The sequence below is a fragment of the Cygnus atratus genome, chromosome 13, assembly GCF_013377495.2.
Source record: "Cygnus atratus isolate AKBS03 ecotype Queensland, Australia chromosome 13, CAtr_DNAZoo_HiC_assembly, whole genome shotgun sequence".
NCBI classification, from domain to species: Eukaryota; Metazoa; Chordata; class Aves; order Anseriformes; family Anatidae; genus Cygnus; species Cygnus atratus.
In genome coordinates this window covers 19,272,797-19,416,269 of record NC_066374.1, presented here as the reverse complement: position 1 = coordinate 19,416,269, position 143,473 = coordinate 19,272,797, and the positions used below count along the sequence as shown (strand labels likewise).

Here is a 143,473-nt window from a genome sequence, read left to right as displayed (position 1 = left end):
CCAGCTAAGGACGAGTGGCAGGGTACCACCAAGAAGCCTGTGTGACTGCTCCCTGGCTCCAGGAATTAAAAGAGTTTTGCTACCAGGCCAGCCTGTGCCTTACTGAGCATTTAAAGGACGTACTCAGAATGAAAATCAGAACAAATCTTTACGTTCTGTACAGTATTTGTCAGAACGGTTTATTCTCTGAAGGAATCTCTTTTGCTCTGTATTCATCATTCATTTTGATTACACAACACAGTAATAATAATATCAAGCTCCGCTATAGCTCTTTTCATTCAAAGCTCATGAAATGCTTCTATGTAGCACATGAATAATACTAAGGAGCCTTGCTGCTTCCCTAAGCCATTTCTCTGTTAAAAATACCATGAAATCCAACGTAAGCCTTTTCCCCTTTGGAAACGTGGGGACCACGAGCGCTGTTCCTCGCACTGCTGCCGCAGTGGCAGATGAGCAGTGAGGTCTGAGGGTGCAGCGCGGTGCATGCCTGTCACCTCCGATCGGCCGCCGGCTCCATCACGGCGCAGCCACGCGGGTGCAGGTGCCACTGCGGGTGCCGTTGTCACCCACGGCCTCTGCGCCGGGGCTGGGGCCGGGGCCAGGGCACGGGCTTGTCCCCAGCATCTGTTGGGAAGGACTGCCTCCTCTCTTCTTCCCCTTTCCATGCAGAGTGGCAGCTAGCACATGCATTATTCAGATAGCAGCAGATGTTGCTCCAGGTCGTCCTCTAAACCAGCAGATCCTTCCTTGCTTATCGCTCGCTCCCCCTAACTTCTTTTCGTACCTTTCTGTACTCCCTGCCTGCTTCCACTGCTGCCTCTTTGCACAGGTTCTCCCTCTCTGTCCCTCCTGTGGAAGAGGAAGTTTAGGAGGGTGCTTGACTGCAGAGTCATGAGTTCCCACCAGGCTGCAGGAGAGCTTGGATTTGCAGTACGTGCACAGGAGCTTCCTTTGTGATGAACACAGCGAGCAGTTACCTAAGAAATCCCACCAGCCCTATTGTGAAAGCTGAGGCACAAAGTGAGTTGCTGTACGACTGACAGGGGATATAAAAAGAGAGAAAGAAAATAAATGTGCTATCAATTCACCAGAAGCAAGAGAAAAGTCCAGGCCGACTTCTCAATCAGGCAAGAGACAATAGCAGGTGGCAGAGGAAGGTTACATCTTTAAAAGATTGCGGACTAGGACTGACCTGCCAAAATTGTACCCGCCTTCATAGTTCTATGATTTCCAAGCAGGTTTGATTTACCTTTTTTTTTTTTAAAAAAAAAGAATAACCGTGCTATACACTTAGGTATTTTCACCCAAACGATGCACTCATTCACATTCATTCAGTGTGATCAATTCATGTGGGATTTCATCATGTAATTAGCAGGAGTTATCCCTGGAGATGCAGCCCTTGGAGTACATGCAGGTGCGCACATATTCAGGTGCAGATGCATATTTGCAGATGTGCACATGCCTACATCATTGCCTAATTAGAAAAGTTTCCAGGATGGCTGGAAAAGCTCTGCAACGGGACGTGGCAGGGGTGAGAGGGTGACAGGTGGAAATTTCTCTACATAGTCTGAGAACCAGCGCGGGACGGCATTTCAGAAGCTTCGCTGATAGTCTACAATAGGAAGGCAGAATTTCATTCTCTTCCCTCAGGTGCTCCTGAATGCCCCCCACAAAAAAATCAGATTATTTGAGCTTCACTAAGAGGGAAGATTGGATTAGCGGCTAAACAAGCCAGGTCAAGTTATACATTTCTGTGCAGTTTTATTTTCTTCCCTGCCACCACAGGAATATATATAAAAGGGCATATGTATAAAAGACCAGCATTTGCCATATGGGGAGATCTTGCTATAATGACCACAACGTTTTTGAGTGTAAATGTTTTTTTTGGGATCTGGCATGATAAAGGAGTCAGAGATGAAAGGCACAGGCAGAGCGTGTCTTTCCTTCTGGCAGGACAGTCAGGAAATAGCATTTTTCTGAGCTTCCCAGCTGTCCGTCAATGACGAATTACTGCTTGTTTCCATTTAGCCCAGCTTCAGCTGGTCTGAATATATTCTATTTACAAGGGCAGTGAGATTAGTTCAACTTGCTCCAGACTTCACTGCGCTGACGTTGAAGGAGATAAACAGAGTAATTTGCTGATTCACCATAACAATTTTAATAAAATATGAGTCAGGATTTTCTCCTTTCATGTAATCATGAAATTAGGTTAGCATGCTTTGGTGAGCACTTAGCTCTACTATGTGTGTTCCCAGTAGCATCTAATGTTCCTATGGTATATTTCTGGAAGCATAACTGGATTTACGAGGCCACATTTTCTCCCGTTTCCCCTGGCTTCCCAACAAACTAACACTCACCACTCTGTGTCTGGAATTAGAAGCCTCTTCTTCACTCTATTACATAGTCATGATGCAAAGTGGATTTTCTGCAGCTTCTCACCTGCTGGACCATTAAATCTCCATTTGAGATCACTGCGTATGTGGGCTTCTCCAAAATCTGACAGCTAGAGCAAAGTTTGCTGAATGTTCCAGGAGCCACATTCAAATGGCAGAGTATAGAGACACCTCTCTTCTTGGGTGGTTCATTCATCTTGGAGCAGCCTTCTTCCCGCTAGACCTGGTTCACATCTCTTTCACGTGGCACCTAGCTCATACATTATCCCTTTCATTTGTCTCGCAGTCTGTCTGCCACCCTATCGGCGAGCTTTGATCTCCGTACGATTCTGGCAGCGCCTTTCTAGTTTCCCACAGTTAAAGAAGCTATTTCAAATTGAAGTAGTTACTGCAGAAAATTGCATCAGTATTTCAACAGATTTCCTGAGGAAATTTTAAATGGTTATTTTTATAGCTTATTTTGAGCTTTTCAATTTTTTCCTCTCTGGCCAAAGGTCGGAAAATTATTTCATACAGAGCAGAGCTTGAGCATCAGTACAGGAAAAGAGCTAATTCTGACTAATCTCATGGTTTTGATTGTTTTGATTTGCTTTCATTCCAAGCATCAATGGCAGAAGAAAACAGGAATTGCATTCTGCCTTCAAAGAGACCTGCTCTGGGTGAATGAAAGCATTCTCCACTTCTAGGCTCATGCAATAAATAAGCGCAACAAGTCTCTTCATATTTTAGAGTAAAACTCCATAAACGGCAGAAGGAGCTATAAAAACTCCGACTTTTCTCCTTCCACTTCCCTTAAGAGAAATTTGCACATCAAGTAGTTCTCAAGAAGCCTCTTTTATTCAGTAAGTCCTGATTGGCATGCTACGGCTACTGGATTGAAAAAACAGACACGGGCAGTATAAATTCCTTCCTGAAATCTGGCCGAGCACTCAGTGCAAGGCGCCCTGTGACAAGAGGAAGAGCTTGCGCTGCTCTGACAGTCATGTGTGCAGGCTGCTGCTTTCACTCTGGCAGTCTAGAAGGGAAAATTTCTTGCAGTTGTTTCTTTTTTGTGTGCAAAAGCAAAGTGAATGCCTAGTTAACCTGGAAAGTGCACTTTTTCCCCCCCTTCCTCCCCCAAATTGTCTCAGAAACAAAGCCTTAAAATTAAGGCCACAGGGATTTTAATTTTTTTTCTCAGATGATTCCCTTTGAGACAGAATATGCATCATTCATGACATGAAATTCGGTAGTTTTGGAGTGAAAATGTAGTACTCTGATGGAATTTTCCAAAGGTAAAAACTATTTTCTTCCCCTCTATTGAGCTGCAGAGTGGAGAGCTAAATGCACAGGCTATCTCAGATCTAAATACACGTGAGAATTGGGGAAGTGTAGATCAGGATCTGACCTTTACAATTCCAAGCTGGGTAATCTTCATCATTTTGAAACTGCCTTTATTGTTATCACAGTTTGAACTTACTCTGCACACCAAAATCCCTATGAAATTTGATAAAATCTGAAGGTAGGGCTGGACCCCAAGGTTGCAGTTGAGGATTTCAGTGCTGTTATTCTAGCAAAACATGACCTTGCATTAGGCTTTCCACTGCATGCTACGGACTTGGAGCTGTGCATTCATAAAAACAGATAAAGGGCACAGTTCCAAGCCTCTGTGAAAAATTGGCTGTGCTTCTAAAATTTTATTCAGCAAGAAATCAGTGCTGTGCGTCATTGGTCAAAAGATGACTAAGCTCTGGTAATAAATGATATAAATGATAAGGATTTACAGCTAGATTATCCCACTTTTACTCCTATTGAGTAATACCTTACTTCTTAAGCAACGAATTAGAGATAAGAAAATCCTTAAACTAGGTGTTTGCTGAAAAGCTTTGCTGATGAGAAATGTATTTATGTATGTGTTAAGTGCTTTCTTGAATTAGGGCCAAAGTAGGAGGGGGCAGCAAGAGCCCAGGCTTTAGAGAGCCGTTCTTGTACATCACATCAGCAGAGGAGACCTGGCCTCGGATGTTACTTTTAAAATCCTCATTTCCAAAACAAAGTGCTCCGGGAGAAATCCCAGCATCACTGAACTCAGTAGCAAGAGTCCCATCAACCTCAGTGGACCCAGGAGTTCATCATGCAGATGCCCTTCTCCTTCATTCAACACCTTCTGTCACTTTCCTACTTGCTGAAAAATATATTGCTGTAAGCTCTGTGATCATTTCTCTGGCCTGACTGCCTATGGCCATTCATACAAGCATGGTGACATCACAATGGCACAGACTTACATCCACCTCCCCAAAAATGCGCAAAGAGGTAAAGGCAAAGTTCCAAGAAAATCCAGCTCTCCCTGCCTGACATTAAATTAGGTTCATCAGCCATTGAACATAACCTTTTCTCTGTATATTAAACACTATTCTCTTCCCCAGGTATGGTGTAAGATGAAAATTATCTGCGGATATCGACTGAAAAAAAAAAAAAGGAAATAGCTCTTACTGTTTTCATAGTGCAGTAGAGCCATGAACTAATTAATTTACCCAATCAATCACTCAATAGCTACATACAAGTGTTGGGCACAGCCGTGGGCTTCATCCTGGCACCGTCGGAGTGCATGCAGGCAAGTTCCTCTGTCCTGCAGCACGCTGCCTGGAGGGCTCCTGGTTACTGGCTGGGCTGGGAGCCGGTGTGCCAGGAAATGAAGTTGTTGGAGCTGAGAATTGGTTTCCATTTTGCGTTTACGAGGGCTTGCAAGTTATGAAAATCTCATCCCTGATTTGTTTCTACTTTGACAGCTAGGAATATAAACTAATGCGGAGTGCTTGGCGTTTATGGCATAAAATGAAGGCGGTTCATGAGCAGGTTTTTTTAATTACTAAGTGCTGTGTAATTGCTGCAGCAGCGCTTTATCGCTGCGTTCGTAAAACTGTTCTCAGGAGGAAAGAGACACTGAAGATGTTTTTAAGGGCCCTAAAGAATAACAGCTGGTCTGGGGATTTTTATATTTAACAAGGGTCAGATTGCATTGCGCTGGGTTCTTTTGAGATAAAAGGCTAAAATCTTGATTTTGTGTAATACCCAAGAGCCAGCCTAGAGGTATCTGGGTACTGTACGTTAAAGTAAAAATGTGCATCTTTAAGATTATTAAATATATTTGCCTATGAAATAAATTTAGCTTAAAATACTTACATAGCCTTTTTTTTTTTTTTGGTCAAGGTATGCTCACTGTTATGAGTCACCGTAGTACTAAATCGGCACTTTGTCAAAAATAATCATGGCTTACCCATTTGGCATAATTTCTCAGAACATTAAAGTAAATTATCTTTCATTGTACTTATGTGTAGTGGCAAAAGCAAACTTAGACGCTGCACAGCAAATAGAAGGTATTTAGTACTACAGTAGAATAGAATTGACAAAAAAAGACACAAATGCCATAAGCTAATTCCATGAGGTGATTTATTCCATCCAGTTTTAGAAGCCTACAGATGGAAAGACTGGCTTTCTAAATATACTAGAAATAAACTAGAACTGAGTTAGTGACAGTGCTTGCTGAGGAGCATATGGAGTCTGTAGAGAGGGACCTTCTCCCGGCAAAGCCACTGTGGGGTCAGATCCTCTCCCAAGAGCTGAAGGCTACACAGAAAATGAGCGCTGTTCTCATTGCAGCTAAGTCACAAGGTAGGGCTTTAGGTGGCCGATCTGCAGGTCCTTGTGCTTACCTTGGGGATTTCTTGCACGAGTTAGCTAGAAAACCACAACCCCTCTACTTTGCAGCCCTGAGGCTCCAGGTGTCCTTTCTCGGATTCCCTGGGCAGCTCTGTGACCTTCTGCTGGGCACACAGGTACCGGGTAACCACCAGACAAGGGGCTGGCCTCAACTGAGTCTTCTTCGCGCTCCTGCAACACGCAGACTGAAGACAAGACCGCAGCCTGCTCTCACAGGAAGTTATCTCGAAAACAAGGCAGTTTTGTTTTGACACCGCTCAGGGAGTACGAGACAAGAAGCGGGCACCAGGAGCTCCGCGCTATGGGAGTTTCTCTTCCCTGGAGCCACCGGGCAGGACAGCGGGGCCGGAGCTGGGCCCCGTGGCATGGGAGGTGAGTGCCAAGGCGCAGGGGGCAGCCCTTGTGGGGTCGGTGCATCCCTGGGCACGCCGAGACACCCCCGGGACCGCGCTGAGCACCAAGGCTCAGCCTCCCCGCGGTGCCTCGGGCCTTCCTCGCCTCAGGCCCCGCGTGGGGGGAGGCGGGCGGAGGGGACGCGGGGCGGAGGGGATGCCCGGCCGGGCCCTCCTGAGGCACGGGCAGGGAAGGAGGGAAGGAAGGAGGGCGAGATGCAAGGGGGGAGCCCCGGCGGCCCCACCTCGGGCTGCGTGACGCGGGTTGCCATGGCCACCCGTTTACGCTACAAGGCCCGGCGGGGGCGGGCGGCGGGCGGGGCCGCTTCAGCACCAGGGCGGCCGCGGACAGCAGCGGCGGCGGCGGCGGCGGCCCCGGCTCGGCGGCGCCTCTCCCGGTGCGGGCTGCGCGGCTGCGGCGCCGGGGCCCTGCGCCACCCGGCTCCGGGGGAACCCTCGCGGTGAGTCCGTCCCCGTCCCCCTCGCCGACCCCGGCCGGGAGCACGGCCCCGGAGCACGGCCCCGCCGCAGCGGCAGGGCGGTACCGGCGGCGGGCGGTACCGGGCGGTACCGGGCGGAGCGGCGGCGGCCCCGGCGGGGGCGGGGGGGGGGGGGGGGAAGCTCCTCCAGGCGGTACCGGGCGGGCGGGTGGCGTCCGGCGGCGCCTCCCCGGGAAACTTTGGGAAGCCCGGAGCGGTGGGGCCTCGGTGAGGAGCTGCCTGACGGAGCCGGCAGCACCGATCCGGCAAGTTTTGTCGGCTTTTGGAAAGAGCGGTGCGGTAAATGTGCTGTTATTTATTTATTTATTTATTTATTTGGGGGGGGCGGGGGGCTCGTCTTAACGTCGGTGCTCGTTTTGCATGAATCCTAAAAACTTGTTGAGTTTTGGGTGGGATGGCCGCACTCGCAGCAGGGTGCTGCTCACGTCCTCGTGCCCAGCTGGCAGCAGGGTGCTGAGGTCCAGGTGTCACCCAGCACCCGCCCAGCACCCCCAGCACCGGTGCTGTGCCGTGCCTCGGGCCTTTCGCCGTGTCCAGCGAGGGCCCTCCGGGGTCGTGGCCGGCAGGAGGTCAGAGCCGAGGTCCCGGCCAGATGGGATTCTCCGAGCTGAACTCCACGAAGTGCTCCGCAAATAGGTATTGCTGCTCTGTGCCAAACAGAGCCGGCTTACAGAGGCTCGGGTCAGCAAGAGCGGTTTGTAATTCTGCCTTCCCAACACAGAAATGCATCTTCAGTGCTGGCTGCCTGCTCGGAGCCACAGGCACGTCTCGTTGGTACATCTGTTAAGGCACTGCAAATCTTTAGGCATGTTTATTATTCCATCAGAAAGAGCATGGTTGGCTGCACAGGCATACACGTTGTCTTCCGTGTGCTGCATTAACAGTAATAGTTTTTTCATGGCTCCCATAAAAAGCAACAAGGTAGGTATGAATAATGATGCGGATCACTGTTAAAGGCCAAGAAATGAATAATAAATGAAAGTGAATCGGGAGCAGGGACTCTCTCCCCCACTTTCTGCTCGTGTTCTCCTTAGAGTCAGATGTGGCTCGTGTCTGTCCCTCTCAGACACGTAAAAACGCCCCCCTGCCCTGTTGTCCTCCTGTGTGCTCTGGCTGCAGCGGCCAGGAGCAGGGAGCGAGGGCTGGACGTGCACAGGGGAGAACTGCAGGGCCAGGATTGTATCTTCTCCTCCTCCTTTATGTCTCAGCTTTCTTGCATTCCCACAGCTGAGTTTAAAGTGAACAGTAACAATTCTTCTAATTTGCTGTTGCTGCAGATCTTTGGCCTCGTGGTAGTGTTGCTTGCACGCCATCCCTGCCCAGCTATGCATTAAAGGCATAACTTTACAGTAAATTCAGTTTTGTTGCCTCATTAGGCATCAGACATACAGCACTGTATTAAGAACTGTGTGACCTGTAATGATTCAGCTGCCAGAAACAGAGACGTCTAACGCTGACCCTTGTGAGCAAAGACCTGAACTTAACTTCCTGCCCTGCAGAGCGTGGAAACAGCTCCTGCTCAAGTTCAGAAGTAACTGCTGACACAGTAGGCTCCGATAATTCATGAATCCCCTATAAATCAGATAAGTGGATGAAACTCCTTGAAAGATCACATTGAAATCACATTCAGTTGAGTTATTTTGGAGAGTAAATTACACAGCGTTTAGGCTGGTAGTAGAAATTAATTCTTTAATTAACACTGCTCGAAGGAATGAAATTCTAGCCTTATTTTCAAAATGCTCTTAGTCCAGATCAGTGTCACAGCCTTCCTGGTCCTCAGCTCTGATGATCCGGAGCTGTGGCTGTGGGTATCCTGCATGTGGGACCCGGGGCAGGTTTGGTCTGTGCCATCAGCGCTTCGCCACGGGGAGGGGTGAAAATGTCAGTAGTTTGGGCTCTGCTTTGCCTCTTGCATTAATGCTGAGTTACCCCATGGCAGATCACCCTGAGATTATCAACAGTGTTTGTTGAATTCCCAGTAGCATGATAGCCGTCTTTATAGGGGGAAAGTATTTGTCTTAGGGATGTGAGACACATATATGACATGCAAACGTAGAGGAGAGTAGAAGAGAGCTCTGACTTTACCTTACCTCAAGCCAAATGCCCAGCCATGCACATACTGGGCCTGTTCTGCTCCCATTTACACCAAGGGAATTTCTGCTGTGAGAATTGAATTAGTACCATTGGGATTCAAATATTATCTATATATTTATCTATCTATGTACCTACCTGCCTACCTGTCCATCTACCTGTCTGTCTCTTTTGTAAGTCACAGTCTGGCTTTCTCCCTTTGCCATCATGATCTTTATGCAAAAAGTTATTCAAAGCACCAGTACAGACTCTGAGATACCGTAGGGAATTGGCAATCTACCTACCATCCACTGCCATGCAGAATTAGAGTGCAGTCTATAAAGGAATAACGTAGATAACTGTAAAATTTGAGCTTAATATTGAACACAGCTTCTTCATGTTGCAGGAGTGTTCATGGATAAATTAACATTTCCTTTTTTTCCTAAGCAAGATATTTTTGTGGCTCTAAAAAAACATTTCTTTCAGTACATGTTAACAAAAAAATTGTTTTCTTCCGTGAAACGCTATAAACTGGCACAGCAGATGTCAATTTATGTCAGCATCAGCTGATTTTCTTCTCCATTACCCTTTCTACTGGATCTTTGCTTATCTAGCAGGTCCTGCCTTTTTGACATCCAATGTCATGTCGAATGCTTTTTCACATTTGGTGATAGAAAGCTTGACTCAGTCTGTCTCAAAACTTGGTGTCGTCATCCACATGATGGTCATTATGCATTATTGATAGTGATGGAAAAGTCATGAATACTCGCATCTTTGCTGCAGGGCTCTAGCCTTTTTCTTTGGTTTATCGTTGCTTTATCTTCTCGCTGCATTTTAGTACTGGTGTCAACAGAGGCATTTCATTCTCCCTTCACCACGGAAGAGCAGCAGTACCCTGATGCTGGTGCTGCAGCCGTAATCCTTTGCTTGATGTAGTTTGAATTTTGAGTTTTGCAGTTTTTACTTTATCACAGAACTCTGGAAAACATTTCAGTTACCAAAAAGCTATTTTCTAGGAGAATCGTGGCTCTTACTGATGCAGCATTAAGAATAAACTCCTGTACAGCAAGTGCTTGAAGTTAATAAATAATTCATGTATTTTCCCCAATTTTACAATGTAACTCACGAACCTGGGAAAATAGCATTAAGAAGAAATCCCGCTACTGTACTGTGTAGTCAGAGAACAAGTTTCTAATATAAGTATGGAAATGAATTCAAAAATACATGAATTATATTTATATATTAACATTGCAAGCACAAATAGCAATAAAACCAAACAGCTGGGGACAGAGTGATCTTGGAACAGGACCCAGATTCCCCGTATTATCAGTTACGTGAGACAGATTCGGGGGAGGGTGCCAGCAAAACCCGGTCCAGGATACAGCAGTTTCTTCCAGCTCGATTTCAGCTCGCCACGTACCGTAGCAGTCACGAAGAGCCTTTATTCCAAGGGATCCTAAGCTGCTTAACAAATCAGCCTGGAGACTGCGCGGAGTTCAGGTCTTTGGCCATAAAATGAAAATACTTCTGGAGTGAGGCAGGATAATTGCTTAGCAGCAGACACTTTATAAAACATGCGGAGCAGAGCAGGAGTGATACCGAGAGGTCTTTATGGAACGCGATGCCATTCGTCTTCAGCTCGCTGGCTCACCCCAAGGAAGCCTCTCCAAGTGCACTGTACTACAGTACGTACTACCAAAATTCAGCCTCCATACGTCAGTGGCTCTGTACTGATTCAGAAAAAAAAAATGCATTTCATTGATTGAGTCGACTAAGTACACCTTCCAGCGAGGCGCAGCGCTTTTTGGGATGTTCAGTAAAAGAAGAAATCCGTTCAATCTTCTGTGCACGTTGCGTTGGAACCCCCTCCACGGGACACAACCACAAGCCTGGTGGTTTCCTCGGATGCTTTCCTGACCAGGGCCGTCCCACCAGGCTGCTCTTGGGCTGCTCTGCCACTGCTGTACCTCGCTGGGTCTCCCTTGGTGTAGAAGAGGAGAGGAAGCCTCCGGAGAGTTTATGGGGAGAGCCTTGACTTCGTGATGCCCTCCATCTTCAGAAAACAGCCTATGGCACTCTGCACAGCTCATCCTTCCTCCTCTGGCATTCGAAGAGGAGAGACAATTGTGCGGATGGCTAGTAGATGGCAAAGGAGGGTTGTTTCATTCCTTACCTTGCCCGCTTTTGCTGCAGTTTAGTCATAATAATAGAGTTTTTGGTAAGTGAGCTTTAGGTTGAGTCACTGGTATCTCGAGCGAGTAAATAGGTTTTGGTATTAGTCTGGCGGGCTGCGGAGAGCAATCATGCACTGCATGGGGAAGCGGGGAGAGCTGAGAGTGCCCGAGCAACCCTCACAGGTGCTGAAGCCCAGGGGGGATGCGGGCACCCAGCAGGTTTGGGGGCAGGACTCCCCTTCGTGGGGCTGGGCAGCACCCAAAGGCAGCGGCCGGCTGGGACCGGGCTGCCAAGCACTGCTGTGGGAAGCAGTGACAGATTCGCGTGCTGTCATCGTGTTCCTTTGCTCATTGTGCACAGAACCACGAGGGTAAGAGGCTTTGAGACGAGTTTGTCAGTGCGCGTCATCACAATTCACATGTGGAATTCAAGAACAGAAGAATATTATCTTTGAGATAAAATGTAATTGTTGATGTAGTCGTTTTTATTTTTATTTTTACTCCAGTTAGAAAAAATCCTGGAAGCCACGAGCAGGGAACAATAAAATGATACACTTTTTCCTGTAATGACTGAGTCAATAAAAGGCAGCCATTGAGAATAAAGTCCCAACAGCCAAAGCACTTCTTCAATCTCAGCTGCTGCTTTTATGAACATATTATATAATAATGGGTGTTCACAAAAAAAAAAATACAAAGGTCTCTCTTTCCTTCCCCTAAATATCACCAGGGAAGCCATTAATTCTACTCTAGTGTTAATCTATTCTATCATGATGATATACCCATTAATGGATATCATATATCCATTAAACCTTCCACCCTCGCACAGAAAGAAATAACAATAGTTCATTGTTAAAAAGACCAAACGATGTATTTTTTTAAAGTAACCGCCTATATATCTGTCTGACTTTCCCTCCAGAAGGCCAGACTCTACATGCTGGGACTCTTTTACCTGAGCAGCCTGGAAGCTTGTCCTTGCACTGAAGAAATGACTGCCTTCTCACTCGCAGCCTAACTTCAGCCCTTGCCACCCTAAACCCTGGGTTCCCAGCTGCAAACGGGAGCCGTCACCGCATGGATTTGGGGAGCAAGTCAGGGAACATACATTCATTCCATCAGCAGCCCATCGTGGGCTGGAAAGCAGCTGAGAGCTGCAGACAGGTCCTGCCACAGCAAGGACAGTGTGAGGAAACCAAATATCGGGCTTTTGGCAGCAGCAAAAACGCATTCAGTGACAACAATGATTGCTGTAGCATGGCAGAAAAAAACACATAATATTCTTAATAAAATTAATATTACAGTCCATACCACACTAGGCTATTATTTCAGTTTTTCCTGCAGATTGTGCTTATGTTTACACTCAAGTCATACTTTCACAATTGTATTTACTCAGAAGCATATATACTTCGGCCTAAAGGACAAGATTGTGGAGCACAGCTCTGCAGCAGGGAGTAAGTTCACATCTACATCAAGTCATACACCAGACAGGGTGCTCCTCGGGGTACTTTAAAGCCTTCTGTAGGCGTTAGGACTTCGTGGGATGGGGCACTAGAAAGAGGGTCTTTGAAGGAAAGCCTACCAAGACTGCCAGGCTGTCAGCACATCCTTGAGAGAAGAAATATTCAGAAGTGCCCGTATAATCAGAAGTGTCTGATTTTTTTACAGTTCCTGCTTAGCTTGTCAAAGGGCCATTTGGTGCATGGAAATTCCAGCAACAGGCTGAATCCTGGGCTTACTGTAAATGAACCAACAACCTAGTCTGCCAAGAAATAGACCTTCCTGTCATCTGTACATATTTTTAGGAGGCATAAGAAACCATTTCACGATTTATAATATTCAGTTTTGCTGAGTTGTTACTAGTTCTAATTTTTTGTATAATTCCCCTCTGTCCTTGCTAATTTGCATGTCTATTAATAATATTAACTTCTTATTTTAAATCCCTTAGAGAAAATAGCAAGTTGTTAACATCCTTGCAGAGGATTAGGTATGACCTGAAACCCAGAGTCTTTATGAGCACTTCTGTGCCTTGCCACTGCTTTTACCTTATCATTTCTGACTTAAAAGGCTATTGTTATGACTGCGGGACTGCCAAGTCATAATGCATGATTTATTATGTACAGCAGGTGACTGGTAGTTAACATTTATCTCAAAAAGGATGTTATTGGTTTTTTTTGTTGTTGTTGTTTTTTTTTCCCTGCAGCTTTCCCTGGGAGGTTCACGTTTTTATCAGTGACAAGATGACAATTCATATTTTTACCAAAGAATCCTGTGACTCATCCTATTAAACTGCTGGAATACGTGCTTACCAATTGTCCTGCCACGGTAAGTCCATGGGATTTTGCACTTTCTCTGGAAACATTATTCAGGAATTAGTCCACAGCATCCATTCGGTAGTACAAATAATATTTACCTAAAGATGTAACTTCTCAGTGATGTCCACAGCCCAAAATAGTCTAAATATTGCATATCACAGCTATTTTGTTTAAGTTATTAAAGAAGGTTAGTGCAAATGAGAAGATTGACTATACTTCATGCCATGCTGTTTACAAGGGCATGGTCTGAACCTGAAGGCCACGTAAGAAGCACCCTCATGTGTTGTGAGAAGTGATAAAAAAGCACAATATGTCTGGCCTTGAAAATACTACCCTGTGAGATCCACGTGCAGCTGAGAATGAATGTACTGTGAGTCATGATGGAAAACTTCAACGTCCAAAAAAAACCCCAATCTCCAGGATAACATAACATGGATTATGTATTAGTATCGGTTGCCCAAAGTAAACTCCTTATTTATTTGGTCCCTCCTGAGAACTCCCACGCTATTGAGCCAATATCCTGCAAGATCTCAGTAGAAGTCTAGGCTGCTCAGTTCCTTTTCGCAGCGTTGTGCTGTAGGAGAGTATGGCTGCCCTTGTGCTATACTGTTCTGCAACTCGGTTCAGTTTGGGAGAAGGGACGATGCAGGCTGGTACACAACTGTGTTGTTTTTTCTTGTTCCTTGGGTTGGGTTGGAGAAAAGGTAGGAAACATTTTAGTTCATAATATCTCTCTGCTTCTCTTCTACGTGCTTGTTTTGCCCTTGAAGGTGATATTCCGTGGCACAGTCCAAGCAAACCACTTTCTGTTTAAGCCTGTTTTGCACACCATCCAGCCTTATCTCATCAGAGAGAGCATATGGCTTTGAGTTATTATTTGTTATTTCAGGGTAACTAGATGGTAACTGTACTGAAAACTTATGGCAAATCATGCGTTATCTCACAATAACAGGATAAATAAACAGTATCTTCACTGCATGCATTAACAGTAATGGAAGGAAAAACTCATGAAAAACATTGTCAATCTAGTTTAAATATGTTCCTGTTTAGGGTGCCCCAGATGCTTCTCTCATGTGCATTTAAATTATAACCAGGACTCATTCCACATTCGACTTTCTTGCCTTCAGAGCTAAAGCCAGCTGCAGTCCTTAAGTCAGCGAGTAGGCAAAACACTTGAAAATGTCCAGCTTAATAGAGAAATGTATCTTTGAATTAATATAAAACTTTAACAAGACAACACAGAAATCAGTAGTGGCGCATCTAATGTGTATGTAGCAAAAGCAATACGGAGCTCTAGGGGGAGAATTGCAATACCTACTTGGAGCAGGTCTAGGGTAAATCCCCAAATGGTAGAATGCAGAGCTCCTACAGCAGCTGCAAGACACTTTACTTGATCTCTAAAAGGTCCCCTAGCAACTGATTTCAGGTGCAGACAAAGGTAAAGACAATTGGAGCGTTAAAGTATTCCATATAATTGTTGTGAAGTAGACAAATTGGGTACTAGATAAAAGCAAAGGAAAGAGACCAGAGCTAACACAGCTGCACAAAAACTATTTCAGATGTATTCTGCTTGACAGTGCCAATACATTGCAAATGCTTTGAAAATACACTGAAGCAACATTGTAGAGTATATAAAAAAAGAATCTTAAACGGTTTATTGGTAAAATATGAGCTAAATTTGATGAGACTGTCCTCTAGACTGTATCTGTTTCTATGAAAGTTGCGTGGAACATTAAAGCTGTCATTCGCCTGGCAGATTCTCTTGATTCAGTTGTAAAGCCAGATCTAGTCTTTTTTTTTTTTTTTGATGAAGCTGGTATATGGCATTATGTTAAGAGTTGGTTAATTAAATCTTTTATTGTTGTAAAACCAAACTCATAGTTGTTTGGTCCAAACCCTGCTGAAGAACGTTAGAGACCCTAATTTCAATGTATCACTAGCAAAAATGTGTTTAATGATCTCCCACCACCCAAACATTTTTCCACATTGCAACCACTTCATCAGTGACAATTCGAGGACAAACTGGAACTTGAACCAGGGTCATATTCTTCTAACCTTATAATAAGGTTAATATATCACAACACATGACTAGATATGATCCTTTTTATTCTGTGCTTCTCTAGTCAGTATAAGTAAAAGTAAACACCTGGAAAACTATTTTTCCCCATCTCTTTATCTGGCAAAGATCTTAAATCAGGCAGGATTCAGGGGCCATTACAGCACATAGTAACATTTTAAATCCCATAAACAAAAACCTGAAAAAATCTTTAGGAGAGAGTTTCAATAAGTTCCAAATACTGATAAAGTGTAGGGAAAAAAAAAAAAAAAGAAAAGAAAACAAAAACCCACCAATTTTCAGTATACAGTTTCAAAGGTTATTTGTTCTTTTCACTGCCACAGTGCGAGAGCAGCCTTCCATTTGTCCATGTACGGACTTTAAGATAGGAAACCATCAAATGTAAAGTATATGAAATGCTTTTAGCATGTGTGTGTGTGTGCAGTCCCAGCGCGGTGCTGAGAAGGAAGCCACCATTCAGCCTGTTTTCCCATGAACCCAGCGCTCCTTCGCCTTCAGCCTCGTCCATACACGGGGCACTTGCAGTGAGCTGCCTTCCCTTCATCCCGTGATCTCCCGTTTTGCACAACGCTGTGACTAATTATAGCCTCAGGACTACTGCTGATTTATTGTCACTGAGGCCTACTTGCATTAATAACTCCTGACATTAGCCTGAACACCTCAGTAAATAAATTTGCCACTGCTTAAGAAACAAGGTTCCTAATGACTATAAAATTGCCTGGAAATTGTTCTTGTTGCCTAACAAGATTAAGGAAAAGAACAAGAGAAAGTCCTTCTAAGAAGGTGCAGAGTTATGTACTGGGTTACAAACTGAAGGAAAATTAGTAAATTAAAAAAAAAAGACAACACACTTATCTACGTCTATCTGTAAATTAATTATATTCTTTACAACTTAATTGCTTTTTTTTCCCAGGAAATTTTCCTTACTTGTTAAAACTGAAGGCATCATTTCAGCACAGAATTCTTGGTATTTGTCATAAGAAATTTCTCAGACATTAATGTTGAGGCTCTGAACTCACAGAGCATCGCCAGATTCTCCAGAAATCACTTCAGAGGAATAAAATTTTGAAGTGCTACTCTTAATGAAGGAGCAGAAGTTATCTGGTTTCCCTTCAATGCAAAAGAAATACCTAATGACATTACCCTTTCTTTCCATTTTAAAATCTTAATATATTGCAATGAAACTGAAAATAATTGATAATGTGTAAAAAAAAAAGAGAAAAAGAATGGATTTGAATGGATTTCTAAGCTTACTTAGGGATTCCATATTCCAACATTCAAAAGGTGTTTCAGGTGGGTTCCTCTGGTAAAGAGGGGATTGAACATTCCCTTCTCAAAGCCTGTTACTTCATGTCACAGCATCAACCTTGAAAAGCTCTTTCAAAGTGTTGCAGTATCAGACAAGTCCCACAACATACACGTACAGCTTGCACAGCAGTGCTGACAACGGCCAGTTTGCTAGATCATTAGAGCTGGTCTACCGTAACCGGACTTGTCACTACCACAGACGACAAACTTGGCAGCAAAAGAGTTTATGCAAAACCCTCTCCTCCCAACCTTCTCACTCACCCACAGTTGTACTGCTTCAAAAATTCAGTGTCTTTCTGCAACAGCTATTTTTGACGATAAAAAACGTGATAAAAATGCACTGGGATGTCATAAGGGCTATGAAAGATGGATAGAAGTTTTTCATAATAATTGTTTGCGGTAATAAAGGAGCAAGCGTGCAATCATAATAAGAAATAGCTGATGGTGATGAAGGAATAAGTATGTTGTGTAAAGTAGCTACTGCGGTGGATGGCAATTTCTCTCCCTTTCAGTTCTGGTGCCGTATCTTCTGAATGCCTGCAGGAATGTTTGTATGTAAACTAATATATATATGTATTTATATGCTGTGTACATGGAGTTAATACATCAACAATGTCAGGAGCAACACAGCTGTGCCAGAATTACAGGATTTGATCCAAGACCTTCACACCTACAATTCAGTGGCAATTAAACTCCTATTATTTAGCAATAAATAAATAGTCCCGATTTAGCAAACTTTTTAATCATGTGTTTAACATCAAACATATGGTCGGTTCTGTTCTTTCTAACGAGGCCAGAAAGGTGCTTCAAATTACGTATGTTCTTCATTAGCTTTCTTTGGAGCTGAAACAATACTAGAAATATGTGAGATCTGGCTCAGTATTGTTCCCAAGCCATTTGTCAGTCCACAAATTACTTGAGGTTACTGAAGTACAGTACGTGGAATCTGAAGGCAGGAAATATATGACCACGTACACATACAGCCACTACTGACTAAGAAACAACACTGTACACTTTTCGGTTGTGTTATTACTCAGTGTGATTTTACTTTATTTGCTATTCTTGAGCTTTAGCTAAAAAAACACGTATTAGCCATCTGTCAGCTGAAGCGTTTCTCCGTGCTTCGGTAGTACATTTGCAGTGTTGTCAGGTACCTGAAAATCACTTCTTTCACGTGGCTCATGAACCATGGAGCTGTTTCAGCTCACACGTGAAAACCACGAGTTATCAATGGCTGATGTCAATGGCTGATAAACGCCCCAAATAGCTGTGTGACCTGAAGATTTTTTTCTCTTTTGAGCAGTGAAGAAAGGTCCCACTGCCTCCCTAAGTTTTCTCTTGCTTCACCTGTTGTGCAGAGCAGCAAACCCAGCTGCAGGCTGAGCACACTGAGTCGCAGCAGCCAAGAACGGGGGCTGACTGAGAAGGTGTCAGGAGATCACAGTATCTCCCCCTGAGTTGTCACGTGAGTTATGAAAGAGCATTGAAAAACAGTATAATAGGATTCAGCAGCAAAACGTTTTGATTCACTACCTGAGCAAGCTACCCCAAAAGAAGCGCGGAAGCTTAGCTAGAAGAAGGGAATGATGCCCGTGGAGTCGGGAAGTTCAAAAAGCCCTCTGGACAGTTTTCATTCTGCAGTGCTGACATCAGCATCAGGAGGCAGTAAGATTAGGACAGGCGTCTTTATTGCGTGTTAGACACCTAATGCTCAGCAATATTTTCCTTTTTGGGAGTTTGTTAAAAGCACTTCTTCCTTACTGTAATCACACCTAATTATATAATTGCATGATTGTGTTTGTATTCTCAGCATACATAAATCAAATTAAAAACTTAAAGCTTTTAAATTCCCATTACACAAATTTAATTAAAATAAAGTTTCCATATGATCAATTAGAATCCTTTTAAAAAACAATATTCCGGGGTTTGCAACATTTGTTTGCTCATTATAAAACGTAAGTAAATAATCTATACTAAGCTCTATCTGCTTGCTTAATATGATGATATGAAGGTGAGAAAATTTTAATTTTGAAACTCCAGAGCTGGAGTTTTGTCCCATGTCTTCTGCAAGGGCTTCTTTGCATGCTTTGAGAGGGTTTAGGGTATCAGTGCAGACTGGAAGGGATTCTCTTATCAGTTCTGCAAACCCGAACTTGCAGCATTGGATCCTTGCTGTCAGATGGTTAACGGGATAGAAGGAAAAGATTTTTGCCTCAGAAATATAGTGGAAATAGGTGCACAGTTATCGGATATGCAGTTCGTAAACTGTAAGAAGTGGTACTGAAGGACACTTGCATACAAATTACCCACAGAAACCGAAGTACATTCAAGGCATATGGCTAGGTAAACAATGAGTGTGTTGCATTGTTTGTGCTTTTTCAAAAAAACTACTTAGTCTTTCAGTATTTTTATTGTCCGAATCACTGAAAATAAAAGGAGATGTCTAGACAGGACAGAAAGAATCAAATTTGCTCGTTTTGTTGATTTTAGCTCAGTGAAATTTGTTTGGAGTTTCATTATAACTACAAAGTATTCCATGTTATTAACCTTTGAGTAGTTTTAAATGTAGTTTTAAATCTGTGTGGTTTACTGCATTGACTTTGAGTCACGGATTATACAATAACACAATGGTTTCTCAGCAGGATTAAAACCTGACTACATTAAAATTCAATTAAAAGCCTGCGAGAAGTGCGGTGGTTGACTCAGAGAGTTAATTCGGATTGTGTCTCAGTGTAAAATTAACTGCTTTATCACTGCACCAAGGAAGTAAGATATATGTTTGTCGTAACGGTGAAATGTCAGGCTGTCTTTATTTGAGCAAATTCTAACATTTTTCTTTTAATTTCTGTTTCTCCATAGTTAGCCAACTGACATCACAATGACTGAGGACTTAGACCACAGATTCAGTAGTCTCACCTGGGATCAGATTAAAATCCTGGATCAAGTCTTAGCGGAGGTAATACCTATTCACGGGAGAGGGAATTTTCCAACACTGGAAGTAAAACCCAAGGATATAATTCGTGTGGTGAAAGAACAGCTCATCGAAAAGCAAATCACTGTTCGAGATATCCGCCTGAATGGTTCAACAGCTAGCCACATCCTAGTGAAGCAGAATGGAACTAGTTATAAGGACCTAGATATCATTTTTGGGGTGGAACTTCCAAGTGAGCTCGAGTTCCAGGTTGTTAAGGAAGCAGTTCTTAATTGCCTATTGGACTTTTTGCCGAAATGTGTTAATAAGGAAAAAATCACTGCCCAGACCATGAAAGATGCCTACGTGCAGAAAATGGTCAAAGTCTCTACCGACCACGATCGCTGGAGTCTCATCTCGCTGTCAAACAACAGCGGCAAGAATGTAGAGTTAAAGTTTGTCAACTCGCTCAGACGGCAGTTCGAGTTCAGTGTGGACTCCTTCCAAATCATACTGGACTCCATACTAAATGTTTACAGAGAAACAGACTGCAAGCTAGCAGAGGGCTCTCACCCCACTGTTATTGCAGAGAGTATGTATGGAGACTTCAATGAAGCAATGGACCATTTAAGGTACAAACTGATCTCCACGAGGAACCCTGAGGAGATCAGAGGAGGCGGCCTTCTGAAGTACAGCAATCTCCTGGTTCGTGACTTCAAGCCAGCAGATGAGGCTGAAATTAAATCTCTGGAACGTTACATGTGCTCCAGATTCTTCATTGATTTTCCAGATGTTGCTGAGCAGCAAAGGAAAATTGAGTCATATCTGCGCAACCACTTCATTGGGGAAGAAAAAAGCAAGTATGACTACTTGATGACTCTGCGTGGAGTTGTAAATGAGAGCACAGTCTGTCTCATGGGACACGAACGAAGACAAACTCTGAATATGATTACAATTCTGGCTTTAAAAGTGCTTGGAGAACAAAATATCATCCCAAATGCAGCTAATGTAACATGCTATTATCAGCCTGCTCCATATATCAGTGACAGAAACTTCAGCAATTACTACATTGCTCATGGACAACCGCCTATCATCTACCAGCCGTACCCATTTCACATACAAATGCAAAGCGGCATGGTTTAGGAACACGGTAACCTCCTCAGCACTTAGACCCCTCTCTCCTTCCAGTTCTCTCCGTAATAAACGCCTCATTAAACCAAGTTTTATCATCACTTTTGATTTCAGGACATAATTTTGTGCAAGTTGCCAAAGTTGTTTGGTTGGTCAATGTCTCAAACACCTTTAAGCAGATCATAAAATGAGTAAAATGGTTATTGTTATTCATGATGTATTTATACCCCCATGTGTGTTTGGGCTGTACTTTTCTTTTGGATGAAAAGAGAAGGATATAAATTATTCTAATTTTATAAGACAAAATGCTCTAAGGTCTGGGTTCTAATAAATTCTTAAGCAAAATTTAAACAGTGGAAATGAAAAATTAAGCCTTCTATTGAGGTGCCTCTCAGTAGAAATGCCTAATTCTAGAAATGCTAGTGTTCCGGGCACATTAAACTAAAGCATCCACCAGTTATACACACACAGTTCCAGCAACATTTATTTGCAGCACCTTTTGAAAATACGCATTGATGGTCTGCCTCTCAGTGGACTGAGCTCCTCTTTGTAGGCTCGTGTCTGGTCACTCTCAACTCCCATCAGAGACATGAGGTCCCTCCCCTCACCAGAGTGCTCGTCAGCAGGGGTTAGCAGGAAACATCTCTACCAAGAGCAGAATCAGCCTTTTTGTGAATCCAGAATTTCCGCTGACCTGAGTGAGAGATTTGGCCGCTTAAGTAGTGCAGTGTTGAACCCCAGGATCTGACTCACAGATAATGAAAGAGATACAACTATTCTGATTATAGTAGTCCTGAACAACAAGGTAATAGAACGAGAAAGAAGGTGAAAATTGAGCACATAGGGCTTGCTTTTTATTGCTAATTTGTTATTGATCAGAGATGCTTCAATGCATAATAAATGGAGTCAGGAAAAAAAAAAAAGCCCAAGACCATGTTGTTTTTAAGTGAATTAAATCCTTGGCAGTGGCATTTGAAAAATCTGTTTTATAATAGCAATGTCCTGTGTAAGCTTTGTTACTTGCACACATACACTGGTAGCAAATGAAGATTTGTCTTATGATCAGGAAGTAAAACATTAGATACAAATTTGTGTGTGTTTACCAAAGATAAGTTTTAAACGTCACATAAGTGCCTCCCTGTGCCAGTTGCTCCATGAAAGTTGAAATGCTGTCTGCAATCACGCTAGAGAGCTCCTGAATTACAAAAAGGGGAAGTGAAACTTATGCCCTTGGTACTCCATCGATGGGTTACAAGGCGCTGGGAGTTCTGAAGTCAGAGAGGTTTGCACCACTGACTTCGGTTTGAGCAGGTTTGGAACAGATAGATCTGAGGTTGTTCTCCCTGAAACGCCTCCAGTTTAGATGCTGAACGTGGTACAGCAAGGAATAGTAAGGAAAAGGAGACAGAAGGGATGTGGCTGTAAAATCAAAACAGTCAACTGGAAATGTAAGCAGTAGAGTTTCTTACATCTGATGCTTAACATGTCACTGTGTCATGCTGAGCCTTCACTGCTGGTTTAGTTTACGTCCTCCTCCTCATTTCTGAAAGCATTGACTACATTTTATCTGTTTACAAGTGTCAGGTCTTAGAAATTTCTGCTACTTGGAAAAGAGTGTTTGATTTATTTTACACAGAAATATGCTACATATCACTATTTTAAATCAAACATTTCTAAAATGTCTTAAGGTCTATGATGTTCTACTTGCAGTGAGATGTAGCTTTCCTTTTTCCCATTGTATGCCTGTACAGTAGAACAAAGAGCTGTTTAAAGACAAATTTGTTGACCGTCGTCACTAAAGTTAAGCCTTTTCTGTAAAATACAGTGCAAAAACCATAGTGCAGATTAACGTGTGAGAAATGCTTGTGCAGTATTAGGAGGGTATACTGATCTACTTGGAAGCCGATTCATTTCGTGATGTCTTCATGAATTATTTTACTATTATTTTTCCTGATTTCTCAAGTGTGTCCAATTCCATGTCTAAAAGCACATTTTATTTCACTCTCACTAGTATTTTTCCATTGATTAAACTATATTTACTAAAATAAGCAATTCTAATTGCTGCGTTATCAGATATGATAGCATGATACTTGCATGTAAGCACTTCCAGGAAAGTCCCTGTCAGAAGCAAAATGGAGTGAAACACAGTGGATTTTTTATTTTTTTTTTCAGTTGGGCTGTTTATAATTCAGAAGGTACCTTTACCTTTAGTTTGGTATTTACCAAAATAAATAGCACTGTGAAATTCCGTAAGAGCCTTGCTTAGGTTGTGGCCCTGCTATCGCTTGTGCTTCAACACTCAGCACAAGTGACGGGCAGGGCTGAAGAACTGCAAGCTGGATTGTGCGCAGCTGAGAGTTTTAGATGAATCTGCAGGAGTTAGGCATCCACACGCCTTCATTTTCAGGAGAAATTGGGCTCCTGGGCTCCCTAAATTTGCTTGAATACCTTAGTCCATCAGCATTGACCTGTGACCTTAATGTAATGTAGCTACATCAACTTATTGCTCCTCCACTCCTGGTTCTCTTGCTCGCTGGGTGGAGAAATGGGTTGATCTCCAGAACCAGGAAATGTCCACGAAGGGGCATTTTCAACATACCGTGTATATCCAGTGGAGAAATATTTCAAGAAGTTGTTGTGGTTTTGTTTGTTTGTTTGAACCAAGAAGTAGAAACGTGAATCACCCTGCATGAAGGACTATAATTCTTTTTTTAACCAGACATTGGGAAAACGATGAACTAGCTCTGGATTGATATAAACCAGCCTGTCCACTTGTACAGCAACTGTTCATTTAAATATATATATTTCACTCTCTTACATCTCTGTTTATACATCCAGGTTAGATAAGGAAGGGCTCAGCCAAACTCCACTGAGTTAGCGGGGAGAACCCACCTAACTCTGGTGGGTTTTGTGTGAGATCCCAGAAAAGAGTAAAGGACTTTTGTGAGTACCTACAGGTAAAGGTACAAAGACATCAATATGCAAAAATGTCTCAGGTATAAATAAACCCTTTATGTGTATTAAAAAGGTCTTGTATTTCTTACCTAGAGGTAGTTCCATTTTGAAGGTTCAGTGGGGTTTATGATTTTATATATATTTATATATATAAAATCTCACATGTCCACACATACACAGACAATTAACAAAATCTGATATTTTTAAATATTTCCTTCCATATGTTGTCTTGAGACCTGGCAGCAGTATTTGACGGGGAGATGGTTTTTAAAGTAGAATTGATTCTGTAAAATAATAAAATGAGGATGATGTTGTATAGACTGCTGCTTGCAAAACACTGATATCAATATGTACGATGAAATACTGTAACCTCTTCTCCGGTTGTTATCTATTTTAATATGTGCAAATATAAATCTACAAAGAATTTTATCGAGTTTTCTCAGTACCAGTATCCTGAGCTTCACGTTTACGTTATAATTATATCTTGTTGTTATGATCTGTTTAATAATTACAATACCTGGAAATTGTAATGCTGATTTTATTTAATCACATAAAACTTCTTACAGTTTACAGCTTACAGTACTCTAATGTTGTCAAGACATAAGTGTGAAAGTGCTTTCCTAAAAAATGTCATTTGAATTTTGTGTTATATTGTAAAAGGTCCATTGGAAGCATATACTTTATGGTAGTTCCTTTACAATGCAATTTGTGAGCTTTACACTCCACACGTTACAAAGGTTTTTGCAACGGATAAAAGAAATGTAAAATCGTCCTCAGTCAAGATGTTGTCTGTTGTGTTACACTCATCCTGTAAAATAACGGATCTGATTTACCACCGCGTCCCTTCAGTTTTCTAGCTGTGTAATTTGACCGACATTAGAGGAGTGATTTCAGTGCGAATCTGGAGTTACACAGGTGTCTATTCAATATGACTTTTAGAAGTATCTGGAGAAAGGCCAGCACAGAGAGGTTAGACAGGTCGCAATGACCAGGATTCTTACAGATCAGGTTTTGTTCAATAAGTTTGCCTGTGAAACTAAAGAAATGCAAGGGTATTCAGGAACAAAGCTGTTACAGATGAAGGAAGTATTTCACTTAATGTGCCATCTGAAGCTGTTGAAAAAAATATTGTAATGCTAAAAATGTGTACTAATCACACAGATTTGTAGGTCATTAGTCCACAGTGTTGACTAGTGCCTTTGGGTATTTGGGGAGCAATCATTAAAATAACTTTCTTGTTTAATGTATGGTTTGCTTGTAATACATTTGTTATTCTGGCTGGACGTCAGCTCGAGTGTGCAGACTTCTTTCTGGGGATGTCTAGCAGCCAAACTGGAGTATCATAACTGCAGCAGCGTGAAAGATTCGGTTATGGCTTGTTGGGTCAATAAACCACAAACTCAAATTTAGCACCGATCCACTGTCAGACATTTAAGGCTACAGAACGATCAGATGCTTGTGAACATCTATGATACATTTCAATGCTTCTACACTAGTTTGCCAAACAGGCTTGTGTCAAATATTCACATTTTAAGTGCCTAGTTACATATTTATGTAATAAAAACATGACTGTCTGCTGGGTAAATAAAATGAATACTTAACTTGACAAATTATTTGACTCTACATATGCATAAGAATACAATTTACCTACTCTGAATGCACATTCACATCAATTTGAACATGTATTTATCCAGGCTCTGGAATTGTCATCGAGCATGAGCACGGACTGGGCAGTAACAAAAGATGCTGCTTTGGTTAACGTGTAGTAAAGGTGCGGCTGTTTGGTGGAAAAGGGAAGCAGAAGCAGCTGGAATTCGTGCGCCCTGGCAGCCTGAGGATGCCCAGAGGGGCTTCGCAGGCATTGAGCTGTGCCCCCAAAGCCCCTCTGCTATCAAACATTGCTGCAGGAATGCAATGTACTTGGGAAGTCTGGGAAAGCTTTTTTTTTTTTTTTAATATTGTTCAAAACATGCTCTGTCCCCTCTTTTTTCAGAGAGGAATGGAGAAACCTTTGTAAAGTCTCTGCCTTCCTATTTTTCAGCCAGAAATAGACATTTAATCGTAATTTCATTTCCTGAGCGTTTGTTTTCTTTCATGCAGCCAGATTTTTAATGGTCTGCCTCTTAATAAAAAAGTGGGGAAATGGGAAGGCAGCCCACATAGGGGATTTTCTCTTCCTCAGAAAAGTTCAAAATCTAAAGTAATACATGAAGGAAATGGAGGGCTGTTTTATTTTCTAATCTCAGCCTCCCCCCATGTTTTTTCCCCATCAGCCTCCATCATTAACTACTATTTCATAAGCAAGTGATTTTCTTTTTACCAGCTGCTTCCATATTCAGCTCCATTTCATCTTGTGCCATTGCAGAACCTGTGCTTCTGAAATCACAATTAGTTACCATGGAAAGCAATTCAACAGCGTAATAAATACACTCGGAGGCCGCTCACTCAGCTACGTATTAAAAAATAAAAAATATATGTCCTCCAGAAAACTGGATCCAGATCACATGCATATATGTTCATGGGCAAGTGTGTGCTTACAGGCATACACGTAAATGTAATTTTTTACTATATTTTCCTAGTATCCTGGATATGTGAGAACTGCACAGAATAGGAACCCCAACGAAGATGCAGCCCCAGTCCCTTGCAAACACTGCCCTCTACTATGAGCCCCTTTTCTCCATCTTCTGCTTGATTTCTCTGCAAACATTCTCACCTTGAGTCTCCGTGGCTCACCACAGCCCACCAAGCCAGCTGGGTCTGCTGGGTGCTGCTGCAGTGCCCTTGCCATCGATGCCCATCACTTCTTCCCCTGGTGTTGTATCAGCTCTGGACATTTTCCACACAACAGGCTGAAGCTGCAGCTTGTAGTTTTGCCTAAAAGATAAAAACTGATGTTGAAGTGTATCTCTTTTTATTATATTGCCTGCTTATCCCTGGCAGTTCCCAGCTAATGAAATTTTCCAGTAACGGTCTGGATTCATTACCTGCCTCGAACAGTTTATATACCCCATCAGGTTGGTACAAAGAGCTGTGAACTTCTCCTATTAAAGTACCAGCAACTCGTTACACCTCTTTAGAAGTCGATTAAACTGCAAGTTACAGCCCCAACACTTGGTCATATTTTCAATCAAAAGAGCTGTTGCAGGATTCAACAGCGTGCAGCAGAGTCGCTATAGTGCTAACCTCTAAATTATCCACCGATTATCCCTTTCATTGAATAATGTATTATGTCAATGAATTTCCCAACTCTTATTATAGGAAACAAGATCATCGGATGCTTTCCCACCCAGCGTGGCAGCCTGAACATGCTTGATGTGGCTCTCGCTGACACCACACACGAGAGCATCGTACAAGAATGTGCCCGTCTGACCCGGAATGGGAAAAGCTTCCATCACTTCTGAGTCTTCAAAGAGATCGCAGAACAAAAGCCACAGAAAACGTGTGGGAGCAGCAAATTTTAGGTAAAAGTTTGGCTCCCCTTGAAGTGAATAAGGTTATTAAATTGGACTATAAAACAGAGCTACTGCAAATTGTAATAAAAACAGAAACATTATGAAATTAGAAGTGGTTTTGTTCTTCAGGTTTTCAAAACCAAGTGATTTGCCTTTATTAAAACTTGCTTTTAATATCTTTAGATTAAAAATAGTTTTTAAATATTTTTTGGTTGCATCTCACTTGGTTTGCTCCCCACACTTCCTTTTCTTCCCTTTTGCCCACCCTCCTGGGTTCCCATTTGTGCTGGGATATCATCATGGCTTAAAACAACGAGCAGTAGTGCAGTGACAATGCTACAGGGAACCACATCACACGCAGTGCAATTCAACGTTTGGGAAATTGAAAAAACTTGCCAATCGCTTCCATTACTGATAAAGAGCAGAGTGCAAATATTCTGTGTATTTTGGCTTTCACGGTGATTTGGATTTGCATAACAGTGTATTAGTCAATACGTGTTTGTGTTAAACAACCAAAGGGTAACAGCTTGTCTTATAGAGTAAGGCTGACAAATGAAATGTCACTTTGGCAGCTGGGTGCATGCAGCGAAGGGAGGGAGCCTGCCCTGGGGCTCGTGCTGTGTTCTGCCAAACCCACGCAGGCACCGAGCACAGACACAGGCACAGTTGGGCCAGAGGGATGTGATGAAGTTAACTGCTTCCTTACTGCTGTGCAACCACCAATACCCAAGTCAGGTGGCTGCTTTTAATTATTTCATTATTCATCCCTTATTTAATAATTGTGCAGCTAAGTTCCTTCATGATGTGCTTAGGCTTTGTGCAACAGCAGCAGGAAAATAGAAGCACATCCCCTGGAACGCCACGTCCCGGGATCTGTCGAAGTATCCCAGCATTGGCTCACCCCAAAGCAGCAGTTCTCCTGCCATATAGCTCCAGCTAAAGTGGAAGAGCGAAGCTGCTGTGCACAGGCACCTATTTGCCAGATGAAAAAGGGGGTGCAGGCACTCCCCCCCACAACCCAAGGGCTCCCTGGGGGCACATGGAGAGCTCAGGCTGCCTTTGGGAGTTGTAAGCACTGCCAGAGGTGCAGGGTTGTAGGCTGGGCACATGGATTTTGTGGGGCTTGAGCCAGCAGTGCTTGACTACGAATTTATAGTATGGTGCTTTCAGATCACTTTTCTCCAATTAAGTTGTAGATCTCAAAAATATGTAAGAAGACTCAAGAAAATAAGAGGAAAGTACAGATTCAGGCTTGGATTTTTTTTTCCCCCAGTCACAGTTGCATCTTAGATGGTGTAAAATCCAGTTTTTTAGTCACTAGAAGTCATTAGAAATCCTCCCTTCTGCACCAATGAGGCCTGGATCTGGCTCAGCCCTATGCACATGGGTTTTTGCTTCTGATTTAACATGAACAGATTTCAAGACTTCATTTCATTCAAAAATGCATGTTCTGCTCCTCCTGCCTTCTCCCCATCTCCGATTAGAAGCCTCCCTCAGGGTGTTCATTAGGGCCTGCACTGACGACCCCAGCAGCAGCTCAGCCCTGTGCCAGCCCCGCAGGCAGGGCCTGTCCCTCTGCAGCAGGGTGCTGTCAGTCCCTTGCTTTTTCCTCCTTGTGCGAACATGCTTGGTGTGCTGCTAAATGAGAAGGGAGAGGCGAATGCTCCATCAGCCTGAAAACCAATGACACCACGCTAATGAATGCAGCGAAGCAGCTGAACCAAAGTGAGCCCTCTGCTTCAGTAGAAAACCAAAATAATTGAAATTGCAAATGACAGCTTCTCCAAGACATTGCAGAATTAGCAGGTGTGAGCACTGTTTGCTGGTGGACAGGTTCCTTCCCCAATCCATGCTTGTTTAACATGCAGCCATCCACCACAACAGGATGATCAGGGATCAGAACTGCTGATCCACAGCCTCCTGAGACAAAGCTGCAATTTAAAATGGAAACTAGGCCAGGGGAGAGCACATCACAGAGGTGCAAGGAGCTGGGAGCCACAGCCATGTTGCTGGCAGTGAACAGGGGCCTGTGCTGCTGACCCCACAGACCAGGGACCTTCCTGAAGTGGCCCTGAGGTGCGCCACATGAAACCCATCACCCCACAAGAGCTGCCGAAAGGGCTGCTCTCCATCAGACACCCGCTCACATTTGGCTGAAGGTGACAGCCACGACATTCCCTGTTAGGACAAACCAGTGATTTCCACAAGAAAGTCTCGCCCTCCTCCCAGTCAGCTCTGGGCAGGGCAGGAGGCAAGAGCTGAGGTCTGGGCTCCAGCCTGAGGAGAGAAAAGGCTGGTGACAAGCTCTTGACACATTTTCACAGTGTATCTGCAGAAAGCCAGCGAAGAAGGACTGCAGCCTGGAACCAGGGCCAAATTCGTGTTTCTGCAGAGCTGAACTTGGTCACAGAGCCCTGCTGCGAGCTCCGGCTCCACCGAAGGCACCCAGCCAGGCCTGCACTGCATGTGCTGCTCCTACTCCTCCACAGCCCCGGGCATCTCCCCACAGCCTCTGTGTTGGGTTTCCATAGATGAAGAACTACCTGCACACTCTGTTTATCAGGGTGAGATTGGGCAATCTCAGCATCGCTGATTTGGGAGGCAGAGTGGAAACTTTTGACATTTACATCTTCTGCCCATTGACCATGAACAAGGTCCCCCCCATCCCGCTCCTGCTGGGGACAGCAGCTCTATGGAAACACCGCTGGACATCATTATTTATGGTGCTTTAGTCACCCTGGAAACAAAGTAGATGCTACCAGACATGACTTTTAACACAGCTAATTATGTCATTAGTGTCAGTGCCACTTAACAACTGGCATATACCTTCCCGGGACAACACTGGCAGCATCTCCATGGGGATGACCCCGCTCCGTGCCGCAGTGGGGACACACGCAGGGTGCTCCAGCACCATGGCGTGGCCTGGTGGCTGGCCATGCTGTGCCACCAGGGACTCACTTTTCCAGGAACCCACTGCAAGGGCTCATCCCAGCTGCTATTCCAATAGCGCTGCAGCTCCATGGGGGCATTTCCATGTGAGCAGGAGGCTTGGCTCTCCTTCTCCTCCAGCTAAGAAAGTCAAGGCCCCCTCCTTAACTTACCTTAACTCTTTTGGGGGCCATCTTTAATTATTATAATTAAATTTATGGGCCGAATATATTCTTTTAGCTAGCTGTTACAAATTCAATTAAAGACATTTCATAGAACATTTGGATTTTTTAAAAAAGAAGTTTCCCTAGTAAGTTACACATTTGCTAAAAAATACTGTTTGGGGGACAAGAAACCACTCATGAGTTAAGTTGGATTTTGTAAACACCCTGCCCCAAAACATTTCCCACCAACACTCCTGCATGCAGTACTTCGGCCTTTCCTTTCCAAAGGAGGCTCTCAACTCCAAACTTACTGAAGCAAAACAAGTGATTAAATGGGGAAAAACAAAAAACACAAGCATACAAAAAACCACCAAGAGCAAAGTGAAAGCCATGGAGATGTCTCCAAGCCATGCCACACCACATCATGGCATGGGAGACCTCCAGCTGCAGGCAGGGAGCCCTTGCAGGCACTAATGAGGAGAGCATTAATGACCTCCTCTGCATTTAATTCCACTCCATGCCCTTTGCCCCAGTGGGCACAGATCAGGGCTGCGTACTCACAGCAAAAGTTGTGCCTTTGTTCTTCTGGGCTCATAATAATGCCTCTTATTTCCTTCTCAGTTCTACATACCTGGAGCCAACTTGTTGTTGATGGGGCTTCATGAAGTCTAACAGCATCATAACCACACAGGGATGCCATCACTGCAGCCACACAGAGGTTTCGGGGCGATGCACGTATTTCAACAGGCTGATCCTCAACACAGGCAGGTGGCACCTTTCCATGGTGAAGCACAGTGATCACTTCCATAGAAATGAAAAACTGATTTAATCTCAATATCTCTCTGGGGCTGGGGCAGAAAGCAAGAAGGGACCATGGGTGAAACAGGAGCTGCCAGCCCATCTTGGCAGCCAGCACAATGCCTGCAGCACTCTGCAGCCCAGGGCAACACAGGAAAATAGACACAGGGATGGATGGGTGGGCTGTGCCAGGAGAGCTCCACATGGCCACCAAGAACACTTTTCCAGAAGCATGGAAATTAGCTTTCCTTGTTTCCCCTTGCATGGGAAAGATGAATTGCTTTGCTAGCAGATGATCACCTTTATATCCAGCCCAGCTGGGGGCTGGCCTGGTATAGGAGCAAAGCTTTAGGGGAGAATATGTAAACTAGTAGGGAGACAGATGCTGTGGATTTGAGCCCAAAACACCAAGAATAAATCCAAGTGCCTTCTGGATGTTTTTCAACAGAAAACAAATAGTGTAATTTTAAAGAAGGCAGTAAGGAATCAGTCTTCTGGGGTTTAGGATTTCAGATACATGCTTTAGATGTAATGGCATTTAGTCTTTTGATGCTCATGTTTACCCCCAGCATCCAGTGGTCCCCACACCACTCTGCAGGAGCAGGACGAGCCCCCCGTGGACACAGCCACCTCTGCCACCTGCTTTACAACCCTGCAAGTACTCAGGACTCCTTAGATGCTCTGTGCTGCAGCTGTTGCTTGGTCTAAAGCAATATATATACACACCACCTGACGACATCTTTTTCTTTTGTAGATTAAGGTGTCAAAACTAGTCCAGCCTACCAATAAAAAGCAGCAGCAGGCTCTTCCTCTCTTTCTGGAAGTCTCTTACTGCAAGGCTTGGGCTTGAGGACACTTGTTCCTGTATTGGTCCCATCCCTTTCCACCCCAGCTGAAAACAGCAGGAGGCAGGGATGTCTGGCACCATGACCCCATCTGGCAGGATGGCATTATGGCAACTCCTCCAGCTTCCCACAATGAAGCCTTGAGGGAAGGATGAACTGAAGGTCTCAAACACACTGGCAGAGCTTGGTTGTTGATGTTCTACATGTAACATGCCCTAAGCAAACCAGAGTGATGCTGGTACACATGCAATACAGCCAGCACCTTTCCTCAAGTCCTTAAAAAAAAAAAAAAAAGAGCTAGAAGATAAATTTGGTCCTGAAGGCAGTGTAAATCCAAAGAGACTTTGCAGAAGCCCCTCCCATGCCCACCACCACCAGACTCTGCCCCCAGGTGTCAATTATTTTGAAATTGAATCCAGCTGAAGAGCACCTGCTCATAAATATCCACAAATCCACCCACATCCTGTTTGCATCATCACTGGTGTACTTTGGTGGGAAAGAACATGAATAAACAACTGAGTCACAATGCCTTATTTCTCAAATTTCATGCAGTTTGGGAGTTTTCCTTGTATTTGACATTAAGATGCTTGTTCCTTTTATAACCTTCATTACACATTAGGAAGAATGCATGCAGACCCAAATAGCTCCTGAATTTATAAATATGTTGCAATTGATGTATTTTATTTCACAATTATTGCGATAAATAAATGGGATATTTCAGTAATGCTTGAATGTGCTCTGTAAGTAATGCCTTTCATTGTCCTTTAATTGTACATATTTGGTAAATGAGCTTTAAAGGTTGAATTAGTATTCATTAGGCACAGGCTACCATACATTTTCTGCAAAAGAGATAAAATAACTGTTTCCTCTAGTCATGCCATAGCTGAGTGGCAGCCCAGTGCAATGCACTTTTATTATAGGTATATGTTACCATTTCTTTGCAGACAAGGTCCAATTAGGAAAGTTACAAAGTGGTTATTTTTAGTTAATGGTTGTGTAATGAACATAGGTGTGTGCACTTACCAATTTTCTTATTATTTTCAGGCTAGAGTCAGAGAAGCAGGGATCAAGCTCTTCAATGTAAGCTGACCTAACCCCCCAAACTTAATGAAGCTCCACTAATTTGTCAGGAGTATTATATCTGCATCAGTGCCTCAACTTCACCACCTCATACATCCCCATATCATCAAAAGGCAGACAGGTAACAGGTTAGAAAACAGATGACAGAGTGGTGCCCACAGGTGCCCAGTCTCTGCAGGCCCCTGCCAACACACACTGAAATATTTGTGCCCAGCCCAGCACAGCAGCTATCACCCAGGATGCACATTTTGCAACCCTTTGCATAATGAAACAAAGATCCATGAGCACACCAAAAGCTTGTGTATTTCTGCCCAATTTCTGGCCAGCAGAACCAAAGGCTTTACAACCCAAATGTTCAGAGCCAGGGACAGTTTTTTCCTGGTGGATTACTGAAAAAATGACCTAACAACTCACTGGGCATTGGGTCTCAACACTGGGGAAAACACATAGGCAGGGGGGCCAAGGCAAGCAGAGGCTGAAGCAGGTTTGGAAGCCCCAAACCCAGCACAGCATCCCAGCTGCAGCTCATGCAGCACATTAAGGAGCAGCTACATGTGAAGCCAGGGTACCCACAGCAACCTCTGGCCCTGCAGCCCCTCCTGCTCCCCACTCACAACATTTCTGCCTCTGCTGAGCCCAGGGTAAAACATGACAGAAGGAACATGCAAAGAAGCAACACAAAACCAAACAGAAAAGCTATAAAAATAAATTAAAATTAAGGCTAAGAAATGCAGATTATTACAGTTTTCATCTTCCCATACAGGCTTCTCTATAAGGCTGATAAAGCAAGGCAATGCAAAGAAAGCACAGAGTATGGATTCAAACTCAAAAAAGGCACCACTTGTTAAAATAATGGCATATCAGATGGTGAGAAAAGTTTAGAACTGGAAATTTGCATACAGCAATAAAACAGCATGATGAAACACAGAATTTAACATTCACTTGATTTAGCTCTAAATTGCAACAAATGGAAGAAACCATGATCATTTAGGAAGTAGGATATACTTCATACAGACCAAAACAGGTCAAGCAGCCAATAACTCTATAAATATTTAAATGGCAACAGAGCAGCCCATCATGTGTATTGCCCAGGGATTTAGGCTAAATAAATGAAGTTGGCCTTTCCAACCTCATCATCTGTGATTCAGTAAATATTGGGGGTACTCAGTCACCAAGTACAGACACTGAAAAAACCACCCGCATGCACAGAATTTTAAAAGCAAATAAATTCTGGCTTCCAGACTCAAGAGAAGGAAAAGATTAGTTTTTTAAGTCAGAACAATGAAGAATTAAGTTATTTTGTTGCTTGCAGAAAGGCATCTGAAGTTACAAATAAATAATATAAGCTTATATCTACACTCACCATAAAAAGTTACTTGTGATGAGGCAAAAATAAAATGAATGAATAGACTCCATGGAAAGTAGCAGACCTGTTTGCTTTCTCCAGAGAGTTAGTTGACTTTTCTGCCCAATAGCCTTAGTTTTGGCTTCTTCTATTTACAAAATTAAACATGCACATGCTCAGGGCAGTGTTTGCACAATCACCATGCACCTGTTACTGAGATAACAGAGGGGATGGGAAAACCCCAGCATCACCTCTGCCAGCCAAGGTCCTTACAGCAAGGACACCTGGGGCTGTTCTGCTGCTGGGGGGGCCCTGGGGCTGCCCGCCTGTACCCCGAAGCCCTAGGGCTGAGCTCACCCCCAAAAAAAGCCTTCCTCGCCCAGGTTGTAGGACCCTGACTGCTCAGAGGATGGGGAGCAGGGATGGGTTTTGTAGCCTGCAGACAGGTTTAATCTCTAACAAGAGCAGAAAGGCAGCTTTTAACCTTACCTGCAGCAGGGAGCAGCTTTGCTGCCCCAGGCCCAAGCAGGGTTTCCCCGGCACCTCCCGGTTAGGGAACAGGAACAGCCTTTGCCCTACACCTCTCTAGGGGAGGGCAGCACCCCCAGCCTCTCCTTTTAGCTAGCCCAGAACACCTGGTAGCAATCTCTGGCAGAAGATAAGCAGCTTATAATTAGCAGTCAGGTCATTTGTCACCTGTTCCTATTGAACAGCACATGCTGGGTGCTCAGCACCCGCCCAGCACCTCTCCCTCCTGGTCCAGCCCAGCAACCTTTACTTGTAGGAGCCGGGGTGACGTTCGCCACAGTAGCTGGCAGCAAGGAAAGTTTATTTCTTGTAGCACTGACAGGACTGCAGCATTTCATTACCTGCTGGTAATGAGACTTGCTGAGGCGTGACCCCTGCTGCGAGCGATGAATCAGAGCTGCTCTGCTCCAGCTGAGAAACACGGGCTGCACTGGAAACTGCACCCCCAGAAGTTAGGTGAGGGCTGGTGCCATGAAAAGCACACAGAGGAGAGGGGAAAAAAATGTTTGGAGGGTTGTGGGACAATCCTGATGCCCGCTTTAGCTGTTTATCAGCTCGTGGGTGCTCGCAGCAGCCTTCCTGCACCCGTTGTCCTGCCCCAGCAGTAACTAGAGCCCATTTTCCTGCTCTGCTGCAGCACTCAACCAAAGAGGGGTGCTGGCAGGATGAGGCCGCCATGCCGAGCATGTTGTGGGCTGTGCTGCCCCTTGTAGCTATTAGCTCCGCTTCCCTGGTTAATTGAGTGCTTAGATGCAATACTGGTGCAGAGAGGAGCAGGGAGGAAGAAGGCTATTTTAAGTAAAGCCTTTTGTTAATCAGGGTGGAAATTTACTGAGGAGATCTGTGCATAAGCAGCGGTGTTTTCCCATGTTCCTGCTTGGAAAATACCCAGGTAATGATGAAGTGTGGGCTCAGCCTGTGCAAAGGAAAACCAAAGCACTGAACTTCGAGGAGCGCTGTGGAGAACTTCTGTAGCTGATAGCTCCGGGCTACAAAACACATTCTGACATGTATCGATTCCACAGAAAGTCTATAATATGTAATAATGCCACTTTGTCATTTTCTATCCAATTATTTCTGCTCCCTGTCCTTGGGATTTCCCAGCTGAGCGTTATGAAGTGTGCAGGGAGCAACCTCTGCCTTCTGCTTGCTCAGAAAAAAAAGACGCAGCCGATGCTGGAATAGCTGCTGAAATCCCGTGGCTCAGGCTGGGCAAGGAGGCGGCTCCTGCAGCCAAAACGCTCCCTGCTCCGCTCTGGGATTCTCCCAGATGTGCCTGCCCCAGGAAAGCAACACTCAGCATTGCCATACTGCAGATGCCCACCAGCCCCTTTGCCAGCAGAGCAGGAGTTGTGGCTGAGGGCCTGGTGGTGGCCCAGCGAGGTCGGGATCAACGTGTCCTGCCGGAGACATCGACAGCCCCCGAGCAGTGCCTGCTCCCACTTGGAACCGCTTTGGGGACTCCAAAATGCTGCACGGACTCGTTACACAAACAAACCTCTGATAAGCTTTGGAAAGGAATCCTTACAGATGCTCACAGCCACTGCAGCAAGACCTCGTGCATGCAGCCATTGTTGGGAACAAAAAGCGTTCCGCTCTTAAAATCCAAAGTCTGAATTAGAGAAAAATACAACAACGCAGAGAAGACTGATGCACAGCACCTCTCAGCGCCTGATGAATCATTTCCCATGCAGTCAGGCAGATGCGCTCTGCAAATGAAAGGAGAAGGACCAGGCGCAGGGAACATCCGTAGAGATCGGGGAAATAGCACGCTCCTTCTGGCACTCGCCTTGTGCCCCCTCTCAAAGAAAAGCCATTGAAATGTTAACATCCAAATACCCAGAGCACTAATACTTGCAAAAGACAGATGACCTCCTCGTTTCCCCTGTCATCCAGCATTTAGTCATCTCGCAGGCCAGGATAAAAAGCAAAATTATGCTGTGCAAATGAAGTGAACTTTCACATCAGCTCATCTGCTTATTTTCCCTTAAACGTTGCAATTATTGTTTCTATTGCACAATCACTCCTTACTGCTCCGGATGCATTATTAATATGGAGGAGCACAGGCTCTTTTACGAGCTGTTAACATTCATTAGCACTCCGGGTCCCAACGCAGAGCAAACCTTTCCCCTGCTCATTCCCATTCACGGTGTGACACCGACAGCAGCGGGGACAGGGCCGGGAGTGGCACCGACGGAGAATTCCTCCGGTGGCTTCACTGGGGCTCAGCTCTGACATCAGGCCGTGCGTCACCCCGCTCCTCGCAGTTGTCCCCGGAGACAGGACAAGTCCGGGTGATAATTATCTGGGTTCCCATTAAGCTCCAGGGGTTGCTGGAGGATTTGCTCTTGCTGTCCTGTGCAATCACATTGCCACGGGGCCGGGGCTGGGCTCCCCTGCTCGGAGGCCGGGCAGGTTGAGTGGCTGATGCTTACCGTGGGGTTTTGCCGTGCCCACAAGGAGAGAAGTGTTGAAAAAAGGGCAAAACTTTTCTAAAACAGAATTGTTTGCTTAACCACGATGATCCAAAACTCACAGTTCTTTCTTAATGAGTAGAGTAAAAGACAAAAGGTGAGGTGCCCGAGTGCTGCTGCACTGAGCGGAGCTGCGGCCCCGGCCTGCTGCTCCTCCTGCGCCACAACGCGGGCTCAGCAGCAATCCCAGACTGTCCCCACAGCCGAGGCTTTGCTCTGCTGAACCTTCGTGAAAGAAGTGATGGACGGGGACCGGGATCGCTCCAAAGGGAGCGTTTGCTGCCTTTACAGCCGCGCAGGCTTTCGGCACCTCCCGAAAGCGCTGCTACTGCTGAAGCTTGCTGGCAGGCGGCGGGTGCGGGCTGGCAGGCGGCCAGGGAAATAAAGCCAGCTCCAGGGTGGCTTCGTCTGCACTTGGCAGGAAGGCCTGGGGACATCAGTGTGGCGGCGGCGTGGTGCTAGGGCTGACAGGGGCCCCGAGGAGCTGCCCCCAGCTCCTCCAGTCCCGGTGTCCAGGGCTCGCTCTTGGTGTCCCGGCTGCCGCTGAGGGAGCGAGGCCCCATGCTGACTGGGGTACAGCCGTATAATGTTTAACTTTACAGCTGTGGTAACAAATTGTTGATTTGAACAGTCAGTGGGGACCTCGTGGCATAGAAATACGTATTGCAGGTGATTCGGTCTTGTGCCGCCATAATCATACTCCTAACATCTCTGCAGGGGATTTTAACCCCAAGCAACTGCATAGAAATAAATGGTTGGTACTCAGCAGGACGCTGGGGTTTGTTTTTTGGACTCACAACCCCTAACTCTGCAGCGGTCCCTCCCAGCTCTGTCCTGCTGTGCTGTAGAGCCTGGAAACCCATCCGAGGAGCTCTTAGTCCTGGAGCACCCAGCCCTGGGTTTCCACCAGCTGCCAGCCTGTGCAGAGCCGGAGGGCTGAGGGCTCGCACTTCATCACCGTTCAGCCCCTGGTGCTCCCTGAAAGCCAGAGGCTTGACCTTATGAGATCCCAGTTGATACTTGCTATCTCCTGTGTCTGCATTGCACAAACACGTGAAATATCACAAAGCAAAACTCCAAGGGATGTTTATCTTAGAGCAACAAGTGAAGGCAAAGCAGCTACTTCAATGTTTTTCTGCTACTAGACAGCAGATGCTAATCCTTAATGAATGGTGCCTGTGTGAATCCAGCAGCACCATTTATATTATCTGACCTTGGTGGAGTTGACTCATTAAGTGTTATAAATAGCTACTCCTAATAGGCAGTCGGTGTACAGGTGCCTTGTGTAATGATTGAGGAACAATCACAAACTAATTTCCCACTGATAATTCATAAGATATTTGAATAAAAATAAGGCTGTATTTGCATATCTCCCCAGAAGGAAGTAATCTCCCTGAAAAATATTCTGGTTTGCAAACTGCATTTGTCAATGACTTTAGCACAGTCACTTTCACAAGAAATTATGCTAATACATGTGGAAGATTACATTTCCTTGGAAAAAAAAAAGAAAAAAAAAGAAGTGCAGTAAGACAGAGGAGAGCCTAGATGACTGCAGCGTGCTACGCTGCCCTGAGTAATTGATTGCTGCACCCATTCAAATAAATCGTGCTTTGTTAGAGAAAAAAATTATGCAAGTTAAAATCTGATAGCTATAGCTTAGTATTTAATAAACAAATGCTATTCAGGATGTAATTAGAATATGGATGCGTTCTGTTGTGCTCAGCCCCCATCGTGTTGCATCCCGGGTTAGGAGCTACATCCAGGGCTCGCTCCCTGCAAGCCAGGCAGACCCCAGTGCGAGCACAAAGCTTGGACGATTTCAGCAGCGGGGATGTGGTGCCGTTGCCAGAATCCTGAGTTCTTAATTGCCAGCTTTGAAAGTCATGTTTCTTTCAATAAGGCCATTAAGCTGTGCCTTAAATCAGCTTTTTTAGTCAAAGGATGATACAAACATTCTCGTGTCCGTGAAGCATACCACCAGCTGAAAAAATCACGAGAAAGGCTCTCCTGAATGAAGCCTATGGTCTGGTTTGTGAATCTTTAATATGCATTTCTGCAGCTCTGTTCAACACTCAGCAAACTCATATTCTCTTTGACAGGGTAGACATTTTCATAAAGTATTTATAGCAGCTAAGCAAAATAACCACATTGCTGGCGACCTGAATTCACAAACATTGCTTATAAAGTAACAGCTTTTTTAACTGAGATCTTCAGGAGTCTGTTCCAAAATCTCAGCCTTCCTTATTTATACTATAAACAGTAGAGAAATAATAAAATGGAAAAATGGAAATGCAATTAAACTGTGAACTGTGCATTCTTTTTTTTTTTCTCCTTTTTCTTTCCAGTGTAGAATAGAGCATCTATAAGAATACATAGATAAATCTTGAATGTTTTGTACAACTGGATTCTAAAAAAATGGAGACACCACAGTACTGCCCCAACGGGGTGTCAGAAGTCCTGTCCAGATGGCAGAAGCCACAAGGGAGGGACAAGAAGTGACCTGGTGGGTGAAGCCCTGCTCTCCTCCTCCCAGCAGAGGCTCCTGGTGAGGAGCAGGGTGCTGCTGGCTGGTTTCTAGTGCCCATGTCCAGCAGCTGCAAACCTGCCTCTGAAAATCTCCTCCTCTCCCAGGGGGTCCCAGGCTTCGGCCGGTCTTCCAGAACATGATGTGTTCACTAATCCTTAAATAATCTGCTTTCATCAGTGGTTTGTTCTTCAACATCTTTTTTTCCAAGTGTTTCAAAGACCTTTAATTAAGCCTCAAAACCTTCTTAAGATGGCGGCCGTACCCTGATTTGACGCAGGCTTAATTGAATCAAGAGAGGTCAAAAGGCCAAACTACATCAAATAATTGGAGTGCTCCTTGAGGACCACTTTTGACCCTTGGTTCTCCAGGGGCTGGTGGTGGCCAAATCCTATTTTTGTCCCTCAAAATACCACAAACACTTCTGACTGACTGGGGCTGCCTGCTGTAAGCTTGCAAGCTGCAGGGATCCGCTTTGCTGCCATTAGAGCTGTTGGTTTTAACAGTGGCAGGAAGATCAGAACCTAACAGATGTAAAAGCCTCTGCCCCAGGATCTGCATTTTGTAAGTCACTTGATATTTTTCATTTTAAATTACTTCTCTAAATGTGGCTTGCTGGTCAATTTAGCGATATAAGTGCTTCTGATGAGCTCTCAGTGCAAGACAAATAAGCGGGTTTCAGCAATATGACCCTTAATGTTTCATAGAAATTATTAAAAAATCATAAGTGAGTGTTTCTTCCCACTAATTGCCAGTTTACAGTCATGTTCCTGTTGCCTTCTTTAAGGTGTTTCACCAGTCAGACCTTTAAAAAACGTAGAAGGAACTTGGAGAAGACATCTGTTATGATAGATTGGATGCAGACAACTATAAAAAGAAAGAAAATGGGAAAACACAACCAATATCTTTGCGTTTCTCTGGGTTTTATGGACAGCAGAAGACTCATCCACCATCACCACCGAAATACACTGCCTGTAGGCAAAGATTTCCATTAGCAGGGTACCGCTCACACAAGAGGGAACGAGATAAAAAATCGCTGCTTTGCACGATGTTCACCAGGGGTAATTAATTGGGGATCGATTCAGAAGTAATCTGACTCCTTTTAAGTTTACAGGAACAAAACCATGACGGATGGGATGGAAGATGAGAAATTCCAGCCGGGCCGGGCAGGAATTGAGCCCAGCGTGCAGGAGCAGCCAGCCTGCCCCGAGGTTTCCCCACGCTTTTCCAAGCACGGGCATCACCTACAATTTCTTGCTCCGCTGTCGGCGGCGATGGGGCCACCAGCCCGTGCTGGCATTGATGGGAAGGGCCCAGCCCTGCCCCTGAGCCTCGTCCTTCTGAGAAACACAAGGCTATTTAAAGCTTGTAATGGTAATTATTTATAAGCCACCTTCATGAGCTGTGTCTTTTGTTCTGCCTACAGTTTTCCCTGCCTCTGGAGGACAATCCAGCTAGTGCTGGATTTTAATAACCTGCCCCTCCTGGCCCTGCCCCTAACCCTTGAGGACAAGTGGCTGCTTTTCCAGCAGGGCACCCTCCTGCCAGCCACAGGGCTGAGGGTTGCTCCTGAGGTCCATTGCAGCATCATCTCTGCATTTGCAGTCTGTTTGCTGACTCTGGGATCCTCTAACTGGGATTTCCTCAGTTAACAGCCTCTTCGTTGCTTCTCCCAAGCCACCAGGAGCTGCAGTTTCACCTTCCCAACACTCAGTTCGCTCCCCTTAGTGCCTGCTTTTCACCCAGTTCTTGCATCGAGGACCTCAACACAGAGAGAAGCACACCCAGGTGTGAAACCTGGGGACAGAAAACAGATTAGGATCCCATTTCACGATTCATATCCCCATTGCCCATTTTTAATGCATTACTACAAAGCAATGCTTTGTGCAGTAATGGTGAGCGATCGAGACATTCATCGTTGGGTGCTGGGCTTTGAGCACGGAGCTTGCTTCTGGCATCAGCGCGGCCAGGCTCGGCTCCTGGAAGCAACACATTGCTTGTGCACCTCAATAGAAAAAAGAATTAAGTTTCAGGCCAGCTCCTTGGGGAAATAGTGGTGGAAATAATGCATTTGTGGGTATTATTTGTGTGCTGTAAAGCAGTGAAGCAGGACTGATGTGAAGGAGTGACCAGCTCAGCAATGCTGCAGCAATGCTTTCCCAAAGTTTTCCTGAAAGTTCCCTCATTCCCTGAGCCTTCCGGGTAGCTCTGCTAATATTAGCAAAAGGAATTTTGACTTTGGTTTTCTGTCAAAGTGGCGTTTCTTGCTTATGTTCCTACAGGTGCCCGTTAGGTCTGGGTGCATCACCAACCCGCAGCCCAACAGCTCACAGCGCGTGGCTTAGCTTTTATCAGGGCCCAGAACCACAATGTGCAGAAAATCTTTTAAAAACTCATTTTTTGCCAAGTCTTTTGAAAAACACATTAACTGGAAGCAGACGTTTTTTATTGACAATGGCTACTGTATAATGGCAATAGGGAATGGGCCCGCATTAAATCCTGAGCGTAACTTTACCTTAATGGGATCTTTCACCACCAGCCATAAAGAGGAGAAAACCTCCAGCCTCCAGCGTATGCGAAGGCTGGGCAGTGCAAGGTCCTGAGTCCTTCACTGATCTAAAACTATTCATGGCTGCTTGATAAGAGATCGGCTCCCCCAGGACTTTACACTGCTCGTGGTGATGACGTCTGCTCTCGCGTCACATAAGGAACAAGGCTTCTACAGCTTGGTGTGGATTTCTGCATTTTAGACTGTACATGAAAATGTAAATTATCAACCTAGCTTTCAAATAATTGCAGTTTCCACCATATGTTGCTAAACTAACGTGAAGCTATTTTGGTGAGCATACACGTGCTTTGCAGCTACAGGTAATGAAGGTGCCTGTGAGAGCTCCCTGCCTCTCTCCAGAGACAAAGAAGCCATCACAAGCCTCCTAACTTTAGAGATTCTTATTTTCATTAGCTTTTATTTAAATAAATCACTTGAAAGTAAAGTTCTGGGGGAAAAAGAAGAAGCCTTCCTAAGCTCAGGGTTTGGAACATCGCAGTTCTGAGTAAACGTTTATGGCTGAGCTATAAAGCGCCGGTAATGGAAATGCTGACAGTCCGTTAACCACAGTGGTCCCAGCTGGCCCCTCTGATAATAAATTACACAAAACGAGGAGCAAACAGGACTCTGATTCACCGGGGCCGTGGGCAACAGAGTGGTAAAACAAGTCGGGTTTCAGCACTGCCTTGTTGTGGTTTTTTGTTTTGTTTTGATTTGTTTTTTATTTTCTCGGCTTCTATTTTGACCCAAAGGCTGGAGTGTTTTGAATTACTGTTGTGTGCGTTAAGACTTTATACTGTGAATATTTCAACATATATGAATCTTTAATACACCACTGCTCAGCTTAGCTCAGGAAATTTGAAAATTATCTGTGTAGCGACTACACAGCTTTCATAAAAACATTGTTATACGATGTACCAGCAAAACAACAAGCTGAAATTTGCCATAGTACTGGCTGCGTGCTTGCAATCAATTTAGCTTTGTACAAATGCAAAAATGTTCCCCGTGGGAATGTGCTGGATATCCGATTTTTCCAGTGCCTATGGAACGCTGTAAAGGGATCAAAAGTAACCCCAAGCAGCATGCATATGGATGTTTCACTGCACAGCCTATTAAAAAATGTTCCCAATTTAAAATACCTCTGCCCAGACAAGTCCAAATGCTTCGATGCTGTCAGCACAAACTTGACAAAACGGGGACGATTTGGGATCAGCGTATCCCCGGGTTGGCTGGGTCGAGCCAGGCACCGGCGCTGAGCCGCGAGCATCTCCGCAGCACAGCACATGCTAATGAGCTCCATTATTTAATAATAAACAGCAACATTTAATTAGCGCAACCATTACTATGCATAAAGGGCTTCAATTACACTGCAGGCTGGTGGAAATACGCCAGTTTGGGGTGAGGCTGGTCAGCAGGCCCCGCTCCCATCAGCACGCTGAAATGGGCTGCTGCCTTCGGTGCCTCCTCTCGCCGCTCCGTGACACGCTGAAATTGCTCCAGTTTCTGTTTTCTCAGGGATTTTGTTGGTGGAAGGGGACGTCCCCGGTCTCATCTTGATTGCCTCCACGGAGGGCCGGTGCTGGATGAGAAGGGGTCCCGTCGGAGCCTGGAGCAGCACTTGCCGCTAACACGGCCGCTCCTGCCCCCACTGCATGTCCCCAGCTGAAAAAGCAGTGAAGCGGTCAAACTCAAGTGAAACTACTCCCTTTATTTTAGCCTTTCCTAAATGAAAGTTAGCCGTTTAAAGAAAAAAGCAAAACCAAACCCAACGGTACCCTCCCCCCGTTTAGGAACAGCATACACATGAGATACCAGGTTATGAGGAAAACCCTTGGAAGAAACCGAATTTTTTGAACTTTCTGATGTAGGCCAGGGACACGCCAAGACCTCGGGAATGTTCTTGGAGGGAGAAAACCAGCTCCTGCCCAGGCACCTTGTGGTGCTGGCATCCGGAAGAGCGGGCTACAGTGAGGAACATATGGGCCGTGGCCAACGTGCTGGGTCCGTGCCTGCCTCCTCTCCGTGTGCTAGGCATGCTGAAGCCCATGGGTTTGGGAAGGGATCTGCAGCATCGCTGGGAGTGAACCTCGGACAGCTGTGCTGGGAGAGGAACATCCTCCTCCTGCTCCTCCAAAATGCACACGTCGTGTCCCTGCCACCCGGCTGCCCAGGTCGGGGGATAGAGGGGCAGGAATGGCACCAGAAGGGAACCTGCCCCTTCCCCACTTGCGATGCTGTTGCCACTCGAGCTACAAGAACATTAAAATAAATTATAAACGTCTGGTGTTAAAACAAATCCCCATTTTGCAAGTTTGAAAACTTGGGTTTCTTGTAGAACATATTTTCTTCCTGGAAATTTATGCTTCTGCTTTTATTCATCAGAAATGTTTTAGTCTTAATTTAACGTTATTCTATTGATGCTTTATGGGCTAGAAACACATTGCTCTCTCCCCTGCTTGCATCTGCCGTGAGAACAAAAAGAGGAGATTCTGCACCTGTCACTGCCTCGCAACCAGCTGAAGCGAAATTGGATTCAGCAGTCGCTAAACAAAGTGCGAGCAATGAGTCAGTATGGAAATCAGACTTATTTCTTTTTAACTCTATTATGTGGCAGCACAAGGGAGCGGGCATGCTTTCTCGTACGGCGGTATATATATGGGGTGCCTATTTCAACATCTTCCTCCAGCGCTTTTTCAACAGCTCTGAGACAAAAGGGAAAAATCCCGTAGTTCTCTCTCGCGCAGGATATTGATGCACATCTGCTGTATTCGCGATTTACATTTTTTAAACTTTAAGTAGGCACGGTTAAAACGCAGGAAAATGGGGCAAAAAGAGAGGAAACATCTCAGGGCCCCGTCTGTGGCCGGCTTGCACTTGAATTTCTCCAGCAGCCACCCGTCTCTGTCCTCGCAGGTCTTTGTGCTCTGCCCATGGCTGGAGTGGGCCCAATCCCACCCCCACCGAGAGGCGCAGCACACTTCGGTGCTTTTGCACCTTTATTCGTATCTGTGGCAGAATTTCCTTTAGCAATGGAAAAACGAGCGTAGTTTTGGGGAAAAGAATTTGGAAGAGAGATGATTGGAAAAGAAATTGATTGCAAGCAAAAGTAAAGCAGGGCACGGTTAGGGAGGACGGGAAAAAGAAGAGGGGAGGTAAAGGGCACCTACACGGGGGTGCTGGGATTTGGGGTGCTGGGGGGAAGGCAGGAGCAGAACCGAGTGGATCCCAGCTGCCCTGAAGATGCTGCAACAAGAACTAGGGAAACTTTGGTGCAAACAAGAAGCCTCTTGTACCTGAAATCACAAAACGCTCCTAATAACTAATATCTTTAAGAATCAGAGAGCATTTATGTAGCGAACTTACTGATAGCTGCTGTCCGTGCTAACAAATCTATTTTCCTTCTTCACTCAGATTCATACATTCAGGAACTTTCATCAGAAGTTTGGTTTTAGAGTCTTTTATCTGCTCCCTGTCTTAAACAAAATCCATTTTGTTACAGTGAATAAACCTAATACGTTCCCAACTGCAGTAAACACAGCATTTTTTTTTTTTGACTGCATAATATAGCTATTTAAAAAGTGTTAATTGCTTCTTTTGGAAAAAATGCCTGCATGTTCCCGTTTCAGCACAAAACAAGCAGCTTATGTGCTGCGCTATCAAGCCTGTTTATCTTCCCTGCTCCTCCATTCTTGCTATTCTTCACCCCAGTTATTCCGTCCGCCAGGCTCTGCATAAAAGATTGGGCAAATGATTTTAAAAGTAGCCCTTTTAAGGCTGAGCTGAGTGTGAAACAGCAAGGAAAAAAGTTATTTCACTGCCCGGTTACTCTGGCCTGGTGTGGAAGGGCACGGGAAGCCCCAACCTGCTGCTCTCGCTGCCCGAGACCAGGGCCAGCCGCAGGTCACCTTCATCCCTAACTTCTCTTCCCTTTTGCACCACGCCAGGTTTAAATGCAGAAATATCCAACCTTTGAAGCCTCCTCTTTGGAAGCAAAAGGGCAGGGAAGGGTGAAGGACGCGGCTCTGCTGAGCCCCACACCTTGCCCGCCAAGCACAGGAGTCCTTAAAAATTATGAAAATATGTATGCGTACCACAACCTCCTTCAAGAAAACAATAAAAAAAGAGCGTGCTTCGCATGCCAAGATCAACACACAAAATGAAGGGAAATGTTCAACGCAGCAGAAAATGAGAGTAAAGTAAAATGCTCCTGCTCGGACTTTGCAGCAGGCAATGACTGGATTGCACGGGGGAGCTCAGCAAGCACCCAGCATCAGCTCTGGGGAAAAATAAAATAAAATAATAATAAAATAATAATAAAATAATAATAAAATAAAAAGTCAGAGGAGGCAAAAATCCATCTTCCCATCACTGCAAAGAGAGACTTAAGTATTTTCCTGGAGCCCAGTGGCAGCAGAGCACAAAACCACAGCACAACGATTGATGGGGCATCCATGCCCAGCAGGAACAAGCTCCGCCGAAACCAGAAACGCCATTTGCTTAAAATCTCCTTGGGCAGTATCTGCCCGTCTCTCTTCAGCAGCAGAGGGAAAACAGCGCGGTTCAGTATCACGGGAGTACTGCATTTTTCCCACGGTGCAAAGGAATTAACGCATTGCGGCTCTAAGTGTATAAAAATGTGATTAAACCAGGAGTAAAACAGCGAGATGCTCCGGGGGACTCCTCCATGGGCAGCCCAGGCCCCCCTTGGGCCCTGCTGGCACCAGAATGCCAGCAGAGACCGCCCGCAGCCACCCCACTGGGGGTCTCCATCCCGGCCCCGTCGAGCTCTGCCGTGTCCCTGTCACCTCCCAGCTTCTCCTTTCCTAGCCCCAAGGCCTCGGCAAGCCAAATTTCCAGAAATTCTCCAAGTGTATCCAGCTTATACAGGTGTCCTTGTTGTAAGTGTGGAATTATCCAGCTAAAACAAAAAGTACTTTCATGTTGAAAGCCGATTGTTCTTTTTTTTTTTTTTTTGTCTTTTTAATTCTAAACCCCTTAGTAAGCAATGCAAAACCAAAGTAAGAGTTTATCTTTTTTATTAAGACAATCCCACAGCTGGAAAATGAAACATCCTAGATTACATAAGTGACTTCAAAAAAACTCTAGAAAAAAATCTTTACAAATTTACATTTGTACAATACAAAAACTAACAGCTCATTGCATATAAATATTACATTTGGTCTGCCAACGAGTGGCATCAAAATCCCTGAAGTATTCATTTAAAGGGACCTGAGATAGCGGATGTGAAGATATGGGCATAAATATCACCTGAAAAAAAAAAAAAAATCAATAAAGTACATAATTCTAATAGCTTTGTGCATTTTTGGAGTATTTTAAATCATCCAGAGCATGAACTGTAGAGCCTAAATCACGTGAATGTCGCTGCTCCAACACCAACGGCTATTTCTAAATGACGTCTGCTCTAAGGACTCGGGGAGGAACGAAGAGCTCTATGTCAGTATCGCTACGGAGAACGCACGGATCAGCCCGGGGGCTCGGGGTGGATCTGAGCAGCCCCCACACTCTCAGGAGGCCGTTTGAAGAAGAGGATCGGCGCCTTCGGGTTTCCCGGCGGGGCGAGGAAGCCCGAGCCCCCCGGCTGCCAGACCCCGCAGCCAGCAGGGTGGCCGGGCCCCAAAAGCACACCAAGAACCCAAACTGCTCTTGGTTGCCCACGAGCTTAAACACTTGCCGGACAGCCACAGGCTGTAAATTCACACATGCGGCCGCCGTTCTTTGCCAGGAGTGTCATAAGCGCAGCTTGTTTTACTTGAAATTCTCACAAACCCTGGTCAGGTACCCACATCCATGCACGTAAATGTATTTAAGCACCATTTTTATAACACTAGAGTTAAGGCTGTGACAGCAATTCCACTGGAACGTTTTCAGGGACTCAGAGCACAGTTGTGTACGTTTGCTGTGGGCTGGACATGACACAGTAAAAATGTACAAGCTTCCAACAGGTCTTTGCATTTCTAATACTAAAAAAGACAACTTTCGGACTAAGTTTTGCAGGCTGTTACTTACTGTACATAAAGGAGTTTTTTTTGTTTTTGTTTTTTTTTCAAATGTGTAAACCTCTGATATACTAATATGAAAATTATCTATCGCACATGCGCAGTAATTTTCTATAATACATACTTGTAAGAACACAATGACAGCTCCCTACAATACTAAATAGAGATTTAGCCTTGGATTGTTAACCGCCCCTTCAGTCTATCGTGTAAATAATTAGCATTTTATAAAACTTTGCATGATGATTTAAAAAAAATAAATCAAGAAATGTAAACTCACAAATGCGTTTCTAAAACACTGAACTGATGACACAGACCAGCGGTAGCAGGACACCCCAGTCAGGGCTGACAAGACATCCCGACGCCTGCAGCAATTTGGTTTTCCCTGTCCTTGACCACCCAGGTTAAAGACAGAACAGCAATCTTGGGTCCTTATCAGGAATTAGTGATTTAAACTTATTTTCTCGTGTTAGTACTGTGTGATTTTGAACGGTTGTCAGAGACACTCAGAGCCATCTAGGAGCAGCATCTTAAATGCCTGCCAAGGTTATCTTGCTTTCTGAGGTCAGCAGAGCCTCCAACATTGACAAAAGCAATACATTTTAGTTCCTTTTTCCATATTTTATAAATTACTCCAGAACAATTTTTACTACACACCCAACGTCGGCTCTTTTCAGTGCTCTGTGAACCCGGCAGCCCGCACGCAGAAGCACCTGAGCTGTGCATTTAAAAACACGGTCAGGGAGAATCAAAATACGCAACGGATACAAGATTTTAGGCAACCAAAAATCATTCCACAAGTTATTATTTCTTAATGACTACATTTAGCTTGTTCACCTGCAGGGGGGAGTTGATGGGGGTGGCCTCTGCTTACGTCTATGCCAGCTTCTGTTACTAGGAGGAGCAACGCAAGATTTTCGATGCTACATTAAGCCCACCAGGCTCTCTCTTTACTCAAACTGGTGATCTGCAGTTCAGGAATGGAAGTTTGAAAGCGAAGAAGGCATTCCTACTTGGGATGAGACAGAAGAAGAGCTCGGAAAAGAGGACAGCTTCCTCCCACAGCACTCGGCACATCCACCCCGGATGGCTGGGGAAACTGGCCAAGAAGCGCATTACGAAGTGCTGGGGATGTGAAGGAGAACCTCGGGAAGCTGTCCCTGAGGCCACCGCTGCCCCAGGGAGCTTCCGAGGGGAGCACGGGTGGGATAACGGTGGCAAAAAAGAAAGATGAGAGAGAAGAGGGATGTGGCACCGGGAACGCGGAGCACCCATGCAACAGCTACGACACGGCTTGAAGAAAACAAGGACAAAGGAGCGATAAAACGGCACAGACCCAACCCCAGCACAAGCACCAACGGAGAAGCTCCATGGGTAATTCCAGCAGAGATACCCTGGGAGGCAGGAAGCCCACGACTTTTGCAAACTTGACATTAAATTCATGCAGCAAAGGAAAAAAAAAAAAAAAAGAGTAATAATTCAGTAGACACGGCATGGTGGGCACAGTGCCCCATCGGGGCGAGGGGTGGCCGAGAAGCAAGAGCACAAACTTTCCTTTGTAATTAATCCACCTCCAGCCGCTGGGGAAGGGGGCTAAGAACAAGGTAAGGCAGACATAAAAAATGTGGCAAGTCACGGGACAGTTCAGCTCCTTGACAAACAACAGGCAACAAATTAAGTCTTACACCCTAACAGTTTAGCCGAAACAAAATTCATCAAGGTATCGTAAAATGCCAAGAGTCTCACAGGTAAACTGCGGGGCAGGAACGGGAGGCTAGAGAACGGGGGTGGAACAGGCAAACTGGAAACCAAAGGATGACAGAAAGCTAACGGCGGGCCAAGCGTGGGCCAAACTGATGCGACGGCACAGTGGAACCGCAAAACGAGCTTGGTCATGGATGCCCTGGTCCAGGAGAAATGGGAGTGCTACAGAGAGAGCAGACTTGTGGGCAGGAGACAGCTGAGAACAAGGACGCACGCGGGGTTTTCAGCCCCACCTCCCCAGGGGATGAAGCGGGGGCCGGCAGTGTGCCGCGGGTACCCCTGGGGCAGAAGCCCCGTCTTCCAGGGTGCCTCCAAACGCCCCCAGGACCCCCACGCTCGCAGGAAGGCCCACGCGAGGTTTCAGGGTTAGTGAAAACCTCGAAGCGCTGGTGCCCAGCAACTACTCCTAGGGCAGGAAGGAAGCCATGGCCTGCCCACGCACCTCGCTAGCCTCAGGAAGCTGACAAATCACCAGCCCTTCAAACCCTTTCCTGAGGCCCAGCCGGGGAGTCTTTGGGTAAAGGTGCAAGGAGCGGCTGCGGCCCCGAGCGCGCGCGGGGCACTGCGGCCTGCTGGCGCCTCAGCGAGGTCACGAGCACGCGGCTTTGGGGTCGGGGACCGTGCCAGTGCACGGCTTACATCGGCTTACTGCTTCTGATGCACCTGCTGGGCTGGGGTCAGGCTTTCTGCAACCGTAAGCGGCTCCTAGCAGGATCTGGGGTTTGAGAGAAAGCGCCCGAATTACTACAGAGTTGTTATTCTGCCACAGACCGAGGCCGTGAGAAATCAACTGCCCAGCTCAGAGAAAGAACCCAGATACCAAACCAAGTGAAAAGAACATAGCTAAAAACAAGTTATTTTTCCATGCTTATAAAAAGGTTCTCATGCACAAAAAAACCCCACATTTTCTTTTACAATAAGCAATAGTTCTGTTGTTCTAGCACACCCTGCTGTCTAGCTCTTAATCATGTAACACATATGATTAATACTTACGCCACAGTAAAGTGATGCTTCACTGTTATCTTCACAGTACTTCATTACATAGAAAAGATACATTTGAGAACATATTTAATATTATTCTAATTGTTGCTAAAATACACAAATTATAAAAGGATTTCTCTGGAATCCACGTGTTTATCTCCCCCCAACCCTTACACAAAATAAATACGTAAGTGGATCTTCGGCCAGTCAGAAATATATGAAAAGCATTTCTTTTGCATTTCAAGATTTTCAGGCTTTAGAACAGAAACCATAGTGTTTACGTTAGCTCAACAGGACTGATCTAAAATGGGTATGATTCTGACTATGAGCTGATGCATACATGCTATTCCTGGTTACCGTATGTAGGAGGACCAATCAAAGAAATAACACATTTTTTTTATAAATATATATGTATGTATATATATATAATATATATATATATGAGAGAGAGATGACAGGACGGGTGTTTATATTTTAAAGCCCAATACAGAACTAGGAGAGCCTCTGCGCTATATTTCCATCAAAACACAACTGAATTAAGTCCAGAAATGGATTATGGCTGATTCAAAACAGTTATTAAAAAAGTGTGATTTTTCTACTGTACCATAAACTCATATTAATGCTCTGAGCAATTTAGGATATACTCTCCTCCATCACAAAACTAAACCTTTGCATTTTTTTTCAAGTCATTTTGCATCTAAGTAGAATTTTTGGAAAGCGAGATAAAATAGCTAGTGCTTAATATAGAAAGTCAAAAATTAAATTCCTTCTGCATCTGAGAATATACATGGGTCACTCTTTGCTGCCTGAGGTTTTCCAGAATTATTGACCAAGCCGTGCACAGATGAACTTAAGGATACTGGATGAAAATTTAAAAAAAGAAATCTTGAAAAACTCCACCAAAAATTTCTAACCTCTTTTTTTTCGTTTGTTCTCTCTGTGTAAACCAACGTACTCTCTTAACCAAGCTGGAACTGTCAGATTCTTTTAAACAACAGGAGAAAACTGAAGTCCCATATATATTTCAACCAGACCCTACTAAGCAAAGAGGCTGCCCAGCTCCAGCTCACCCCACGACAAATCCCCTGTTCCTGCTCACTGAGGCCGCTGCCTTTCGCTGGGGAAAGACACTACCGACTTCCCTCGCACTGTCACAAACTGTACTATTACTACCAAAATGAGTTCTGTTTTCAAGTTCGCAGTTTTCAGTATAACAAGTACAGTGCAACAAGAATTCTCTTCTGGAAGCTTGAGACACAAGAGTCTGTCCGGAGGACGAGAACAGAAAGTTATCAGGACTGCTAGCCACCAGAGGCACAGAGCTCAGTTCAGCTTCCCCATCAGCTCCAAGGGACAAATTAAACGAAACACAGATTTGCACCGAGTAAGTCGTGGCAGAACTGCGTGGGAGCCAGTTGGCCTATCTGCACAAACTACCACCTGCTGAAAACATCACGCTTCTGAAAACTGATCATTGCTTGGATTTGTTTTCATTGTGTCGATATAATGGAGATATAGTTACTGTACAACTCAGCGAGCAATTCCATCCCTCTACGCTCCTGCTTGCCTCTTCTTCAACACATACTGAATAATAGCATCTATTTTCTTTTAAGTTTCCAGTAGTTGTAAATAGAGGTAGCCAAGCTACTATTAAAAATCACGTTATGCTTTGAAGAGGAGGAACCTTTCAAATGTTGAAGTTACCCCTTAGCTGCACAATCTCTATTAATACTATAAAAATATGAGAGGACAAAAAGAAAATAGATGCAAGTAACTTTTGCATTTGGCACCTTTTGTCTAGATATTCATACTTCTCAAGTATTCTCTTTTTAATAAAGTTAATGCACACATAGGACACACCACATCAAAGGTTTGCTACATATTTACAAGGCACCAACCCTTTGTCACTTTTTACACGAATAAAGAACCGATAGAAAGCACATCAGGACCCCCGTAACTGTAGTATAGACATACTTCAGTTCAGCACAATTCATGACTGTTTGGCCTGGGAAGATTAAAATAATCCAGATCCTTCTTACAATATAGAAACTGTAAACATTTTATAGCTGCCTTTAGGATTGGTGTATTGTGCAAAAGTTATAATTATTACTGTGTATAAGGATTTATGGCAGAAACCACATAAAAACTCTGTAAGAAGGTGCTATTTCTATTATACAAAAACAAAACAAGGGAGAGAAGTCATAATCATGATTTAAAATATCATGTTCTTATAGAGAAGCTGGAAGCCTCTTTAATGCGATGAACTCGTAGTGTGTGGGGAAGAATTTCTGTAATTTAAGGCCTAATGAATAAGGCTTGTTTTGACCAATGAAGTGTGGCGATCTGAAGTTTTAAAACAAACGCAAATTGACATAATGGAAAAGCACCACTGTGAGACATGAGTGGAGTCCCCGCACAACTTGCTTGGTAGATTTTCTGGTAAAATCCCTGCAGTAGAAGGCCATTGAAGTTCTTTTAAAATTGTTCCAAAGTTTTTCATCTGTCAATAATTCCATCCCATGAGATGGCTGACCCTGGCTTTTTCTGTCATTTTCCGCACCCTGCCTGACCTGGAAGTACCAAGGTTCAAAGGATCCTCGGTGTGCACAAAATTGTCATTATCAGAATCGTCATTATACAGGACAGTTCTCCTGCCCTCATTCCTTGTTTTGATTCGAGGCGGCCTACTGAATCGGCCTCCAAACACGTTCTCACCAAATTGTCCTCCAAACAGATTTTCAAATTCATCATCTGTAATTCGGGCACGCTTCGCTCTGGTGGCTCCTCGCGAGGCTCCTCTGCCTCCCCGGCCTCTTCTTCCTCCCCTGCCACCACCTCTTCCTCTGCCACAACCTCGTCCACCTCTTCCACCTCTTCCCCCTCTACTCCATCTGCCCCACCTCCCCCACCTACCCCTCCTCCCTGTCCCTCTGCCCTGCCAATTCCTCTTCCCACTGGTGACTTTTCTTTTGATTTTTCTCTTGGGTTTTTTGGATTGCACAACTTTGCTGTAGTCATGGTCTCCATCAATGTAATCCTGATCTGTTCTAGATGTTGATTCAGAGTCTGAATCAGAGCCACTTCTGCTTTCAGAACTTGAACTGGATGCTGATTCCCCACTTTCTGATGAAGATAAACCAGACTTTTCCTTCAAGTCTCTTTTCTTCTTTTCCTCTTCCTCTACCTCCTCCAGATGCTCATCTTCTGATGCACTTACTAGCTTCCTCTTGACTCCTGCCCGAGGTTCTCTGCCGTCACCATTTGTAAGCAGTCCATCAGGAGAGTGATCTAAGCAAACACAAAATAATCCAGTTATCATCATCATGCCTGAACCAAACTGGGCCACAAGAAGTGGGATTCGCCTCACGCCTTTGTGATGTGCTCTGGGGATGATCCAACTCTGAGCTAGTCACCACAGGCAACCTTTATGTTCTGTGGAGGCGAACGGCTACTCTAAGATGAAAATTTATCAGAACAGAAGTAAACACTGTTCATCTTATCCTGAAGCATGGACTGCTTGACTCTCTTGACTAAAAGTCCAATGCAAATCCATTCAAAAACAGGAGACCAGAGCGATTTGCTTAGACACAGACGTCTACCATTTAGCCAGACAAACCCTACCAAGTGTGTCAAGACAAACACCTGCAAAATCTACTTCAAACCTAAAAATGCACATTAAAACAACACGCTGCAAGTAGTGCTTATTTCCTAACAAACATGCATTGCCAAAAGGCCAGGGAATTTCCGTGGAATCTGTGGCAAACAGTTTCAGTGTGGTTTGGGGCTATAGTATAACGTTAGACCCTGGCAAGAAAAACATAAGAATCAGCCAGAAGCAGCACCTTCCATTTCTAGTGAAACCAGTCATCCAAAGAACAGAATACTTATTTCCCACCTTGTTTCACTGGTGTCAATTTACTTCTGATTGGTCTACTCTTCCCTGGATCGATGGTATTTCCACTTCGGTTCTGTGCATTTGAGCCCGAGGAGGATGGCTGACCTTCCAACTCTTCACCGGTGGCTGAACCCAAAGGTTCCTCTGTTGTATCTGAAACTTAAGATGGGACACCACTAACTCGACAGAGTATCTTTTGTTCTTTATTTGTACGTTTGAAATGTAAGGCATTTTGGGGAGGTTTGGTATCACCTGAGTCAGTGGCCTGAAAGTCACGAGGTTAGTTTCACCAAGTTGCCTCTCCAGTCATGAAGAGATAGACTCATCCAGGGTGTAATCCAATGTAAACTTAACGTATTTGTAGTTGCTGTATGAGGGAAACCCGTGTGCAGGAATTCCAGACTCTTGCCATTAGGTTAATTCTTAGCAAGTTTCCCTATTTTCTGCACCCTACCAATAACTTATCAACAGATGGAGGGCCGTGTTCTGCTAACAGGAGCTACAGACCACATATTTACATGATCTTGCTTGTTCAGCGAGTAGGTTTTGCATGTGTCTTACGATTACACGATTTAAACTGAACATTAAATGTGCACCAGCTTTTTTGTCACTCTGCACAGAGAAGTTGCTACAAAAGAAAGGATGCATATTAGAAAATTCCTCCTCACCGTGAGATGAAACTGAAGAGCTAGTCCTAGTCAAAGGCAGTGAGGTATTCTGGTTGGTTTTAGGTTGAATCTTCATTTGCTTCTGTTTCCCTTTTGGACTGACGACACAAAACATCCCAGAAAGATAAAATTGTTAGTACCGAAGGACTCAAAACACAAAAACATTTTCCCCTGCAGTGCCTTGTTGTTGTGGTTTTTTTTTGCAGCAGACTTGTAACACAAATGATTTCTGTTTCCCCAGTGCCTGTACTGAAGTAGTAACACTAAAAACAGCGACAATATCATTTTGTTTGATAAAGGCATTTGAGTTTTCAAGAACAAGGCATGTGAGGTCTTTTAACCTCACCTTTTAAAGCTGAACTACTCAGTTTACACAGATAACGTATCACACAGAATTCAGAAAAGCATTACACAGCACTTTTCAACCATTACTAAACAAAGGCAAAAGAAACTTGCTTTTTCATTTTATCCAGAGGGAATACTTCTAATTATATAGCCTTTCACTTACCAGAATTAAGCCCAAACTACAAAGTGAGTTTTGATGGGATTTGAGCTCATAAATTCACCACCCAAAAGAGCAACAGTGTCAGGAAATGAGCAATACCATTAACTGACTGCTTGTGCACAAAGGTCTGCCTACCACTGTCTTGACATAACTCAAACGACTCTGATGGCACATTTTACTATCATTATGTTACCTAGATGCTCTGCTAGTTGATGGTGAACTGCTACTGCTTCTTAGCCGTTTTCGGTACCGTGGCCTTTTCCTCTTCTGACATTGCATTGCTGACTTGTACTCAGAGATGATATTTTTCATATGATTTTCAAATAAGGCAGATAGTCGAAGTGTCATGCTGTATATCTGGAATGAGAAAGCAGCCAAGCTTTAATAATTGTTGCCATATCTGGAAGATCAGCAGAAAACCATCACAAAACTGCAGAGACTTAATCTTTGTAGTGCAGAAGAAAAATTCATGGTGACATTCAACTCCTTACAGATAACTTCCTTTCAAAATGCATGTTCATTCTTATGACAGAAAGTGTGTTTGGACAAAGATTTAATTATTTACAGTACAAAATATTTACGAGGTTAAAGGAAAATTGATATTTTGATTACTGAAATATCCCTCCTTTTTTAATTTCCACAAAGCATGGAGGCACTCCACAAGTTAAGTTAAAGTACCAAGGGAAAGAACAATTGAACTTCACTGTCAACTCATCTTTGTTTTTTGCTATAATTCCCTAGTGATGAGTCCTTACACTCACCCCTACAGAGCTGCACAGAGATGTCAGCTGAAATGTCCTCGTTCCCAATTTCTAGAAGCCAGATGTCCTTAAGCCGTTTCCTCGCCCTCTTTCTGGGCCTCACCTCCGACTACCCTCATTCGCAAATGCACTTACGGCTCTCTCTGTATTTTGGACTATTCTGTTCAAGATTTTACTTCAGATGTTTCATGCTTATGACAAACTAATAGTTTAAACTCAGCATATATAAAACAGAGTTTTTAATTTCTTCCTCACATCCATACCCTTCTGCTGCATCCAGTCTTTGGAAGTTGTGTAAACACCATCAAGATCAAGAAGACATTATCACCACCTTAGACCTCTTCCCATTTCTTGCAGTCTTTCTGAATACAAAACCTCTTTGATAACGGTTGTCTTTCCATGCATACATCTTAATTCCTGTTCCCTCACCCTTACATTGCAGCAATGACTCTTTAGCTTTGGCATGTGGTATTCTGCCCTTCTTGCCTCCATTTGGGACGTTGTTGCAAAGGTGGTAAACAAGGCTAGAAAACCTCAGGATGCGGACAGGCATTTGGCAGTAGATGAACCCACTGTGGCAGAAGGCCCAGCTGTGCGCCCCAGCCCTCCCGCAAAGATCATCCCACTGAGGCTCTTCGCAGTATTTAAGCAAATGGATATTGATGGGCCACTCTATTAAAGTAATTTGCGAGTTGACTCATCAGCTGTTCAGTTATAAATACACAGGGAAGTTCCCAGGGAGCGCACAGCAGTAACTCACTCACTACCAAGTATACTCGGATGTCAAGCATACAAAACCCGCTCTCAAATCACCTGTCTTCTTGCAATCCTCTACTACCTTTCTCTCTGTTAAAGCAAGCAAAAGTTATTGGTCTTTATCTTCAGAGCCTACCCCAGCCCACCTTTTGTCCTTTATACAACACCAGAACAGTTGATGCTCTCCCAGAGCATCACCCTACTTCAAGCTTACTGTCATCACCCTGCTTTCACAGGGCACAGTAGCTATTATTCTGCTGGTGAGCAAGGAGTACTGCTCCTCAAGAGATGAAAAATGCCGCGCTACCTCCCATTGCCTCCATCTAGCACCATTTACACTTGCACTGAAAGCTCTCCCCACCACACTCTGCTCTTTCTGCTGATAGACAGTGGCTAGAATAAAACATTTTGCATCACCATGTTAGGTGCCACATATAATAACACACAGGATTTAATGTGTCTGTGAAATTTATGCTCTAAGTAAAGGCAGCGCAATCTAATCCCAATTGGTATGTATTTTATTCGTAATAGTTCATAAATGCTTCTATTTCTACATAAAAATTACGGGCAATTTTTTAAACAACATTCTTATCTATGCTAGATGGTGTCTTTTGGAGATGTGATTTTGTTACCACTAAAGCATCTGATTTAATACGCAGGGCCATGGTCTTTATAAAGAAGAAATTAAAATGTATGACTTACTCGAGACTTTTTATTAGGAGTGTAAGCTTTAGAGTTGCAGAATATTAAGCGAATATCTTTGTAAAATTCCAACGGACTAGTGTAGTTTCCTGCTTCCAAGGTTTCTTTCACAGTGCTGAAATCCATAGGAGTGTCAACAATATCTCGATAATCCTGTAAGAGCATGCAAAAAAAATAATAAAGACTGATGATAACAACACCTGAGGCTGATCATGAAAACGTCTATGATATCATCCACAACAGCAGCTCTTAACTAATTATTTCCATCTAGGACAGAGATTCGAGAGTTACTGTAGATAATTCTCTGAAAACATCATTGCACTGAACATGGTCCATTCCAGCTCAGAAATGGGAAGGTTAGAAACATGTCCAGCACAGAACTTTGTCAAAGGATGAACATTAGATTTTAAAATTGTGAGTACAGAAGTTGTACTCACAGGATAGGAGAAGAGATCAACCGGCTGTCTAAATGGCTCAGAGTCCTCTCTTTCATAAATCAAGTTTAACAACTGCTTGCATTGCTCTTTCCAAGCATCAGGACTTGCTTTCGTGGGCTGTCTTTTTATTCGTCGTCTTACCTGCAAGGAAACAGATGTATTTCATCATCTTTCAGAATATTCAGATTTTTCACTTTAAGTTCATACTAATTTACTAGTGTAAATTTATTAGTGTTCTGATTTGAAGCAGATTTCCACAACTAAAACCAGAACTGCAATAAGGTTAAAACAGCTGAAGGCACAATGATAATGCAGAATGCAAATTGCAGAAATATGCCTTTTCTGGTAATATATAATTACTCACACCCATATGAAGTATGCAATATTTCAGATCCAGGCTAGCTATTTTTGTCAGTTTTCCCCCAAATTTGATAGCAAATCAGATTTGTTCTTGATATCTTTCAAATCAATCAAACAAAAAGATTCTTCAGCAATTAAATTCACCTGCACAGCAGCATCCATCCTTAGTCTGCCAACACTTACACATATACACAACTGAATTCACATGGTTAACACTGCAGACTATAGGCTATGACAAATTTAACATGTTCCAGACCCAAATGAGTGTTTCAGTACCCAGTCTCTCTGTCTCATATGCTAAACCAACCAGAAATATTTACTCACTCGTCTTTTCCCAGAGGAAGTTCCTGGAGCATCTGAATCTACATCTACTTCTGCCACCTAAAGGAAAAGGTAATGATTACACACACGCATGCATGCCTGTATACACACACAGCAATGGAAACAGTCTTAAAAAAAAACAACAGCAAGCACAATTATAAACTACTCAAGTTAAAAGAATATTTCGAGCGAAACAGAAACTAGTTTCAACTCAAACTTACATAACTTCAGGGAAAAAAAAAGATAGATAAGCTGCTCCATCTCTTTTCTAAGTTTGCTTCCACAGAAATTACATACAAACATCTGAGAAATATTAATGGCTTATTTTCAGTCCTTGAGAATCAGTTAATTCCCAGTCACGCACAGCTTTATACCTCTTCCTAAATGTTCATGCCATGAGCAACTGTACTGAGTTTATTCAGACTTCATGTAGTCTCTGACTTACATTAAGCGTATATAATATTCTTTTCAGAATCTGGATCCAGAAATGAAACAACTCCTTTGTACACAACTTTCTACCACTAATTAAAAATTAATTATTTTGAGGGGAGAATCAGTTGCTTAAGAGCTCCTACAGAGGAACTCACAGTAATTTCTTCTTCTAAAACACATTTCCTTACATTTGGCCACACAAAGGATAACTTTTGTAACAGAACAAAGAACAAGGAAGCATAAACAGAAAATAAAAAAAGAAAACAACTTATTTCACAGTACATCAGAAAGAACAGGAAAGAAGATAAATGCACTGGATCCCAACATGACGATGCCATTCCTGTGCTGCCAAAATCCAGACATCAAGCCATGCAGGCCTATTTCAGAGCCAGCAGTTACTCTGCCACTTAAACCATCGCAAACCATTTCAAGTACATTTTAGACTTCTGTAAAATGCAAAAGCTACAATAACGATGCATCTCAGAAAGAGCTAAAGATACCGGAGGCACTGATATTACGCCTTTGCATATAAGGGTATTTAATAACTACGCGTTCCCGGCAACTGCCCAGTGAAGCTCCCTACCAGTCCAGAAAAAAAATTTTCAATGGTTTCAGCCAGTCTGCCTAAGGCTAAAGTTTCCTCTTGATCCTACATCTGGTGGTCAGTGTGCAGCACAGTATCCAGGAACATCTAAGGACTGCTCATTGACACCAAGCATTATACTCAAGATTTTAAGTTTCAATACAAATCCAAGGTAACAGCACTGGTCACAAGCATGTAGGTATTCGACCAGCATCAGGCTTAACTTCAGTATTTCAAAACTGCAATAATGGAAAATGTCAGAAGATTGGAGGAGCAAAGAAACCTCATAACTACATCTTACACTAGTTCACGTATTAGAAAGCAACATTGAAAAAAAACAATAAAAAACACCTAAGCAATTTGGGTTATAAGAGATCACTGCTTTGTAACAGAAACTACAGCATACTTCAAAGTCTTTATAAACTATATGTAAGGGGATTAAGAGTAAGGAGAGAGAAAAAGTTAAGGGGAAGTGATATCTAACCTGTTTTCTACCTGTTATTTCACTCCACTGTACAACCAATGGGAAATGATAGAGAATTACATAAGAAAACCAGGTCTGCTTCTTCCCTGACAACAGGAGAACTTGTCCTTCTAGTTCATCAGACTGAATAACAGCTCCAGCTCATGCTCCCCCCGCTTACTAATACTTCCTCACACAACAAAATACCACGTACTGAGAGAAGATTAAAGACAGGAAGCTCCAAGAACCATTCCTACCTACTGAAGGGAGCTTTTTGCCCTAGGTGAGTGATCAAATGGCCTAAACAGGCTTATCTCAAAAACATAAAGCAACTACCCATAAAATAAAAACTCAGCAAAAATCTTCTCAAACTTCTTCTGGGTAATGAATTTAAAAAGGCAAGTTCTCATGGTCCCACTCAATGGTCTTACCTCCTCCTCTTCATCAGTACTGCTCAGGTCTTCTGCTTTCACCTTATTATATATTTCTAATATATCCGTACAACTCTGATCCCTGCAGAGCAGTAACAAAAGTCAAAATACATAACCAAATTTCTCAGAGACTCAAGATGTCAGATCTATGAAGTAAGAAAACCATGCCTACCCAATGAAGCGAAGTAAGACATCTGTTACGATTTTGGCTGCTTTGACTATAGGACTGTCTGGCTCATTGAAAGTCCTGGCATTATGTTCAATGTAGCGTACCTCCCACATCAGTGCAGAGATTCTCCTAAAAAAAAAAAAAAAAAAAAGGAAGGGATGGAGAAGAAGGTGTACATTATTTGCCTTCTGAGTTTAAAAGTAAAAAAAAAAAAGGAATTAGGTAATCCAAGTACGTGGGGAACAGGTTGCCAGGGGCAGAGGTAAGTGGTTTCTGTTCACACACTGCTTACTACTCCAGTGTGCCATAGCTTTGTGGAGGAAAAAAGTCCCTCTTCAAATCAGCAATGAATAGAAAGAGAAAACAAACCTACAGAAGACAACTGCTGGCTCTTCCCACTTGGAGAAAGCCTTACAGATAAAGTGATCCCCAGAGGGAAAAAAGAGCAGGATAGGAAAAGATATTATTTATCCCCAAGTTAACCAGAAAAACTGAAACTTCAAGTTTACAGCACTATTTAGCCCACGTCTAACAGCTACACTACAACCGAAGTATCTGGTTCAAAGGCAGCAGACATACAAATCAAACACACTGTGCCTACAGTGCCATCCAGGGACTAAGACTCTGTTTTTTTTTTTTTTGTTTAACATACAAACAACCCTCCAGATCCAGATATACCAGCTTTTGCCTTAATTATGTGCACAAAAGAACTTATTATACTGCAAGACTTGCTTTGTACAAAGCCAAATAGAATCTCACCTTACGCTCTTGGTTAACCAAAGAAATATGTTGCCTAAGTGGCATTACATGTTATTCAGCTGAACATTTTCTTCAAATAGACTACAGAAAATATACATTACAAACAAATAAAAACCAAACCAACCTATAAAACCTGTTTTCAAGTCTCCTCCTGATTGTGGTGAGGTCCGTTGGATAAGCAACTACAGTGCAATACATGGGATAGGCACTAAGGTCCACTGGAACAGCAAAGGGATTAGAAATGTCTGAAAGACAAAAGACCAGAATCATACAGATGCCTCGGATGATACCAGAAGGAAAGTTATAATTAGATTACTTATAATAGTTTCCGTGTTTCCTTTCTAAGAATTCAGCAAAAGCAATACAGATCTACAGCTGGATATATCATTACCCGATGGATAGGATTGTACCTCTTGTACCGTCTGTTAATTAAACAAAAAATGTATTTTCAAATTTATGTATCACATCTGAGACTTCCATGCCAGCAGCCAACTGTATTGCTGAAAAGTAACATGGCTTATGCATGTAAAACAGGAATACTACAACAAGCAACATAAACTAAGAATGCAGAAGTGTCTTATGTACGGGACGGAATTTAGATCATCTGTGCTATTAAACAGCTACATTCTGAAACTAGTTACAAGGTATTTGTTGGTAAGAATTTGTCAGTTGTTTTTTTTGGCAGATTAATTCTGTTTTACTCATGTATATTTATATGCAAGCCACTCAGAATCCCCATCAACTTGAAAGGAACAAGTGAACCCCCAGAAACAGGAAAGCACAACTGAAAAGGGCACCACATGAAATTTAAAAGGCTCTTTTCAATTATTTAGTTGTGTAATTTTCAACAACCTCCCAATACTCCACCCTATCTACCCCTCAGTCATGTGCCACCATGCTGATATTCTTAATACTTCCACCTTTTCTCTCCAAACATACCAAGGGAAAGAAGTTGCTCAATCCCCCGAATTACTCGTTCACATTCTTCATCTCTGGAATGGGCCCCCCATTCTCCTTCCTGGGGTTTGTAGAGAAGAGCTGTCAGCTCATCTGGAGTCACAGGGACTCCAGCACCAACCTCCTCTGGATAAGCAGCTGAATATGAAGAATTCAACAATGGTAAGTACTAGCAGTGATCCACAACTATTTACTTTATGTATTGACATGAATTCAAAACACACTTACTTCCTTCTGGAATTGGCTCCATGTCCCATGGGCTCATCCTCTCTCTTTCGTTGTTGTCCCAGCTTTTAAAAATAAAAATATAATCCATTCAAATACATAAATTCGAGCACTTACTTTTTCATCTGGCTAAATATAATGATACATTTTTTTCCTCTAAGGGTCTTAAAACAAAAACGTCACGTCTATTAGAAAAAAGACATATCACTAGCTGGATTCAAACTCATTTTTCTCTTCTATCTTCTATGCATTCACTGTACAGCTGTTTAGGCTACAGGTGTTGTTTCAGGAATAAGGTCATAAATAAATAAATAAATGTTTTATTATATTTTTAAATGGAAAAAAGGACCCTTGTTCTCAAGGTACGCTTTCGAGTTGTGTGTAAACACCCAGGAGACCCTGAATACGTTAACACGCCCGAAACACTGCAGCTATGTAAGTACTTACTGAACACTGTAGCACTGGAAGGAACTATCAGGATATTCTGCCTGGAAAGGCTGCTGACTCTCCACAGTTCCAAACCACCAAGCGTCGTCTATTATACTGCGAAATCTATCCCCTGTAATGAAAAAATCTGCACTGAGCAAAATTTCTCATTCTGCTTTTTCTGCTATAGGACTTCTAGCAAACATCAAATAAAGTTTCCAATGATCACTATGATAAGGTGTGGCAGTGCTTTTACATCATGTTATGAATACAATGTACATCATCTTACAAGTATCATCACAAATCACAAATACACAGTCTGACTGCAAAGTCGGACTGCAGCAGCATTAAAGGAGTATCAGAGAGTAATAAACGTAAGATTCTTATGTTGATTACAAAATAATTATAATCTTCTATAATCTTTAGCATGAAGTAAAACAATGGAGTATCATGAAATTCTTTTACATTAAGAAATAAATGTTTGAAAGAGAGTTGTATAACTAAATGTCAGTGTTTGTTGTAAGAACCTCTTCCCCATTCCAGCAAGTCTAAAATATATGCTGTCCACACAAACCCAAACCACAACCATCAAATTTTAGCCTATTAAATAGTTGTAGAAACGCTGCAAAACATATGAAACAGAAAAAAAAAAAAGTAGTTACCTATTTGCCAGTTCCTTTCTTTGGCTTCATTATAAAACTGATGCAGCACAAGGAAGTCAATAACATCTGGCATATCATGGTACCTTCATGAAACAGAAAAAAAAAATTGCTTCTATTACCCACAAGCATAGTTCCACAAGTACAATACAAACAGTCTCCAGACATAAAATTTCATGCATTCTCTTTTCAGGTTTGGCATAATGATGAATTAACACCATCACCATGCCTTGAAAGGGAAAAAAGAAAAAGGGGGAAGCTGCTAAACCACAAGAAAATGTCTTGAAGAACATCATCAGAATTTCAGCTACTCACTTTATGGAAAATGATTCTCCTGTCATTTTGCCTGTGATCGGATCTAGGAATGCAAGCTTCAAGCAACAGAGTGTAGGAGGCCCAACTTCATATTTGATTCCTACAGTCTTTACAAATTCTTGTTCCTATGTATCGACAAGCATGGAACAGTATTATTTTAACATGCTAACAATGGAAACATCCACGTTAAAGTACCAAACCTATAAATAAAAAACATATTTGTTTCCACTTTGCAGCCCAAGTAATTTCACCCATAAAATTTTTCTTTACCCAAAACTAAAAATAAATCCGTCTCCTTAAAAAGGAAAATGAAAAAGGTACAAGATGCTTATTCCCTTGGTACGTTTGCATACACGACACCTGCAATCTATTTAACTTTTTAAGAAGATTCTAAGGAACACATCACTTTATGCTTTCAATCACAATAACGGCACCAAAGGTTATGCCTGAGGTTATGCCCAGAGCCTCGCACCCTTGCATAGCAACATACAGGGCAAGTAAAAGGAAACTCTTCCTTTTAAAGTGGAAATTCAATAACAGCCTTGTACAATCACATCCTGTCAGCATGAGCAGGTGTTAAGATCTCTATCCTACGTGAAATAACATTTCCTCTTCCTTTGAAAGGCATTCTGGGGATGCCTTTGAAGACTACAGCTGGAATCACTCAATATCTAGCACTAGTAACTGGGTAAAGCAATTATTATAATTATTATAACCAGTAAAGCAATTATTTTCAATAATAGAACCACTGGCATATATGTATATGAATATTAGCACACATTTGCTCTATGCTTGATATGGAATCTGAGTAAAGCAGCACAAAACAGGGAAACACCGTGCATTCGGCGTTATGGGACCCAGTGATTCAAACAGAACAACAGAACTTTGTAAACCTAACATGTGCCCAAACGACCTAGAATACTCTTATTTTGAAAAAAACATGATGTAAGATAATGTCTACAAAGACATTCAGCACTTTGAAGTATCCGTTTAACTCACCCTGAGTTCCATTTTGTTCCATGGTTGTTTTTGCATGTTAATACTGTAAATTTTTGCTTTCCTTACTGCCCGTACATAAGCTTCATGGCCTTGCCTAAAGTATATGATCTTAAAAAAAAAAATTATAAAAAATAAGGTTTTTTTATTTTAGTGATAGTTCTGTTCCCCCCACCACCCCCCAAAAAAATCCCAATTCAGCCTATCTTGAGCACGATTCACTGAAAGTACTGTTAGATTTAATTGTCCTAATAAATAATAATAATAATTTTAAAAGCTCATCAGCCGAGGTGGGAATTTAAACATTGCTACAGTCGTTATTACCTCATCTCCCATTTGTGGGACAAAAGGTGAGCGGCGGGGTATAGTATCCAAGATCCACTGGGGGGCAAGCCATTCTTCACTGGGTTCACCTTCCATCGAAAGCAGCCCGCTTGGTTTCTAAAATATATTACATTATATTTAGAGTACAAGCTGCAATTACTATGGCAGAGTATATAAATGACTGATCATACACCACAAACTAAAATAACTAGATATAAGGGCAAAGCAAATGCTGGAATGTAAACCTTCCAAAAACCTCAGCTAAATCACAGGCGGTGAGAAATGTTCATCATCAATACAGCAGAACATCAAAAAGATCAAAAATAAAGAGATTATGTTTCTTTCCATAGAAATATTCTATGTGTCTTCTTTAACAATTATAAGGAAAAATACGAGAGCTTCCAAAAAAGGGGGGGGGGGGGGGGGGGGGAGGGAAATTATGAAGTCAAAAAGACCCTCGAAAATTAAAAATGCCAACCTTTTTTCTAGGCTGCTTAAGTTTCCTTCGTTTTTGCTCCACTCCTTTTGTTCCCTTCATATTTTCATCTTCAGAACTACTACAGATTTTCCGAGCTGCCTGCCTGGTTTGTCTCTTTGGAGGTTGGAGATTAATTCCAGCATCTGCTGTCCAGTCTGAATATTCACTTGATGAATCACTGCAAAATTATATAAAGTTGTAAGAAAAAACAGCACTTCAGTTTCACACAATGGAATGAAAGGACCAATCCTTCAACCTGCTTTTCTGGTTATGTGAAACAGATGTCAGGATTAGGGCAGAATTTCATTCTCTTGTGAATTTAAAGAATACCTAAGTGCTACGTAATTTCTTTATTTCAGCAGGTTATTTTATCTTTCACAAATTCTTGGTAAAACTAGGATTATGGCTGACACCTATTTTTAATACTAAATATCTCACCAACTCATAGACAGACTTTATAAGAACTGACTGAACTGCATGGAATGCATGAAAAAATTAGTAAAGTAGGATATTCTTAAAAATACATTTCTAACTTCTTTAATAACCAAATAACACAAACAGTATTTCCATTAGCTCATGTCCCTTGCATCCATAAAAGCACAGCATTAAGAAAAGAGACTGTAGAACTTGTACACAATACATATTGACAACAGAAAAATTAAGACCTACCAAAACATGAACAAAAGGTATGTATGAATTTCTATCAATATTTCTATTAGATATAACTAACTGGCATCAATTTTTCAAGCAGTTATTAGCAAAAAAAAAAAAAAGACTTTTTCATAAAATGGTCTTTCAAAATTATTCTTCATTTTGGAAAATAAAATGGAAATGCTTCAAGCAGGAGTGGAAAAACAGTCAGTCTTCAAAAAGTATGACTTTTTCACGCTGTATTTAAGTACTGTTACCAAAGCTTCCAAAATTACTTAATCACTCAAATACATAGAAGTATTTGTCTGTTCCTAAGACCCCAAATGTTGTTGGTTACCATTTTAAACTACTTAAGTGTACTAAGCAATTTGTTCAATCTGTCATAGGGTGTAACAGATTTATATGTTTATGAGGCCAGTCATTAACACTTCTTCCTGAACTTGCTGTCATAGTATCATAATATAAAATGTCTTACTTAAATTATATAATCACCTAATACAACAAATAAAAGACTACTAAATCTACCTGGAACTGCTTTCACTTTGCCACGCTGCCACAGGATCATCCACAGATGCATCACTTGTGCCAACTGTCTCATCTTCCTGTATTAAAAACAAAAGGTTTCATTTTGGGTCAAAGCTTAACATCTATCATTTTTATTTGCAAGCAAGTTACATAGTTTGTCTCACTCGAGGAAAGATTTAAAGTTAAACCAGTCCTTAAATACAAATAAGCTTTATAGCTATTCTGTACATTCAATGCGTTTACAAAATTACAGTGTTCGGTCTCTTTTTAATTTGCATGCTTCCCTAACGAGAACAAGTTATATTTAATTTGGTATGCTTCAAGTTCTTCCCTTGACAATATCATTGCTTAATACCAACACACGATCTCTTTCAACAACCTACAGATGCAAACGAAATCAAAGTACTGAATCTGACCTAGAATATATGTACAACATGAACTCTACTACATGTGAATGGCCAAAAAAATAAGTGGTTTAATGCAACTCAATTAACTTTACTTGAAAACGTTTCAGATTTCCAAAAATACACAACCTGTTTTAAGCTAGTTTTGAATACTGTATTGGCATTGAGGTAAGTGATCCTTCTCTGTCCAAGATCAACATGCTACAGTACCACCACACATCCAAAAGGCTTAGTGATTTGATTGTTTCTTCCTCGGTGGAGAAACTCAAAGCTCTGAAAGCAACAGTGCTCTCAGCACATCTGTTGTCAAACCACAATATTTTGTGAGCAGGGAACTTATCTAAAGAATCACTTGATGTGTCAGACCTCTGAGGAGCTGTCTGATTCTTCCCGTGCACGTGCGTTTTGACTTGCTCCTTGCTGACTGTGTTCTATCGTGGAGCGTGTTTGATAGGCGTGCTGGCGTTTGCGTTGGTTTCTTCTCAAAGACCTTCCACTTCCTGGTTGGTAATCATTCTTTTATCACAGGACAGGAGGGACAAATAGAAAGAGATTACATAGTCCATAATGAATTATGGAGTTAAAAGATGCCTCATTAAAGTAATTGTACATTGTAACCCATCTACAAATGCTAACTAGGAAATCTAGAATTAGAACTGAAAAGACATCTTTTACAGACCTGTGGTTGTTCATTTCAGTGAACAAGCAAGTGGTTTCGCTTTTTCTTTTTGGTTCAATATCAATACTATTTTTTTAAGTAGCAATCCGTATTAATAAGAAGGTTATGAAGAAATACAATTTTTCTTAGAAAAAAAAAATAGCTGTAGCCTCTGGGTAAGATAAAAGATAGCCATTCCAAGTGTGGCACCTGTAATCTTTCTCCTAATTTCCGCCAATGAAACTGAGCATTCCCCTTGACTCTGCTCTCTCCCTTTCCCAGCATCTTCCTACAACTGAAGCCTCATGGACAGAGATTTACCGTTGTTACTTACAGTATAAAAACAGACAAGTTATGGTTACAGAGCAGAGTAAGAGAGCCAGAGTAACAGTTCGCACTATTGACCTTCTAAATCATTTAACAGATAGAATTTCATTATAGTTTTTTTTAGTTGAGTGCTCCGAACTGTTTGACACCCAGATTCTTTCCCCCCGTGAATTAACTCACCCGTTGTAAGGTGTGGGATGGCTTTCTCTTCTTTTCAACGCTGTATAAACCAATTTCAATTTCACCTTTGGCAGCTCTACATTCTTCCTGCACCCTAATTATACATAGGAAACATCCATTTTATACATTAAATCATCATATAACCTGACAGTCTCACTAACGCACACATTAAAATACTTCTAGTTCCCTTGCCACAAGAAATCTGTCCACAGGTCCTGCTAAGAGCATACGTCAACCCAAGGAAATTGAAATGTATTAAAAATTTGTGTTTTGTTTGTTTGGTTTAATAAAACTTTGGGAAGATGGAAGAATTAAAAGTCTCACATCAAAAATGAAAAATGTGTTTTCTGAACCACTGGAGAAAGATGTAATTGAGAGGAGAAGGAATTATTATTCTTAACCCTTCAGCAGCAGCTACCACTCTAATCCTACGACCTGCATTTCCAAACAAACAACAAAAAAGCAAACTTATTTCTGGAAAATCATTTTTTAAAACCACAAAAAAAACATGGAAGAATCACTAAACGTTATGCAATTTAATTTTCTTTTCCTATCTCACTTACTTGCTGATGCCTGGAGGAAGCTCATTCACCACCACTCTTCTGCTCCATGCCATGAGATCTCTCTCTGTTGCCATTTGACTTCGGGGAGCGTTGTGATGCATTTGCCGGACCCCTTCAATCTGACCACTTCTCCGGAGACCAACGTTTGGTGGAGATGCAATCTCCAAACTTGGACTTCGAAGAGCTGAGGAAGAAAAAGATTCTTCTTCACTTCTATGACCCATCAATAAAAATGGAATTTAAAGCTTAAGGATTACAAAGAGCTTCCTTTTGGCAACAAATAACACTTATTCTCTGTCAAGTAGGTTTGTCTTTTACTTCAATTCAAGGGTTTTACACATTGGCCTTGGACTACTGGAGACGCATAGACTACTGTAATATCATTGTGGCTTGCAGTATCTTAAGAGATGTCTGTTGCAAGCTATGAGAAAAATTTAGAAGGCACTTAAGTGACTCAAATCAACATCCTGTCAACTGTTTAGAGGCTCTGAATCTAAAATTCTATGGTAGAGGAAAAGAGGAGATTGTCACCTAAAATAACAGACTGCTGCAAGGTTTAACATTTCTCTTGTACCTCCACTTGTTCTGTATTTGTAATGTTTATCTACTGTACCACAGGCACTGCTCCTTCTCTGCACTTTTCATCGGGTGGCACAACAACGCAGTGCTACATACTCAGAAGAAAACAGACTAAAATTTCAGGTAGACAAAAAAAAGTGAAAAAGCTGGTAATATCAGAATCACTGTTACTGGTGCTTTAATTTATCTTGTCATTTGGGAATGCATCAACACAATTTCTACATGCTTAAATATGGTTAACAACATGAAAAAAAATGAATTCACAGTTGCACAAACTTATATAAAAGTATTCAGCTATTAAAATACCAGACAGTTCATACATACTCTAATTAACTCAGACAAATGGGGCAGTTCACGTGGCAAAGTCACTGATCAGTGCAAGTTCTGGAATGTAACTACATTAATTTCCTAACCACTATATCTGGAAGTTCCCTCTCACGCAAATACAGGGGCATTTCTATTTATTTTACAATACAGTTGAGGAATTGCACAGCACATCAGCCTATCACAAGAAGCAGAAAAGACTTCTTGTGAACTGAAACTAGCTGCCAGGCTACTTTTTTGACAACACCAATTTAAATCAAAGTGTACTTTCAGCATTTTTCACTAATATTTTTTCTTATTCCTTCTCAAATTTAAACTCTAAGTCTACCAATCCTAACGAGTTTTGCCGGGAAAATCTGATTCAAAGGTGTAATCGGTCATTTCACTTAGAACTAATTTATTAGCAGATGTACATTTTTTAAAAGCTCGGGATGACTTGCAGCACAAGTCCACAGCATCTGCTCTGTTACAATAACTGCACTCAGTCAGCTGCTTCACAGTCAGCTGTTCATATCTGATTGAGTTGGTTTTAAATTTTTAATCACTTTGCATATTAAAAATAAAGTCACAGTAGCAGAACACTTACCAACAGAATAATCTCAAGCTTTCTAAGGAAACACCAAGACAGAGCAGACATGTTTATTTTATAAACACTGATCTGATGCTCAGCTTTAGCATTTGGGCTGCACAAGGAAGCCATTAGTCTGTCACAACATTGTATTCCATTGACATTCTCTAATTATATACTGTTAACTTGACATTATTCAGTTAGAAAGTATCATCTTCGTAGTGATCAAGTGACATCAAGACAATACAGAGAACTTCAAATGTATTTTTAGACAAAGTTCACAATAGAATTCATTATACTCACAGCCCAGTTAGTAAGGTGATCAGCTGCACCTTAAACTTTTAATTCCTCGGACATCATTAGCAACATCCAAGCGCTCCACACAAGTTAAAAATATGCATAAGAACAAGAGAGAAAGCATCCTCAAAGACATACTCCCAGAATACACACCAACTTGAACACGTTTCCATTAGTACCTTGCTGTGCTTTACTAAAAGAAATGATGTATAAAGAGGGGATGCTTACCTCCATTAACAGAGTGGGATCTATTGAGCGGAGGGTTTGGAAGAGTTTCTCCTTCATTAATTAGTCTTAGATCTTGTTCCCTTTGCAGCTCTCTGATCATGCCATCAAGGATACTCTCATCTTGGTCATTAGTTTGCTGCCCAATGACTTGTTCAACTACTTCACCATCACCTTGACAAGAACAAAGCCACGACTGCTTACCATATGATCAATTTCTGATACTATGGAAACAATCAAATTTTAAGTTGTGCAGTTATCTGTCTGCCCTGCAAAACATCTGATCACAAGCTATCGTTCTGCTCTCATGTAATAAACAGAGGCAAAGTTTAAGAGACATTAAAATAAAAATCTAAAATTACAGACTAAATGTTAACTATAAACGCAAGCACTTAAAAACAGCAGAAAGAATTTACGCTTCAGTAGGTAACAATGCAAGATCTCTACTGGATATCAGCATTGTGGAAAAGTTTCTATCTACAAGAAAAAAAAAAGTTTAAAAAATAAAAGTAGTTTTTCAAGATCTTTTTTTAACTTCCTGCTTCCTTTCCTTACTCACATACATAGTAACCCCAAGATTAATGGGACAATTAAGCATGCTGCCATACAAATATGTAGAAATGTAAGGATTTTAGAATACTGCAGTCTCTTCGTCTTGCCTCAAGTTAATTGCATACACTTCCTTTATGCCATAAAGCCACCCCATTTCTTCTACCTCTGGACTTATTTTAAACCACCAGTTTCAGAAGACAACTGAAATAAATAAGTTCTTATAGTACCATCCTAGTGAAGTAGTACTCTATACTGTGCAATACATGTATTATGCATAAACTTCAGACAGCATACCATTAGCTACATATCCCAGCTGAGGAATAAGTTGTTCATCCTTGCAATTTTCTCTCCCCGGTACCAGCCGCTGGAATCTCGTGGGATGAGGATTTCCATCAACATCCACCAGAAATGGGGGAGGCATAAGATGTGGAGCCTGTTGAGTCTGTTCATCCAACACATAGTTATTTGCATCACGGATCAGTGGTCGGTAGTCTGTATGGAAGAACATCTGATCTGGAATCTGCAAGAAAAGCAATTAAGTAAATAAATAAATGGCCATTTGCAGCTGTCTTGCAATTTTGGAATGGCTCCCATACCCACACCCACATACCACAACTCCTACACTTAAGATCAGCGGAAGAAATGTTATGACAGAGAACAGACTCCTACTGCAAACGCCTTTTATTATCAAGGCCTGATGCAAAAATTCAGTAGTAAAATATGCCAATGGAGGTGAATACATTGAAGTTAATGCCTTGCTCCCTTGTCTAGAGACTCTCCTGTCTAAATTTTTTTGATTTAGATAAACAGCAACTGCTCCATGATTTAATTACTATTTAGTCTGGTGCAAGGGGAAAGAATAAACTGTAACACAATTACTCCTAGGACAAAATCAGGTCAAGACACAGATGAGTTTAAAATTCATTCAACCCACCTTTTCATAATATTTACTGCATCCAAAACCAAATAGTAGCAGATGTCCATGAGAGTCTGTGCAGGCAAAATGCTGTCCATCTGGTGAGAACTTGCAATCAAAAACAGCTCCATGGCCTTGGCCCTCAATCTGTGTACAAGCATAGAGCATCCCTTTCACAATCACATATTCTCTATACAAGGAGTATTAAGAACATTTCACCTGTGTTCCATAAAATATTAGATCCCAATTCTGTGAGAATTCTCATTTCGCTCAAGACTCGCTTATATTTTTCCATTTAATTATTTAGAGCCCACTGACCAATGGAGTCATTTTTTTTCTTTCTTCAATTGCACTGAAATTTCAGGGCAACTTTCAATGCATGTTCTGAAACAACTACCTAGAAGTCTAAATTTTATTTAATAGAAGATACAGCATGAAGCCTGCATGAAAGAACTCAGACACATATTAGCTCCTCACCAGCAGGTTTCGCAGCCACAAGTGCCAGGAAGCTAGCTCAGGTCCTGAAGCAGCACAGCTGCATTTGCTCAGCACTGGAATCAAACCAACAGACCTGATGCTGGGCGTATTAAGACAGATGCAGCACAAAGGCAACCAAACCATTTCCCAGACCACAGCGTTGTGTTACAACACACAGGCTTACTGGTTTTCATTGCTCTACCCTGGGAATCACTATCACTATGGTATAACCATACATATGAATAATATTCTGATGTAATAGATCCCGCGAAAGACCTGCTGCTACACTTAAATATGCGAAAATATACTTTGATATTGCTTACTGAAGAGTACAGTGTTTTCTTGTTAATATGTAGGAGTTTTTCCCCTAATCCTGCTGTAACACTGGTCACAGGCGGTATATAATGAAATCTGCTTTTGCCTCAAGTCCAGTTTTAGACAAATGTGAAAATAAAAAACACTCTTCCCTGATCATTCTTACCATGTTAAAGTAATTGCGAATTTTCGTTCCTTTGTCTATATCCCAAACAAAAATATTTCCATCGTGGCCTGCGGAAAGTACGATCCTTTGGTCGAACGGATGAGCCTCCAGAACAAAAACTTCATCATCATGACCCTGCAATGAAAGCAGGGTAAAAAAGGAAGTCATGTTTCTCCAGGTAACCTCTCCAAACACGCTAGTATTAAGCGTGAGGATATCTAACCCAGCTCAGTTTACTAGATCTTAGACTAGAACTGTGTCTGTACTAAGTTGACACTTCTGTCAGAGGCTTGGCATTATTATCCTGCCCGCTTGATAAGTACCTCAGACACAGTGGAGATGGAGGAGAGGGGAGAGGAAGTAGAGAGCAGCAGCCAGAACAGCTGCAGCCCTCCAATCTGGGCAGAAGCAGTGGCCTCCAAAAGGCTCCCTTGTCAGCCAGCAATCAGCAGGGTCTAGCAGCGTTTTGGTCATCAGCTCCTTTCCCCGTGATATATACTCCTCCCAAAAAACGCAAGACAGATGGCAAACTTCAGGATAAAACTTTGCTTAGCAGGAGGAATGAGGATGCAGTTTAGCCTCAAATCATGTTCAGAGCTCATTTATAACAATTTGGGATTATTCACTTGAACTTTACTCACAGATAAGCTATGAAGAAGCTGCCCTGTGGATGAGTTCCACACTTTGAGAAGGAAATTGTTGACTGCAGTGATGACAGTGGCATCATATCTATCCCAAGCCACCATAGTAACCTTCAGCTTAGTCACCTTGTCCTCCCCAGATGCTACATTGTTTCTAAGGAAATTCATAATTTAAAGAAGAAATAAATCAGTAACTACATACAGAAACATTTAACAGCACTGACTCAGAATGAAGTTAGGGAGAGCATGGCTGCCACCGCTGTGACTACTGGCTAATGCAGGAGAATGAAGGATAGCTTCTGCAGGGGTAAAATCCAGAAAGACAAAACACTCAGTACCACTAAGATTTACAGTTTTCTTTCCTTAAAAAGCACGTTTTAATCGATCATCCTCACCTACCACAACTCTTTTGTTCATGCTGTTCAGTTCAATTTAGTCTTTTCCTACAGGACATTTTTCTTACCAGTCATCAATAGGAGTAAACTCTGTAGCAAAAACTTGCTAAATAAATCCAAATCATACTTCACCAGTTAGATTATTATAAATGTAACCACATGAAATACAAATAATTCTGCAAAGAGGAATTTTGCCTAATGGATTTATCCATCTCTGCTTTCTGTTATTGTGCATACTCAATTACAAGTCCACTTACAGACAACACCTGAGGACCTCAAAAAGAAAAACTCAAAATGCTAATTGAACCTGAGAACCAAATCAACACATCTCTTACCTAAAAACTTAGGGAAAAAATACAGTGTTAAGGATCATTCCAGATGTATACTTATGTATTACAAGAAATTCTGCCTTGGAATGAAAAAAGAAATCAAAAAATGTGTTTATAAAGGAAGGTTGTTACAAAAAAGAATCTGTGTCAGATCTCTTAGAAACCTTCTGCATCCTGCCATTTGTCCTCAGATGAGTAAAATAAGCCTTAATGGCCAATTTATTTATTTTACTGCATTTGTTTACTGGAATGGAAACTGCTGAACATGTCCCTATTTGCCTGCATATCAAATATTGTGCTCCTTTTTCTGTTTTACCTTTAGTATTCATTATAATTTTAACTATTCCATAGCAAAGCAAATAAAACAGCACAGCATTTGGCATAAAATGAACACTAGTGACCTGAGGAAATTGATTATGGCAGTCACTACTAGAACTTCTCCAAGAAATGGCAGAAAACAACAAATAAAACACTAAGTGTTCCCCAACCACTAGAGTCAGGAATTTCAAGTGTATTAATATTATCATTTTGAAGCTAATCAACTGTGTAACTTAACAGATAGGGCCATGGCATTTTCCATATACAAAGAACGTGTACTGAAATTAGCTCAAAATGTAGGTAAATAGTTTTAAATACGATGGAAGATTTTGTTTTGTGTGTAAGCAATGTTATGAAGTGTGCATTGTTTGAGTTTGTTTTACCCTGTCATTTTAGTAGCCATATCCAGGACTATACTCTTCCATTCTTGCTGATGGTAATGCCATATTCTTGCTGTTCCATCTCTGCTTCCACTGACAAATCTTAAGCTACGGAGGGGGAACAAAACAACCAAACAAAAACAAATCATGAAAATCTGAATAAGCATAAGCCACTGCTGCTTTTGGTCTAATACCCAAATGCCTGTCTTAGGATCTTATGATCTCACTGTTCAGTAGCTTCCCTATGGAGTTGTCCATCCTCAGCAGTAGTGTGCTGAGGGCATGCTAAATCCTGTGCCAAGAATATTTAGGAGTTTGGCAAAGGACTGTCATTCACTCTGCACACACACACACGTATACATGTACTTGGAAACGCATACCACTATATATATTCTTACTCAATATATTCCCCCACACCGGCGTGTTTTACTAGTCATAAAAGCTCCATGAACTACTGCCACAGAAAAAAAGGCAGCTACGAAATTTGGCAAGCCCAGAGCACACCCATTCAAGTCAGCACAGAAGCTAGAATGTCTTTAATATTTTTTTCAACACTTATTCTTTACATTGTTTGTGCATCTCTGATCTAGGGAATATAATTAAAAGACAGTGAGGTTACAATTTTCATATCAGATTTTGTACAGTACAAAACAGTTTATATCCCACAACATTAATTACATTTGGTTACAGCTAGCAGATGGCCTTGGAATGACTTCAATGTCGTAATTCATACAAGCTGCACATTCCCTTTTTAATGACATCAGCAAATCCCTTGAGCAGTTCATAGTGGCAGCAAAGAAGAAGAAATTACATGCCAGGAGTCTAGCATAAATTATAATGCATTAACTTATGGAAGTTTTCACTAAGGGTGAAGACAGAGAAGGGAAACATCCAAGTTGAATAAAAGTAGGTAGCCCTCTCTGTGAAGCTGAACACAAGTATTACACAAGTATTTTCATTTTTAAAGTCCTTCTTGTTAAAAAACATAAAAATAAAAATCAAGCATCTGGCAGATGCATTTCACTACATCGTAATGCTTTGGCCATCATGTCTAGAAGTCATTTTTGTTAAGTATTTAAAAAAAAGCTTCTCAAGTAAGATGCTTTCACTGGATAGCCAGCACCTTTATGAATACATTCCATTTACGTGTAGAATCACATGTAAAAATGATGCAAGCCTATACAATTTTATCTTAATAAATGGTTGTTTCATCTTTTCAGTTTTACTGAATTTTTCATCATGATGAAAAAGTTCTAAAATGCCTGCAACAAGTTTTCCTGGTTTACTTTATTTCTATTTCTTTATATTAAGATAAAAAGGAGGTTATAACTTTTTCATTAAAAGAATCATGATAGCATAAAAGAATAATTTTCAGTGACGACATGACTGAATACCCTCATTGAGACTAGTGTTCTCAACATTATCTGGAAGGAACTGTTAGTACAATTACGCCAGTACATTCCCGTATAATTTTCCATGACAAAGATCTCTGAGCACAGGTGCAGTTGCACTGGCAAAGGTACAGTTTTGCTTGGATGCCTCCTGCACGCACACATCCCTTAAGCCTTCTGCCAAGCAAAATAAGGAAAATGAGCAAATTCTGGCATAAAAACATTTACATTAGGATGTTGATCACTAATCAAAGCTTGTCAAACTGCACTCCAACACAGCTGTGCTGCAGAAGCTTGACACGCGCACATGCCTACAGGCACCTTTCACCATGAGCATCCTGACTGGAATTCCTACATAACAGCATCCTGACTTTGCATAGTTTTAAAAAACAAAAGCTCTGGAGGCACGAATGGTTCATTCCATAAATTTTAAGACTGCAGAATTACTGTATTCACCTAAACTAATTAATCTGTGTATATGCAACAGTTCTAACTTTTGCTCACAACTCTATTTATTTTATATTTACACTCCAGAAGTAACCCATTCTCTACTTAACATGGCTAGCTGTGAAGTAAGACACTCTTACAGAAAAAAGATGCAAAATATGGTTTCCAATTTGCTCAGTTTAAAAAAAAAAAAAAAAAGGCGAAGCAAAAGCACAGTCAGAAAGGGCTTTTTTTGCTACAGCAAAAGTCAGCAAGACTAAGTTTGTGGATGTGGCACACATCTTCCAATACATTTTAAATAATTCATCTAAGATTAATTAAAGCCCGTTTGCAGTCTTCCTGTTGCACCAAGTTTTCTCTGAAAAGTGATTTTGAAACTTGAATACCGTACTTCTCACGGAAAAATGCCAGGACAGCCACTCACCTGTCACCATTGTTACAGAACTGGACTGCAACTACTTTGTCCTAAACAAGGGGGGAAAAATAGCAGTAAGTGCTTTGTAAGATGAAATACTCGTCCAAAAAGACCTTAATGATGAGCTTCTATTTAGCAAATTGCATCTTCTATACATCTCCTATAACATATTGTCTTACAAATTCAAGAGCAGAAAAGTCACATTTCAAGTTACAATCTCCTCAACAGGCATATCGTGTTAGACATTGAAACAGACAGCTTCAGAGAGGCAATGAATTCACGTCACTCCAGAAGCAGCTCAGAGATGCAAATGATTTCTGACTCAGCCTCCCTGACACATGTTCAGGAGGCAGAAGCTGCAGCAGCTCTGCTCTTGCCTGAGCAGTCCTCCTGCACAGTGCCACAGGAGCACACAAAACCCGGGGTAAGCTCTGCCTGGGAACCCCGCACCTTTTACACTCCCCTGTTAACAGGAATAAGAATACTTCCAGAGCTCCCAAGGCCTTGTAGGTACGGCACTCGACATGATGGAGTAAGAACAACTTAACCAAATAAATGATCACAGGAGGCTTGCAATTTTTAGACATAACATTAAAGCACTTCGAAATACGTTGTCCAAAAAAATTTAAATAAAAAGCAAATTTTGGCTTTATTTGCACTTTTTAATTGTTGAGAATCAAATACTGAGCTTTAGATGTGGATTTGCCTTTTTTATTTTGCTAAATGCTTGTGTTGGCTACACGCACTTGCTATTCTTTACTCCCACTGATGTCTCCAGCTGTTGATAGCCAAGCGTCCAGCTCAGGATTTTTTTCAGGGGCAGGCTGACAGCAATCTGCAGTACTGAGTAGACTTTCAGAAAAATAAAGGAATTTCAGTTCATTCCAAAGCTGAACCGCTGAATATAGAAAATAAGTTCTCTTTGCAAGCAAAACACTTGCTAGATTTCCTGACCTGAAGCTCTAGCTGAGACTTAAATGAGAGACTCATGGCTCCCACTGAAGTTCAATGAATCAGTTTAGGCCTCAGCCCTAATCCATAAAACATTGTTAAAGTGGGCAGCTGGGCTATTAAGGTTTAAAGATAAATGCTCCAAACTCCTCATCAGTGAGAGCCTTATCAGTGTTGCTATAAGCTGGCCTTTCTGATATATTGTTAACCACACACGTAATAAATAATACTATTATCACCTCCTGTCAGTAACAAATAAGAAATGAAGAAAGGTTTGACATTACGTTAGTGGCTCTTCTTTATCAGCTCTCAATAAAATTGAGACATTCAATGGTTTTAATAGAAACCATCAAGACTCAGAAACCTGAAACCTAACACTGAAGGACATTATAAAGATATTTAATATATTTTTCAATTTTAATGAGAATCCTTCTGCATTGCCTCAGAATGAACGCTCTCAAGTTTTCTTGACTTTCCAAATGAAATTACTGTCATGACTCAAAGTTTGACTGTATACTCTAAAACCAGAATTACTTTGCTTTTTTTTGTTATATGGATTTATGTCACAACTATAATTAAATAATCAAAAGTAAAATTAAGAGGAAAAATGACATCTTGCATGAGAACTGCTTTAATCCACCCATTCCCCCGCAGACTTTCTTCCAGAATACGGGAAAACACCCAGTCCCTCGGTTTCCTGGAAGAATATAGGTTTTCCTGAGAGAATAATGCACATCAAATGTTTTGCACACATCTCCTGCCTCAGAGGAATTTAAAAATAAGTTACTACAAATTTCAAGGTATTAAAACGCAGTGTTGACAGCCAACCAAACTCTAGAGACATAAAAAAAAAAAATAGAAGTTGAATAGGGTATACAAAACCTAGGTTCCTGAAATAAGGTAAAGCAGGGGGAAAAAGATGTGCTTTCTGGTTCGTCTCTTACCGTGTGAGATTCTAACTCGGCCATTTTCTCTGGAGATTCCGAGCCCAAATAATAAATTCTTATCACGTGGTCAGTACTACCTGTTGCAATGAACATGCCACCTAAGAAAGACAGTGTTTTCTGTGAGAAGAAAAGCCATCCAAGTAACAACTGATTTTAATTACTGCTTTATTGTCAAAGAAGTATACTACAGTTTTAAACTGAAAGTTCCAATGTAATAAAAACAGATGTCCTGAAAAAAGAAGTTAACTCTGACAGCTTCTGCTTTAATCTCTGCTTTCTCAGACCATATCAACTTTAACATAACAATGAAGCGTACAACATTTTCAGCTTCATCTTCCTTCGGTCACAAAGGTTTACAAATGCTAGTTACACCATTCCCCCAACAAACTATTCTGCTGTCCCTCAGAAAGTACCACAGTGCTCTCAGTCAGCCTATGTAGGAAAATAGAAGGGGAATAATTTAATATCCTCACTGGTCAATATCAAACAAAATGTGTAAGCACATCTATTTGAAGTGTATCAGAAATTATTGCTGAATCGGGAGCTTTTTATTCTGTTTAGTATTCTTTTTTTGTGCAATATTGTAATGTGTAGTTTATGGCCTTGAAATAGTCTTCGCTGTTTAGGAACCATGGTTTTAAGAAAGGAACATGGATAAGGGTCACGTGGCTCTAGAATAGCACTCAACTTCAGATGATGAAAATTAATGAGAAATTACATAATTTTGCTTGTAAAAAACACTGGTTTTGAGAATTCAGTGCTGCAACAAAGGATGCCAGTCAAGCTGGTATTTCCAAACACATACAACGGACCATAGGGACCTGGTCACTTACAGATGATTCAGTAGATGATTTTATACTTCATTGTTCAGCACGAAGTACTAAGTAGATTAGTGAATAGCTGCTCACTACCCCAGTCTCGCTCCCGCACTCCCAGGCTGGTACAGGCCCTATTGTTCCGCCAAGCAGCAGCATGTGCAGCCTGGGTAGCAGGAGCAAAAGACAGAAGACAAAAGCGTCCCAAGGGAAACACTGGGAAGTACTGAAGGCCAAAGAAGTCTCTAAGGAGAACTGATTCTCCTACCGTATAGCCAATCTGGGATTGGCAGCAGTGTAATCTCTAAACAGAGGCCACCTGCCTGCCAGATTTACAAGAACTTTCCACTGCAGAACTTTACAGGCTGAAAGCTGTCTTCCTCTGAGGTGGTCGAGACACGTTAGCTCGGAAGGAAAGGAAGGAGGGAAAGACGGAAGGAACGAGAGGGCAGCTTGAGGCAGACAGCATGGGAAGTTTCAAACAATCACAGTTTGACAGTGCTGTGATTAACTGAAAAGAAGGCTTGATATCATTTGCATTTAAAAGCAGCAAAAAGAAGCCTTGTCACCAAAGGAATTACAGTTCACAGAATACTTTCAGCTACCTACCAATGCATACATACCTGAACTGAAAGAGGAACAAGAGATCTGAACACCAGGCCTGGACCTCTCTGCAAATTTTACAGGGCGATCCCTACATGCAACAAGACAACATTTTTATTTTTCATTGCTTTATTCCTTCACTGCAACTTAACAGGTAAGGTCAGTATGTCCACCACAAAACCCTTTATTTCAGACTTCACAACTAATTTTGCTACAGCTTATTTTTCCTTTGTTTAGTAAGAAAACCATCATTTTCTAAATAGAAAATGCTATTTAAAGTTATTTATCATGATACTCACCAACTTAAATCTATTTAAAACTGAGCCTGGCAAGCCATTACCCTAACAGCATTTACTTCCTATTAAGTGCGGGTTTGATGACACCCATACATATTTGTTCTTCAGATTAAAAATAAGGAAATAACTTTGCTTGTACATTTTAGACAAGGGCTTGGTCCTAAACATAAAAGCATTAAGTTCTTCCACAGCACTGCCTACCAAAGCACAACAACCCGAAGTAATAGCTTCCCCTCCGGATTTTAATGCCACAGGCTCTGCAAAACACATAAGAAAGCACTCTCTGCAGTCGCACCACAGTGGTCCAGCAGCAAGTCTATGGCAGAACATATCCCCAGGAAACTTGTTCATTGAGAAGAAACATTCCCTCAATTATCCCAGCATTCCTCTCCGCTCTAAAATTCGGAATAAACTTGTCTTTGTTTTAAAATAATTATAATTATCTGAACAGGCTTACTTAAACTTCATGGTGTTAGCATGCCACTGCCAGAAACAGATTGTTCCGTCAGCACCAGTAGAAGTGAGGTATCGTGTTGTGCCTTTTCTTGCTGGAGAGAACTAAAAATAAAGTTTTAAGTTCAATCAGCTAATTTTATTCTCCCCTTACATGCTACAAACTTGCAAATGGACATTGACAAGAATTTTTTTCATTAGCACCTTCGCTTTCTCCCCAGGAGTACAGGGAGCAGTTATCAGGGACAAACACTGAATCTGAACTTACGTAAAAATAATGACAAGGAAATGGAAAATACCCACTTCTTGACTAGTGAGTCTGTTTTTACCACACAAAGCTTAAACTGGAGACACGAAACAAGCTTAGACGCTCTGAATGGGGCAACAAGATGAAGGAATACCTCTTTAATCCTCCGTCTGCCTGGTATTTGATAAAGGAATCAATCACTGTTTCCTCAAAAAGCCATAAATAATTATGATTATTTTCTAAATTACCAGAGTTTTACAAAAACCTTGTGAGGGATGTATGTATATGTAAACATTTTTTTAATTTAAGTAAATACATAAAACACAAATCCAAATTATAAAATATCTCCACAAAACCACCTTAAAGTAAGCCACTTGTGACGGAGTTAAAAATCAGAGAAAACTAGAAGTACAGGCAAGAGGGGGAGAAATGAGATCCCCAGAACCACTGGCATGTAGGAGAAGGCTATGATGAATCAACGGCAGCAAAGTTCCAGCAGAAACGTATTCTGAGCTAAATACCCTCACTCAATCCCTCCCTCGATGTGCATAACCTGCCAAATTGCAGGGATTGTCTTTTTTATCCTGGAATTTTCTTTTGTTCGAGGTGTCCGTCTAGCCTTTTTTTTTTTTAAGTAAATAAACTGCCAATTGCCAGCCATTACTGACCGTGCCATCTCTACAGAATTGAGTGCAGAAAGTTTAGTCATTTTTTTTCAGCCCCACTGTCGTTTACTGGCAGTTGCCACAACTGAAACCGCAAGGGCACAAGCGCAGGTTATCTACAAACCCTCACCTGTGCTGTGGCTGCTGTATGCTACAATACCAAGAAGAGCTCCTTGAAGTACAGGCTAAAATAACAAGCAAACAAGTAATGTGGAATAGGGATTTTTTGCTGACAGTAATTCCTCTAAAAAACAAATATTCTCCAGGAATGCTGGAATGTTGGTTCAGTTGCTGCGTAAGGACTGCCACCACAGATGCCTGCCGTTTGTCTCTAGCTCAGCTAGTTCATGTGATGATGAGGACAAATCAAGATTTGCCCTCAAGCTGGGACAAATCTACAGTGCCAAACACAGACAAAAAGAGAAGTTTTATCCCCAGTTCCTAGTCCACGTTTGTTAGTACCGTTTTAATTCAACAGTTTATGAAAAAACGTTATTCCTTACCTGTATGGAAGTAATGGAAGCTGAATGGCCCTGCAGCACTGCGACCGGGGCACAGGTTCGAAGACACCATACTCTGACAATTTTATCACAACTGCCTGCAGCAAGCAGCGTGTTTTCGTAGTTAACAGCCATGTCAGAAATTTCAGCCGAGTGTCCTCGCAACGTTGAGAGCAGGCGCCCATCGTCTGTAGCCCAGATTTTGACCAAGCAATCATCTGACCCCTAAAGCCACAAAAATTTCCAAAGATTAGATAAAATAATACACACGTTGTGTGTCCATAATGCTCATGTACACTGCTGATGAACAAGTATCTAAAGATATTTGAGGGGTCAGGGATTTAGACAGCTATGAAACATTTCAAAATTTTTATTCCCTTCTGTTTCTGGAGGCTGTATCTGCATCTCAAGCAGCAACTAAGAGGCTGTTGAGGGACTCAAAAAAAGAAAGAAATCAAACCACAGCAAAGCAATCTTCAAAGAAAAGTAACATTTCAAAACTTACTGTAAAAATTCTTCTCCCACTGCGATCAAAGGCTATGCAGTAAACAGATGATAGATGCCCCAAAATCCTCTTATGCATCTTCATCTGTTGGTAGGTGGATGTTGGGAACAAGTGGCTGAAACGTCCACATCCAGTTAATTGCCTGGCAGAAATTATATTTACTGGAAGAGAAAAACAAAACAAAAAGAAAGCTAAAACATGGATTTTGTCCGGAACTCAAAGTAAACAAGTGTTATATTAATATAATATTTGGTAACAACTTCTATAAATCTGAACCTCTGCCACCTTATCACAGAAGTATGCACAGTCTTCCAAAAAGTAAGCCCACTCCTGATGGATGCTTTCCATACCTACCACAACACACACTACATCTGGTTTACTAACAAATATTAAAGCAAAATAAAGAGTTTGCATCACTACAAGAAGTCATTCCAAGTATTCAAATCACAAACACGACAACAGAAATACTTATTCTCTGTGGATTTGGAAAACTTGGTATTAGTAATATATAATTTCCTTGTAATTTTTGGATGACAACAATTAAAAGTTATTCTAAATGCTTTTTTTTTTTTTTTGTAATAAAAATCGTTTTCTTTGTAATGGATCCCAGATCATATGTAAGGGTCAATGGTCTTCTACAGGTTCCCCACAAAACCTCTCTCATTATTAGCAGTAGAAGCAATACCATTTCATTTTTATCAATGGAAAAAGCTCCGGTAAAGAGTAGCAGCCACAAGAAAAAAAATATAACAACAACAAATTATATCATATTGATAGCAGTACCTAGGAGTCTTTACAAAAACGGCCTGAAATCCAAATGAAGAAAACTATCAGGTAACAACAAGCACTGTTAGCAGGTTCACTGCTGATAGCTATGAATCTTTCCACTAGACAAGGAGGGGAGAAAATAAATATGTACGTGACTCTGCTGGGACACACCACTGAACGCAGCTCATCATAGCTGCAGAATACAGAGAGATCCTAATTCTAATCTTCGATCTGAGGTATAGTTTGGGATCACTTTTGGTGCTTAGTTTTACCTATCCTAATTCATACCACTTCAACTTTTGATTTCAATGTTTTAAGAGTTTTTTTCGCCCCCCCAACGGTACTTAAAGATCTAACGCTGCTATATTGGTGGTTTTGCTGAGCACTTGCGATAGGAGGCTCCCTGAAGAAGCCCCTTATCTTGCCTCCTGCACATTGCACTAGGCAGGGCTTCACAGGAGCTGCACGAAGCTCTCGTGCCTTTCAACCCTTTAGTTTAATAGCCTAGTGCCTTTAGTTTAGTAGCAGCGTGAACAACTTGACCCATTTTCTTAATTGTATCATCATATCATTGCCTGCCTCCAAAAAAAAATAAGATTGTGGAAGATATTAGAAAAAATTACCAAGTCAAGAAGCATAATTTCAAAGGGTTATTCACTGGTAACGCGCTTCTGCACATTTGTAAGATTGAAGCATTTATACACAAGCAGACAGATAAATGGGGAAGGAAAGTGAATTGATCCAGATTTACAGAAAGTGTTTTTGTTTCTCACTTTTATGCTCTGCGATTTGGCCCATTTTTAATCCCTCAATGCAACTAAAATGCCACGTATTAGAAAAAAAAAGTTGCATGAAAGATGTACGTTTGCAAAAATCATCAGGCTGCTGCCACGTCCTTACCGTCAGTCAATATTTGTTTTTCACGTAAACATACATATTCAGCAGTACTAATGAAGCAAAATGCACTAAACCAAATTAATTTACTATCTAGCTGCTATTCAGCCTATATCTCATACTAAACAGGAACTGTTAAATGGGAACTGCCTCCCCTAGCAGAACAGAACTGAAATCCTTAACTTTTTTTCCCACCTCTTACAGGAGGATACAGAGATCCCGTTGTGATAAATACTGTACAAAGGTACCTTCAGGATTTCCTACGCATTATTGTTATACATTGCTTACGCATGCTAGCTTAAAACCTAACTTTTAAAACTTTAACTCTTAATAAGTTAAGTTAACTCTTAATAAGTTAACTCTTAACTCTTAAGTTAACTCTTAACTTTAAAAAAACATTAAATCTCTTTCCCCCTCAGTGCGGAGCCAATGCAGAGAGGCCACTTGGCAAGCTGGTCATTCTGCGGTGCTTTGCAGTGCTTAAATCATGTAAATACATAGTAAGAGCGTACCTGCCTTTGGACAATTTCACGTGGCTCTGAACATTTTTAATCGCACAAAAAATTGTGTGAATCAAAACAGTATGGTTGCATTTCAAAGCATTCCCAGTAATCACAACACCTTCTGCGTACTACAATGTTCCCAGGCGATCCTGCTGGAAATTTACCTCTGCCCATTTTAGGTTTTCCTTCACGGGATTCCCAACAAGGTGTAACAAACAGTCTGGCACCTGACTCACACAGCCATTCACCCGGCACTCAGCACCCGTGTTCTCCAGTCAATTCCTAGACTTGCGATCAGCTCAGCCTCAGAGCATGGGAAAGTCATCCCATTTTTGTGTGCGCCCATTTCCCCATTGCTCAGTCTTCAATGGATTATTAAAAAATAAAAACACTGTTCATGGAATGCTTCAATCGACTGTTTCACAGAAATGCAGACTTCTAATTGTGCTGTAAGGGCTGTCATCTTTATCAAAGCAAGAGCGCCTTTGACCAAAAGTAGGAAGTATTCAATGTATGTGATCCTCCCTGTAAAAATCCTTCGGGTACCAGCAACGTGTAGCACACACAAGGCTCCGATTGAGAGCTTTTCCTTCCCACACGTGGTGAATCATCACTGCCTTCAAAGCAACTGCAAGTAACGCCGCCTTCCTCCCCCCAAATAAAAAAAAAAAAATACGCAAAATACAAAAATCCAGCTTCCAGTTCTCACAATTTTGGTAGAAGATTAACGGGCATAATATCTAAATAGGGAATTGCACATACAGGATGAAAAGCCCTGTAAAGTTTGCTTTCTTTAGTACAATTACATTATTGTATTCAAAGCCTAAAACCATTAAAAAAAATCCTACTGAATCCCACACAGAATTAGCCAAATAGCCCTAAAATCTTTCAGCAACCTATCTGATCAGCTGCTGTACTTCGTGCCATACTGGGCATAGCAGCTGCCAAGTCTACCCCCTTCCCCTCACTATTTACTGCTAAGAAATCCTTCCCAAACTGTATTGATGTTATTTGACATTAAAAGCGAGGATATCTAGTCTTGTTTTTAAGAAATGAAGCAAATTTTTTTTCTGGGCCTGCTTCTCAGGCTGGAGAAAGCCCTGACTTGCAGAAGCATCATCGCAGGGATGTAGGGCAGTGAAGTACACCATAAATCAGTAATTCTTACATTGCAATCCATGCTAGCAGAGGTAACAACACAAATGTAAAAACCCTTACAAGAACGCTCGCATAGGTTGGATAAAACAAAAACCACAATAACCCTGCCATGGAAAAAAAGAAAACAAACATCACAAGTTTCAAAGTGAAGTCACAACCACAGAAAAAATGAAAACATGTCAGTGTGGACAAAGTCACCTAACTGCAGCTGCTTTAATCCCTCCTCCCTCTATAAATCCTCGACTCGCCCCATTTTTTCAAGCCAAAATTGAGAACAGAATATTGGTACAAACATTAGTCTCCGAACTTTTCCCCCAGTATTAAGGGCGATGATTCCACACCGTTGCATTTTGCCTTTTGGAACAAGCACCACAACTACGCAACACGGCCACCACGTTTCACGCCGCCAGGGCACGCGGAGAACTCGCTGCCTCCTGCGCAAACCTCGGTGCAGCCCGATTTCTTGGGCACGGCCGTTATGCAACGAAGTTTCTGCGCCAGAATTTTGGGGGTGCTGCTTTCACCGAGCCCAGCTACGCGTGTAAACGTGCTCATACGCGGGTTAAAATACTTCTGGTAACCAGCTACAGAGGGAAACCAGCCTTCTTTCTAATCTGCTTCGCGTAGCCTGCAAAAAAAAAAAAAGTCTCCAACAAACCGCACGCAGTATTCAAACCCAGGTTTATCATTCATGAATAACCACGTTTCTGAGCTTCTCTACGACCAATCTTTTCGTTTTCTGACGGGAAGAGCACAGCAGGAGTCCCAAACACAGCGCTACAGCAAAACCTGCAAAGAAACTGCCTGCAAGGCCAACCTCGCCGCGTTCACCGTGCTATCCTGTCAGCTGCAGAAAGCTCTAACAGCGTTTCCCCTTCCTCTCCACATCTCTGTAAGACTGGACACACAGACAAGACGATCCTGAGAGTGACCTCCATGGAAAAGGCTGGCCCTTCCTCAGAGACTCTACAGGACAGATTCACCCCGTAATTCCAGAAAGCTCAAGGCTGTCCCGATCCGGCCAAGCCAGCAGAGTACGGGAATCCACAATCACGTTGAAATATTAAAGGCGTTGGGCACACTCCTTCGTTTTGTATTTTAAAACGAGACGCACACACTGCAGCACCTGCGGCTGCCACTACTCGCCCCAAAACGCACCCTTTTTGCACAAATATGCACAGAGGAATTTTTAGACTTCCACTTCAGGAATAACCGTTGGGAATGCCACAACCAAGTTTCTGCCTCCTGAACAGCACGGGTACAGTAAACTGCTGTACTCTAACCCTTACCTATATCTTCCTCTCTTACTGGTAGTTCACATACCTAGACCAAGGAGGACTGTATTCTTCCAGAAACCAGTGTTTACAAAAACGAATTTCAGGCTATAAAAGAAAGATTTCCAAACAACACTTTTGTGTTTCTTAATAGCAATTCATGGAAAAACATCAAAAACAACAACACATTCTGTTCTCTAAGTCACTAAACAGTCACCAGCCAAGCAGCAGAGACCTTTGTCATGACAGCGCGACAATGCTGAAGTCCAGTCCGTCACTACTGATCACCAATAAGAAAGCATATTCCAAAAACATGGTCTGATTTTCCCCTTATGAAAGAGTTGATCCAGGAGTACTTACAGAAATACAACTGCTACAGAAATTAAGTCTGTGCAGTAAATCTAAATCCAGCTTATTAGCAACCGACCGACCCAACTGCTAATTATACAGTAACTTCAGAACCAGTTTAAAAGGATAAATGTAGAGATATGTATAGAAGTAACCTTACTAATATGTGGAAATAGTTATTTCTTTTTTAATTTCCACAATATAACTCAAATTGTTTGACAGTGCAGGAAAATTATTAATGTAGTAGTTAAATATGAATCAGTTCTAGGCAAATATCCCCTTCTCTTTCAACCACAAGACCCATATTAACTTTGCTATCCTGTCACACCGTTGCCAAAACACCACAGACCTTATGCAAACCGCACTATCAATTTCAACCATAAGCAGCCTCTACTTTGTCCCTTTCGTGTCAGACAAAGGTTAATTTTTAGTAATGAGAGGCAGTGAGAAAGTGCAGAAGCACAGAGGCACAGACACGGCAGAAGCAGAGACTCATTCTGATCCCTGAGCCTCCAAAGGAGGAACCGCTGATGGCATCTCCTTAAAAAGAGAAATTATTTCCAGAGATAAAATAGGAATTGTAATCAGAAAGAAAACCATCCTAGGTACTTTCAATATTCTGATTTTTAAGTTAAATTAATAGTGATACTTGGATGAAGTTCAATAGAAAGACTTCCCTTCAGAGATTTCCACTTAACAGATAAGAGAAACCTATGTGAACGGGTCCCCTAACACACCAGGAGAAGCCTATACATCTGCACAAACACTTAGATGGCAAACACAGATAAAATACCCTAATAAGAAAACAAATCATGACAGACAGCACTTACATTTATGCCTGCAAGAATCAAATTTCTTTGCTACAAAAATGGTTAACGAAAGTTTAAACTGTGCAAGGAAAATACTTTCCAGTTTAAGCAAAATAGAGCTCTTTGGTGATATATAAGCTGGATGCCTAACACACATCTGAGTTTTATACAAGTTCTTTAACTGGGTGGACAACTGAAGCTGAAGTAATACAAATGTTGGTTTGGTGATTATTTCCTTTTTGGAGAGGGATGTTGCAAGCGGTCTGTTTTCTGTCACAACTGAACTGAACTGAATTCTTGAGACAAGAAAGTTCTCCGGGAGCCAGGCGCTTTGTTCTGGCTGAGGTTCCCGAATACGATTGCCTCCATGCCTGTGACCGTGCCTACTCAATCCTGTAGGCACACATACATACTGTGCAGGCATATCATAACGAAAAGATTTGAGCTTATTTCCCCTCCAAACAGGACTGTGACACGCAAAGCTTTTTAACATGACCACAACGTTTTAACATGTGTGCATGCATTATAGAAGAATCAAGCCAGAACAGTGCAAAAAGGGTTATTCTATCGTCAGTGAGAACCCTTTTTTAGAGTAATTCATGGTGACATATCAAAAAAAGCCACTAAGGAAAACCCCTATCAGTGTTTCAGACAGTAACTTTAAGTTGGAACATCAATAAAACTACAGAGAAGGAAAAAACACCTTGTTTATGCGTCAAGACTCACCCACGTTTGGTGGTTTCCCATAATTTACAGGTAGTTCGGGAGGCCGGCCTCTGTGAAGAGCTGCAAACGCAGATCCTTTCCATAGCGTGTGTCTGAAGTCTGCACAGGCAAGATTAACAGCAGGTAAGTGAAACGAACAGCCCAGCTGGGTCCAACTGCCCTTTCTCCCTACAATCAACAGCATCAAGCACCATTCCCAGCATCTTGTGTCATGTCTCAGCCTCCACATCCAACCGTTCTCTTGGAAAAATAGGATTAATCTCTTTAAACAGTTTGTCAGAAATTGAACAGTGAGAGGAAGTTGCTACCCTGACTTCTAGTTCCTAAGCAATACGACTGCAAGTGTCTTCAGCTTGGTTTTGCTTCACTTTGGTGAGTAAGAGCGTCTGATATGCTGCAAAAAAAAAAAAAAAAAAAAGAGAATGCAAAAAGTAGGTGCGCTTGGCATGAAACTGAGCTCTGATGTGTTTTTAGTCCTTCTGGAATCCCAACACGTGCAGGACCCCTCTTTATGAGCTGTACATTTGAGAATACACACACATCTACAACTGTTTTCTCCTGGAAAAGGGGTGAAGGGAATTTTTTTCCAAAACATCTGTTTTTTTGCAATCGGTGGCAATATGCCCTACTTTCAGACTCTCCTCTGCACCCCAGCACCCTCCAAACACACTGTTTTTAAAATGAAAACTGTTTTCTTTAAAGGCTCTCCAGCTCTCTGCTGCCAACTGGCCTTAGAGAGCCTTCTTTCTAGAACAATAGTGATTTTTCTGAGGCTGTTCAGAGTGCCTCAGAAATTAGACCTGGACTTCTTCCATTTCTGGCCATCTGGAAGGAGAGAAACGAGCTCCCACAGTGAATAAGAACTGAAACAGAAGGACAGTGCCACAGATTGGTGGATCTGCGCATCACCATTTAGATCTGTGACTGTCATGTCAGCGAGTTTACGAGCCTCCGAGAGACCCCTGAGAGCTCCTCCTGATTACAACCCGAACTGTACCACAGGGTATCTCAGCGACACACCTTAACAGCAGCACTTACGTCCTGAAATTGATCAAAATAACTCTAACTGCTAACGGGAAATGGAAGCTTCGTGCCGAAGCACAACTGGGGGTTAAAAAAATCCACGTGTCAATTGAAAAAGGTACACTGTTCTATGGCAGTGAGCGCACACCAAAGTGCGCGATGCCACAGCACCTTTTTTTCTGAAGGAAAAAATCCCACCATAAATCTAGTAGAAACCTCTTTGCAGTAAGTTTGTCGCTTGGCTTAGCAAGCACTACACATTTCAGCAACTCACCTAGCCTCTGTCCCCTAACTCGCCCAAGACGCTTTTGTCTCCCAGCACAAATATGTTTATTCTCTCTTTATGCCTTTGTTGCTGCTTTCTCCTAAGATGCAAACTGGTGCGGAACGAAGGAATGTTTTGAAGGGGGCCTCCCTGCAAACCTGAACCTCTCCAGCCAATTATAACAAAACAGACTCATCCCCAAGCCTTTGGGTAAGCAACTGCAAACAGCACATCCTTCAGGTGGAATCAAGTTGATTACAAAAGGCTGCAGTCCCGACCAGCGTCAGAGTGTGACTTCAGAGGATGCAGCAAATTAAGTGCTCAGCTGCCACTCCGGCTGGAAGGTCCCGCTCTCCATCCCTGCCCCGCTCCCAGGACGTTGCTCCTGCTGCCTCTTGTCACCTCCGGCACCCTGACCCTTCCACGAGCTAATTTAATTCACTACAATAGCAGTAATAAATTTTGCAACAGTTTAGCTCTCTGATTCAGCCCATCATAGGACCAGATAAGTTCTGGCTCCTACAGGGGAGAAGTGGCAGGGGCACGGAGCGAGGAGGGACGGGAGGAACCGCTCCTTTCACTAGCAGATGGCTCTCAGATCCACTTAGTTCTAACACAAAAGTCTGCTTTCAGGATCATTATCTCAAGCAGAGCGGTTTTTCAAAAGGACTGGCCTGGTGTTCTATTCATGAAGGGAACAGGGGCCTTCGGTCAAATTAACTTTAAGCAAGGACAAGCAGGAATTACCACCAGAGAACCGGTCTCACCTCCTCCCACCCCCTAAATGCTGCCCCAAATGCTACCCTATCCTTCAACCTGACGTACCCATCTGCACGGCCAGGGAGCCAAATAATGGAACGTATCAGCGTGAAAAACAGCCCAGCAAAACATTAACTCTGCTGGCTTGTTTTGGACACACACACACGCTCGTGCATATGAAGAAAATGGCTGTTTTTCAGCTGGATCGAATCTCTAATCCAGTTCATCACATCATTTACACAATCCCTGGCCCAACGTGCTGGGGAGGGCGGGGTGGGGAAGCAAGTGGCAAGATCAGGCAGCAAAAAGCAGGTATGTGCAACAGGACCGGCACCAGCTGTATTTTAGCAGGACTGCAACAGGAAAGCAGGAGCTGACAGGCAAATGAGATAAACCACGGTTCATGCAAACAAGCACAGATAGCGCGACATGACTTGAAACAAAAGGGGGTTACTCATCAAAACAAAACGCAGCCACGCATGCGTTGAAAATCTTACCTTTTGCTGCCCGTAACAGGGACTGCCGCCCAACGCCTAGCAAAGTCTGCACACCTAGGACGCTCTGGGGGATTTCCTTGTCTAAAAGTGGTCCAAGTCTCTCGCAGATCCGAAGAAGATAATCCGGAGGGATGTGTGCATTGACAGCCACCTAAACATACAAACGACACGGATGTGTGAAATTTGGTTTATTCTTGCTTCTGCTGGTATTTTCCTCCCAGTTCATACTCAAATATTAAAGTTAGTTGTTGAAATCAAGTCTAAAAAAAAAAAAAAGCGGTGAAAAAACTCTCCAAATTAATTATACCTAAGATGTCTTTCAAAGTGCCACAGAGTGCTGAAAAAGTCAGACTAGACAATCAAGGTAGTAATAGCCGGTCATAATTTAAGACAACCTTCAATAACAAACAAAAAATCCCCAGAACTCAGCATTCTCAGGGCAGTACTCTGATCTAACGAAGTATTGCCTGGGGACTTTTTCTGAAGTCTGTTTTACCCTTTAATGCCTTCTTTTCACATGCCGTATGCCTTGCTCAGCTGAAACGCCCTTGCCAGACAGTCACATCCCTGTACGCACAGGTACCGCCGCCTGAACACCCTAAACAGTATCCTTAGAGCGATTCCCGGTCCCCAGTTTTAGCAACTAGCAATAGGTATCCATAACACCCACACGTGTCAGCTTCCCAGTTGTCATCCCGAGAAAACATTCGTCCTTTTCCCCTTTAGACAAAGGCTGCTTTCTACAGACAGACAATAGTTTTTCCTGCCAGGCTGTTCAAACAGCAAACGAACCGTGCCTCGTTAACCAGAGCACCCCGCATCTGCCACTTCTACTAGCTGGCAGCAAAAACTCCGTGTCAGAGCCCACTGAGCTCCTTCAACGCAGGACACAGAGCCACGGCCATCTCCTTCACAAGGACCAACAGGAGCTCGGCTCTCAGGTACCCGCGAGTGAAGACTGAGAAAAAAAGTCTCATTTGAACCATTCATAACTGCTGTATCTGTCGCAGCGTTACAAGGAATATGACGGTACTAACCCAGCCTGTTGCTTTCCCAAGCCACAAGCTAATGCCAGGTAACACCAAATGCTACCTGATAGGGCCAGAACTGTGTTTGTTGTAAAGAAAAAGCAGGCGCGTGCCTGCGCGCACCCCCCTCTCCTACACGACCGCTTCGGACGCATCCAGTCGCATGCCAACAGAAGGGAAAGGTTTTCTGCCCGGTCCAGCAAAGCTGCCTGATTCACAAAAGGGTCAGAGCTGGTGGAAAGGAAGGAAGAGGAGCACCGCTTTGAACCGCACAGCGCCACCAGCCTGGCCCAGCTGTCCTGGTCACCTGCATCCCCGAGGGAACGCCAGCCGCCAGCACACCGGGGGAACAGCAACCAGCAGGAAGGAGGAAAAGGAAACTGCTTCATTCGGGGGTGCTGCCAAAACGCTGCTCACCGAGCCGTGCCATCACGCAGACGGTTGCTGCAGGCCGTTGGGAAATCCCTCGCTCCAGCCGGGCAGCAGCGGCGCTGCTACCGAGGGTGAGTCAGGTGTGTTAGAATGCAGTCACCTGCATCACAAACACCAAGCCGCAACGACGATTTTAACCAAAAAAAGCCAAGCCTTTCCTAATGGCACACGCGAGGCATCACTTAACTAAAACCAAACCGAACTCCTCGAGTCTGAATGGAAGCTCTTAGAGCAGCGGGTCGGGCTCCGCCGCGCTGCCTCTCGGTCGCTGCCGGGTAAAGCTCTGCAGGTCTGTAACAATCCACGGGGAAGCTGGGCTCCTCCAAAGCTCCGGGCTTGCTGGAAATGGAAGAATCGTACCTCTGCAGGAAAAGGTAAACCTGATAACTGCACTAACACAGTCCCATTCCGTGGATTTCCATGCAGTGAAACGAGGGATGAACACCCTATCCCACGAATGCTGTCCTGCAGCGACCAGTTCCTCCAGCCACTCTAACTTTCTTTCCCCAAAAAACCATACAGTTCCAAAACGATATCAGCACCTACCCGACTGACCAGCTGGTGACGCTCAGTATGGAAGCATGAGCTGTCTTTGGTCGTAAGGTGCATGATGTAACAGCAGGCGAAATGAGATGAAAGGATTACCCGAGCTTCTGTATTCACCTATCACTCCAGGCCATTTCTGAAATACTAGAAAGGTCTGAATGGCAGAAAACCACAAAACTTTGTTATCCCGTGCTAGCCTCCCTTCAGTATGTAAGGGAAGGATCTGAAACAAAGGCAATCCCAAAGAGAAAATCTGCAATTTACTCGATTCAGACTATGAAACGCTCTTTTACATCTGTGATAATCAGTAACGTGTTTCTCAGTCAACAACTGTCAATTGGAGCAATGATCCAAGCTCAGAAGATAAAAAGAAAAGCAGTAACCAATCCAGGAGCAGGGAAAACTTACATTTTACTTTTAGGGTAGAAAGAAACCACCACTAATACGCAATTTCAGAAGGCCCACACCATTCTCTCGGCGTACTGCGGGGAAACACCTCCCTTTTCGCCGAGGAACACGCCGGGTTTGAAGCATCGCCGCTATTCTGTGCCTAGCGCGAGGTGCTGAATTAAACCTGGCAGCAAACGCCCTGCTGCGGAGACGGGGCACGGCGCTACTCACGCGAAAGCACGAGTTGTTCAACAAGCAGCCCTGCCCGGCTCCGGGCACCTACTCAGGAGGGGAAAGACACTTCGCCGCACGAAGATCTCGACGTTCAGGCAGCTCTTTACAGAGCGGCCAAGGGAGCAGGCACCACCACATCGGCAGACCTGCCAACGCTCAGAGATCAGAGATGGATGCGCCAGGCTCGCCGAGCACGTGGCAGTTGGCTGCGGGTGCCTGGTGGCGATCCGTCTGGGCGACCCAGACGCGAAGCGGCTCAGGCTCCCAGACATCTGGCTGCTCGCTGCCCAGACCGGGAAAGTCGGCAAATCCAGCGTGGAGCCAGCGTTCAATCGGCACGAGGGAGCTGCCGAAGCAGCGAGATTTCAGCGCTCGCTTTTACTAGATCGCAAACTTTTCACGCGGCACACGTCGCCCAGACGACGCGCCTATCAACGTGACCGCTGGCTTTATTAACCAGCCCTGCTCATCAGACGAGCCACCTGCCAGCAGAACCATGCCTGGCTAAAGAAGAAAAGCTGCACGGCTCTTCTCTCCACCATTTACGTGTTTGCACGCAGCAGAGCAGCCCCAGGAAGCGGCCCCTGATCTGTACGGTCACGCCGCTGCTACGACCAAGCAGCTACACGGGCAGGCAGCACGAGCAGTCAGTTCTCCCGGAGATTTTTTTTCCATAGTAACTTCCAAATAAAATGCTTAAACTGCCGCCCCGAGCCAAACTAGCAATTCTATTTGCAGGTTCCCGAAAGAACTTGAAACAAATATTCCCCCTTCACCTCTGCAGGAGGTAGCCCTAAGTGGGTTTTCAGAATCTTTCCAAAACACGAGGCTGCAAACATATGACCGAGACAAATGAAGTCTCCCAGATCAGATTCTTGTTAAAAGGACGGAAAAAAGCAAAGCTTAACATCAGTCATAGCCACACCTTGTAGTCCAAACCCCACGAGGCAAAATTAAACGCCGGTAAGGATATTATCACCTCCCCAAGTGTATTAGCAACTATCTCCAGAATACTGAAAACTAGTTTAGAAAAAAATACTAGAAAATTAGAAAAAAAATAAGAACCAAACAAGTAATACAAGTCAAAAAACGTGTTAAACAAAGAGCTTTTAAAGTAACTTGGAAGAACTGAACAGGCTACGTGAGAGCCAGTCCCATAGACTGGGATAAACTGCAAAGAAAAGCATGTTCTGTTGCCTTACGATGGGAAAGATGGGTTAAAACGGCAGAGCACAAGAACGCCACAGCACCATGGGAGCAACTGCACAGGACGTAGATCTTACAGACCTAAAAACTTTCAAATTGGGTAGAGTGGATACGCCCTTGTGGAACCAGAACGCAGACAAGATGCTGCAGTGCCAAGCAGCAGCAAATAAAGCGCTGTTACTGAAGTCACGGCAGGGTTAGGGGAAAGTCGTGGCCGTAAACCCGCTGTTGGCACCACCACAACGTAACCTCAAAGCCTACTAAGAAAAGGCTCCTCACCGGCCAGCTAAGAAGACAGGCAAGAGGCTTGTTTGTTGCAGGGATCAACAAACCAAATCCCCTGGTATTAGCGTTGACAGTTTCTCCTCCCAGGAACGTTTCAATAAACAGGAAACAAACAAACAAACCAACAACCCTTCGCGATTTCTACTTGTAGGAAGATGCCCGTCTTCCCAGGGACTGGCACCGGGTAGCTCTGAAACATCTCTTTTGGGAAGCCCCGCGAAACACTGCTGCGAAGCTGGAGCTACATCCGATGGAAAAGCCGCTCGATGGAAGCAACCCCGAGAGCAAGGTGGACCTGCACGGGCTCCTTCGCAGCAGGGCCTCTGTGGGCAGGCAGCTGCGCAGCGGCAGCAGATTTGTAACCTCCGGACAGCCGTCCGACACTTGTCCCGTTTGCCAAAATACCGATCAGTTAGGAAATCAATCGACAAACGTATCAAAAAGCAGCAGAGGGGACCAAGAGAGCCGAGCGAGCAGGAAATTCCTCAAGACCTCAGATATGGAATCTCAGCAAAAGGAAGCTCCGACACGGGACTTGCACAAGATGTCAACAACATGCAAATACACACAAATTTAAAAAGCCATTATCCACTCAGCTTCCCTTGAGAGGCTGGCTTGGAACCACCACGCCACCAGCTGACATTTTCCTGAGGTGACAAAACCGTAACATCTCTCTGCTGCTAATGCTGGGATTGGCAATATCTATAAATAACAGCACCTCGGCCTCGTAGCTCGCTTTAAATCAGTGCAGGCGGACTAGGCAGAACCTCAAAGCCAAATCCCATAAGCTGTTCCACACCAGCCTCTCACGGATGCAAATTCTCCGCTCAAATACGGAGTCCAACAACAGCTGATTTTCTGCGTGTCCTGAAATCAGGCCTATCTTCAGCACGGAGAACAAAACGGACTCAGACAGAACAGACGGTCCTTCAGAAAGTTCTTGAAAGCCAGACGAGGGTCAGTCGCTTTTATCGGGAATAAACACAGATAATTTCGAGCAGCAGTCCAGGGGAGGCTGTTGTGATAATCTAAGGCAGCTCAGCTCGACTCGTCTGCCCAGCAGCTGGCTACACATTAAACTGCTGTGGTTAATTTAAAATAGGAGTACTAATCGCGTGCAAGTCTGACATACCTAAGACCTTCCTAATGAGGGCGAGGACTCTCCCCTTTACGAGCACGTTTCACGTCCCACGACCACCAGCAGTCAGTAACAAAGTGAAAAGCGCTTCAAGCGCGCAGACCTTTGGAGTACACCTGGGCGATTCCCTAGACAGGCAGCCACACGTTGCACATAAAAGCACTCCGAGGTGGAAATAAGCAGAAAGACAAAGGGAACCCAAACGCACAGCAAGCTCAGGTTCTCTGCACGCTTTTGCTCGCAGGACACAATTCTTACTGGTGTATCTTAGTGTTCTTTTGGCTTGCGGTACCTGACATTTAAAGTAAGAGAGCGAGTTCAAATAAAAAAGAAAAAAATCTCAACAGAGAAATCTCAGTTCTTGACCAAAAGCTTGAGGGATGGAGGAGTAAACATTTCCTAGACAAAAGCCGCCTGGTAGGCGATTTGGTTGTTACATCTTTATCGTTTCCAAAAGCCCTAAGAGCAGTACCAACATACTCAACAACAGGAGTATCAGCATAGCCCCCCAGAAATACCAACGCCAGCCTAAACAGCCAGACTGAGAATGGAAAACAAAGCTGAAACATCCGCAATTAGAACAATAAATCCTTTGTCAGATCTGCAGGAGCAGAATATCGGGCAAACAATCAAACAAGAAATCTGACTTGTCTGGGTTTGTAAACCCCCATGCAATTATCTCAGGCCCGCCTGCCCAGCACAGTTGCAACACTCGGCAAAGACTGGAACTGAATTTGTTTGCCTGCTTCTAGGTAGTCAAACAGGAGAAATGGGTAGAAAAAAGCTTCATCCCCAAATGCTAGCGTCAGTAATTATATTTTTTGTTCACTGAGTGAGTGAGATAATTAAAACGAAGCTCAGAGTTATTCATTCTTCACAGCCCAGGCCTTGTCCTAAACATTACACCCATACATCTAGCTAGCACTGAAATCAAGCAGCTTAGGGTTAATATACGATCATGTGCATTCAAAGGTCCAAATTCCAAATACATCAAGCCCAAAGAAAAGGGAGGAAAAGGCTTTCCTTCAACATCCTTGACAGCAAAAGCTTCTGTCTGAGGATTAATAGAAGGAAGCTCGGTCCATCCCACCTAGCATCTACACCAGTCTTGCTGCAAGGACTCACGTAACGGTCCCGTCCCTTGCCGTAAGTCTTGTTAACAGTTAAACCAAACTAGAAAAGAGGCGCTCAGAAAGGATCATTGTCGATTAGCTTTAGACAGAAGCAAAAACCTCACTGTGAATTTTGATAATGCTGTATACCGAGAAGCAACTTCCCATGAATCCCAAGCCTCACCTCACGCCTGTGTGCTCCCTGCTTCTGAAATTTTACAGAGAAGTACGTGGCTGCAGCAAGGACACCTCGCACGCCAGAAGAGCTCTGAGGGCTTCCCTAGCCACGCCCCACGGAACGAGAGGAAAAAACGCCGACGCAACGCAACTGATGAAGCAAAACCGGTGTGCCTGAAAGCAGAGCTCCTGCTGCCACTGCCAGCGGCCCGCACAGGCACCGGGTGCAGGCAGACGCTAAGGCTGAAACAGCCTGCGTGTCGTTGGGTCGCGGGGTCTCTAGGAGAAACGTACAGCGTGAGCAGGTGTTGAACGCGGTACTTACTCCCTTGCCGTTTGCTCACGGAGCGCTGGCGCTACCCGCACGAGGGACGGTGAGGCACCGCGTTCGCACGGCGTTCGCCTTACGTTCTCGGCGTGCTTTGGGAAGGGACGGCAGCAGTGCAAGGGGCTCATCTCCAGCCTGCGCCCGAGCGTCTCTAACACCGCTGAAGGGGGCAACGGCCCCCGAGCAGGCTGCGGGGCAGTGCCAGCACCTCTCACACCAGGACCCGCAGCCTGCGGGCGGGAGAGGCCGGGAGCAAACCCCCAGCTCCCCGGTGAGGCGACGCCGGGACGGGCTGGGCACGGCTCCGCCGGGCTTTTCCCACGTTTTTGGCTTTTTCTCCACATTTTCCACGCAGGGCCCGGCGCAGGCCGCGACCACGGGCCTGGCACCGGCGGCTGTGCCCGGGCCGGGCCCCGCAGTGCCCGCAAGGCCCGGCTGGAGGCGGCACCCCCGGGTCACCCCCGGCCCCCCCCGGCCCGGCCCGGCCCAGCCCCGCCGCAGCCCCGCGCCGCCGGCCCGGCCTCACCCCCCCCGCCCTCCCCAACCAGTTCCTCCGCGGCCCCGCAACCAATCAGCCGCGTCGTTACATCGCCGCCAGCCCCGCTCCGGCTTGTAAGGCGCGGCGCCATTCGCCGGGCAGGGCTCCGGTACGTGCCCTCAGATAACCCGCCCGGCCCCACAATAGCGCAGCGCGGGCAGCCCCGGCCCCGGTTCCCCCCCCCCCGCCGCCCCCCGTTACCCCCTCCCCGTACACTCGCACACGCCCGCCCCGGCCCCGTTCCCCGCCGTGCCCCCGGCCCGGTGGAGCCGCGGCCCCGTGAGGTGCAGAGCGGCGGGGCTGGGGGGGTCCCGGTGAGGGTCCGGGGTGAGGGCGAGGGGCGCGGAGCCGGTAGCGGGGGGGGGAGTTTAGGGGCTGTGGGCTCACCAGGTCCTCGAAGCTCCGCCGGTGCTCCTTGCCCTGCCAGTCCAGGCGCCGGGGAATCAGCTGCGGGGTGAGACGGGGAGGGACGGGGGCGGAGGTCAGACCCCTCCCGGGGGGGGGCCAGCTCCGAGCCCCCGGCCCCCGGCCCGGGCGGCCCCCCAAGGCCCGGCCCAGCCGGCCGTGACCCCCCCCGCCCCCCCCAGCACGGGCACCGTGCCGCCCGCCGGGCCCCGCGGCCGGGCTGCCCCGGGCTGTGCCGTGCCGGGCTGTGCCGTGCCGGGGCAGCGCAGCCCCCGGCTGCCCCTTACCTGGTGCTCCTCCAGCTCCTCCACCAGCACCTGCGGAGACACGCAGCGGCACACAAAGGGCGTGAGGCCGGCGCCCGCAACGCCGCGGCTCCCCCCCGGCCCGCCCGCCGCCCTCCTGCCCCGTCCCGTCCCGTCCCGTCCCGTCCCGTCCCCGCCCGGCCCGGCCGCAGCCGCGCTCACCTGGGCGGATTTCTTGCAGGGCCCGGACTGCAGGAACCTGGCGATCAGGTAGTAGAGCTCTGCGGGGGGGGGGGGGGAGGAGGAAGGGGGGAGAAGGGGACGCGGTTACAAAGCGGCCGGGCGGCCGCCGAGCCCCCGCCGCCAGCGCTACCCACCGGCTTCCAGCTGCGTCGGGGCGGCCGCTGCCGCCATCCTCCGACGGAGGAGGCCCCGGGGGGGGGGGGGGGGCGGGGGCGGCGGGCGGCGTCCCGCGGAGTCGCCGCTCCTACAGCGGCCGAGCCCCCGCGGCCGAGCCCCGGTGCGTGTTCGAGCCGCTCGCCCCGCCGCGGCTCCCCGCCGGCTTCATGGCATCGCCGCCGGCCCCGCGGCTCTCCCGGCCCGCAGCGGGCAGCGCCGAGCGGCCTGCAGGGCGCCCCGCCCGCCGCACGGGGGAGCTGCCGGGAGCCTCCCCGCAGCCGGGGAGCGCCGCGCCGGAAGGGCCGGGCAGGGCCGGGCCGGACCCGGGGAGGGAGCGGGGCGAGGCAGGGGCCCGGTGGGGGAGGCCCGGACGCCGCCTGGTTCCGCCCCGCCGCCCTCGGGCCTCCCCGCCGGGCCTAGGCCGCGCCCCGGGCCTCCCCGCACGGGCCCGGCCCGGAACGAGAGCCCCCGGGCTGCCCCGGAACGGAAAGCCCGCGGGCAGCCGGGGCGCGCGTTGGGCTGTCGGTGCGAGGCACCGGGGGGCTGCGGCTGGCGGGGAGCGGGCCCCAGCCCCCGGCACCTCGGGCTGCCCTGTGGGAAGCCCCGGCTGCAGCGGAAAGGACCGGGGAGGCGTTGGACTGGTACTGGGTGCGCGGCGTGTGGCGGCGCGCCACAACTGAAGCAAATAACCTTCCCGAGTTAGGCTCGCGAAGTTGTTTCCTCTGAAGTCGTTTTTCTCCCTTTCGTCCGCCGTAAACGCAGGAGCGCTCAAGAGGGAACGTTGGAGGACAGCCCCCCCCCCCCCCCCCCCGCAAGTGCTCCTGTGCACCTGGCACAAACCAAAGGGGAGCTCCTCCAACAAACGCAAAGGTGCTGGAGACAAATTGATGCGTTGCGGGTGCCCAGGGATTGCCCTTCTGTGCCTGACTGGACCGTAAATAGGAACTTCTAGCCATCGGTACGTGGCGCCTGCTGTTATCAGGGCGTCATCGCCTCAGCACGCAAAGTCAGGGATAAACACCCAGAGGACGCAGCCCTGCCAAGGTTACAGGACATGGGGTGGCTTTAGGAGCCAAATCACAATTGTTTCCTCCCCCTGTCCAGGAAATAAAGACATGGCTGGTGTGGCGCGTGCTCTCTCCAAAGAAAAAAAAGGTGCAATATTGATCCCTGTAGATATTCCTAAGGGAGACAAGTTACTTTTCCATGGGAAGCATCCTGTCAAAACTTCAGAAATCTATTCCACTTCAGAGATAAGCTGCTAAAACACTAAGTGAATGGACAGCGTTTCTTAACGTCAAATTGGTTTTTGCTGCCATAAAGACCTGGCATTCAACGTTAGAGTTTCCTGATCCTTGGCAGTGTAACAATCATTGTCATAACTGAAAAAATAAATAAAAAAGACAACTCATCTTCATGCTTTGAATACCAAGAGCTGAATCATAGCAAATCAATGCAGTTGAAACATTAAGAATAAATTCATTTTTGCATATATTTATAGCCTATATGCATGACTAGGCTTTCTGTGAAGTGCTGTTTCAGAGTTCTTCCTGCTATTACCGAGAGGACAGTCCTTCCTGCTGGCAGCCGGCTCAGGATGTTTCAAGGCACCAGACCAAGTGCCAGGAGCCCTCTCGAGAACGAGTCAGGTGTTTGACATTCAGCTGCTCTGCATCATTCGCCTGCACCTTAATACGGGTGTGGAAATTGCAGCAGGAGCTCAGATTAACTGGATGATGCATAGACCTTGTTTTCTTCATCCTCTGAAGTTCTCAAGTTGCTAATGAGAGTTTAAATAGCCAGAAAAAGAAGGAAAGAAAGAAGGAGAGAGAGCCTCCCTGCTTATCGTCGTAGCTCTTGGAATCTTTTTTAAAGGCAGATTCATGATTGTCACTTAAAGAGATGTGAGGTGCCACCTCACCAAGCTGCAAACCTCAGTTCTGGGGGCTTTTTGGTAGTAACAACGCTTCCAGCGTTAGACGGGAGGCTTTGAAGTGTGCCCTGCAGTTCCTGTGAGAGTTACAGTGTAAAACAGCAGTTCTGGAAACATTGCCAGGGAGGAAAAGAACCCTCCCATGTTCCGTATCTGTAGAGGTAACGTTTCTCCCTCCTATCTGATGACTGCAAGCTCATCTTGCTTTGTGTGCCAGGAATGCAAAGGAAAAACACAGAAAACGTAGTGTGCCCTGAAAGTCCATTTCAGTCTTTCTGAGCTAAGTGTCGTTCTACATCAAGAGGAAACGCAGCACCATGAATACTCCATAGCACCCCCTCCTAGTGTGCTCCGGTGGTAACAGTTACCTAAGGTATTTCTTTATGAACGGGCGAGTTTATTTGGCACCTTACTGAGCCTCTCTCCTCGCAATTTGCTGTTATTTAAGCTCGGAGGCAGCAGCAAATAAAGCCGTACCACCGCAACGGGCCCGATTATTCTTTTAGGGCCGTCTAGAGCCAATGGGAACTTCTACAGTAAATAAAACGGGCTCTCAAGTTGAAAGCCTATGATAGAAAACATTCCCGAAGTAAGCTTGTCTGTCCCTTGGGTCCTTCCCACACTTCAAACCAGAAGTCTTGCTGTTGGCCGAGGTGCGTTTACATCTGGGACTCAGAGGTGCTCCGTGGTGCAAGCGCTGCGCTTCGTGCATCAACAGGAAGGGCGCGCGTTAGTAATCCCGCAGCTATGTGGTAGGTATTCGTTGCCGGGTACGGGTGCGCACACCAGCAGCCTGCATTCAGGCCAAGTCCCAACAGCACGTTAGTCATGCCCGCAGCAGCCGTTGTGCAACGCCTCCTTCGGCCAGGCTCCTTCCCAGCGATTCCGGCTGTGCTTTACGGCTCTGCAGTGACCTCCATCCTCTTTGCTGGTCCTGCGGCACCACGGCTTCGTGGTGTTAACGTTCTCCCCGTTGCTTTCTTATTCCCTAGGGTTGCTGTGAGCTCTGTGACAGGTAACTCTTCCCGCTTCTCCTGGGCTCTTCCCTCAAGGAGTCATCTTTCTGGTGAGCAGTGCCCAGCTCCGAGCGTAGCCTTCGTTCCCTGGGAGCTCCACTTCCACAGCACACTGCGGATCTCCGTGACTCATCTCTTTCTGGAGCCGCTGCGTCCGAGAGGCAGCGTGCCGGGGAGTGATAGTAAATCTCCTCCTGAAAGCCAGATTTTACGCTAGTGCTTATTCATGTTTCTCCAGAGCAGAATGCTGTTACGTGAATGCCAACAGCAGCGCTGAGTGCTGGGGAGGAGCATACCGACGCGATGCTCTTGCAGGTGAACCACAGAGGTATCCAAAACCAGAGACGCTTTAGGGAAGAAGCAGGATTGTAACAATTTCTTTCCATGCTTCCTCTTTTATTTATTTATTTATTTTATTTATTTATTTTCCTGGGAAAAAAAATAAAAAGGAAAGCCTTTGAAGGATTTTGAGAGTGGAAACCTTTAGATAAACCCTCAGTTCAGACACTGTCCCACAGAGTAAAAGCAATCCCGCGCTGCCATGGCCAAACTTGTCAAACATTGCAGGGCTAGCTGCCTCTCTCCCGTGTCTCCTGGCAAGACAGGGCGTAGATTACCACAAACTGGTATCTGCAGAAAGCCTGAAGGATGGACAACAAGTGCTGGATGTGTACTGGGAGAGTATCATGGAGACTATCACTGTGAAAGAGATTGTGCTGAGGTTCAAGGTGTGGGTCATAAGTTAATTTGGTTTAGGAGATTTTCATTTCACGCATGCAGCTGCCTATTTCATACTTTCACAGCCTCACTTAGCTCTGCCTTTCTGCCTTCTTACTGACATTTCTTGTTACTAGCGAGGACCCTGGTTCCCCAGCATAGCATCTCTCTATATGCTCCACGTGAAGGTTACAGATTCAAGATGTTTATGCCTTTTGATTAATGTACCCTTCTTTAGCTGAAACGAGACATCTCCCTTTATTTTCCAACACTCTCCATTAAATGAGTTTACAGCACAGTCGGCTCACAGTGCTTCGCTGGGCTGTTTCATGGAATTATGGAATAATTTAGGTTGGAGGAGACCTCGAAGGTCATCCACTCGCCCTCCTGCGCAGAGCAGCTCTGATCCTATCGGCTGCTCAGGGCCTTGCCCAAGGAGGGAGGATTGCACAACCTGCCCGGGCAACCCAGCCAGTTCCAGTCCCAGTCTTTGGCCACCCTCACGCTGCAAAATCATTTCCTTATCTGAATTTCCCATGCTCCAGCTTGGCTCTGTTGCCTCTCATCTTAACGCTGTAGTTGCGAGTAAACGCAAGTAAACAGAGTTTAGCTCTCTTTAATTTAACCACTAAATTAAGTTATCTTCCCCTTGGTCGGCTTGTAGCACCAAGTGAGTGAGTCTTTCTTTTATTTATCGTTATCCTTCCCTGATGAGTCAAAGCCAGCCTGCTGCTTTATAGCCTCGACACGGTGTAAAAACGTACCTGGTGCAGTTTTGCCCAAACCGGACAGAAATGCAGCGTGGCTGCAGATCAGAGAGGGCAGCTGAGATCAGAGTCACGCAGGTGTGCTGGGTCGTACCCGGACTGAACCTGTCCTCTTCAGTAAACGTGGATGGGGATGCGTGTGGCTGAACCCATTTGGATTTAAGGGCTGCGGGAAGTTAAACATTTGGGGCTTTTTTTGAGTATTTTTTGCCCAACTTTTTGGTATGCATTCTGTTCCTCTAGGGCCTTTCATGTGCAGCCAGGTGGGACACAAGGACACCAATTGTTCCAGAGATGAAATCCGAGGTTTTCTGTAACTGATAGGAAAATAACTGCTGGTTAGAAGCAATTTAAGAGTCGGTGCTTTGAACTCCCCAGTGGTGACGACATACAGGCATTGAAAAGTCAAGATTTACTTTAAGGCGATCTCCAAATGCAATAACCTCAAAATTAAATTTTGGCATCATAGTTTGTTTATTCTAAGGAAATACAGGGTGCAAAATAATTACCAAAATAGACACATTTGCTTGAGTGCAGAGGTGCTGTGTGCCAGTCACCACCCTGTCTTGCTGGAGAAACCTCCAAATGTCCACACCTGCGTACAGTTTTTCGCCCGACTACAGCTGTTAAATAATACCTAAATACCGGTTACGTATTATATAAGATCTGCTCTAGGATATTTTTTTTTTCTATTTTTAAATATTCCAGTTTTTGCATCATCCCAGCGTGCCCTCTAGGTGGTGCTCCGCACCAAGAGGCGCCTCCGCCACCATCCCAGGCGAAGGGCTGTGGAGGACCAGCCAGGACGACGCTCCTTTGTTTCTAAATTCTGCCTTAAAACAGTTCCTCCGAGCTCACGGGTCACTCGTTCCTCATGGTGTAAATGTGCTGGTTCTGCCGCTCGCAAATCTGAAATCCCCTTCGCCAGACCCCAAAATGCCACCTGCCTGGAGGGGTCTCCTCTGTCGCCCTGCGAGCGACCCGTAGCTCAGATTTCTTACGGCAGCCATTAGCTGGCGTTGGCTGCTGATCTGCCAGGCGGTATGTACATCCCTGCTGCGGTTGCGGTGACTTCGATTTGCCTAGTTTCCCAGGAAATTCACCCTCTCTCAATGTTACGTAAACACTGTTGCCTTTATTTTACGTACAAATAAATGTAAAATTGCGAATGTGGATGGAACGCGTGTGAAAAGGGGCGACAGCCGCCCGTGTAGCTCTGTGCTGCGTAAACAGAAGGGCAGGTAAATAACGCCAGCACCCCGGTCAAATCTGCCGGGGCACCACTGGATCTCAACCTTAAACCCGAAAGTGCCTGGAACTCGGCAAGTTTTCTTAGCCGGAAAATTACTAATAGTTCTAAGCGACAACGTAGCTTCCGTCACCGCTGTTATTGCAATTGCAGTCGTCTACACCCGTGTCTGAGGGCCTGATTCTGACCCTCTTTTGCCAGGAGCTCGGGTTTGACTCAAGCCCGTGGTGCCCAGCGCTCCAGCTGCTCAGCGCCGTCCTTCTCATGCAAATGGCTACTGCCCTGCTCGCTTCTGGGGGCGAGCGCTGCACAAAGGGCTCTCCCCCAGAAATGCTGCCCCGCGTTTCCTGCCTAACTCACCAAATCCAAATCCCGCTGGATATTTTTTAAAGAATTCTTTTTTTCTTTTTTCTTTTTTTTTCAGGGCCTGATCCTGCATTTTCGGCTTTTCCTGCAAGCGCCGAGGAGCGGAGGCACTCCATAGCTTTGCAGTCTGGGCACACGGCGTCTGCCTGTGCGGCTGGGGATTCATCACGGCTGTCCCCGCGTAGCTGGGTATGCAAATGGCACTGTCACTCCGTCAGCCAGGCAGATAACTTACATAGAACGATGCCTCCATGTACCCCGTCCCCTTTCTCTGCTAAGTTGTCAGGATGTTTGTGTTTTAATGCTGTTTCTCAGTTTTACAGAAGTAATAGGTATTTTTGTGAGGGGGTCAACAAAGTTCGTAAGAGTTTTTAAAAGTGCTGGGGTTTTATATTGAAAAAAAAGAAGTATAAAGTCTTTGAATCGTTTTTTATCTATTTATTGACATCCATAAGATGTAAACATTGTAAATAAGGTCATTAATACCTTTATAATAGAGTCGTGTAACAAATAGAAATTAAATATAAATTACCGCATGAGGTGACGAATTAGAAAGCTGTCTTGTACAAGTTTGCCCACAGGAGTCTGAGTTTATAAAAAAATTTCAGAGTCACCAGTAAAACTAATGCTGCAGCCTGATGAGGAGGAAAATGAAATGGGTTCTGTGAGTCACTTAATAGCACCAACACGATGAAACCCAAACCAAATTAAATATTTGGGGGTGCAGAGGGAGGAAGGCAAGGGGGGTACCCGCTCTCCTAACCACTTGCCATCGGCCACACGTGAATGAAACAGAGAGGATCCACGGCACCCTCCGTCCTGGCTGTGTGTCAGCGGGGTCCAGTGCAGGTGCCCAGGGTAAGCTCCCAAACTGGGTTGTGCCTGGCTTCAGGAAGTGCTTCCTTGGGGTGCTTCAGCTCTGTACCCCATAACTTCCTTCAGCGCCTCCTGGAGTCTGTGCAGCCAGGAGCAGCCGTTCCCCCTTCACCGTGCTGTTCAGGCACCTGGACCACGTTCCCTTTCAGGCTGCTCTTCCAAATAAGAAAGTCCTACCCTATTTAACCCCACCCCATAAGGCAGCTCTCACAAAGCACTGCTCCCTCCCGTTGTCTGTCCCCACCTTTTCTAGTGCCGTTGAGACCATTTGGAGATGAGAGGTCCGAAGCTGCACCAAGTGTCGAGGCGGGTATACCACAGGGCCGTATGCTGGCACAACAACGCTTGTTTTTATTTGTTCTCCATTTCCTCCCTAATAATTCTTTATGGTCTGTTTGCCTTTGACTGCCTCTGAGCGCTGTGCATAGCGCTATGAAAATGTCAGCGCAGCGATGCCAAGATCTCCTCACTGAGTTGTGCTAGGTCAGAGCCCATTTCTGCATCTTTGTAGTTAAGGGTCCCACCCTCCCACTGGCATTATTTTGCATTTATCACAGCTCAGTTTCATTTCTCCTTCTATTCCCTTAATATCAAGCCTGATCTAGACGATGGGCTGCAAACCAGAGTTAAACGGCCAGATCTAAATCTGTATTTGAGTGCTTCTCTAGAGCTCTTGGTAAGTGCTACTCCATACTGGAATTTTGTTGCCCTTGATTTTATTTATTCCGCTTAAAGCCTTGTCTACGGATCTTCAGTTTGAGGCATTTTCTCCATCTTACCCCTTGTAAAGAAAGGCTTTGACATGGAAACCGCCATCAATTCCTCTGCAGAAAACAGCGACCTGCGTGTTTCACTCAGATCTTGAACTTCCATCGTTTAGTGGATGTGTACGGTCTCCAACAGCCTTCCAGCTTCTGAACTTTGGTAACATTTTTTTTTTTTTGCCTTAAACAATTAGGGCTTTAGATACAGCTTGCTAGAATCTCTGTTTTCTCTGCCATCTCCGTCTGAAGACGACTCAGTTACGGGAGCTCCCTTAAAGCTTTTCTTGATAGAAAAGAATAATTTAATTTAATCTCTGGTAAAGTGCTTTTCAACACCTGCAAGTACTTACCCTTTTGGCTGTTCCCTTTCCTCTCCTCTACACCAGTAAAGAAAGCCTTTCTTTAGGGTTTATGAAGTCCCTGAGTTTCGTATGGCTGAGTGATGCTCTAGATGAAAACTAACATGGAAAGCCAGCGTACGTGAGGTGAAGATGCAAAAGGCAAATTGGAGCCTTAAAGACAGAATTCCAGCCACCAGTCTTTACTTTCACAAGGTGTTGTTGCATTCTTACTGTTGCATAATAATAAGCATAGAAGACAAGTGCACAGACTGTGTAGGCGAAAAAAAAAGCATCTTTTTATTCTCCGCATTCCTGGGCAGTTCCTTAAGCCTAACGGAGTCCTGCCATGTTCCTGTTGAGGGTCTCCTCTGCTCTCTGGGATGTCCCTGTGGACACCCTGCTTTCTTCTGTTCCTCTGGCAGTCCGGCAGCTCTTTCGGGCCTTGACCTCTCCTACAAATCCTCCTTCCCACTTGGCTTTGGTGCTGCTGCGTATCAGCTGTACCAGCCCCTCACCTTGTACTTGCGCTGCGTCTCCCTGCTGCAGCCCTTCCTGAGATGCTTCCAGGATGGCCAAGGAACATTTACCCACGTACCCCCAAAAGGGGCATTGAGAAATCCCATGGGTGGCAGTGCCAGCCTCCTGGTGGGGGTTTATTCACTAATCCCTGAACGCAGCTGGATCAAACGTCAGGCTGGAGCGAACATCAGAGTGCTGGGAGCTGAGCAAGGGCAAAGGAATTTAGGCAGAACAGAGGCTCGTGAGATGCTTTGAGAAAGTCTGGGCTTGTGTTTCTTACCAACACTCCCTCCCTGTTGGGAGAGGAAAGCAACAGGAGAAAAGCCCCAGCTGGAACTTTCGCCTTGCAGCAGTTTCACCCAGTCCGTCCGGAGAGCAAACAGCCCGAGGCACAGTCGTGGTGCGGGAGCTACGGGGACCCATCCTGCTGCATCCGCGCCATCCCGGTGGGGACGCAGGAGCTGGGGAAGGAGAACCCTTCCCAGCCAGGGAACTTTCCTTGTGCCCCTCAGCCCCCGCCTCACCGCGGCCGTCCAGCTCAAAATGAGGTTTTTGGCAGAGCGAGAAAAGCTCCTGTGTAAGGTTTGATATTCCTGTTAAGGTTTAGTATTCCTTTCGGCAATTTGCACACAGACTCCGAGCTACCTCCTCCATGAATCGCTGCCGCGGCCCCGAGATCCACAGAGCCACATCTGGGGTGACGGAGTTTGTTGGATTTGACAATGTGAGTGTAATGAATAGGCTGCTTAGCACTGCAAGCCATTTCCCTCCGATGGCTGCGAAATAAATGATGGGACATTTTCCAGTGCAGCGCCGCAACCACCCAAAATACCACTATAAAATTCACAGGCACAAAATAGAGTGACTGCATTAAGCAAGGCTTAGGGGGATTATCGAATTAAATTGGTTGCCCCCTCCACCCTTCCCCCCGTCAAAGATATTAGGAATCTGAATACAAAAAAGAGCATTAAAACAACACGATGGGCTTTGCCAAAACCTATAAAAGCAGAGAAACTCATTGTTAAGGCCGTCGCTTTCTTCCAGGCCTCTATTGTGTTTGGGCACAGCGTTTCGCTTCATATGGTTTTCAGTCGGGGAACTGGAGAGCTGCGCGTGGGTAATCTGCTGAACCGCAGCAGCAGCAGCAGCAGCGCCTCTAACGCCACCGTAATGGCTCTGCCGGTGTAATTCCCCCCGCAGAAAGCAAATGTCACCTAACGGCGTGCACTCAGGGCCGTTACCTCGATACCTCCGCCACCAAATCGCGCCGCCCGACTCGGGCACCCGTTGTTTGCTGCCCGCTCTTCCTGCCTGCGCAGTTTTTCCCGGGGGAGCGGCGTCGCCAGCATCCCGCTCGTTTCAGTGAGAGTTTGTGTAATGACAGCTCTGCAGCCAGGCAGCTTTAATCTCCGCTGGGTTTAGCCAGCTGCCTGCATCTCAGGAAGGCTTGCGCGGGTCTCGGGTCTCCTACGTGCACGCAGCCTTGACGCGTTAATCTCAACGTGGTTTATTCAAAATGTAAAACAAACAAGCAAAAAAGCAAACAAACAAGAAAAAAAAAAATGATTTCCTTGGCCGGCTTTTGGCTGTGCAGTGGAACCGCTGCCCAGGCAGTCAGACACATACGTGGTATGGCACCCACGTAAGAGGTTTTAAGCTTGTACGTGGCACACTGTGCCTGCTTTAATTAAGAGAACTATAGCAAAAAAAAAAAAAAAAAGGCATTTTGGATTTAACTTTAAATATTTTAATATCTTAATGATGTGACTAGTTTAAATATTTAATATGTAAATATTTAGGGTTAAATATTAATTTCCAGTACATTCACAGAACACGTTTCACCCAATGACCGCAGAACTGTTTCCGTACCAGGGAATCCCTTTTCCCCGTGCATTTCTTAACAGTATTACACACCATCCGCTCTGAAAGGAGTCCTGAAGTATTTAAAGTCTTTGTTTTAGGGCAGTTCTTCTAGTGAGAAAATAAATTCATTAGGCCTGGGAGCCATGGAGTAAAGAAATGGGACACCTGTGTGGCCACAAATAGGATTTGTGTCGATTTCAAGCTCTTTGGGGCAAACGCGGGTTTTGTTACTGGACGCGTGCCGGCTGCGTGGCGCACCGGAGCCTGGAGGGAGACGGAGCACAACCGCAACACGAGCAGATAGGCGTCGTTAATAAGTGTTAATTAGTAAAGCCGCTGGGTTTTCTTCGACCTTGCGCTGTCTCACAGCCCGATCGCAAAGCCTGGGCAGGCAGGGGAAGAGCTAAGCGGAGGAGCAGCTTTCAGGCTGCGTTTTGCCCCCCCCCCCGGCACCCTCGCCCCCGTGGCTCTCCCCTTGTCCGTTTGTCCGTCCGGGCGTGCCGTGTCTCGGTGCTTCAGCAGAGGCGAGCGATGCTCCGTCCTGCACATCCGAGCTGAACTCCCAGGGCGTTTGGCAGCGCCCTGTAGGGCAGCTCTCCACGATGGGGCTCGGGATCCTGACTGCTTGTGACAAGCGTGGCCTAGAAGAAACCAAAACTGTAGCGTTTCAAAACCTGAATAATATTGCCATGGCAACAAAGTAACTCACCTTAAAATCAAATGTGCCTTGGAAAGCAGCCCTGCATCTTCAGGGAGCAGGAAGGAAGATCCCATCCTCTCCATTTCAGCCGCCCAAACTCTTGACCTGTTAAGAAAATCAGTTTCTCTCCAAGACAAAACATAAACCAAACCCAACCAAATCTCCATCACTGAAAGAAACTCCCCAGGTGATGGCATCGGCGTCGCAAACTGGTGGTTAGTTCATAGCCCCCGACACCTGAACCGCCTTGTCCTCACTGCCCAGAGGCCGCTTCTCGCTGGGTGGGTGGACGGGGAGATGCCGCTGCCCTGCAGCCCCGGCCCCTCTCCCGTGGCTGCTTTATGGCTGAGCGCTGCCTTCTCCTAAAGTTAGGACCCATTTTTTCTGGGATACAGTTAAAATGTCTCAAACCCAGTCAGTGAAACTCGTGGGACACCAAGACTCGGCACATCTGTGCCGCTCACCTGGCAGGGAAACGCAGCGGTCATCTCCGAGCTGCTGTTGTCGTGGCTGGGGGGTGGGTAACGGGTGTAGTACCTACCGTTAATTCATTGCGGCACCCAAAAAGCTAGTGCAGCTTCCTCTCAAGCTGCACCACTCAAGCAGTTCTCCCATTAAAATAAAAGAAACGGTTTATGTTTAGCCTCCTGCGATCACTTATCCTGTTCCTAGAGCAGAAGCGGATACAGCAGCCGACGCTGTGCTGCACTGGTGTCCCAGGGCAGACCTCGGTTATTCTGACAGCACGGCGTCGGGTCTGCGCCTTGTGTGGGGTGCTGCAGCTCTGCCAACGCCCCGAGAGCCGCGCCGGGGTCCCGCTCGCAGCTGGCCCCTCGCATCCAGCGCAGCTTTGGTTCCCGGCGCGTGCGAGCGATTTGGTGTCGTCGTGCGAGTGGCTCAGAAGAGGCTGGTTTTACTCCTGCGTTGCACAAAACCGACTCTCCAGAGGGGCACGATAAGCAAGAGAATGAAGGAGAGCAAATGTAAGTTATTTTGGGAGTTCACTACAACAGCAGGTTCTGGACCTGGAGCACAACCGAGAAGTAGGCTCGTGCAGGCTGTGAGGGTCGCTCACAGCCTGGAGCCGTTTGCCGCCCGGAACAGACACCTGTGTTTGCTGGAAACCCCTACACGCCGGCCGGGCAGAGCATCACCGCTCCCTCTGCCCCCGCACCGGACAGGGACCCCAGCGTCAGCCAGCCGGGAGCAACAGGCAGGTTTTCCCCTCTTTGGAGACGCCGGACAGAAGCAGCAGCAATCACCTGTGACACGCAGCCACGTGGGTACGGATGTTTCCCTCTCTGTCACAGCGGATGAAGAACCGAAATATTTTTTCAAGGTACTACGTGCGCACTTTATAAATCTTGCTTTGTGTGAGGTTGGCACCCGTTTCAACAGAAAGCAGAAATACATACTTCCAGCCACTTGTTTCGTATCAAAACAAAGAAACCGGACTACAAGACGTGAGATTATTTAATGTTACAAAACGCTGGAAGCAACCGATGAGGCAGAAAGAGCAGACGGGGCTCTAGCACCAGGCGAGGGGGTGCACGGAATGGTTGGATGCCGTGGCAGCGGTAAATAATTGAGCAGTGTGTCATGTTCCCATGCCATCAGCGGACTCCAGCCACTGCCTCTCCCCTCACATTTCCTCGCGGGGCCGCAACGAGCTTGGCTTCCCAGCGCCAGCTGAGCCCCTCGGAGCAGGGCAAGCACCAGGCACGGGGGCACCCCACGGCCAGCACCGTCCCCACGTTCCCCAGCCCCAAGAAGCAGGGAGGGGAAGCGTTGCTTTGCCTTCCCTCCGCGCGCAATCCCGCCGGGCTCCGGCAGCAATCAGCAGCGCGGGCTGGTGGCGGGGCAGGAGCCCTCCCGCCCGCCTGGTGCCATCTGCCACGGCCACGGCACGGGGCTGCGCTTCTCACGCCTCGCTGGGCGCTGGATGTGCCGGGTAATGGGGCTATTTTCCCCCCCCCCACCGCCCAGGTCTTTGGAAAGGAAATTAAAAAAAAAAAAAGAAAGAATGGTTAAAACTGCTTTGCGCTGCCCTTTTCCTTTCCACTTCTGAAGCCTTTTAGCATACAGTTTTGCAGCAATTTGAAGGAAAATTGCCCTGAAAGAATGAAACAAAAATCTGTCTGATTTTTTTTAAACAAAACCCCCCGCGCCACACAAGCAGCTGCAGAGAATTTCTCTTCCAACAGGATGATGTAATGGGTTTTGTCAGCCAATGCTGTAATGAATAAAAACCTAGCCCCTAAAATCATCCAAGCTTTTGATGCAACTCAGAAGGTTTCTGGTGCAAGTGATCACCAAAATGGGCTGGAGCCGGTGGTTTTGTCATGCAGATCTTGATGTAAGGCGATTAAAACACTCCAAGGGGGCACCAAGCAGAGGCCGGGGGCTCGCACCCTTCGCCTGCCGGCGTCGGGACACCCCAGGAGGGAGAAGCAGAGCGGGGAGCCCGCGCCTCTGGGATGAGCCACGCGGGTAACGCGGAAACCTGGTGCTCCGAGCTAGGGCCGAGGCTTCCCATCGATAAAATGGGCGAATACAAAGACTTGGAGGCATCGGCACGTGTGTCCTAATGCCACCGACGCTGCTGGACCTGCCTATCCCAGGGGGGGACGCTTGTGGCAGCCGGGCCCCTGCCCAGAGCCCTCCCCAGCTCCGGCTGCCCGCCCGCCCGGGGTTACGAAAGAAAGGCCGCGTGTTTCGGTTTGGGTTTTCACAGCTAAGAGCAGCAAAAGTCCCCGTGCTTCCTGCTCCGGGTTTCGCTGGGCTCTTCTCGCAGGACCTTTTCTCGGGGTGTTTCAGCACAGATCGTTTCCAGCCCGCTTTGCAGAACGTCGGGCTCTCGGTGCGAGACCCAGCTCCTCCGTCCTTCGCTGCAGCCTCGCACACGCAGCAGCCAGGCTGCACAGCTCCAACTACGGCACCGAATGCCCCCAGACCCGTGCGTGCGTGTGTGTGTTTCCAAAAAGCTCGGGCAAGTCCCAGCAGAGAAGCGTGAGGCACACCGGTAAATACGAAGCAAGAGGTGCTCCAGTGGCTGCGTTGCAAGGAAGGAGCCGAAGGCTCTGCAGCCCCCGGACCTGCAGGGCAGGGCCACGTCTTCCGCGGGTCCGGCTGCCCGCTGATGGGAGCGTCCAAGGAAGGTTACAACAAATCCGAATCTAGTTACGAGAAGTGTGAACGGTACTGGATTTCAACCAAAGAAGCCGAACTGGCACACTCGAAGCAGAAAGGGTTGATATGGGATGATGCAGGACAACGCTACCTGGATTTGACCGTCCAGCAAGTTCCAGGTGTGGGGCTGAAAGGCTACAGGAGAGGAGAGGGGCACCATTCTTTTTAGGAGCGCAGCATTCGTTTGACTTGCAGCCACCACTATTCGTCCAGCGCAGTTTATACAAAGGTTTAAGAATGAAATCCTCACCGTATGCAGCCTGACGGAGGAGCGTCTGTGGACTGCAGTGGAGTCTGCGATGGAACCGCTGTTTCTTTCCCTTCAAGCACGCACATTTTAGGCAGACGTGCGAAGTGGGATGGGGCGTTTTCTCGCTTCTCACGCCCTGCAGGATGGACACAAGCCACCTCCGTGCCACTTGGGCCGAGGGGAAGGGCGCACGTCCCACGGGACACCGCGCAGGTTCTGCTCCCTCCTGCTGGCCAGGAGACTCGCGGCTTGTGGCCACCCGGCTGCCCGCTCACCGACGGTGGGGAGCAGAGGGCTGGGACATGCAGACCCCAAATTTTCTCGGCGAGGAGGCTGGAGGCCAGGCCGGCCGTGCAGGGACGTGGGGAGCAGCCCCCCCAGTGGCATGGTGACAAACACACGGTGGCGAAGGACAGGAGCTGTGCCCCGGGCTCGTGGCACACGTCGGGGTCCCAAGCTAAGGTGAGGGCAGCGGGGCTGCAGCCCCACACTCGCGGGGTCCTCCTGGCTGTCGGGCGGTGCTGGCAGCGACGCAGCACAGCAAGGCTCAGGCAGGAACACCACCGAGAGGCTACAGCACTGAATGAAGCCATGAGGGTTCCAGCCCCGGTGGGCCAAAACGGGGCGCGGAGGCATTGCGCTGGCCCTGAACGGAGCCGGGAGGAGGGCTGGGGACCTGGGCCCCTTTCTCCAAGCCAGCGGAGCTCCAGCTCAGCCGCACCCTGCTCAGCCCCGCCGCCGGCTATGCTGAGAAAACGAGGTGACGGAGGCGGGAGAGCGGGGCCGGGGCCACCTCGGGGTCTGCAGCCTCACCTCGGGAGCGTCTCCGCGTTCGCCATCCTGCCTGAGCCGTCTTCGGGCGCCAAATCGCTCGCTGAGCCACGGCAATTTGGGGGAGCCATTTGGGCAATGAGCTCCCCGGCGTAATTGCACGTTGTGTGAAATGTGGCCGTTCTGCATCTGCCTCTTGGTAATTTCGTGTGGCACGGCTTTGTTTGCTTTGTCTCCCGCACAAGAGCCACCGACCCCTATTCACTTCCCCCGTGCCACTGCGTGAGCCCATACAGCTCCCTCCTCCTTCTTCCCCCTCGTCCGTCAATTCTTTGCGAGACAAAAAGGGTAATTTATTTAATTGTTGCTGATATAATGTGCTAAAACTCTCCTTTACCCTTCAACAGTTAATTACACTTGTTAATTATTTTAATTACTCCCAGGGTAATGGTCCAGGTACAGAAGAGGACCCCACTGGGCTACACAGGCACGGGCAGAGCGGAGAAGTCCGCGTTTACCCCAAAGAGCTGCGTTTCTGCAACTCCTGCTGTAACCGGTCTGTGGCAACACGGGGGGCAAAACGAGAGCAGGGAAAAGAAAATCGGAGAGATTTGCACTTTTCTGTTCGCAGCATGGGAAGGTTTCTGGGAGGAGGCCTTAGGGGACGGCAGCTCTTGCAGGGTTTCCCCTTTGCCTGGCAGTCGAGGCGTGGGGAGGGGGCTCCGGCCTTTCCCTCGGTGGCAAAGACGCTGCTTTTGGTGCAAAACGGAGCGGTGACCTGGCACGGAGCTACGGCTGGCACCTCAGGAAAGGCAGGCGGGGCTCTGACGGAAGAAATCTGCCCCAGCAAACGTTCAGCCCCGGCTGGAAAGCTGTGGCTCCGTCCCGGGCTCAGCTGCCCCAGCTCTACCTGCAGCAGTGCCTCGGGGAGCCGCGGCCCCCAGCCCCGCAAACCCAAGCACATCTCCTGCCGTCTGAGAGAGGCACCGACAGGATCCTCGGAGCGAGGGTGCAATCAGATAGCTGCTGCGGTCTAAACCTTCTCCGCAGCTTCTTTTATCTTCCTGGGGGAAAAACAAACGGAGGAGAACCCGAAAGCTTTGTGGCTAAGACGTCTCACATCTGGTTTCAGCTCCAAAAAATGTACTTCCACCCCCCCTCCCTGAATCGTTAATGTTAAACAAACAAAACCCCGGTGATTTTCCTGGATTTCAGCGCCTGGATAACTTACAAGGAGCTTTCGCTGCGAATTCCAGGTTTGCGCTCGCCCCGATCCCCACTGCAAGCAACGCACCTCGCTTGGCTGGCAGGGAGGTGCCTCCGGATGGCAAAACCACCGCGTCCTCGCCTCCGGCGGCCATGGGCTGGGCAGCGGGCACCGGGAACTGGGAGGACTACGGGGCACAGGCACGAGCACAGGCACGAGCGGAGGAGCTGCTGCTGCCAGAGGAGCCTCTCCTGGGCTCCTGGCCAGGTGCTGCAGCAGTGCCCCCGAAGCAGAGCCCTCGCCCCCGGCCTCCTGCTCCCACCAGCTCCGTTTCCGTGCCCCGCCAGCAGGCCCCGGAGCGATGCGGGCCTGAGGCCGTGCTGCGACTTCCAGCGAGACTGAACCTGGTTTGAGTCTGCCCTGGCCGTTCTCTTCTTAGGTTTCCATCCCGCGTTGCTGTCTGCGTTACGTATGCTCCCCCCCCCCCCCCCCTTTTTTTTTAAGAGCGTCTGGAATTGTTTAAGACGTGTCCAATTGTATTAAGATGCCTTCGAGAGCTTTATGGTGTCGATTTGATTTCCACTCTTTCAGGAGCAGAGCTTTCTCCTTTGCGAGGTTGCTCCTTCTACATCCCGCGAGCACCTCCTTCACTTCCCTGCCTTCGGGTGTTGCCTCGCTCTGAAGCTCACCCTGACGCCCTCGGACGCCGCTCAGGTGTTGCCGTTTGATGCGTTTTGAGCCATTTCCTCAAAGAAAAGCAGCGTTTTGTTTCTCAGGGGCCCTGCCCGCAGGCTGCCCTCCCCACGTCGCTGCCCGAGCCGCCCCCCACCCGTGCCCCTCTCCTCTCCCCAGCCCGGGGCTGGTTTTGGGAGCCGGGGAGGCTCCGGGGAGGCTCCGCCAGCGTCCCGGAGCCCGAGGGGTGTTCTCGGCTCCCTGGAGCCCGGCCGCGGGAATCAGGTTTCAGAGCCGGGGCTCCTGCGCCAGCTGCATGGAGGAGGAACATCACCGCTGGGACAATTAGGAAGAGGAGCCATCCGTTTCTATTCAGGGGATCCAATTTGCTTTCTGCTTCATCAGATTAACACCAGTGTAACTCCATTAACTACCAGGGAGTTGCTCTTCGGCTGAAAATCAGAGCCACCAGGTCTCCTGGCTTCTGCGCGCAGTCCCTTCAATCAAAGGGGCAGAGGTGGGCACAGGATGTACCTACAGAAGCCCTCCTAGTACGTGCTTTGGGGGGAGTTGGTTATTTTTCCTTCCCTCCCATTTTAAACACGTCATTTACCCCCTTTTTTCCCCAAATACCAGGACCTCATTGCGGTTCTTTTTCCGCTTGTTCATGGAAGCCGTGCCTCTTCTCCCCCGTCCCCTCTGCGGGGCTCCAGCACATCGCCCACACGGGCACGGGGAAGAACCCGCGGGGGCTCCCTCTCATTTCAGACCTCGCTGCCCAGCGGCCAGCGGTGTTTTCCTAAGCTTTCCATCGTGCTAACAACGCAACAAAGCCAACCCTTCCCCAAGCCCTGCTGAAGATCCCAGAAAAGCGAGCGTTACTGCGGGGAGCGGGGTCGCGGTGCCTCCTGACGAACCGCACAGGCTGCTGAAGCGAGCCTGCACCCGAAGCGACACCGTGAGCCCCACGCCTGGCGAGGACAAAGCAGAAACCACAGGGCAGAGCCTTGCCTTGTCCAACGACTGCTGCTGAACGAAGTCGTGAGGCTGAACCTCCCCATCCATCAGATGGGGCTGCAGCGTTAACGTCATCCCTCCCGAGCTGGGCCGCGCTGGGCTCCTCGTTCCCGTCCCCTTGCTGGCCAAGACCCTCGCCTGGCTGAACTGGCGAGCTGCACTGGCCTCCTACCACTGCAGGTCGTTGCCAACCTCGCCTGAAGTCTCTTCCCCTCGCGAAAACGTCATTGTGCCACTTCCGAACCATCAGGCATGCTCATGAATCCGCTCGCCGCATCCGTCCGTAGGTCTCTAATTGTATAATTAATAACGCCAATCAAACCCTCACAGCCAATTTGGCCTGCCCAGCAATTCCGTGCATCTGGTGAGCTGCCGTGGAGCTACCCTTTGGTGCAGCGTCCAGCCTGCAGGCCCAGCAGACGAGGACTTGGCGGAGGGCAGGCAAGGCGTTCCGTTGTGCAACTCGCTCGAGTAGCCCAGTGCTCAGACAAGCCAGGGGTTTGAGCAGAGAGGTCTGTCTGAAAAGTCCTTAAGCAATTTGCCGTACTTATTTGAAAGAGGAATCTGATTATAACAATAGTTGTAGAATTAAGAACAACTCTCGCCCTGGCACTGGCAGGGGGAGAACTAAACAAAAGCAAACACTCAATCGTACGGTTTTGGGGAACAGCCCCCTGTTAAAACGGAGAGACACGACTGGACACACAGGGGGAGCTCACTTCGTGCAGACGGGCTGTTAACGCTTCGGCACATGGACCAGCCCTTTGCTCAGAAGAAAATACCGACCGTATTCATTCTGCCTGCTATTATTTAAACAACAATGCCTGAGACACTGAGGGACTGGGGGATAAAACTGAAACGGTTCAGCGTTACTGAGGTTTGGAGAAGGAGCTCACCTTCCTCGCAGTCTCCGATTTGCTGGTTTACGCCCTTTTAGAGAAACCAGTTGGAGAGGGGGCAATACTGCAGTGATAAAACACGTTATTCCAATCAGCATTTTCTCCTTAAGGCAGTACAGGTCCTTCGGGATCTCTCACCACCTTCAAGCAGCATTTGGTCCGACCCTAAGGTCTGGTCAGAAACATCGTGTGTCCGAAACACGTGGATGCCCAGGACACACCCAGGAGCCCCCAGCACCACAACCGCACACGCTGATGGGAAGTAGCACGCGTGAAACACCACGTCGCAGCCAGCGCCCCGCGGTACTGACCAGGGGACACACGTTTAATAGAAGACATCGCACCGGGGCGCTGAGTTAGATTCTGGGTGTGAGATAAAATGCGCAGGCTCCTGGAATCTCACGTTTCTGAGCTGCAAAACAACCTTATGCAAAGCACGAGGTTTCTGCATTGCAGACATTTTTCTTCCTATTAAATACACGATGCAGTTGGTCATCAACGCGAAGAGACTTCACGTAAAAGGCAGCTTCGAGAGGAAAATTTGAAGTGTCCTTGAAAAACTTGCAGAGAATAGCTGCAGCAACCGAAATAAGATTAGGTAAAACCCCTATTGAAGCCCAGTCTGTACTGCCTAGTCCAGCTGCCGTTTCCCAGAACAAGCCTGCGCTCACGGAAGCCACTTTCTGCACACACATCACCGTGCTAGGGGAAGCTGAGCCCAGGAAAACATTCTGCAAGTAATACATTTTTGAAGAAGAGAACTATAAACAAAAGGTATGTAAGTATGCACTTGAACAAGTGCTACGAACGTTTCCACATCGTGACACAAAACGATTTTGTACCGCGAAGGTTTGCTGTCCGTACAGCAGCGCCTGCTCTTCTGCGCTGTTCCTAGGAGGTAGGAACCCCTTTAAATCATAACCAATGGGCACGGGAACGTAAAGGAGCCGACACCCTTCGGCATTTCTAGCATTGGCAGAGCTTAAGGCGTACGGGACAGCAGCAGTATCTCGTTTTCACTTGAGTAAGCAACACTTTACAAGGCAAGCCTTCACCTGAAAGAAGCTCCCGAGGGGCGTAAGCCAGCGCGCTTCAAATGAGATCGCCTATTCCCCTTCCAGCTGCTGAGGGTCTGCCCCGTAAAGTCGCTTCTGTTTACACCACTGCAGACAGGGGCGCAAGCACCGAGCGCTTTTAGCTGCAGAGGTTCCTTCAGCCTGAGTTCCTGTCCTCCTGCACCTCCTCGGGACTCTGGTAGCTTTCCAGCAGCACGCTTGCAGCACAAGCAACAAACCACAATCAGCTTTTGAGGAGTCTTTTTTATTAAGATAAATCCAGCAAAATTCCTAACAGTGGGTACATACAACCAACCTGCCCTTTTAAAAGAAATGTTTGTATTTCATTTAAAAACGTGATTACACTTTTATTTATTTATTTTTTTTCAAAACTGACAAAATAAAATTACATTTGGGAAACAACAGATTTCCAGCTCTTAGGTTTTTCATGAAAATAGCTCACCTTCTTTATAAAAGCAACCCACAGAACCACTGGAATGTTTAACACAGTTATTTGTTTTGAGACCTCCCCACTTTAAGAAACCATACAACACATACAAGGGTAAAATTAAAATCTGAAGTCTGTAAGCATGACTTACACAAAAAGGGACACACTGACAGAAGTCAAAAGCTACCACCACTTATTCTTTCCATGTACCATACAAACTATTACAATCACAAAATTTAAAAACAATGATTTTTTTTTTTGTTGTTTTGCTTTGTTTGTTAGGGATTTAATTCCCAAGTAACCGAGATGAAGATGTTCCATAATTAAATTCATGCTAAAAAAACCTGCATTTATAAAATAGTTGATAAAAATATTCCTCTCTGTTAACAATACAGCATGGAGGTACGGATACCAAATGATGGAGATATAGGGCAGGGTTAACATTACTCGGACTTGGCTTCCTTATCATCAGATGCTTCAGCAGCTGGTGCCTATAAAAGTGTTTGGAAGAATAAAAATATTATTTGTAATGCTAATCGGATTCCGTTCTAACAAGCATCAAAGAGAGACTAGTTTGTTAGTACACACACGGACAACACTTTGGGTAGGTAGACAAGAATGCACGGCTACTACCGAAAATATCAACACAACTCCACGTTGGCTGATAATTCTAACAATTAAAAGGCAGAAGGGCATTATTTGGTGATGGAATTAATACTGGAGCGTTAAGAGAATCCAAAGAGGCAGGAATTTGGAACATATTTAAGATAAGGATCAGTCATACGCTAGGGAAAGTTCACGTCCTCATCTCCGTAAGTCACAAGGAAGCGTAAGAATTACACACAAAATCACGGTACTTGTCCAAACTTCAGGGAAGGTGGTCCTCACCTGATCTCTATCAAAATGTCTGCTCTTAGTCAACACGTTAAAACTGCAAAGCTCCTATCAAAGATCTTGTCAAGTACAACAGCCCCACGCTAATTTTGAGCAGAGAAGACTGTGAATTAGTTTGAAGAATGAAAGACTGAACAACCCATTGACTGCGCAGCGATACTCCACAGACACACGAAGAGATCGCTGCCAATCGAAAGCGAGAGTACACAACGGGCTATTCCGCGCCTACAGGTAGCAAACGTTGCACTTCTACTATCAGCAAGAAAATTTCTAGGAAAAAGCCATCGGGAGCCGACTGAAGCTTGCAGCTAGTCCTAGCACACGGCAGCTTAGGTAAGTAGCCGAGACAGTAAGAACCTGTAAGAAAGAGGCTTGCAGATCAAGAGACAAGACCACGTTTGTTCTGCGGAACTCTTGCTGAATTGTTCTGACGCGAAGAATTGTTTTAAAGGATTGTGTAAAACTTAAAACCAGATTTCTGGCACAGTACCAACCCGTGCTGAGCAGAAGAGGCAAGCCAGCAGTCCAGAGAGGATAGGCAAAGGCAGCTCAGGGTCGGACCGCAATCCTTCTGAGCTCTATTGTTCCCCAACCGTTCTGCATTGCTCTTGTGCCAACACAGAGCGGGACACTAGGGTAGCACAGAGCACCTGTGGAAGGGCTCTGCCACAGAGCAGGACTGAGCTGGAAGGAGAACGCTATTCTTTCAGGCTCTCCCTGGCAGTCGCCCCGTGCAGACACTGCAGCCGGTCTGTCTTAACAGGACGGCAGTGAAACACACCACCTTCCGACAGGGAGGCCCCAATCATTAGATCCTGCAGACGCATTAGCAATACATCTGTGTTTATTCCCATGTCTACTGTAGCTAAGGTACCTCGTTAGTTTTGGTATCTCCATTTTCAGAGTGGTTTTCTTCTTTAGCATCCTCTTGCTTAGTTTCGTCTTTGCCTTTGGCTCCTTTCTTCCCTTTTGTTGCTGCCTTTTTGTCCTCCTTTTTATCATTTGCTGCCTTTTCTTTCTGTTAAGAAAACAGACCACGATACAGTAAATGCTGATTTCCACCCCGTACGTCTGCATTCGCACATTCTCAGCTCCAAAGATGAGATGAAAGTTTCTAGGGAGAAGCGTTTCCCTTCTGCTCTGCCCCGAATGTGCTACTGGGAAACGCGTAATATAAAAGCAGTCGTGGCTGGGGTTAAAAGAATTCCTATTTTAAATAGGCATTCAATTAAATTAGCTAAAAAATGTTGGAGTTGAACTGGCCTGTATTTCTGCTGCGCTGCTGAAAGGCATACCAAAGAACAAAAAGAACATGTGCAACTAGTGGGGACGCCAGAATACTTCAGACGTGCCATTGAGGCCTATTTAGAAAACTGTAACGAAGCTGCAGTCAAAGGACTTTCCCCCTTGCCTGCCCGAAATACTCTTTGCTATCACAAACCGTTTGTGCGATGCTCAAGTTGGGGGCCCAACGGCATCACCTCAGGAACAACGGGCACTTTGCAGTTACTGATTAACCGCAGCTTCTTGCCAGGACGATCAGGCTAAATCAAAACAAAAATTGGTGCCGCAGCTTCTGCGGTAACAGTTTCCTACACAGCGAGGTCCGAGCCTGACCCCAGACCGGTAACAAGCAAAACTCTAACGAGTTTGGCTTCCGAGGACCTGCCTCTCGCTGCCAGTAACCGCGCTAAGCAAAGCAGCTTAGCTCCTTGGTTAACGCGGTTACAGCAACGGAACGGTAACTCTCTGCAAAACGACTACCTAAAGCGAAGATCAACAGATAATTATTTAATATGTACGTTTATCTACTCAGCAGATGGGGCTGTCTTAGCGGCTCTCAGTTCTAAAACGTACGCGTGCTTAGTTCAGCCCCTACCTTATCGGCGCACAAAATTAATTCGCACTAAAATGAGTTTGCTAAGGGCAAATACGGACACGGCAAGGGGCAGTCAGCTGCTTATTCAATAACGCTGATGATTAAAAACTCACCAAAATTAACACGGAGTCGTGCAGTAACGCAGAAGGCTCAGACGGGAGGCTCGCAGCCCCACGTGGGGCTGGGTCTCCCTCCTCTCCAGCCTCCCACTCCCCGCTCCGACCTCCCCGAGGCACTCGGCCCGCCTGGGACACCGCCGCGGCGGCGTCGGCAGTCCCTTTCCCCGCGCTGTGCCCGCTCTCCCCCAGCCTCTCCTCCTTCCTGGGGACTGACTTCCGAGAGAGACGCGGTGCCTCTTTGTGAGAGCGTCACCAAACGGAGGGGGAAGGAGCCGCCTGCCTCCACTCCTTCTCAGCAGAGCTTCCTTCGAAGCGCGCAGAAGCAGCCCGCTGTGAAGGGCTCCTCCAGCAGCACCACGACCTCCAGACCCAGGAGTGCGGGTGTGTACGTCACCAGCCCTCCCAACATAAGCCATGAAGGATCTTCAAGGGCTTGGGGTTGTTTGAAGAGGGGAATCTTTTCCCTCACCCCATTACACAAACGCCACTTTTTTACCCTTTTGTTGGCAGAGCCTCTCTCTTAAGAAAAGACTTGAGAAGAATCCTCAGAAACTGGCCTCCATGGCAGGGCTCCGCACCGAGACACAGCGTCTCACAGAGCACAGCTGCGACTGAGGACGCTGGGATCCTGCAGTTCCTCTTACACCCCCTTTTGCACAGTATTGATCCCAGGTCACCTAACTTCAGAGAGCCAAAAATGCACCTCCAATACCCCAGCTTCAAACTCCTTCCCACTGCGGGCACGACGACTCCCGGCAGCCCCCAGCAGACCTGGAGCTTTTACAGTCGCTGTCCTTAAAGTTCAAAAGCTTATTTTTGCAACTTTAAAACTCCGTTAACGCAGCTTTTGCGTGCGTAAACCTTTAGATGCTGCCATTAAAACATAAAAAGGCAAACTGGAAAAGAATACCAACAGCCTGCTCCACAGCAACTGTGCACCGAGCCCCGCGCGGGTCACCGGCAGAGGCCGAAGGCAGGGCTTGGAGAGCCGGCGGCCGGCTCTGTGCCCCTGGGGCTGCAGGAGCAAGTCCCAGCAGAGGCTCTCCTCCAGGGGACCAGCCACTAGAGGGAGACCCGCTCCCAGTGTGCCAGCAGCTCCCGCCACAGGAATGCCGAGCAGCGGGGCTCCTCGCTTCCCCGCCGCTCTGGCATGGGACCCAGAGACGGGGCTGCGCGGCCAGATGTGAAAAACTTGCTGTGGATGCCGCCGCTGTGACGAGATGGCTGAGATGTGGGGTCCCAGAACGACACGTGGGGTTCTCTCTCGTCTGTGTCTCGCGCCACCTTTGCTCTCCCTGCACACAGCTCAGCCTGGAGGCAGTTCCCACCCTCTGGAAGTCCCTGGCGCCACGTGCAGCTGCGAGGCCATTTACGTGCACGCACACCAACGGGCTCCTGGTTCGCAGCCCCTCGTCCCCTCCTGTAACTGGAACAACCCTCGCACCTCTGCTCTGCCCACACAACCATCCAAAACCATGAGGGAAAACGTACAATGGGAACAGGCTGAAAGGAAGATTTGTTTCCTTTCCCAGTAGCAAACTTGAGTATTTAGAGAGAGATCAAAAAAACCAACACCAAAACCCACCGCAAACTGTGACCACTGGGAACGTTTGTGTCGGGAAGGGGGTACAGGGAAACACCTCACGGAGTGCAGAACTGCCCCCTTTTATGTCTCCAGCTGTTGCTCCTAAGCACAAAGGGAACTTTAAATAGGTTTTTCTTTAACTCTCCTGTCAGACATGCCAGTATCTTTGACATTTCCCAAAATATCCAGCTTAAGGGAACGAGCGTGCAGAACTTTACCTCCAGCGATTGTAATTCGATAAACTGATAACTAACTGAAAGAAGTGCCTTTGAAAGAAAACATTCTAAGAAACTGTAATTAAAAGCACAATTTTCAATGCCTTCTCTAATTGAATCTCTGATCTCTATTCAAAGCGTCGTTTTCCCAACAACACATTGTATGAAATTACAGAAGGGCCTTGCAAGGCAGCAGTGAAGCCTCCCCACAACTGATTTAAGACCTGGTCGGTGTCAGTAGGAGCTGGATACCATTATCTTTACATCTTTCACGTTGTTTTAACTCACATAAGCCGATCTGGAATCTTTAAAGAAAACTACGAAAACCCCAAATGATTAGCTGTGGACTTTCCTCCCCTGTAAACACCTTGAAAAAGAGAAGTGTAACTTCAAGTTATCTGGAACACTTACCTTAGGTGCTGCCTTTTTGGGCTTTGGCTCCGGTTTAGGCGGAGCAGGTTTCTGTACAAAACACATGCAAGAAACACAGAGTCAGATGAACCCCGTAAACGTTTTAGCACGACATCGGTAACTTTTGAAAACTCTTCAAAATATATTGAGCTGACAGCCTCGGTCAGTAGTAGTAAGGGCACCGTCAGGGACAGATCAGTCTGTTTTGTTGTCCAAACCCACATTTCCTCATGTGTGTTACAGGGGCTATGCACAGATGCTGGCTAGTAGGAGTAACTGGATCACTGCTCGGTCTGATGTTACTGTCTGCTGTGAGGGCAAGCATCTGCCAAAAATGAAATGTATTAACGTTTGGCCGTAACTGTATAAATGAACACGCATCTTAGATTTCACTAAATTAAGTACTTTCTTTCCTAAACAGCAACCATTATCTCCTTGGCATTTCCAAGACAGCTTAAAAAGGGGCTGGGTGCACCAACGGTCAGTAGAAAAGGGTGCCAAGAGCCTCTGTAAGTCTGTGAGTGACTCCGGGCTGAATCCTACCACGTGACACAGATTTACACCCTTAGGTCTCAGTTTACCCAACAGTTGGGCCATCAAAATCAATGGGAAAATTACAAGTGGAAGGAAAGCACAGGTAATTTATACGGCTACGAGCAGGCAGCTGTAAGGAGAAGGCCTACAGAGAACAAATGTTTTGTGAAATCAATACTCCTTGACTCCAGACACCTAACTCACGCGTCCAGATTGTGTGTTCACTAACACGGAGGAACGAGATGCCTTGCGTAACTCATACAAGGTGTCTGAAAGTGAGCCTGTAACGTGTTGGCGCTCAAGACTTGGAAACATAAAGTAGAAATTTCACTCTTACATATTGCAATAGTCTAACCAGGCCTCTCACAGTACCAGTGGAAAAAAAATGTAGTTCCTCTGTAGCTGTCTCCCAGAACTTAACATACCGTGAAGTGTAATATCAAGAGAGTACATAAAGATACTTACAGCGGATAGTCTAGCTGACCTTCTCTTTGGCTGCGTAAAGAAAGATGTGTCACTAGAGTTCAGAGCACGTAACACCAGAACAGTATCCCAGAATAACCCGGTGTATAGACCCCGCCACGAAGCCCCCTACGAGTTGTAGGATTTACGAAATTACAGCCAGGGTGGCGAGGACTTCCTAAGAGCGCGGCTCTGTTCAATAGTTCTCACTCTGTGCAGCCGCCCCTTCACCCGCTGAGGCGCGAAATGGCGAAGTCTCCCTCCTTCCCCACGCGGTGCCATTACGGGCTGGCCGCTGCGAGGGTGCAGGACCAGGGAGGGCACGTTCCCTCCGAAACCGAGGGGCTGTGGCACGGCCGCTGCCGCCGAGATCTGGCTTCTGGAGCAGCCCCGCTCAGCGAGGCGCTGCGGGAAGGCGCCTGGCAGGCCCTGGGGATGGAGACCCAGAGGATGGAGGCCCCGGGGATGGAGGGCTCAGCAGCTGCGAGGCCCAAGCAACTTTCTAACGGGTTCCTCCGGTGAGAGGCCACCGGGCAGGGCCAGCCTCCAGGCGGGCAGCGCCAGGCTCAGCCCAGGGACCCGACCCCACAGCCCCGAGCGGCCGCGGCCACGTGCGAGGCTGGGGGCTCCGCGACTCCTGTGGGACGCCCTGAGGGCAGCGGGGCTGCAGAAGCAGGTCCTACCTCCTCCTTTGCCTCGCCTTCAGCTGGAGCCTGCAAGGGAAGCGAGAGAGAGAGAGGGGGGGGGGGGTGAGGTGAGGGTCGGGTGGGAGCCGGGGGCCCCCATGGCGAGGGGGCGGGGGCGGCGGGCGGCGCCTGCCTACAACTCCCGGCATGCCTCGGGGGGCCGCCGAAGCGACGTCACGGCGCCGCGGCGTGCCGCGTTTGAAAAGTTCCCGCCAAATTACCTGCCACAGCAAGGTCGGGGCCGGCCGCGCGCAAGGACAATGCCCCCCCCCCCTCCCCCCCCCCCCCCCCTCACCGCCCCCCCCCCCCTCCTCCCCGCGCCCGCCCGGCCCCCGGCACGGCCGCGCCTCGCCAACGCCTCACGGGGCCCCGCGGGGCCGGGCCGGGCCGGGGGCAGCGGGAGCCCCCCCGGGGGGCCGTGAGGGGAGCCGGGGGGAGCGGCGGGGGGAGCGCGGCGGGCGGGCGGGCGTTGGGTCGGCCGGGTATGGTGGCGGCCGCGCTCGGCGCTTCCCTTCGAGGCCAGTTTCAAATTCTGCGCCGCCTAATGGCCCCAAATTACCATTGCACAACCATCTGGTATGACAAGAAGTGGGAGAGGAGGAGAGAGGGAGAGAGCGGAGAAAAAAAAAAAAAAAAAAAAAAAAAAGAAGAAGAAGGAGAACAAAGGCAAACGCAGCGCCCGCAGGCACCGCTTGCACCCCGCGGCCGCCCGCCGGGGGCCCGGCCCCGCTCCGCTCCGCTCCGCTCCCCGCCGCCCGCCCGGCCCCGCCGCCGCCCGCCCGCCTCCGCCACACGGCAGCGGCGGCGCCGCGGCCGGCCGCGATCCAGCATGGAGCCGCCGCGCTGCCCTCCCCCGGCGGCCCGCGGCCGGCTGCGGGGCTCCCCCCCCCTCACCCCCGCGACCCGGCCCCGAGCCGGGACGAGGCCGGCGGCGGGGAAACGCCGGGAGGCGGCGGCGGGGCTCCCCGGCAGCGCTCCCCCCGGCCGTGCCCCGGCGCGGCTCCCCCGGCACTTACCTTTCTTTTGGGCATAGTTGCGCCTTAATAGTTGGCGGGGAGCGGGCGGACGGAGGCGGCTCTGGGCAAGCAACGCGCCCGGCGGAAAATAATAAAAATAAAAAACGTAAAAAAAAAAAAATAATAATAATAATTAAAAAAAAAAAAAAAAACTGTTGGGAGCCCGCTGCGGAATTGGCCCCCCTCCGGGAAAAAAAAAAAAAAAAAAGGGGGGGGGGGAAGAAAAAAAAAAAAAAAAGCAAGGCGCGCGAGGGCCCAAGAGTTAATTGCAGCAGAAACTGAACAAAAAAAAATCCCCCCCTCTTTATTGCAAACAGTAAAATACACCAACACGCAACCAAACTGCATGAATGGGGAGCGCCAGATGGGCCCAGCCGCCGAGTGACGGCCGCGCCGGCCAATGGGCGCGCGGGATGCGGCCCGGGGGGCGGGCCGGGGGCGGGGGGCGGCGCCGCGGCCGTAGCGCGAGAGGCGCTGGCAGCCGGGGGCCGGCGGCGCTACGCAGTGCGCGCGGCCCGGCCGCCCTCGGGCGCGCGGGGAAGGCGGGCGGCAGCGCCGGCGGGCCGGGCCTGAGGGGAGCGGGGCGAGCTGAGGGCGTCGTGCGGGGGCGGCCACGGCTCCGGCCCCGGCTGCTCGGCGCCCTCGGCCTCCCCCGCTGCCCTCCGCCCGCCCCGCGTCCCCCCGCGGGCTGGGGAAGAAACTTCCCCGAAAGTTGGCGCAGGCCGCAGGACGACAACATGGCGGCCGCCCCCCCCCCCCCCCCTCACACACACACACACACACCCCGCCCGCCCGCCCGCCTCGGGCCCGCCGCCGCCTGAGGGGCCAGCCCAGGGAGCCGCCGCCGCCTTTGTCCGCGCAGCCCCGGCCTCCCGCGGCCCGCGGGGCGCTGCCCGAGCCGGGGGGCGCCTCAGGGAAAGGGGAAGGCGCCGGCAGCGCTCCCCGGGCCGGCCCCGGGGGTCGCGGCGCTGCCGGGCGGCTGCCGTGTGCTCGGCCTGAAGCGTGAGGGGGTTTTTGGAGCTGGGCCTCTGAGTTTGGGTAGGCCCTGTGGTGAAGTCCGACGTTTGTGTGCCGCTGGAGCAACATTTGCCCTTGGTTCCATCGTAACAATTCCCATCAGGGTTTCTGACAGCTATATCACCAGTTTCTTCAGTGAAAACACGAGGCGTGTACTTAAAGCGCCTTTAGGACTGAACACTTTGCATCAAAGACTTAAAGCGGGAGCTGCTGCTCTGAGGCATGGCCTTATTCCTGGCAATAGCCAGCTGAACTTCTTTCTGAAAACCTGTTGAACCTCTTTGGAAAAAACAGATTCTGCAATCCTCCAAGATAGCCTGTTTCAGCACTTACCTGTCCTTACCACTGCAAAGCTTTCCCCAGCATCTAAACTGGTGGTGAATTAGATAAAGTTTCTTTGCCCAGTGCCTAGCACACGTACAAAACAGACAATCTGCATCAATTTACGTTAACATTTCAGATGCTTTATCATTTCACATAAAATTATCATGTCCTTTGTTTAAACTTAATTTTTCTACACTAAGCAGATTCTCCTAGGTCTCACGATCTCGTAATTCCCACTTTCTAAACCCTTTATAATTCTTTGTCTGCTCCAGACTCTTTTCAACCTTGGGTTTTCCTTACGTTTATATCCAATAATCAGGTTAATTAGGTAAGCTATCTCTATGGCGTTTGCCAACTTTGCGATAGCATCACAATCTTGGTTCAGATTCTTCTTCTGATCCCCTGTAATCCCCAGATCCCTCCCAGCGATGCTATCTGAAAAGCTGATCCCCCTATTCTTTACAAATTCATAGTGACTTTCTGACTCGTCACTTTTTAAATTATCTCATTCTCAAGGTGCATACCTGTCGATAGTTTTTCTCCACGGACCTTGGAGTTACGCCGAACAGTGTTCCATTCAAGTTCACCTTTCCTCTCCCTCCAGTCAATGGAGAGCCCTCAAACTCCACTACTTTTTTTTGTAGATACACACCAATTATTCAAAAACTTATTTGGCTGGCCTCCTAAACACTCTGGAGTGCATTTTCCAGACACTGCCAACCTCAGTGTAACCACAAAACCAAATCCAATTTAGCACACTCTTTCCTGCTGCTATGTGTTGCTGTCACCTTCCTAAAAAGGTTGGTTTCAGTACCAGGTTACAGTTCGCTTGAAGGCTGAAGCAACTAAGACGGTTTTTTGGTTGTGTGGGGTTTTGGGTCTTTTTTTTTTTTTTGGTGCCTTCCTCTTCTGTCAGCAATAAACGAGGTTTTCTTTTGTTTTGCTCCTACTTTCAGTGTGTATATATAGAGCAAGTTCCTATATCCTTCTCTGTTCTTTCGTCACTGTAACTAATTTTGGACCTTTGCCTCTCTTTTTGTTCCTCCATGCCTGTGCTATTCCATGACAACAGTTCTCAATTGTGTGCTTTTTTCTACTTCTTGCACAATTTAGAAAGACTGCGTATTTATCTCTAAAGCTGCCATTAGGGCTCCATTATACTCTTGTTCATCTTTATGTTGGTTTTTCATACACCTCCTATTTGCCTTCCACGTGAGGATGCTTTGCTGTTCTATTGACGTGTTTCTTTCAGTAACAGCTCACTTTCTCCTTTCCAACCATGTCAGCTTTATATTTTCAGCCATTCTCTTTTATTAATCAAGATTTTAAATAGTGTTTCCACTAGTTTTCTCCATCCTCTGAGCTAAAAATTGTCTAAGACACATCTCACGAGTCCTTGTCTTCTTTCTAGAATCCGTGTCCAATACTAGAAGTTCTCCATTGCTAACAAGATTTATGCTTCAGTTGCTTTTTGTCAGTTGCCTTGAAGTTTCACCTGGCTCCCTGTAGTTATTATTTCGTTCTTTCCATATTCTGTGAAAAGTCTTTGTGCAATTGTGGAAGAGGAGCAGGAATTCATTGAAGAGTCTGTCAGCCTTTTCTCCCGAGGAGAACAACTTGGGTGACAGCGGTTTGGTTGAAAGCTCGGGTCAAAACGGGCACTGGGAAGTAAGCACGGATATAAAATTCACTAGGAATTTTGCATTACAAGTGCTTTGCCTTCTTTTCCACCTTTGTATTTTTACAAACAGTAAATCAGCAGTTAGAAGGTCACTTCCCTCTCAACAGATAGGATAAACTGTGGCAAGATGTTGTGACACTGAGGGTGTAGATGGCTGTTATTGTGCAGACCTATAGAAAATTACAGACCTGGCTATACCTACGGATACTGTAAACACCCTTCCTTCAGGCCAAGTGGAAGGAGTAATTAACTGTTCCTTTATGTAACTGGGAAGAATAGGAAGTCACCTGTCAAATAAATGGGCCACGGCTGGCTGAATTCTGTTCTAAGTCGCAGCAGTAGCTGTACGTTTCGCTGTGATCATCACCGAGCAGCAGGTAAGAGAAGCGTTCGCGTGCACGGGCACGCACAGAGGACCTTTAGTTGTTGCTGATCACCTTCCGTACAGCAGGCCGTGGTTCCACGGGCGTTAATGCAGTAGCACAGATCTGAACCAGCCAGGGAACAGGCTCACTGGCATTAATCCCAGCACACAGCACGGAGCTTACATTGGCTTTAAGACTGTGTAGTAGCTTTACGTTGGCTGTGGGAAGACAAAAAGGATTTGATAAGACGCGTCAGAAAGCCATGCAGTGATGCAGCTAACCTGGCATACGGATCGCCGGTACGGAATCAGCCAGTTAAACCCTTTTGACAAATTAGATCCAGGAGGGTAATTTACTCTGGATCATTGCTTTGTACCATGTGACCCCTTTCTGGCATTTTTGCTAAAATTGGTAGTTTTGATTCGGTACAACAAGGCCTAAGCCTGAATTTATGCTGTATCACTGGTCTATGTCGAGAGTAAATCAACAAACCAGAAATTAATCTGCTGCTGCTTCCATGAGAAAACTTCATGGTACAATTTGAATTCTGCAGAGCTATTTGAACCAGGCTGTTGACTCACAGAGGTAAAAACATTCCATCTGCAAACAGAAACATACCATGCCTATGTCAAAACAAAACTAACCAACACTGCCAGCGCCCTGAACAAGCAGTCAGCTGCCCACACTAAACTTACAGAGCAGTACTCGAATGCTGACTAATTTTTAGAGTTTGTAATTTGGGGAAATTACAGACAACCAAAGTGCAAGAAAATAGTTTCAGACTGAAACTATCACAGCTCGGCCCAGTTTTTGCCCCTTGATCTTTGCAAAATCGGCCAAGACTCGGTCAGCCCAACTTCGATGCCACCGTGGTGTGACTGCTGTTTGTTGTGTTTATTAATCAGTCACCTCGGGGACCTACATCTCTCCAACATCCTCCGAGGTGCTGTTGACCAAGTCGTGAAAGTTTTCAGAACGTTTGCTGGTTCATGTAGGTTTCCCAGCTGTTGCCCAAGGCAGGAATTTCCTGCAGAGAGGAGGAGAGCCTGTTCCTGATACCAGAGGAGATCTCTAATACTTGACAAACGTTTTCCTAGATCGTGTTCTTGCACTGATGCAGATTAAGATATTTCTGAACAAAGGCAAAATACACCCAGCATTGCTCCTGGTTGACTGATTTCCAGCCTTCCCCCAATAGGCGGTTAGATATATGTTGTTTTGTCATTCCTTTGAGCTCAAAGTCATGTGAGTTTTGAATGTCAGGAGATTCATTCCCACCACGGGATCTCAGTGGTCTTGCAGCTCTCTTGGGTCATGCTGTTCAGACCTGAGGCATTTTATTCCGATTCCTTTGCACAAAGACTTGCTTTTACCGAAGGTACAGTGACTATGCCGTTCTGCAGCACCACCAGCTCCGGAATCAGAAAGGTGGACGAGATGCATCTGCGTGCTGATGGCATGGCAAGGCTGCCTTCGCGGCCTGGCTGAAGTCTGCCATGACGGATTCTGTTACACCAGGAGCGAGTGCGACACAGGCTCTGGACACAAAACTCTCAGCCTCCTTCATTTAACTGTGAAACAACCCCATCATCGTGAACTCAGAGGCAGGGGAAATCAGGATTCTCTCTGTGCTCACAGTTATGGCACATACGGGAAGTAGTCCATGTGAATCCGTGCTCTTTTGTGGCAAAATGTCACAGAACACATTTTCATGTTGCGTACCTGGCATTTAAAGTGTCTGTCGGCCTTACCGCATGTAACTTTTGGGATGAGTGGATTATTGATCTACAGAAGATGTTTGTGCTTGGTTAATTTTATTGTTTGTCCTGGGTAATTTTATGGTTTGTCCTGGGTAAGAATTGACTTGTGTGTCAAATTCGATATTGATTTCAATGAAACATTTAGTGCTTGTTAATGTGGGAGCGTGAGGGTGTAACTCTGCTGGCTGGTTAGAATTCCCGTTGGTTCTATTTGTTCACCTTTACTTCAGGGAAACCTTTTGGCTTAGCTACAGCTTCCTACCTAGTTCTCCACCACAAGCACCAAAGCAAACACAGGCTTTTATTAAACATAAACTACAGACAGGAAGAAATCGCAGTGCACTGCAGTCAGGGAAGCTGACTGTCAGCAGCAAGTTTGTCTCTTGGTTCTTTCTTTCTTCCAATTTTGGTTCTTTAAAAGGAGATGTAATTTGCAAAAAAAGCAGTCAAAACTAAGACTACTACTACAAGGAAGCCAGAAAAAGCACAAAGCAAAAATGAGTAGCGTCATCAGCCGATCGGTTGCCAACACTGTCTTTTATTTGCCTTTTTCTCTGCAATTCCCACTGGTGTACACTGCCGGACAGGTCTGAGGCATGTGACACTTGATTGCCATTACAGTAACGATTCTCTCCAAAGATACGAGGGTGCACGCGAGAAGACGAAGGCAGCTTTGAAGAGTGGCAAGAGTCACGTGGAATTATAAACCTCAAAATCTATTTCCTCAGCTAATACAAGCAAAATTATTAGCAAGTTTGGTGACTTCTCAACAGATAAATAAGTGGAAATGTCTGCTACCATTACAGCACGGGATCAACTCCATCACCAAACTTAGCAGCTGTGATAAAGACCAGGGAGGCAGCAAGGGTGGGAAACACAACTGCAATGGGAAATTTCCCGTGGCTGTATGTAGACCACGTTGCTGTTATGTCTAGGTGTGAATGGTCAGACACTGTTAATGACTTCTTCTAGAGCATCTGCTCCGGAAAACCACAAAAGGAGAAGCAACTCTGGATCTGGACAAGGACAGAATACATACAGGACCTAAGTAACCATTCTCTGAAACAGTGACCATTGCATACTCCAGTCACCACTCTGATCAGAGTAACAAAAGCCGAAGAAGTCACTGTTCTTCATTTCAGAAAGGAGGGCATGGTAAAAGTGAGAAGGCTTCCTGGAAAAAAAGCTCGAAGAGGTAGCTAAAAGAGTAAAAGATTTTCATGCAACGTGGGGACCACTGAAAGACTTCGCATTGGAAGCTCTGACCAAATGCATATCGTTTGCCAACAAAGCACACAGAAGGATCAAACATGGCTGAAAAAATGGGTAAAAAATGAAGCATGGCTAAAAGGCAGGACCTGAGAGGTCACTGGGAGCAAAAAGGCATCCCTCAGAAAGTTGGATTTCTGTTCTAATGAGGAAAATAGAAAAGATCGTGAGGGAAATGTAAAAACAGCTATGTAAAAACCCGAGTTTAACACACAACCTGCAAAAAGACTTCAAAAGCTTTACAGTCTCATCAGGAGCAGAAAGTCTGAGAAACATTGTCTAGAACCAATCGGCTATCAAGGTACACAAGGAATATGTAGAAAAGACAAAATTGGAGCAGAAACCCCAAACGAGCTTCTTGCATCTGTGTTTATTGTGGAGGAGGCTGGGGAAGTTCCCAGACAGGAACTCACAAGCTTGTCTCAGGATCTGTCTCGCGCTGAAGCATCGGTAAGGGTTAGAATAAATCGACAAAGTGAATAATAACAAACTAACCATTGCCAGATGGTCCCCGCTGCACACGCAGAAGTGTGCAAGCCCTCCTTTAAAACTGCTTCCACACACAGCCTGAGGAGACAGCCATGCAGCGCAAGTGTTTATAAACAGTTCCTGGGGAGACCCAGCAACTGGGCGGGCTGTGACCAAGTGAGCATGGCGAAGGTTTTCAGAGCCGCACCACCTTTAGCGCTTGTTTATAACAAGCCTTTCCAGGAGCCATTTTTACATGGTCTGAACACACGGAGGGCGTTCAGGAGGGAAGGGGGAGGGTGTGAATGGACCCTTTGGCCAAAAGAGACTTGATCCTAGGAAACGCAAGCCCTCTGCAGCTGTGAATGTACGGGCTATCTCCAAGTCTGTAACAACGTAAGCCACTAGCATGGCAGGCATCGTGCAGTGATTTGAAGCTCCACTTCCTCTTCTTTCAGCTTGCTCTGAACTCACAGCAAGCAGGAACTGCAGGTTTCTCACTGGACAGGCACAGTGAAGAGAGGATTTAGTGTTCAGAGTACAAAAACATGTTCTGTGCAGTCCATTCCTGAGTCAGGGACAGCCACCAGGCGAGGCTGTTGACAGATTCGGGACTGTTTTTTTTGCCTTTCAGGGCAAGCTACGTCCTGTGAATGTCCATTTGGATAAACTGGCCTAAAACACCATTCAAAGAGTGCATATTCCTGTTACTCTGGCTGAAGTCTGGGTAGCTGTGGTATGTCCTTCCATGTATTTCCCTGAAGTACTTCAGAATAACTAAGTGCACTTGAAGAAAACAGCCAGGGCTGGCCGGAGTTAGGGCTCGCGTGGCCATTTGGAGCTGGTGGGATGGACAGCCAGTCCTGAGTATGAGGAAAATGAGAGACAAAACTCTAAACAGGGCGTTGCGACTGGCCATCCCCTCCCTGGACGGAGGTCAGCTGAGGGACAGGAGGTTTCAGGGGCAGAAGCAGTGGGAATCCCCATCAGGCTGCTGCTGCCGAGCCCTGGCCCTGCTGCTGCACACAGTCGTGTCACAGCCTGTGCACGCAGCAGCACAGGCTGCTTTTTTGTTTTTTTTTTTTTTCATGTACGAGATGCAGTCTGCCAAAAATATTTGACAGGGCTGTTCAGCATTTGTCATGGCTAAGGCTTGGCACACCTGCCCACAGCGATTCTGGTTATGCCTACCTTGGCAGGCAGCGTGGTGCGAGGGGAACACACCTGTAGGACGGTGGAAGAGCTGCTGCAGAGGGCCCCACGGCATTTCACAGCTCCCGTGCCTGGGGCCAGCTTGGTGTCATCCGAACATCACCGGACGCGAGCGAGGCTGCTCCATGATGCCAGCACGCCAAAGCACGGCACGTAACGCTGGGAGATCCGCTCCGAAAGTGCGCTGCCGATCCAAACCGGCCCCGGTGCAGGTGCTCCACAGGTCCTCAAAATGGAGGTGCTCTCGGAGAGTGGCTCTGGAGGTGCTGAGCTATCAGAACAACACAACGTTACTTCAAAAAAAAAAAAAAGGACTTTGCCTCTAGAAATGCCGAACCGTCTGCACAACGCCAACACGACTCAGAAAATGACCCTTCCCCTCCCTCGGCGCGCCGAGAACCCCGCGGCCGGCTCCAGCCCGAGTCCTGCGCCCTTCCTCGGGGCCCCGCTCGGCCCGGCCGAGGCCTGCCACGGGCCGCCAAGGCCGGCAGGGCCCGCACGGCCCCGGGCGGCCACCGCGGCCCTTCCCCGGCCCTTCCCGGGCCGCTTCCCCCCGGGAGCCGCCCCGCGGGCCCCGCGCTGCCCGGCCGGGACAGCAGGGGGCGCGCTGCGGCAGCGAGCGGCCTCCCCGGGGCCTGCCCGCGGCCTGGGGCCGGCCTGGCCCCGGTGGGCCCAGCCCCGGCCCGCTGCAGGGAGGGCCCCAGGCTGCTGCGAGCGGTCCGCAGCTGCTCCGGGGGGGGCGGGGGGGGGTCCCAGCAGCTGGGAGTCCGTTCCCAGTGATGGGTTTTGTGCGGTGTGAGGCGTTTTGGGCGCGGTGATGGGTTTCGTACGGTGAACAGCCCGACGGAACCTAGCAGCAGTGCAAGCGCTGCTCCCTGAATGGGCGTCCTGTGTTCCTTCCTTCTGGTTCTCGTCACAACGACGCGTTCCTGCTCTTTACGAGGGGTTTTAACAGAACTCCGTCAGCTCTACCGTTTTTGCAACAAGTAGACGAACTCCAAACAAGGCGCTCTACGCGGTGTTTTCCTGCCCGTGCAACTGACTGCAAGCTGTCCCACGCAACGGCACACGAAAACACGGAACCGCAGCCCTCCTCGACTTCCAAAAGAGAAGCAGGAGCAGCAGCAGACCTCCGGGGCTACCCCACCCCCTTCCACCAGCGTGCTGGAGCGGGGAGTTTCCACCCACAATAAATCAGCTGCACGCTGGCGTATGCCATAGCGGGACATTCCTCCTGCGGAGCAGGGGCGAAGTCAGAGGACGTACTCGGCGTCGCAGTTTGCCTTCTGGCTCAAGTTATTGGCAGGCCTGGGAGTCTGGGATGGGAAACGAGGAACAGATTTCTTATTTCCTAGTGAGAGCGCTGAGCTGACGTTTCTGACTGACCACACGTTCCTCCATTTCAGGAGTTCAGACAAATCGAGAGCATCTTCTCCAGCAATACTAAAAGCAAAATAAGAGACGGAAACCTGGCACGTTCTCAAGTTACTTGCCAAGTATTTGCAACTGAATTCTGGATGTATTTCTCTCTGTTGTTACAAAGAAGCTGTGGAGCATTTGGAGCACGTGTGGTTCCTGACCTTTTGCACGAGAGGGATTTTGCAGCTGATCACTGTAATATCTTTTGCCAGATTCTACTACATTTGTCTCTTTAAAGGTAGCTTACTTGCCAACACTCAAAAGCTCCCATCCTTGTCTGCAGTTTAAGAAAAGTGAGATCTTTGCCGTTACCTACAACATCTTTATCCTAAATGCCCAAATGTCTCCTGGATGGCCCATCCGCTGGGCATCCTGCCTCACAGCCGAGGCATCGGGGAGCACTTCCCCGCGCTCCTGCTTCCCCCCATACAGCAGGAGGGCTGCTGCTCACTCAGTACTGCTGCTTCATAATATGTCAAGTAACCCACAACAAAACTCAGCTGTTAAATTTCCCTTTAAGCAAAAGAGACGGGAATAAAAGATGTAACCTGACAAAATGGCCTTGTACAAACACACGCTACAGCAAATGAACAAAAGAATGGGGGAGACAACAATTACTGCTATTATATACATACTATTTTGTTGGCTGCATAAGAACCGTAGATTTTCCTCTTAGAGGCATAATATCAAATTTATCCATTTTGTTTGAGGTTTTAGTCTACCTTGAGAAGGATAATTAAACACTTCATAGCTGTTAGTGAAAACAAAAATAATACCATGGATTTTACGTGAGCAGCCTGGGAATAGAAAACACGGCACTTTCCTGCCAATAGAGTGGGAAATTTACTATTATGAGTCAAGAAAACGTAGTCGTTTCAATAATACCCAATTCATGTATTGCTCTTAATGTAATAAATCTTCCTTCATGAAGATAAAATGCCTTTTAAAGTGCACTATTGAGAGCAATGGTTATGGCATGCTTTTCGTAGGGAGAACAGACAGGGAACAGCTCACTCCTGGAGAATTTCAGCTCTGAGAAGCTGAAGGGGTGTTGCGAGGAGGAGAGCTGGCCAGCAAGCAGGCGGTCAGCCTGCACAGTGACAGGTAAACACCGTGTTCAAATGAACGCGTCTATCCAGTTCTCCACCTGTGCTTATTTCATTCTGTCTGATAAGCTTCGGTTTCTGCCTCTGCTGCTCCTTGCTATTTATCAGATTACATCCTGACAGAGAGAATCGTGCTTCAGAGGAGATGGGAATTACCAGTGTACTTCTCAAACGGTCGTGAAGGGAGCTGTACAAACACATCTGAAGAAACATTCCTGGAAGAATTTTAATCTCCTGGACTTAGATCTATTTGTTTTTAAAAGCACACCAGTTATTTCTATTAAATTTTGAAATTTCCTGAACCGGGGAACTTTTATGGTGTACCATCATCCTAAATAAATATTTTGGCTCATTACATTTTCAGAACATGCATAAACCTCATGAGACTCTCAAAGACTCAGATAAGCATCATAAGCAATACCAGAATTAGGGATGTCATCTTCAAAATAGCTTTCTTACTATTGAGAAATTAATAAAAGAAATATGGGCGATTTAATTTAATAGACTTTTTAATTCAACGGTCTTTTTTAGAAAATCATGTTTTGTTACTCTGCTTGGAAAAATCACTTCAGAAATACCTTCCTCCTTTTTGCCAAGAGCAGAAAAAACACTTTTCTTTCATCTTAGCTGGTAGATGGTAACATTTCAGCTTGCTGTGTCTATTTTAAGTATTTTCCATTTTCTGTGATGTTGTCATCAGAACGTATAATAAAACCTGTAAGGGAGTAGTTGGAGTACGTTTCTGCAGAGGTAAGTGGGAGACAGGTGCTGAATATAAATTTCCCTAAATAAAGTGTCACTATGGCTGTAATAATTAACAACTCTTTGAGGTCTCATCAAGCAGTCGTGATTAATAAAAATGATAAAATAGCATGCAGTGAAATTGCAGTACGTTATGGCTCCCAGCTTCCCAGTGGGCCTTTTGCACAGCCCCGGTACCTTGCATTACCCAAGCAGTAATTCCTTTTCCACGGCACAGACAGCTCGAAGAGCGGGCGAGAGATGGGAAGCAGAGGGGCCAGTACAGAAGAGGGCAGATCCAAACGGGACCTGCGATAGCTGTCCTGATATGTGTTTCTTTGAGGCTTTATTGTGTGGAAGATGCACCACAGGAGTTCTGGGAGGCCACAGGACAGAGCCTTTGAATTGTGCCGAATGCCCAAGCAGTCTGTACTTTGGCATGGGCCAACATTTCACTCGGAGAGTGACTTTCACAATGAAACGCATTTAAAAGTCAATTAACTGTTACTGCGCAGTAACATCTGCCCATCCCACACATCTCTTCTCACCTCTCCAAGTGAGGATCCAACCGAGGCAGCATTTATGGAGCCCATCGGCAGGAAGCGAAATGGCTGCTCCAGCCCTGCCTGGGCACCGAGGTGCTGCCTAATGCACTCACACCAAGTGACAGAAAAGAAGGGCAGAATGAAAAGCGTCTCCTGCAAGAAGGACGGCAAAGGAGTGTTTCTAACATTTAGGTGGAGGCTCCTTAGAGGCCACCACCTAAAGCTGCACCTTAAACCACTCCTCGATGTCTGAGCTGCCCCTGTCCTGCCCTCTCACTCCCCAAGATAAAGTCTCTGACACCAGCAGCTTCCTATCTCCTCTTCTTTTCCACAGCCTTATCTTTAGCTCCTTTGACTCCTTCCAGTGTTAGACCGCATCAGATCTAAGTGTCTGCCTTTGCTTTTAGAGCGTACGGGTGCACAACTCCGTCACCTGCTGCTGGAGCCCTTCCCTGCTCCTTGTGCTGTAGGGTGCTCTGGAGCCCAATCTTTGTAGAATTGGCTGATTTTTGCTTCAGACTCAACCGAAAATGGGCCTCACTGGGCAGAGACAGGAGCTTTGTCTGAGACCCCGTCACGGTTTGTAAAGGTTTGCTCGCCCTTTTGCGGAAGGTCTGAGGAGCCGTGCAGCACCCGGCGTACCGAGGT

The 143,473-nt window shown here is 45.8% G+C and overlaps 3 protein-coding genes and 2 long non-coding RNA genes across 6 annotated transcripts; 2 read left to right on the top strand and 3 right to left on the bottom strand.

The window, feature by feature from the left end:
- Nucleotides 1-13,433: 13,433 nt before the first annotated feature.
- TENT5D (terminal nucleotidyltransferase 5D) lies at nt 13,434-20,976 on the top strand. The gene is made up of 2 exons (XM_035541956.1): nt 13,434-13,547; nt 19,782-20,976. The coding sequence occupies exon 2, from the start codon at nt 19,801-19,803 to the stop codon at nt 20,974-20,976; it is 1,176 nt and encodes a 391-aa protein (XP_035397849.1). The 5' UTR covers nt 13,434-13,547; nt 19,782-19,800.
- A 26,675-nt stretch (nt 20,977-47,651) lies between these two features.
- Nucleotides 47,652-102,527, bottom strand: BRWD3 (bromodomain and WD repeat domain containing 3). 2 transcript variants are annotated; one of them, XM_050713431.1, is made up of 40 exons: nt 102,477-102,527; nt 102,322-102,380; nt 102,142-102,171; nt 101,837-101,896; nt 94,036-94,186; nt 91,492-91,590; nt 85,012-85,172; nt 84,510-84,731; nt 83,099-83,199; nt 82,366-82,436; nt 80,925-81,025; nt 79,039-79,079; nt 76,780-76,884; nt 75,355-75,508; nt 74,714-74,848; nt 73,774-73,902; nt 73,134-73,359; nt 72,291-72,461; nt 70,295-70,478; nt 69,732-69,825; nt 68,933-69,082; nt 68,163-68,239; nt 66,987-67,164; nt 66,509-66,625; nt 66,188-66,295; nt 65,189-65,313; nt 64,877-64,959; nt 64,236-64,347; nt 63,792-63,853; nt 63,546-63,701; nt 62,731-62,851; nt 61,851-61,976; nt 61,679-61,760; nt 59,773-59,829; nt 59,089-59,229; nt 58,652-58,804; nt 56,626-56,789; nt 55,928-56,025; nt 55,260-55,418; nt 47,652-54,652 (listed from the first exon to the last, which is right to left on the bottom strand). In XM_050713431.1, exons 1-40 carry the CDS (start codon nt 102,511-102,513, stop codon nt 53,868-53,870), a joined length of 5,385 nt encoding a protein of 1,794 aa, XP_050569388.1. In that variant the 5' UTR covers nt 102,514-102,527; the 3' UTR covers nt 47,652-53,867. The 2 variants fall into 2 exon arrangements, with proteins under 2 accessions (XP_050569388.1, XP_050569389.1); XM_050713432.1 differs by having other exon boundaries at nt 55,260-55,412; nt 102,477-102,522.
- Nucleotides 102,236-112,047, top strand: LOC118245617 (uncharacterized). The gene is made up of 3 exons (XR_004777903.2): nt 102,236-102,369; nt 105,424-105,762; nt 108,605-112,047. It is a non-coding gene; the product is annotated as an uncharacterized LOC118245617 (long non-coding RNA).
- Nucleotides 112,048-122,918: 10,871 nt separating this feature from the next.
- Nucleotides 122,919-131,320, bottom strand: HMGN5 (high mobility group nucleosome binding domain 5). Its single transcript, XM_035541963.2, has 6 exons — nt 130,919-131,320; nt 129,900-129,929; nt 129,220-129,249; nt 128,221-128,271; nt 124,886-125,029; nt 122,919-123,608 (listed from the first exon to the last, which is right to left on the bottom strand). The coding sequence occupies exons 1-6, from the start codon at nt 130,931-130,933 to the stop codon at nt 123,561-123,563; spliced, it is 318 nt and encodes a 105-aa protein (XP_035397856.1). The 5' UTR covers nt 130,934-131,320; the 3' UTR covers nt 122,919-123,560.
- A 5,263-nt stretch (nt 131,321-136,583) lies between these two features.
- On the bottom strand, nt 136,584-139,564 carry LOC118245615 (uncharacterized). Its single transcript, XR_004777901.2, has 2 exons — nt 139,027-139,564; nt 136,584-138,665 (listed from the first exon to the last, which is right to left on the bottom strand). It is a non-coding gene; the product is annotated as an uncharacterized LOC118245615 (long non-coding RNA).
- Nucleotides 139,565-143,473: the final 3,909 nt, after the last annotated feature.

Bases quoted from the DNA above. Each gene is read 5' to 3' on its own strand.
- TENT5D (XM_035541956.1), top strand. From the start codon at position 19,801: ATGACTGAGGACTTAGACCACAGATTCAGTAGTCTCACCTGGGATCAG.
- BRWD3 (XM_050713431.1), bottom strand. From the start codon at position 102,513: ATGGCGGCAGCGGCCGCCCCGACGCAGCTGGAAGCCG. The intron at 83,200-84,509 runs GTAAGGAATAAC...CTTTATTTTTAG, and splicing joins CTTCCATTACTTCCATACAG to TTCTCTCCAGCAAGAAAAGG. The intron at 79,080-80,924 runs GTAAGAGACGAA...CCCCTTGTTTAG, and splicing joins CCGAGTTAGAATCTCACACG to GACAAAGTAGTTGCAGTCCA.
- HMGN5 (XM_035541963.2), bottom strand. The intron at 129,250-129,899 runs GTAGGACCTGCT...TTCTTTACGCAG, and splicing joins AAGGCGAGGCAAAGGAGGAG to CCAAAGAGAAGGTCAGCTAG. The intron at 125,030-128,220 runs GTAAGTGTTCCA...TTTTCTTAACAG, and splicing joins CCAAAAAGGCAGCACCTAAG to AAAGAAAAGGCAGCAAATGA.